Source organism: Toxotes jaculatrix, chromosome 6 (genome assembly GCF_017976425.1).
Source record: "Toxotes jaculatrix isolate fToxJac2 chromosome 6, fToxJac2.pri, whole genome shotgun sequence".
Taxonomy (NCBI): Eukaryota; Metazoa; Chordata; class Actinopteri; family Toxotidae; genus Toxotes; species Toxotes jaculatrix.
This window is the reverse complement of record NC_054399.1, coordinates 20,029,521-20,173,699: the sequence shown is the minus strand read 5'-3', so window position 1 is coordinate 20,173,699 and position 144,179 is coordinate 20,029,521. Positions and strand designations below refer to the sequence as shown.

General features: G+C 39.3%; 1 protein-coding gene across 1 annotated transcript; it reads right to left on the bottom strand.

The window, feature by feature from the left end:
* Nucleotides 1-55,434: 55,434 nt before the first annotated feature.
* On the bottom strand, nt 55,435-143,970 carry LOC121183380 (contactin-associated protein-like 4). Its single transcript, XM_041040427.1, has 24 exons — nt 143,886-143,970; nt 128,517-128,627; nt 112,913-113,106; nt 108,542-108,689; nt 106,842-107,045; nt 97,629-97,804; nt 97,214-97,360; nt 95,847-96,114; nt 95,583-95,732; nt 93,344-93,515; nt 86,541-86,647; nt 82,790-82,909; nt 82,425-82,622; nt 80,438-80,600; nt 78,765-78,892; nt 77,683-77,853; nt 74,917-75,135; nt 70,836-71,075; nt 67,326-67,550; nt 65,358-65,491; nt 64,026-64,113; nt 58,789-59,016; nt 56,951-57,022; nt 55,435-55,631 (listed from the first exon to the last, which is right to left on the bottom strand). Exons 1-24 carry the CDS (start codon nt 143,968-143,970, stop codon nt 55,435-55,437), a joined length of 3,945 nt encoding a protein of 1,314 aa, XP_040896361.1.
* Between the last annotated feature and the right edge of the window lie 209 nt (nt 143,971-144,179).

Below are 144,179 nucleotides of genomic sequence, written 5' to 3'. Positions count from 1 at the left end.
ACTGTAGCCTTGGTGACTTCAGCTTTTGTTCAGGCTGAATTGGTACAAATAGCACTCGGAAACTAGTTTGTGCCATTGTGGTGCATTTAAATGTTTGTGATTTGCTCTCACGAGGGATAATTTTGTACATGTAATGGTAAATCTGTACAAGTTCATGTCCTCTGTACATCTATTTTTCCGTACATAATTACATTTCATGGTGGCGTCTCAATGGTCTTTTGTATCAGGATGTTTTCTGATGTTGACTGCCCAGTATCCAAGTCTTGAAACAGCCCTGTCAGTGTGCCTCTGAAATGCTTGTTCTGGCTCTGCCTGGACAGACGTCCTATTAGGACTGATCGGCTGCAACATCAGCATGTTGGAAGCAGATGGCTGGTGGTGCTTGCAGTCGTATCTCTCTCCCACACCAGGCTCTCTGGGTAGATTCGACATAAGCTTAATTAATGATTTGATAACTGCGGAGGCGTTAAAAGGAGCATGGAGACAGGCGTGAATTCCAAATGTAAGAGCTAAACTAGCTAGTAATATGATGTGAAGGGATTTCTTACCACATGCCTTCCCACATGTTCTTGCTTTCTCTCTGTCTCTCCCACTTTCTTAGATCAGCCCAGTGTGAGATCCATCACACGCTGCGAGTAAGAAATAAGTTGCAGGTTTAAGGACTAAACAAAGCAGATGTTTGTTGAAGGCTGTGCTGCCTGTGAACCTTCACACTTCAGGGAGCAGCAGAGGTTGTTCTTAACTTTAGATGTAGCCAACCATCTGTAAGATATGCAAGTCATTTTGGATGAATAAACCCAGGCTGATAGATCTCAGTAGTGTTGAGTTTGTTAGTTCCAAACACAATGGATCGATTACTGAACCTGCCTACTGGGCACATGCCCATGAGGCTAAGTGGCCCAGTCTCGGGGTAAACTCGCAAAATGCTGCTGAAGGAGACACAAAAATGTCCACTAGAAGATGCAAAATGGTCTCAAAGAGATGCAAAATGACCACAGAGATGCAAAACAAGACGAAGGGTAAACAACTGTAACAATGTTTGCCTTTTTATTAATTGTAAGTCTAACCAGGATTACGCTCATGTGTGAATCATGTCTAAGCATGTGTGTATGTGGCTGTGACTACAACCCGAAGCATATTTTGTCCATACTTCGCACCTATTTTCCTGTATTTGATGCTCATAACTACAGTGATTGTGTACAGGGACCATAATGCTTCTGAAACAGGGGTGACAACATGCAACACTGGAGCTGCTCATGCTTCACTTTCTGTGTAGACACAGTGCAACCATACCTTAACTGTCATGTCAATACTGTAATTGCCGTAGAAATGTTTTCATGTTGTCACTGAACATCATCTGGGAATCATTTTGTGGACTCGCCCAATACAGACATTGTCCTACATGGATTGTAGGTGGACCATGATAAGTTCATTAACTCAAAAACAACTCTTAACAGCATGTTGACTTACCACAATTTATTTTTGAGTTTAGTCAGGAGTTTCATAAAACCACTGGTGGAAAATCATTATATAATATTTCAACAGAAGGCCCTGAAAGCCTATTTTCTCAAGCAGCTTCTGACTATGAGGAAGGGGTTCTTAAATTGTCTGTCAAAATTTTTGGTTATTTAACAATAGATTTTTGTATTTTTGTCTTCTCATCTGGAAACCATGGTGTCTTAGGTTTCTGCACATCAGTCAGAGTGCAGATGAGCTGTAGGGTTGTTTGTTTATGATGACTGACAGCACTGATAATCACCCCATACACACACATACACGAAGTAGATTAACTGGGTCTTTGATGATAATAACTAAGAATATATATATATATATTTTGGTCCACAAACTTTAACTTTGCTTTAGCTAATTTGGTTAGGAATATTTGATGTTATAGTTGAGGTTTAAATTCTCTTGAGTTTAAGGTGCTTTAAAGCTAAAATGCATCACCAAAAATGTCAAGATTAAAGTGAGCAGATTTACAAGTTAACAATTATGTGATACACAACAAGAAGCAGTACTACAATGCAGTGCAGCACAAATGCAGTGAGAATGTTTCAGAGACCTAGTGAGACAGCCATTATGATGATGATTAGTGTAATTTTCTTCCAAACAGCCTTCTTGCCTTTTTGCACCACAGAAAAAGAAAAGGTCCTGCTTCCTCCGGCCAGGCTGGAAGGAAACACACTTGTGCACTTGCATCGTTTCTATGGAAACAGAGCAGGTCCGGTGTCAGGGGAAAGCATGTGTGATCTCTTTGGCTCCATAGCTGAATATATAAACTCTATGAAGCACACCACATTAATTCCTTGATCTCCCATGAGAAGAAAAACACCAAACAGCCAACTGTCATCAAAAGAAGATCCCTCCAGGCCAGGTATGAGTCTGGGAGGTCCACAGCTCCAACCTCAAACCAACAGTCAATCAAAAGTATAATCACGCTAATCCCACATGTATGTCCACATGTCTGGAGGTTGGAAACTTTGGCCTGAATCTGTCCTTCCACTTGGCCCTTCCTCTGGCTCTGGGCTTCTCTGGCTGGCAGTTTGTGTGAGAGCCATCTGTTGTTGGGCATAAAATACCGTCTTCTCCCCAGTTTAAAGCTCTGCTCAAACACATCAAATACTCCTCTTCCTTTGGCAGAAGGTTTGTCATTAAAATAAGTCCAAAAAAAAAAAATTAACATATAGACTTCAGCTGTTTTGGCAAAGCATTTTTACAGTATTTGCTCATAAGCATGTGTTCACATACTTTTACATATACTCGAGAACTGTACTAAACTTTTCAGGTAATTGCACTTGAGTTTATCCATTTCATGTTTCATGTACTTTTTACATATATGTGATTTAGAGATTATTATTATTATTTTAATTTCAGAAACATATAATAAGTAAATAAAAATCAACATATTGTTAAAAATTAAATCAAGGTTTCATAATTATTTGATTTGTGACTGACTACAAAAAAAACTAAGCAACTGTCAGAAGCCCATAGAGTTAAAATGATACATAAAAAGCAAAGGATTAGAGAAAAGCCCACGTGAAAACAGATTAGTGTGGCAGAACTTTATTTCTTCTTTCCCCTCCTGTTAATCATCTCACGACCATTCAGATTTTTGTGGTAACCCTTACAAATGGCTGGAAACCAGACAAAACTACCTGACAGTACATCCAAAGTTTATAAACTAGCTCCACCTCAAGCAGCTTAAACAATAAAATGACAAATCGATGAAACAGGATTAAAAATCTAATAATGTAATTTATGTTAATATGTATGTCACTAGGATATATTACTGCAGAATGTGCTCTTTTAGTTTTGATATTTTAAGTATATTTTGCTGATAATAAGGATTTTAAATGTGGGACTTGTAATGTTAGTATTTTTACATTGTTTTATTTTTACTTTTCCTTAAGTAAAGAGTCTGAGGGACTATGTCTACCAACGTACTTTTTCTCGTTTGCATACTTTTGCATACCTTTGATCTTTCTCTCTCTTCAGGGTAGGCCTCTTAATTCCAGCAAAGAGAAATCCAAATGCTGCAGCAAACAATGATATTTTAGAAAGTTTGCTCTCAGCCTTGCAGTTCCTGTGACATCCAGTGTGCATGGGGACAGTTTGCAGCTGTGTGTGATGTGGCTGGGGTAAGAGTGAGCACCTCCACATCTGAGGCCATGGTACTCACAGTGGACTGCTCCCTCTGGATTCAAGTGAAGAACTTCAGGCATGTTACAGTCTTGTTTGCAGTTGAGGGTAAGATGGTGTGGGAGACTGAAGTGCAGATTGGTGTGGCATCAGCGTTAATTCAGGCTTGTACTAGACTTTGATGGTGGAGAAGGAGCTGAGCCTGAAGTCGAAGCTCCTGATTTATGTTCCAGTCCTCACCTATAGTCACGAGCATTTGGTACTGACTGACAGAATGATACTGTGGATAAAAGTGGCCAAAATCAGTATTTATTCACAGGGTAGCTGGGCTCATCCGAGGAGCTCAGATATCTGAGGGGAGCTTGGTTCCAGAGGGGGCAGCTGAGGTAACTCCTTTTAGAGGTTTTCTGCATACATCTCACTGGCAGGAGACCCTCGGGAGAAAGACCCAGAGCATGCTAAAGGAATTACATCTCTCATCTGGGCTGGGAATATATTAGGTTCTCCCTGGGGGAGCTGGTGGATGTAGCTATGGAGAAGAATGTCTGCACTTCCTTATTCTGCTGTGAAAAACCAACTCAGCACAACCAACCAGAAGAATCTTTATTTCACCACCATTTTTCAGTTGCAATATACTCATATTGCTACATATACTCTACAAGAAGGCCTCGGTCTACCAGTTAACTAATGGTAGCTAAACATATAGATGACAAGCCTCCAAAGGATGCTGCACTTGTAACATGAAAATAAAAGTAGGCAGCAAAATGAAATATGAAACGGCAAAAAAAGATGTCAGTCACAAATATCATCACGATAATGACAGAACCTGACCGCATGTAAGCCTTTGTTACTTGAGCAATAAGGTAGTAAAGGCACACTCCGAAAGCTATGCTAGCCTGCTGCTACCGCAACCCGTGACCGGATAAGTGGTTGAAAATGGACAGAAGGAAATTTTTGATGGGCAGTCCTCACCTTTTTACAATATGGCAATGACCCAGTGCACAGCTGTTAGTATGCTGCATTATAATAATTTTGTGTAACTTTGCTGTTTATTTTTGACCTTGAAAACAGGTGGTTTTGGTTAAATATTCAAAAAGAGAACACATCCTGACTCATGCTTCAAGTTAGTGTTGGCTTTTTAATATTCATCCAGGACTTATATCTTTCCCTAACAATAACATACCCATAAAAACATTATTTGTGATTTAGCTGCTACACTTGGAAATCACAGGGAAACAAATTAAATGCTTTGACAGTGAAAGCTATGCAGATAGAGTCAGCAGCACATTTTATAACTTTGCACATATGTTCATTAAAAATATTTCCCTATTATGCCAGTAAAAATATAAATCATATAAAAGTGTAAGACATCATGCTTTTTCCAAAGTCTGTTTTCTGGTTCAGAGTAGTAGCATAATTGTTATTTTTGCGAGGGGGCTACAAACACATATTAGTGTAATGCTCAGGTGTTCCCATACTTTTGTCCATATACTTTTGGCCACACACTGAAACAAGATATCGTCTACATACATGTAAATGTAAATGAACAATGCCTATGGTGGTTCATGGTGATTCACCTGGAGTGCTTTGATAACTGAAAGATGATTAAGGATCATATGAGAGTGGAATGTTAATTTCCTTATTTCTCCCTCCAGAAGAAATGTTATCCAGACGCTGTGGCTGTTCAGCACATTGATTCTTACATACTCAAACCAGCGTAATTAAAAGATCTAATTTTAGATAAAGACAAGCAGTACTTGTATCAACAAATATTTACACCTATAATGAGTTTTTTTTTTTTTTTTTTTTTTTTACAGTAGTTGGTACCAGATTATTACCATGAGCCTACATCATCTTAAAAGTGCACAAATATTGATTAACTCTTGTTACCCAGACTTATAGTAACACATATGATGAAAGGAAAAGTGACTGTCTGGAGACTTTAAAGGGCTGCTGGAATTTCAAAGCTTGTTTTTTTTTCTTGTTTTTTTTCTTCCTTTCTTTCTTTTTTCTTTTTTTTTTCATGGCAGCTGGTCATCCTGTCTTAAATAAGACAGTTCGAATGGAGTTTAGCCAAGGACATCTATGCGCTCTGACATTTCTATTCTCTGTAGTCAACTCTCCTGGTGACAAAAAGCTGAGAAAAACACCTCTTGTGTGTCGCTGTGATTGAATGACCTTGGGTTTGTTTGTTGCTGTCAAACTCAGAAACAATGTGCTGGTGAATCTGGAGACTTCGATTCTTAAGGCTCAAGTTTTTCAGTAACATTTAACAACAACAGATTAAGACTCACCGGGGACTTGAGCATCCGCTGCTGTCAGATGTCCTGTTTGTCTTTGGTTTTTCTCTAAAAGGCTACACATGCTTTATATTGTTCAGCCAATTTGAAACGCGCAGGCTTCATTAGCAGCTATCAATTTTCTCTAATCACATGTTTAACAGACCATTTATGTCGGCTCTACTTGGCATAAACACCACCTTATGTCCATTCAGCTCCCCATCAGCCTCAACCATTTTCTGCAGAAGTGGTCACACTGTTTTAGGTCAATGACAGCCTTTCAGCACACCTTAAAAGCAATTATGAATTCACTGTTGTGAGCAGCTTAAAGTCACAAAGTCATAAATAATTTCTGTTCACTGTTATAAGCCTGATCAAACTTAATGGAAACTATTTAGTGTAGAGGATTTCCCTCTGTAAATCCTGTGATTAGGGCATGCAGTCTTAAAAAGGATTGAATGAACAATGAGCTGAAGAAATTACTGTGCAGCTGGTTTGGTCAGACTGTGTGACCTGTTGGTTAGAGGGACTGTCTCATAACTGATTTCAGCCATAGATTACATGTCACTCAAACCTGCGAGTCTCTGAGTAAAACACTGACCCTCATCCACCTCATTTTAAGTGGCTGAACATGTAATGTCACCCTCAACCAGACAGGAAGCCCAGCCCCCGCTGCATCTGTCCTGTATCTTAAACAAACTTTGATAGACTTTCAGCACAAATTACTTTAGACATTATGGATGTCACCACATATCAAGTGAAATCGTTTGACTCCTCTCTACTGGTAAGTCAAGAATATCTTTTCAAGTGTCATTCATTTTAGAAAAATGCCAAAAGCAACATTTTGTTTTGTGTTCAATTGACAAAAGCTCTCTAGCAACAAAGTAGGAAATAGTGCTGTGTTATTAAACAGCCATGTAGTCCACAGAGGGAGGAGGTCATGGTCACTGGATGGGTCAGCAAACTGTTGGACTTTGCCTTGGAGACTTTTTTTTTCCTGTTTCCAGCTTCAGTCTTTACCTTAAGTAGAAATATTAACCCAAACCATGATCGTTCCCTAGCCAAGTAGTGTTTTGGCCTAAACTTGAACTTCAATCATTAGGGTGTAAATGGTTTTATTTTTCAGTTGTAACATATATATATATATATCTTTTAGGATAGCACAGATAAATGATACCCTTAGTGCTGGGACGTTTGAGTGGACCTCTAGACTCTACCAGCTGATATGTATTTTGTATCATCAATTTGTATAAAACTCAGAAATACCAGATTAGTTTGTGCATTCTGGGCCAGTACTAGTCATTGTGTGATAGGGGAGTTAAATGAGAAAATGCTTACATTGTCATTCTGCAGTTCAATTAAATTTTATTAGGCACACCTGTACAGTTTAATACAATGCAATACAATAAAGTAAAAACATAAAGGTACCATTAAGTCAAACTTATGATGCTTATAATCCGTTTTTGTTGACGCTGTCATAGAGGTGTTAATTAAAATGATATGTTTTGGCGCTGAGGTCATAGTGGTGGTATTGTACTCAGCTGAATTATTGAAAGGTGTTCCTAATATTTCAGCCCATTTACTGCAAAGCACATATAATTTACACTGCTGTGGATGATTTTACAAGGTGTACATTCATTTTGTGAATGTGTTTTTCTTTGTTTGGTATGAAAATCAGCTTTGGGGATTTGAAATGTACTGATGTTATCATGGCATTATAATGAAAACATCAGTGCTGATTAATTTGAAGTCTGCCCTGGATTACCATTCAATAGTGATATAACTGGACAAAAATTGCGAACAGGTAAACTTTAAAACTGTATGGGAGTGAATGTAAATCTGTTGCTTCCTGGGAAATGGGAAAATACACAGGGGATAAAAAGCATGCAAGCGAAGTGGTCAACAGCATACGTGATTTGGAGCTAAAATGAGGTGGTGGAGGGAAGTACTACGGTACTTCTGGCAAAATTCCCTGGTTGCTTCACTCAGATGAAGCATTCTGGTTGAACGCCTCCTAAAAGAACCCAGATGAGACTGGTTGTCACCCAAAGGTTTATCACAGGCAAACAGCAGCCAGATCTTCCAAGTACAAAGGAAATGAGGAAGAGGAAATTTCACACTCCTATGTTCATTCAGGTTTAAACATGCCTGATTCAACTGTAGCCTAAATGCTGTGACAAGACAAATAATTTTACTTTCTGCTGAAACCATCTCCTTCTTTTATTTGTTTCAGTTTTAAACCCTTTAAACTGTGAACATTAATTTTACAGAAGACAGTTTGTACAGTATTTACCTCAAACTACCTAAAACTTTCTTCGATTATTTTTTTTTTGTGTGAAAATGCCGTTCTGAAAAGAGAGTGTTCACTCCTGTGGACATCACAGCCTTCTCCTGTCCTCGGTTCATCCCTCAAGGCTCTTTTCCTCATAAATAAGCTCTCATCTTTTTCTTTTACTAAAGTTTTCCTTGACTCAGGAAAATCTATGCAACATGATTGTGGGGAATAACAGATAAGTTAATTTGATCTACAAATCTCTGTATTGGCTTATCTTCTATTTTTATCTGCTCAATCTTTTAATTTAGTTTTAATCTAAAACACAACACTAAGCAATGTACAAATTGCTCTGATGCAGTTGTTGACTGACATCAGAAATTACACCAATATTGGTGAGCAGTCACAGACATGAGAAACTTTGCAGTGTACACTGTTTAGACCTACTCCTGATGCAGAGTTATTGTCTGTGACTTTGTTGAATACTCAGTTCTGATTCGCAGGTGTTGGGGTTTCAACATGTCAAAGCTACATCTGGGTCTGAGGGAAAATAAATGGGGTTTTATTGCTCTCCCTGTACCACAAGTGTTGCCAAGACAGGTGACTGCAAATATTCCAGCATGTGAATTATTTCTTAGTTGATTCTTTATTGCTTAAAACTAAAAAAAAAAAAAAAAAAAAATTGTATGGGAAAGGGGTTGCTCGCAGTGATGAACCTGCAGAGAACTGTCACCCAGCTCTGCACTTCCTGGATACTGATTGTGTCTCTCGGTTTCAGTTCAGTCTCACTGCTCTTATCAGCATCATTAACAGCCACAGCAGGCAAATGTTTTCAGCCAAAAAGCTGTGATAAACTGACTGCTCAGTATCAAATATCAGGCACAGTTAGTAACTAGTTATGAGCATTTAGCAGTTAAAGAGCCAGATATTTCTGTCAGGAGTTGGTGAAGAGAGAAACAGAGAGTGAATATTGAAATTACAGTCATCAGGTGGATAAAAACATGTCTCCAGATGAATGTAATTGTGCTGTATCTGCTGAATATGTAATTTAGCAACTGTGCGCAAGATGGATGTTATGAGAACCAATATTTTGGTACCCAGTTGTTGCCAAATTTGTTTTTCTACAGCACCATAGGTACAGTAGGCACCATTGATGTCCTAGGCACTGGAGCTGTGATTGTTCTGGGACTGATGAGGACAGCAGAATAACCTTACAAGTATTCTAGTCTAACGTTAATTGCAAAGGAAAGAGGAAGAAGGAAGGAAGACGAAGTAACAATAACAACATGTGGAATGTGCTGCGGTGTCAGATTTGGTGTTGAGAGTCATGGAATTTAAGTAGTATGTGTGCCTATTACCAAATTTCTGGCATTGCAACTTATAAGGTGATGACATTGCAATGTTGTGTTCAGAACTTGTTTCTGAGGCACCCTAGTAGCCAAAAATCAGTTATTGCAGATTTACACATTGAACAAAATCAATGTCAGGCTCTTATCCTAACATTTAAAACTCAACTTTTGCTTACTAAAATTGTATGTAATGGTGTTTTTCATTGCAGAGACACTAACAACATATGTACACCCCAGAAGACACACACACACACACACACACACACACACACACACACACACACACACACACACACACACACACACACACACACACACACACATAAAGCAATCATAGCTTAGGTGAGGAAATACTGGTTACATGTTTGTCTTGTGTAGTTCTAATGTTTAGCTGGTATGTCATGCCTGCTGTTCCAGCTGTGTAAGAATCAAGGTAAATGTGGAAAAATGTCAGTGTTTTCTTTGTTGATCAGCAGGGCGGTCTTTTTGGATCTCCCTCATCACCTCAGTAACACACCCATCTGCTGTCACTCACCGAGCCAGAATATCAGAGAAAATTGGCACCTTTGCCCTCGATGCCAAGAGAATATAAATGAGGTGATCAAACATTTAGAGACCAGACACCTTTTGTACATTGTAATGTGGAGCTGGGGTTTGCTATTCACTGCATGTTTGTCTCAACCTGGCTCAGTCCCTGAGGCTGTGACTCACTTTCTCAGTTTAAAAACATACCAACACTGGAAAAGTGGCGGTTTAAAATAAATAATTAAATAAAAAAAATCAGATCACATTCTTTAATTAAAGGTATAAGGTGCAGAATTTTAAGCATCAACAGATCACTGTAAAATTAATAGTAATGTCCAGGAATAATTACCATAAATAAATTAGACCAGTGACAAGATACTAGCCTCTCTCTCACACCACTTGTAATTTCTGGTGCTTGTGTTTCTGATAAATTAAACATCTCACATAAACTATGTTGCTTGGTGTCTCAACCTTACAAATTTGTTTTCCTTGTCACTGTATTGCAGAGGAGAAAAATGTTGAAAAGGATTTTTGTTTCTTCAGTCTTCTTTTTTTTTTTTGTTACAGCCTGTACACATTCATAGTCGACCCATGTAGGTGTTTGCACTTGTGTGATTAGACTTCTTCTCAGGTCTTTGGTGTATGTACAAAGTAAAAATATGATTTATGTAGCACACTCCGTACACAAAGCAGTTTCAAAGTGCATTACAAACATTTGAACTTTAAAACAAATTGAATGTCAAAAGATTCATTATGAGGAAATATGAACAAAGCTTGATTGACATTTCTCTGACTCCTCTGCTTTCTAGTTTCATTGCACCTGTTAGGGTGTGGCAACTTACTCTGTTGTCATTTTACTGGTTTGGTTTTACTGGGGGCGTGAAGGGCTTCAAAAGTTTTTTTTTTTCTCTGAATGGAGTCATCTTTTTGTTCTTGTATTTCTTGTTTGGAACACATCACATTTCCAAACCCAAACAACAATGCTGTTTTTTAGCTGCAGCAACCCTTTGCTGGCATCTGAGTTAGAGACACAGAGCAGATTATCTGTTTGGATCAGAGGAAAGGTTTGAACGTTTAAAGTTTCTCCACTTGATCCATCTTGATTATATTCAGCAGACAGTCTACTGAAATGGTGGATAGATTCAGGCTCAGTTTTTTTAAGAACAGCAGTGCACTTTGCAGTGACGATATTACTGATCTTGCTCCATTTATCAAAGCTGAGTTTATGATTTGAAATCCAGACCTTTATAAGCACAAATGATAGGTTCTGTTAAAAAACTTACTTTTACAATGTAATCAGAAAAGATGATCACTACGTAAGAGAGATGGCAAAGCAAATAGATCCTGTTACACATGATGTGAAATGCTATTTTTACACAAGTAAAAGAAGTTTAAAGAGTTTTCAATTCATTTATGTTTCGATCTAGAGTTAAATATCCTGTACAGCGGCATATACTGTATAAGATGATGATATTTACAGTTGTGTTTTGGGTTTGACAACCAGTGCTGGAAGATGCCTAGCTGCTTGAAAAGCCATGTTACATCTTGGGTTCATTCAGATACTGAACTTGTGTCCCCATCATTACTGTTTCTGGTGGTTTTAAATCCCCTCCTATCTTCATCAGACAGAGGGAGGTAGCTCAGCACTTTGGGCTGCATTCACTCTAAACTGCAGTATCTTAATCGAGATCTCTGTTAGTGGCTGAGTAAACTGTTGAGTCTTGATTATTCACAGCGAAAACAAAAGATGACCCTGATTTAAAACAAATGTCACTGACGACAGCTTGGCTTTGTTAGCCTCATAAGCAAAAAAGTTTTAATTATAGTTAAACATGGTCTCGAGAACCCAGCACTTCTGCCAACTGGCAGAATCTGTAACCACTGCAGCCAGCTGACTGAGGGAGAAGCTCAGTGTACTGGTGCATAAATATTCCATCATTTACTGGTTCCTCTTTGTCATGTAGTGAGGACACCCCAGCTTTCCTGAATTCCACTAGGAGATAAACAGTGGGACTCCCCGGCTCTATCAAATGGCCTTCCCACCTCCCACAAAAAAAAGTTTCAGACACTCTCAACATTGGCCAACCATGAAACCACCTTTCTCCAACTGGAAAAGGCTGATGTTTTGTCATGATAATAAAATTAACAGCAGAGCTGGAAACCACATTCATGTAACCGCATTCTTGAAGTGACATATTTTCATTATTTTCTCAGCAAACGCTTTTATGAAAATCAGTTCAACTTTTTGCATTCTTAATTTTAAGTCTGCCATCCTCTGGTAAATCTGAAACAAACATTTCAGGTCACTGATGCCAGAATAAGAGATCCATTAATTCACTAATCTTATTTCTATTAGTTTTGGCTTTGGTGTGCACTTTTTAACAATGTCTTATGAAAAGGTGTAAAGGGGATAGAGTCAGATGCAAGCCAGGCCAAAAAAAGAAAAAAAAGAGAAAAGAAAAAAAATCTTGTTTATTATAACAACCAAAGTCCCAGAAAACCCAAACATCCCTATATAACATCAAAGCTGCACTGCACATCTAAAAGTAGCCCTGTCGACATTAGACAGAGGCCCTGTGATGTATAAGGGTAACCAATGGTTGACATGAACTAAAGGCCTGTCTGCTCTGTTCTTGTCTTTTCAATGTAATGAACCCTCTGGTGGAGTTAACTGCATGTCAACACATTCAGCCCATCTGGCTATTGGCATTCCCACTGGGTTAAGAGCAGCGAGGTGTGTTGGTGAAGGCCACACAAATCAGTGCAGAGGATGTAATCATCATGCAAAGCTGATCGCAAGTGTCAGAGGGGAGGCCTTGTTTGACTGTGGATACAGTATGTGAGTGTGTGTCAGGCTGTGCTAGGGAGGCTAAAGACCACACACACACACACACACACACACACACACACACACACACACACACACACACACACACACACACACACACACACACACACACATTTGTCTGACTATCAATGTCTGCTCCTTTATTATTGATGCTCTTCATATCCCTCCATCCATCACTGGCCTGGACTGTATATTATAAAGCTGTTTAATGAAACATAAATGTAAGTGGTGGAATTACAATAACATGCCTCTCTGACTTTGTCTGTGACAGTGAGTCCTCATGGTTTGAGGGCCAAGCTGCTTCAGCTGAATGGGCAGTAATAAGTTATTACTAATATAACACAATATCTGTCAGAAATCTCCAAAAGCCTCTTTAGCACGGAAGATATTAAGATGTGAATCATTCATTTTGTCCCAATACAAAAGCCTAATTGAGACTCCTTTAGGATTTCCATTATTCATGTTTCTGCAAGCTGTGGTCAGATTCCAGACAGGCTGGGAATCCAAAGATCAGTGTAATTACAGTAAGAAAAATGGTCGTCCAATGCATCAGGCAGGGGTGATTTTCTCCCAAGATCCTGTGTATTATTTTACTCATTCCTCAGCTTCTCCTCCACACCAGGTACCTCGTAGATCACACGGGTACCCTATTACTCTGCTATTACCTTACTTTCAATAGGTTTCATTTTCAGAATAACAATGGACTCGTGGCGAGGTTCCAGTTTCCAACACATGGAGCAGAGGTAAGAGTAGTGTGTATATTATCTCCCATGCAGGCAGTGGATTTAACAGATATTTCTCTACTCTTATCAATGGTGAGCATAAAGAGCTGACAGTGAACTGGTGCGCTGAGGTGAGGAAGAGAGCAGACCTTCAGGGAGCAACTTGTGATCCTCTCCACACAGGATATGTGCAAGAAAGGAGGAGGAGGAGACATGAACAAAGACAGTTTGACAGCTATGTATGTCTTAAGGACATTTCTTTGATTCCTTGTCCTCATTCTTGAATGTAAGGTCATGAAAGGTCTGTCAGTGCCTCCTGAAGTGACTCCATTACAGTTCCCAAAATAATTTAGAGATAATAAATCAACGTAGTGAAAGACTTTGTGGTTATGGTTAAGTTGGGAAAAGATAACAGTCACAACTAAAAGAAACCAGCTTTGACATTTGGTGGGAGACAAGATGCTGGCAGTGTCCCCTGTGTTGAAGTCCTGTGATTTGTGAGTCCTAACATCCAACTGTTGCTGTTGAATGGAAACATAATGCTGCAAACACTGCAGCCACATCTCTTACAAAATATGCTATGTGTTTGCAAATTAATGTGTTTGAATAATAGAATAGCCTTTTTTTTGTCATTGTACATGTAGATTGCACAACAAAATTGGTGGAGCATCTCTCCACAGAAAAAAAAGTGCTAAAATTAAAAGAAGAGTTCACACTTGTTTTGGAGGAAATTAAATTGCTGCCTGGATTACTTTAACTGGCTTTCTTCTTCCTAAGCTAAGAACTATAACCACCTCATACAGCACAGAAGCCAGCTCAGATTTTTTCTTTTTTTTTCGTTTGTGGAGACTTGAATGCTGAATGGTGATGGTTTTCTGCATCTGACAGTCACTGCTTACATCAAAAAGGTTGTTTTTTTTAGAAAAAATTAGAAAAAACATTGAAAACTAATGCTGTTGCTTGTCTGGTGAGGACAATCTTGTCATATTTTCTCTGTGGAGACCTGTTAGAAGTTTGTGCTTGTCTCATTAGACACTCCATCAAAACAATAAAACATACCTGTCTAGGTTTGTGTTTCTCAGCTCATGTGAATTTCCTGAAACTGAAGGTCCATTCATCATGATCTGTTACATCATTATTTGTGCACAAAGGCACAAATAGAAAGAAATATTGTCAGCGTCATCCAAAGAGCTGTCTCAACTTTCACTGTCTTTCTGATGAATGAGCCTGTTTGATGGTCCTGCTTATTTTTCAGTTTCTCTTTGGCTGCTGTCTGTTTGTGCTTTTATATGTATGTCTTTCTTTCTTTTTTTTTTCTTTACTGAACTGTCTGTCAGACTGCCTCACTGTCTTTCTGGTCTCTTGTCTGTCTTTTGCGCTGTTTATTGATCTGCCAGTGTGAGTGTCTGCACATCTGTCTGTCTTGGTTTCCCAAAAGAATCAGATCCAGTGTCAGAGGAAATCACTTTGACAGGCAGATGGCTCTGGAAATCCTCCTAACGACCCCCCCCCCCCCCCCCCCCCCATCTCTTCCTCCGTACTGCTGACCTTTCACATCTACAGTATCAGCACTTATTCTGTCAGAACAGCATTTTTTGTGCCCTGCATCCTGTTTGGTCTTGTGTCAGAAAGAAGAGGGAAAGAGACAAAGGAAACGCAGATGCTGGAGACTAAAGCATGTTCACTGCTACTGCCCCTGAGGAGGATTCCCAGTTTCTGTTGGTTGGTGAAAGAGAAGAAGACCTGAGAGGGACAAGCCTCAAAACTGAGGACAGGATAAATCTTTTGGGGAGGGGGGTTGTTCAGTATAAACCTGAGCTTTTACCTGTCAATCTGTGTCTGAGAATTGACAACTCTCACAGAATGTCCAACTAAACCAGCCAGGATGTCTGCAGATACTCAGCAGGATGCCACACACAGATTCCTGCTGAGTGCGCTGAGTGACTACGTTTCTGCATGGATTAATTTTGATCTGAGTATCTAATTTCATACATGTCTCGCACAGGTATTACACCTGTTCTACACCTGCATGGGTCAACTGTCGTGACTTGTGGAAGGTAACCTCCCTCAGAACTACCGTGATCTAAGAGTTTCAAACCTCAAAACTAATCTGAGTTTTCCTGTTGAAATTTTTCTAAAGATAAGCAGTGAATGGCACAGCCTCAGAAAGTGTCTGCAGGCAGAATGAGAGACATCAAACATCCAATATTTTTTGTGCCACAAATCTTTCATACAAGAGTAGTCAAATGGGCTGGCACTGAAGCTGAAAAATAGTCTAGATCAAGCAGACTATTTCTTTCTATCTAGTATAGAAAAAAAAAAATCAAAACACTGGACATGTCCAATACCTTTTCACTGGAAAATTCAGCAACCTTTCCCTGTGTCAGTAACAGTTCTCAACAGGAGAGAGCTGAGTTGAGTAACCCCGTGTCTGTGCTTATCTATAATAACTATAATGGTTCTGTATATGAGAAAGAAATGTGACAGAACTGGAATGAAATGGAGTTTACTTTCAACATCAACACCGTCTTGAAAAAATCCACATTAAATACCGTACAATACAAAAAACAACAAAAAAACAAAACTAAAATTAAATTTTACAAATACAAGAAATTAAAATAGAAAAAAAGCATAAATAAATTGGCCTTCATCCCTTCATAACAAATATACATAAAAACTTCAAATCTTATTAAAGTCAAAAATACTAACAGCTTCAAGATATAAAGAGGATGTTGGGGTGGTGGATGGAGCTGCAGCAGTAAATGGCGTCAGCATGAGTGTATCAGCAAACTCCTCGGCTCAGTCTGAACTAATTTAACACTCCATTAGTTTCATACTGACAAGTTGTTCTTGTTCTTTGCATGACAGTTAAATACAGACAACAACAAGGAGAAAACCTTGACCATTGTTATTTTATATTTATTCTAAACTTCCCCCTTGTCAAAAGCTTATTAAAGGACAGCAAAAACCACAGAAACAATCAAATCTTTTGTGGCTGCTGAGCTATTGACCTTGTAATCAGTCCTTGTACAAGCAAGTTTTGCTCTGAACAGAATGTAATAGCATGAAAAGACTGAACGTAGCACTTACACTGAAGAGTCTGAATAGTTGCTGGATGTTGTGGCAGTATGAACAGTTGCACAGAGGTGCATTTAAATAGAGCTGCAGTTGCTTAGCATTAACACACTTTGATTACAAATCTTTAAACAGGTCTGAACCATATGACTGCAATTAAAGGGATTTGTAATTTACAGCTTGCTAACACCAGTTGCATAAATGATTTATATGACCATTTTCTGATTTGTCACCTCTGTAGTTAAGGTACAATCAAGCTTTCCTAGCCTTAAGCTTTGTTAAGGCGAGGAAAGGTTTTGCTCAGGGTTAAACGAAACCAAAACTGAAAGCTGGCAAGAGAGTGTGTGAAAGATCTAGTGCCACAATGTCTCGCTGTTTACGCATTTGCTTTGGCCATTATTTGCACAGCCACAAGAAGTGCTTTATGGGGAAAATGTATTTGTTAAATGTGTTTGAACAAATGACCAGTGCTGTCATTTTTCTGTTGCGGACAGCCTTGATCGGTCGGCCAGGAGCCTTCACTTAATCTGGCTACCTCTTCTCTCCGTGTGTCTTTCTCACCATCTTTCTTCTTTTAAGAAACAGCCACATTGAAATGTGATCAACTTTTTTTGGTGAGATCTTTCGGTAACTTCCTGCCGTGCGAGCTGGAGAAACTTTGAAGCTGAAAATCCATTTTTAAAGCAGCAAATATTTCATCACTAGTACAACTCCATTCTCTGAGTATGCACACCAGCTCTCTGTAGAAGGGCACGCGCTAGAACAGCATAATTTATGTTGTATCTGCATTCAGTCCATATACTTCTTCATTTCTCCATTGGTCAAGAGGGTAGTCAGCGGTGGTCTCAGAAGGATTAATTATAAACCCCGTAACAAAACAATCTGATGAAAACCTGTCAATCTGTCTGCCGTCTCTGACTCACTGCTCATCTTTCTCTTTCTCATTTGAATGACATAAAAGTAACACAAAAGAACAGAAACAACTGTCATGCTAAATCCATATTTTAGTTATGCTCATGTTGAAAGGCATTTACAGTCAAATGTACAGATGCATAAGAATGAACACTGTGGTAAGGGCTGGAGCTCAGTGAGAGTTCACAGAAATATCGTGCTTTATTGGTCATTCTGTAGCTTTTAATGATATTTTGTACACTGGGGAAAAACACTCAGTCTGCCGTCCTGTCACTGTCCTCTGCAGCATTGAGCAGCCTCTTCATACCACTTTCTCATTGACATTCACTGGAAATATTTGAGGTGACAAACTTTTGCTCAATGGTTTCACAGCAACAAGCTTATGAATTCAACATTCAACACGACTCAACCACTGTAATTTCATCTCTGTGATATGCTGGAGAGTCTTTGGTGTGCTGTTTGGAGGAACCAAACACTGAGTTAGCTACAGGAATACTGATGTTTCAAAACAATGTCTGGTACACCTCCATTTACAACTCATCATCAACTGCAGATCTGGTTTGTCCATAGCAACTCTTCTCCTCTACACTTCTTTGGCTGAAATTAAACGTCCATGTTGTAAAGCACCCCAAGATATCCTAATTGCTCAGGGTGTCTGCATCTCTGTGCTTTTCTCTGGAGAAAATATTATAAAATACATAGTAAGTGTCCTTATGCAGCACTCGAAAGGCTGTTGCTGAAAAATGCAGTATATGAATAATGAATAACGTGGAGAAGAAGAGGTGCAGAGGATGTGAGTGGCCTTGTGTTTAACTGCCAAACAAGGCTTTGACAATTTTCCATCAGGATATATTCCCAGAAACTATTTCTGAATATTTTACTTTTCATTTTTTCGTGTACCTCGTGGTCCTGCTCCATGATGTTTCTGTGGGAAGCTGTCTATCAGTGAAGAGCAGGTCAAGCATATTGTACTGGGCCACTTAACAATCACATTCGCTGATGTTATTGAGTACTATAACCACCGTTTTACATACAGTGAGTTCCATGATTTAGGGATATACACATCAAAATACTTCCTGATGTTTTATCTGCACCCACTCTGCCATTTTGCTGCGTGAAGCCATGCATACTTTTTCTGTTGTACTTCCATTGTGCATTTGTATCACTGTGCAGGTTACAGTTTCATTATGGGGCTAAAATTACATGTAATCACATATTCTAATGTATTTTTAGTATATTCAATATACCAGTGCATAAAATAAATGTTTTTTTATTTTGATTGACCCCTGGATCAACAGGTTGTATCTGTATTTAACTTGTATTATTGTGCATATATGAATATATATTGACATTGTATTTAGAATGCACCAACATATTAACATACAGAAGTACCTCAGAATAGACAAAAAGTAAAGCTTCCGTATATTTAAGCATTTATTGGTGTGACATATTTTGGTTTGGTGTATTACATTGGTACAATTAATGCATAATCCATGAGAATTGTTTAAAGGAGATAAAAGAAATGTTGAAACACATTATTTAGTAACACGCATAAGAACTATTAAGAAGCTTGCTAAAGGAAACAACTTATTATTACTACTGAGTAAAAAATGCAAGGAAGTAACATTTCCAGCTTCAATAATATGGGAAGAGGGTTTGTTTATTCACTTTCTCTGTTAAAACTGCAGTGTGTTAGCTTGTGAGATGTTCTGTTTGAATGACATCAGGTTTCATCCTTATTTGAAACTGTCACTACATAACGTGTCAGTTTGGCTGCAACTTTAATGTACAAAGTACAACTTGATTTGTTGTTGTACTGTATTCATAAATACATCATGCTTACTAAATACTGGGTTCTATATCTCATATGCCTGAATGCGCCTGAGTATATTTTTTCAGGGTGGTAGGTTGCTGTAAATGTGCCAGATTTGGTACAAAAGCTATTTTGCAGCTGCATTTTCCCTGTATTTGTGGAAGACGGTTCCTCTGCTTGTAGCTGAGCTTACTGTCCTCATATTCTGCTAACAAACCCTATTTTTATCCTCTCAAACAGAAACCAGTTTCCTTATAACATGGTAAAGAAGGCTCCTGTCAGTAGAGAGACACTGGCATTGTGTTCAAAAGCAGCAGCTGCAGGCGAGATCTGGGAACTCTGACTGGAGCTGTGAGGAACGGCTGACAGAAAGGAACAGAAAAGCTTGAATTTCTTTTTCTCCTTAGCCCCTGCTGCTCAATGCAACATAAGGACAAAGAAAACAAACAGGAGCCTAGAGAAACAGGTCAGCGAGGAGCAGGCATTTAATTTCACTCACTTCCACATCATAAAATATGGTCAGAGAAGTTATCTGAAAGAAGTAAGGAAGTAATTATCGGGTGGCAGTGAAACTGGATCTCTCACTGTACACTGTGGAGTCTTTTTAAGGACTTTTGTAGGTCTGTTGTTTGGTCCCATTTACACCTGGATTCAATGTATGATCTCTATCTGAACATGTCATCTGGATAATGAGGTCCAATGCTACAGGTCACCATTTGAATCTGCTGCTAAAAGGTGTTTTCGTCATCTTGATTCTGCCTGCAGTGTGATCTGATCTCAATGTGCAAATTTCTTGATACAACTGTTTCTGTCACTTTTCACCTGAACAGAATTTGCACCATTTTACTCGTACTCACATGTTGAAACAATACAAATTACTTCTTCTCATGTGTAACCTAGCCCTTAGGTGTGTGTACACAACACACGTGAGAATGTGTCAGGCTACCTAAACCTCCACACACTGCTTTCTTTCTTTCTTCTGCACATGATCACAGAGTGTTTGCTGCCATTTCTGCACCGCAGATGCACTTGAATTGGGCTTGTTAGCACAGTGGAGTGATTATTACTTTGGGAACACACGTCCTTGAGAAAACTCTTGTAAAATGTAGTTGCGCCTAACAAACTAGCATCTGCGCATAAATTTACACTATGTTCTGCTAAGGGTATTGATATTTGAACTGAAAGCCGTGAGTTGTATTGACTCTCTGTAAAGACTCTTGAGTTGTTTTCCATTTTGTTTTCAACAAAATGGAACATGTGTTTACTTTATGCACTGGATATGTATTGGATAAGAGTGTGTACACAGTACAAATTGGCTGAAAACCCAAGACATGTAAATTGCAGCACATTCCTTGCCGTCATTATTTGGTAAACTGTATAAGTAAAAATATGGCTTCAGAACCTTTATCGCCTGTGAGTGTTGAACAGTGTGCTTTTGTGAAAAGCATCATCAGAGACTTGGGCCAGATACATGTGTAGTGGTAATTTGTTCAAACCTAAGCTGTCATTGACAGATAAAGTTGGGTCATGGGATTGTGATTGGTAAACAAGGTGGGGTCACATCTCCCTCCCATTTGATCATCAGGAACCAGACAGTGGACAAAGACACGTGTCCCTACCGAGAAGCGTTAATGATCTTGTAGACCATGTGTGTCATAACTGACCCTTAATCAGTCTTTTAAGAGTTTTTCCTCCCTGTCCTCAATCCCTCATTTCCCTTCCTGAACTCCGTCCTGCTGAGGAGACCAGGAGAGAGCTTGACCTTTATTTGAAGACTGGGAAAAATGTGGCTGTCTTGAAGTTTGAGGTGACCTTTTATCCCAAGCTCCCCTGTTTGGATCTTATGTCGCTGAGTTCCCTTTAAATTATTTTGGTGACTCATTCAGCAACAATCCAGTTCTGTGCTGTCTGTTGCTGCAGAGTGGGTGTGTGCAATGGGGAGTGGTGAGGGGGCTCCCAGATGGACCAGGCCAACCTCTAATTACTCCCAAGGAGGGATAAGCAAAATCCTTTGTGTGTGTCTATGTGTATGTGTGACTGCTAGATTAAATGAGAGCCTGGAGAGCAGGGAGCCAGATGTTCTCTTTCTCCCTGAACACTATACGATTTTCTCACTTGGCTCACTTTTCTCAGGCTGATATCCCACTGTAAAGACACTGTTCTTTCTTGGATAGTTGCAGTTGGGCACAAAGATGAACACGATAGCAATATACAAAGGAGCCCAGCAGGTATCACTGGTAATGTGTTGGTCATTTTGATGACTAGTGGCCACCAAAGAGTGCTAACATGATGAAAGGAGAGGGGAGAAAAGGGAGGTAGGAGGCACAGATTAACTCATCAGCTCAACTGATTGTTTAATACTGTTAATTTGGGAAAATGTAATTTGAGGGCATACAACTGAAAGCTTTACCTGACGCTAACACTCTGGATGGAGTCAGTTGTGTCATTTTTGTGCGTTCTCATTGTCTAGTTTGCTTTTACAATTGTTTACTAGTGACTCACTATCAGGCCGGGCTCGGACCGGGGACTGCAACAACTCAATGCTGGCTCAGGTGAGTAAAGGGAGGTTTATTCACAAGCAGGGGTCGGTACATGGTGGTCAGAAGAATAAGGCAAAGGTATCCAAATCGTTAGGCAAACACAAGGGGAAAAACTGGGTCGAAAAACACTAGAAAACACATGAGGAAAATACTGCTGAAACGCTTGCCACAAGGACGAAGACGAACTGGCAGAGAACAAAGGGGAAGACACGACTAAATACAAGAGGGGGTGGAGAGACAATGGGAAACAGGTGCAACACATTAGGGCGGGGCCAGGTAATCAAACAGGCGGGAAACACAAGAGGGCAGGAAGTAATTCTGAAACGAGACAGAGGTTAGAACAACAAAGTAAAATAGGGGCACACAAACTAGGATGACAAGCAGGAATGAAAGCCATAACCTGATTCAGGGGCTAGACGTGACACTCTCTGCTTTGCTCCACTGTCTGTTCAGTGAACATTAGATTTGAGATACAGTTCAAAGGAGCAAGAATCCAGAATCTTGTTGTCATTGCGTGGATGCCAGGCAACTAGGAGTGATAAACAGGTGTTTCTAAACACACACACAAATATATAAATATATATTATAATATATAATATGAAGGTGCAAAGTACTAATTTGTGCATAACTCACTCATTAGCATGCACTGAGTAGCACATATTGTACTGTGATACCTACTGGGCCCTTTAATATACTGTGTCTGCACAGCAAGATATACAGTGATTTTTCTGGACAGGAATCTGCCCTACAAAAATATTTGGGCCAAACACTGAATCTTCCTGTGGTGCTGATGTATATCTGCCCCTGAGTTGTGCTGCTTTGTGGGGGAAACTGTTGTATTATCAGTTTAAATTACAAATTTAGAGCTGTGACACAGAACATCCCTTTCCTAATAAAAAGCCAGTATTCTGTTGGCTATGGACTTAGGATATGAAGCATATTGTTTTGATGAATACATTCTAAAGGTCCAGATTATAATCAAAATTAAGCACATTTAATCTTGCTGCTGCTGCTGCAGTCTTATCCAGGTATCCCATTATTGAGCTTTTTTGAACTCAGTGGGACTCATTTAAATTAAATAAAGGCTTAATCACCTATGAAAAGCTAATAAAACAGAAAAGTAGTCAGACAAATCCATGTGGGAAGTCAAAGGTTTTGTTGACCATTTATGATAATGTGTGAGCTCTTTAATATCCACAATCCGTCTGTTCAGACAAATGTTCCTTAACTTTTCATGCTTATCAGGCCCTCCTGGAGAAAGCACTGCTTAATCTGCCTGTCGGCAGTGAGAGTTTATCTGTGTTTTCTGGGGTCATTTCTTATCTTGTATGATGGTGCTCTGAATCACAAGGGCATACTGAGGACAAGTGGACAACACAATAACTCAGTTAAAACACAGGCACCAGCTTAATAAAATCTTTTGTAGATTCTCTTTAACACTGACATCCTGGCTACATTTTTTTTTGAAGCTCTGTCTGTTTGGATGACACCAAACCGACATTTCTAATATGTATTTTTGGATCCATTTTTCCCCTTATCAGTACATTCTGTTTTTCATAAATTTGTTTATACTACTACTATCTACTTAGTTTTTAGAGATTAAAAAATGCAGTTCAATTTTAGTTGAACTCATTATTAGGTGCATATTAGAAAAAATAATTGAGCTCAATTTGAATTTAAATTCATCATGCAGCCGTCAACCAATCGTCTTTCTCCCTGAGGAGAATAAGAGAATAAATGTATGAATGTTATTGATAAAAACACGTTAGGTGGAGAATCAATTGAGAGAAGATAAAATGAGGTTTTAAACAAGTATGAATCACCAGGAAATCACAACATGAATAAAAATCATAGAGGACGAGACATAATTTTCTAAAATGTATAAATGCTTAACGACTGGAGGTCTTCTTTGACTGTGAGTAGAAAATCACAAGGGAGCTGTTAGAGGGATTAATATTTTCTTAAAAATCTATTTTAATACATATGAATATATTTATAGCTTTAGTTTCAGTAGGAAACAGATTTCATGTGCAGATTTGTGAAGCAGGCAGAGTACTGTGCTCTCACTTATAACAAATATAAAGGTCAAGAAAATGTCACTGGGTATAGTGTGACACTTTTTCACCCAGTGTTTGTCAGTCAAACTAAGTGAGTGAGAAATATTAAAACGTCATAAGTTCTGCTAATTAGCACGGTCGTGTGAGGGAATTTACCTCACTGACATTGGTGCTCTGATGCTTCTCAGCATCAAGGCTGCTGATGCTCTTTCTTTAGGAGTAACATCCATATTCAAACCTGTCTCCAAGAAAGTGGAGACAGGAGACAGGACAGGTTCTAAACAACTAAATTGCAAGTATGTTTTGTGCGACCGGGTTACGTTTTCTATTGACCTTATGAGGGTATGTTGTTAATTTATGCAAGTACATTGATAATGAATGTATCAGTAAAATGTTCCAACACAACATATTTTTTTCCACCAAAATACATGATCCAGTACAAAGTCCACTTGTAGCGATTACAGCATTATTTAACTTTTTGCGCAACAAAGTACTTAACAATTTAATCAATTTATTTTCCACCTTTTCTGGAGCTTTCAACTGTGTCTCACCAACTTCCTCAGCAAATTGAATTTGCTCAGTTGTTATAGAGTGCTAAGTTGGCTAAAACTACTGTCCATGTATCCATACTTTGTACCATGACATTTATTTTTATAGAGGAGACTGTATTTCCCATAAGGTCAGACTGTATTTTCCCATGTTCACATTCAGAACACGTTGACAAACCATGAACAAGATCAAGAAGACCTCACTGACATAGTTCACACAGTAAAATCCAAATAGACAATGAAAAGCATAGTATAGCTGCGCAGTCTCCTGAGTATAGTTCTTAGAAACACAGGAATCTGTTTGAATAAGCTCCAAGGCCCATATAGCTGACACTAACTTCACCTGAAGTAGCACAATAATAACCCTTTAAGGGAAGGCCTTCAGCTTCAGTAACTGTCCATAAATCTACAGATTAACTTCGCAAATGGTCCACACTGTTGCCTTGAAGCATTTATTCCAAAACATTAACCGAGAGAGCGTTCTTCATCACTATAAATTACTTTTGTTACTGCCGCTCTTTTTCCATGGGTCTCTGCTTCGAGCACATTGAACACTAGTAAACAGTGTTCACATCTTCCCACAATGCACCTCTCCACCTATAAACTGTGCATCATAACATCCTGAAATATGTTTATATAAACTTGAGCAGGGGGGGAGCATAAATTCTGGAGGCTGAAATGCATCATGGTTGGGAGTTGGGAGTATGCAGAGCTATGCAAAACCCTTGTGGGAAATAATAAGTAGGACGGTGATAAATGGTGACCATACTCAGCTTTATAGTCAGTTGTACTGAATGGGAAAGAAACTCCATTTTATGCGTGACACAACATGGATCTTGGACATTTGAATTGGATTTATATCTGAACTTAACCATTTTATTTAAATTAGGTGTAAATTCACAAACAGAACCATGAATGCAAGAGCAAAAATAAAAAGGCGTTTGTCTTCGACTCAGCTGCATTGCCTCATTTTTGGTTACTAGTGTCTGTCTTGTTGGATGAAAACACACTGGTGGGTTGTTGAACAGCAGTCACACAAAGACATCTCTGTTAGGCTACATGGAAACGAGAATTACCTGGGAACCTCATGTGATTTATGAATTTACCTCCAGCAGGGATTATCTGAATACAGCTGAAATGCAATGGGTTTCCATGCTGAGTGGCTACATGATCCTCATGAACTTTGTGTGTAAAATGCAAATCCAAGCTGTACTTATGAATTTACATTGCAGCCTCAAGGAAGACAACAAACCAAAAACAAAATAAAACACAAAGGATTCTTGAATGACTCTTAAATGTCTTGTTAATAGAAAAGTAGTAAGAAATTTACATAATCTTGAATATATCTTCCTGAACCTCCAATATGACTGTAGCTCGAGGACACAAGATCATTCATTATAATGGGGTCATCAGCCAATGACCTTAAACAAACACATGATAGGTCAAGTTGCTGATCACTGGCAGAGAGACAGAAAGAGAGCAGGTATTTGAAAAGTTGAAAAATTGCTCAGCTTATTTCTAACACTGCCTGAACGTGTGAAGAGCTCATGAATATTGCATGGGATCTTATGACTCCATTAAGTGTGATATATGCAACTTTAAGCCAGCCAGCATGAAATGATGCAGTTTAATGCAGCTTTAAAAGAGTATTTATCATGTTCGCATCAGGGAGGCCATCCATAAGGTAGGGCTATTTAGTAGGTAGACAACCACAGGGAGAAGCTTTTTACACAGAGGTGAGCCAGTTAAGGGCATTTCTGGCAACACAATAGGCATCTGAACCTTTTGGTAAGAAACTGTTGTAAGGCTTTGTGAGCTCACAGTAAATGTCTGTATCCAACAGAAAAATACGAACACAGTAGAAGTAGAAACAGAGAAGATCTGTATCTGTTTTTTCACCAGTTTCTGAAGAGACGATTACTCTTGCTTCCATGAAAACATTCAGGTTACATTATTTAATATTGAGGAAAAATGGAAAACATGGGTGGTTTCTGGTATTATTAATAGTAAACCAAAAAAACAAAAAACAAAAAAAAAAAACAATCCACTGACCTATATATATAATTTACATATTACATTTAAACTCATTCCCTGAGCCATTTTGCAATAGTTGATGTATTTAGCTCATCCACGCAGCAGCTCAGTCAGTGTTCTATCAGAGCAAAACAAAACAAAAACAACTGAACTGTACAAACTGAGTAATTAAAGTTAATTTCACGCATCTGCAGTTTGTGATCCAGCAGACACGGCGGCATTAATCATAATTAGCTGAGATGCTGAGATGCCCTCCAGACCTATCAATCAGCAGGCCACCTCTGGCCCCATCGCCGAGCTGCAGAGCGTGGTCTGCACTGCTGAGCAGGTCATAAGCTGTCAGCAGTTCACTGACAGGTCTAACGCCACTGGCAGGAAGAAAAGGTTAGCAAGGACTGTCACTAACCTTTTCCACACCGGCAACCCCCTGTTCGAAAAACCCTCCTCTGGGACACAGAAACCCGTCTGTAAAGACCATGACCACCTGTTGTTTCAGGAGCTTCTTGCCAAGAGCTGCCACTTAACTGACACCCAGCCCTCCCAGGATTCACCCAGTGAAAGCCCACACAGTCCTGCCAGCTAGCCTTGTTACTGCCATGGCTCGTTACATGCCATAAATGATTTCCTTCTGTCATCGAGGATTCTCCCTTGGGGAAGTGGACTTCATGTCTGGGGACCCAAGACCTGTGAATCAAAATGCAGGGTTAACATGATGTTTTTTGTCAGCCTGTTGGAGAAGCTAACAATCATGTTAGCCCTGTGACACCATGAGAAACAGATTGTGCTTCTTCGCTCAGGATAAAAATGTGACAGAGAATATAAAAACAAACATAAAAGTAACATATGCAATTACCATCATAAACTGCATATTAGCTTTCTAATGATTAATATAAGCATTAAGTTTGATGTATATATCTATATATCTTTCCACCCAATATTATATGGAAATATGTTTTTAAAGTTTTTAAAATGATAAAGTTGCAGCAAATGTTTTACACAGGGGATACTGTTTCCCTCTCATTTTGAGAAAAAGGAGTTAAATTAACTGTAAAAGAAGAAGTCTGTTTGCTTGGGAAGCTAGTGAATGATTTTCTTGGTAACAAGGATGTGCTGCTCCTCACTAACAGAGAAGACAACAACATACAAAGACACAGCTGGCTAGAACTTTCCCACTTCTTCCAGGTAAGGAGGTGAGTTGGATTGGTAGGGGAAATAGATATTATTAAATTGAAAGAAAAATATAAATAAAAGCCAGTATAATGTAGCTATGACTAGTGAGTACTCATGGGTCGGAACATCACCATGTTGACAGGTTTCGCAGCTGGTGTGATCCCATTTTTCTATTCCAGTAATGATACCAGTAAAAATTCCTGGTGTAAATCCTCTTGTCTTTTTTTACCCTCATTGCGACAGGATTTCAAAAAAAAAGCACACATAGCCTGCTTTGCTGCACACCAGGAGTCCTGTTTTGATCTTTGTTCACCTGTGGACTTAAGCACATTTCACAATTGAAGAGTTGAGTTATATCTCAACAGGGAGTGCTGCTGGTGGATTCGATTGCAGATACCTGCTGAGGCCCATCCCAGTGTTTTATTTCGGGCCACAGATTGAGTTTCCTTCTGTCATGAAAGCAGCCATTGAGGAGGAAACTGAGTGTCTGCTGTGTACCATGTGCCACATGCCCTATAGCTACAGTGCCAGGTTTAGTTTCCATAGTCCTGACCAAAGATCTCTCTAAATCTCAGCATACAGGAGCAGGAGGTGCAGAATACTTGTTGATAATCTGATCTGATGTTAATGATATTGTCTGTCATATAATTACTTTAACCTACTTTGTGCTGCTTTTAAGTATATGTCACCAATTATACTTAATGCCACCATCACAGTGTGTGGTCCTTAAAGGGCAGGAAAAAACCCCAAAGAACCTTCCTTGTGATTGTGATTAAGATTGTCATGATATGTTTTTATTCAGCAATTGCTCTGACAGGTTTCTGTTTTAAATACAGTCAGTTGTTGCTTGTTTGACTCTGTTGAAACACGTGTGTGATTGGCTGCCTGCAGGATCACTCTAGGCTGTGATTGGCTGCTGAGTTTCACAGTCCAAGGAACATCAAACTGGCAAGTTTCCTCAGGATAAACTTTCTGACCTGATGGCTTTTTCGTAACCGTCACTATTAATCATTTGTCAGACCATCTTCTGGACCTCTGACTCTGTGGGGTTATAATCACTTTGCAGCACCAGTAATTGTCTTTTTATAGGTCCAAATGACGAATGGCATTTTTAATTACAACAATCAATGCCGTTAATGTTCACTTGATGGAACATTTTGCTGCTCAGCACCTGTGCAGGAAATTTACTACATTACTGGATACAAGAACAATACTCAGCGCTCAATCCACAGTGACTAATAGAACAATCAGTACTGTTTGTGACCACTGTAACTAATATTATACATCAGTTTATATTCAAGAGAAGGTAATGATATCCTGTTTCCAGACACCCAAATTGCCCACATATGAGCCCAAATATTGCTCAGCAATTCAAAGGTCTGGTGCCTGGCTTTTTGGCTTGTTGAGGAAACAAATGAACCAATCAGAGCCTTTATAGATCACTGCCAGAGACAGAATCCAAACAATATGAGGGCGAAAGCGATGGAGCTATCAAGGATGTTGCAACGGACCAAATAACAGCTCTAAAACCCAGTACATTAAAGGTATTTCATCAAAATAAGTATGGCTTTTTATTTCTGATCTTCACGTGTGTTTTGGAAAATGTTTGAAATGCTTTTGTACTTGAGAGAAATGAGTTTGGAGAGTTCAGGCTTATGGTGAATACATGTGTATGCAATTGCATTATTTTCAGGCCTGTTTTGGATTAGGTCTCCTGTTAACTGATGCATACAGTGATACAGTTTTCAGTCTGTGAAGGTATCTTGATGGAAGATGAATAAAAGAAGTTAAGAGGTTTGATGGCCACACAGTTTGGAGAGCACCCTGACAGTGAAATAATCAAACTTACTGTATTGCTAATGACATGTTACTTTGATCGGTGTGATTAACGCAGAGCTAAATGTTCCACACATTCAGTTTCTGTGTCTATCCGGTGGAAAAGATGCTGCAAGGACAGATAAATAAGTCATGATGATTTAGGGCAAAATAACCATCCTTTACCAAAATTTGTGATTCAGTCTGGTGATGCAGTCTCAATACCACAGGCACAGGAAGCCCATTTCACAGATTTCTAAATGTAGTGTCATGTCAGGTCCACAATGGTTCATCAGCTGTACTTTGCTGTTAATTATTTGTTTTCTCACTCACCTACAGCTGCAAAAAAAAAAAAAAAAAAAGAACAAAATTACACTCAAACAGAAGAGCCACCTCATCTCTCTCCTCCAGGCAGACATTATTACACTCTGTGGAGGAAATCATCCTGAAATCTTCAGCAGAGAAGAGGAATGAACAGTGTATGAAGAGAAGGAGATGAGCAGGGTGTATAGGTATTTACGGATCCCAGATAAACTGTCTCAGCCCAGTCATTATTCCTATAGGCAGTGGGCAGAAAGGCCATATCAACAGCAGTGACAGGAGTGTATGTCTTTTGAGAATGCATATGTATGGTGTTATACACACACTTGTGTATAACACCATACATACTAAGTTTGTGTGTGCATTCTTTACCTGTCAACGTGCCTGCTTTTGCGTTTGTGTGTTTGCTATCAGTCATCCCAGTCTGCCACATCTCCAGGTATTTCATTTATATACAGTATTTGTCTTGACAGCACAATCTATAATAAAGCTGTTCCAGCTGGCTTTTGTGTTTTCATCTGTCTCTTGGAGTAATTCACAGGATGCAGCCATATTCTCCAGTTTGCTGACAGGTGTCTCGGAGGCCTGCTGTGTCATGTGCTCTGCTCCATGGATTACAAATGTAAGATTTAATTATTCCAATGCAGAAGATGAACACCTGGAACATGTCTGGTGTTCCACACAGTGGCTTTAAACTTATTATTAAAGGCTTTGGTGAACTGTTTGTTGATGTATTTTTTGAATTGTTTATTTGAACTCCATTATTTCACTTCAGGAGCAGGTGCTACCTGTTTGTAGAAACTGAGCAGTCCAAACTAGTTTTGTGTAACTGTACAAAATACTAAACAACACCTAAATTGTCATGATTGGTTAGAGTTTGACTTATTGTAGGTATCAAAAGCTGCATGTAACTTCATCCATCACTGATTTAATGCACAGCCTGGCAAGGACAAGTCCTGGGCTGAACTCTTCAACTGGAGCTTGTGGGTAAATCTGTCAGTACAGTGGGTATCTGTCAAAAACTTCTGCAGCCTTATAAGCAAAAAAAAGGAACTCAAAAAGTAAAAAAAAATGTGCAATACAGCTAAATAATCGTATTCTTGTGTCGCAGCATTAACATCAACAAGAGAGGAGGAAGATGAGGTGAGCCTGTTGGGCTTGTAGCTCTTCTGATTGAAGAGTGATTCCAAGAAAATTCTTACCAAGATACTTGTTCAGAAAACACTAAATTCTAAATGGCAAGAACAATAGGATCTAATTTAATGTACTGAGCACAAAAAATGAAATACAGGGCCGGATGAGCTGTGTTTTTATGGACAAATGCTGTGTAATTAGTGGTGCATTGCACACTATTATTATTCTCGTCTTGAAAGTGTTCTTTGTTTGAAATTCACAGCAACACAGAGAATCAAACAAAAGATACAACACCTGTTGTGAGAGTCCTGACAGCTCATTTCAACTCCTGCACGCAATCCAGCTTCAGCTCTTTCTCCCAGCCTGAACTCTCACATTGAGCTCTCTTACACCTCCACTTCTCAGCCTGAGGCTTCCGATCAGCATTTTCGTTACTCACAAAACCTGTTCACTCACAGGTTTCTCCCCAAGTCCCAGTTTCATCTGGAGCACCCAGCCCTCACCTCTGGTCCTACACCACTCTGCAGGGACTCATCCCAACAGTTCTCATGACTAACCCTCTGTTTTAATATCCCTCTCTCTGTACCCACAAAACAGTCTTTTTCATTGACCCTTGTCATCAAGGGTCAATGGAGAGGAAATAGAAGAAGTGTTTTTTTTATCTGTCCCTGGACTGTGGAAACAAGTTTTATTTTGTTCTTTATTGAGAACAAAGAGCAGTATTTATTCCCCCATTTTTTTTTTTTGGTCTGTACCGATTTACTCCTTTTCTTCAGAAATTGAAGACGTCACAGATGATATAACATTCAGAAAGAAATTTTAAAAGGTTTTTGAATCTTTCAAAACATGACCTGACGAAACAGGACCTTGAGAATTATTTTGCTGTTTTAGTGATTGTTTGCAATTTCCTGTGATGAGTCTTTGGATTTATAGCATCATCATTACAATCCGCTGCCATAATGTTTTGGAAAAGATGCTGTGACTAGTAAACTGTGAATTATGACAAACTACTGTCATCACTTTAATGAACCCCGACACATTTCGTTGTTGGAAGAGCCAGTAAGTTTTCTGCATATGTTTGTGCTTTTTTATTAATGACAAAAATGGTGATGGAAGATGATTTAGCAATTTTTTAAATTTATTTATACCAAAATCTCTCTTTGTGACATAAAAATGAGCCATTTGAGAAAGAGATGACACATGGTTTCCTGAGTAGAAGAGATCAGGACACTTAAAGATGATTCAGACTTCCCTGGACATAAGAAATGATACCAGATGGGCTCTGTGGTTTGATAACCAGCTCATGGTAAGGGCACACAAAAGCTCTTGGTTTTCTGTGATAGACGAGTAGCAAGCCTGAGAGAGGATTGTTTCTGTGTTTTCACTCCCAGAGAACACAGCACCATGCTGGGCAGGGAAAGAGCTTTTAGCTCATTCAAGATCATACAATTAGCTAACATGGAGGTTGTATTAGACATCAGTGAGGAAAATGACTTGATAAAAAGCATAATTCCTCTGTTCTCCTCTTCACCTTCTCTCATATAAATCCACCATGAGTTAATTTGTCAAACAAGGAATGAATTACATGTATCACAGGATATAACAGTTGTGTGCTAGTTTGCAACTAAGCCACGTTTGGTGTACATGTGTATGAAAGTTGTTCTTATTTTGTGCTTACAGTATGTAAGTGGACCTATGTGTCACAAATGCATTAACTCCACAGCAAGTCTTGCCACTGTTTGTTATCTTATCATGTGGTGCAGCTTTTTTTTTTTTGCTGCAGCCTTGGTTCATTGCACTGAATTTTTAAGCGTGATCATGTCATGATCCACTGCAGAAAACCTGAATAAATGAGTGGAGTAGAAGGCAGAAGCTTCCACACAGTTCATCTGTGACATGTGTAAAAATATTTAAATCTAAATTTTAGATTGACATATTTACATACGTATAAAGTGTCTTGTATCCTGTTAAATCCAGATGCGATTTAACACTTTCTTCTTACCTAGTCACAAACATGTGTCTCTGTATGCCACATCATAAATCTGATTACAGATCGTCTTGGTTTTCTTGGCTTACATGCAAAAATCAGGGTAAACTCTTCTCCAGTCCAGAGGGAGTGATCAGACCGCCAGCAAAAACAGTCTAACGACAGCTTAGAGTAAATCCAAAAGCAGAGTCACAACAAGGAAAAGGAAGGTTTAATAGTTTGTGAGTCAACAGGCAAATTTGCAGATGGTGACTGGGCATCTGTCCAAAACAACCCTCACCAGAGGTCTAAGAACAAACTAAGGTATAATATATGTACACTGTGGAGCAAATAGGGTAATGATTGACAGGTGTGCTAACAGGCATGAGGGGCAGGTACACAGGAAAAAGCATGGTCTGTAAAGGTCCAAGAAAATACAATACATGGGCAGGAGGGTTAGGGAAGTTAGGGAAGAAAGGTGGTAAAGGTGGCAAATGCAACTGTGACAGAGATAAAGACAGTATTGTAGGTTTCTGGTTCATTAACAAGACCATAACACAAACAGAGGTGTGAAAGAAATCTGTAGTTCCATTCCAATGAAGGCCTTTTATAGGGAAAGTTTTAGGGCAAGAGGTTCATAGAAACACCTGGACAATCTGTGGTTGGCTCACCTTTTTGGAGTGGTATCACACTTTCTCGCTTACTTAAATAAAATCTGTTGGCCTGATGCCCAGGTGATTAAAATGAGACCAAACATCACATGCTTATCTCTAGTTGTTATAGAAACAAGTTAAACACACACATCTGTAAGCCTCTAATATAAATAAAAGACAAAAGGACGATGAGAAGGAGGGAGCCAAAACTTTTTTTTTTTTTTTTTACTATGTGCTCTGTAATAACTGTGTGAGCTGAGCTGTTTGTGCAGTGAAGACCTCAAGCTCTGCAAACTCACTTCCAAAGGAGCTCTTGCTGAGTTGTTTGTCAGAAGTATGATACATTGCCAACAGTAACTACTACTCCAAACTAATGACTCATGCAAATACCAATATCTGATCAATGCAGTTTCTCCTTACCAATGCAAAGAAGGAGGGTCAGGGAAACCTTCAAAGAGCCTATAGAAAGAAAGAAGGAGGAAATGTCTTTCCTTCACCTTGACTGCTGCCCTGGTCCTTTTCCTCTTGCAACCCAAGAGGGAGGAAGGGGTCATAGGTGTCTCAAAGCGCTCACTTAAATTTCATTATGCAGATTTCCTCCATTTTGTGATTTGAATTCCTCATCCTTCATCTCCCCGCTGAGTCTGGAGACAAATCATTAACGGCTGGCAAAAAGCAGTGATGTCGGAGCCATTAGTATATAAATCATATTTCTGGGGACACCGTTTATCACTCACATCCATATACAATCTATTCACTGAAGGCTAAAAACTTAAATCAACTTTTATTGCCATCAAGAAATCAGTTCATAAATCCTTGGTGTTTGCTGTGACTAATATATTTATCTGGTGAAAATTGTAATTAGACCTACCAAAAAGATGAATGTAAGATTTATTTACTTTTCCTACATTAGTGTACTCGGATGGTGTGAATTTGATGGGTTATATTTGTGTGTTTGTAAGATGACCTTACAAAGCGCACATGCCTAAAAATTGCCTAAAAAAGTTTAACTTTGTCTATTTAACTTGTGAAGAATGCATCAGAAACATCTTTTCATATTACAGCCCACAATTACAACAACAAAGACTCAAAAATTACCATATACTGTAGCTGTGTTGGCACACTACCAAGTATCAAGAAAAGCTGAACTAATAAGTAGTATCTACAGTTCAATTTGCCTTGTATTAAACTGTATTTCTGTCTTTCAACTTCCTCTCTTTACAATGACAAGTTAGTAGGCTCCAGAGAGTTTGAGATTAGAATCATTAATTTCATTAATTTTTCTGTCATAAGATTGTGTGGGTCTGATATGGAGGTTTCAGGACGACCCTGAACCCTGCTGTCTTTTCTGGACCCATGAAGGAGATAAAGCTAGCCAGACCAATAACTGTGTATAAAGTTGGGTGACAAGCTTCCACCTGCTCCCACTGTACAAATGAAGCCAAAAATATTCCATACACCGCCCAACTCAATCGCAAGTCAAACAGCTGTCAGTCATGATGTCACACCCCCTTATTATAGCATTTAACTAAAACCAAACCAATCAGAAGAATGGAATGAGCACTTGAACATATATATCAGTGTGATAAGAATTACCTAAAATGAAAGAAACTGTCTTTGGGAAAAAATTATTTATTTATTTAGTTTAAGTTTGGCTCATGTCCCATCTGCTAATATGGAGGGGGCGGGTTAATGACCTATACCTATAACGCAGCTGTCATGTTGTCCATCTTTACATACACCAGACCAACCAAATTTGAATTATGCAGGACAAATGCGACTCTTTGTGCAGGAGCTGCCAATGACTCAGCAAGCATTTTTGTTGGAATGTTATCAAGCTAGGATAACTACGTACAACTTAATGTGTTAGTGGAAGCTATCTTGCAGGCTTCAACTTTCCGCATGAAGTAAAAACTGCTCTGGTCCTAAATGTTTATTACTGTAAAGGCACAGATGTCTCAAATCACTACATAATAATAGTTCATAGTAGCATCCCTATTTGTCCTTTAAGTAGCTTACAAAACAGAACAGCAGATTGTTCTTGGCTGTTTAGCTGAGAAGCATTTGCTAGAATGGAGCTCTGTCAGTTCCAGTTGATATTTCCTTCAGGGACATGTCAGCCTGAGGTGAATTCTGAAGGCTTTTCATGTTTGATCGTTTGACAGCTCTGCAAATAATTTAACCAATGACCAATAATGTACAATTCACATTAAGAATCTTATTTGGTTCATTGCACAATGAATAAATGAATATGTAACCATTAGAGCAGTAGAATCATTTACACGCTTTTACATAATTGGGACAGAGTATAATTGTACTATATTGTAATTACATCGGTTTTCTTATTCTCAGTGGGCTGGTAGGAAGGAGTGGGAGGGATCTGTAAACAGCACAGGCCTCTGTTCTCTATTGCTTTACAACTGGTAATATTACATTCATGCCAGTTAGGGGCTTTCAGATTAAGCCAATTCAAAGGGTATTGAAAAAAACATTAGTAACGCCTACACCGCTAACAGCATGAATTGTGTTAATTCGTATGCAAAATCAAATATCTGCACATATCTCTGCTTTTTGTGGAAGAGGAGTAGGTGGTAGAGAAGAGAATGTAGACGAGGGAAGAATAAAAATGGGGAGAGGAGAATTAAAGAGGTCTGAGGGTGAGAGATGGGATGAGATTATCATCATCAGTGGGCTTCACGTATGAACAGATTTGAGTTACTTACTCTTTCTCAAAGTACAAGTGCTTTAAGAAAACTTGCATTCACCAATTTTCTCATACCAACAAATTTCGAGAGTGGCCCACACCTGCCATGAGAGTCACAGTGGAAAACACGCACAGGTTTTATCAGCATATTTTGACACATTAAATTATACAGTGCAGCAGTGACTAGGAAAATTCTCTCACTCTCACAGCTTTTAGCTTCCTCATGCAGATCACTGCCTAGGATCCTCTAGTGCACCCAACAGTGCAACATCACCTACTGTATCTGACTTTACACTTTTTTTTTTAAACTTTATCTCTGTCACAACACAGTGCTGTGATGACAAGTCGTTGCCAACTGTATATTCATATTTCTTTTATTAGTGATTGGCCAGGTGTGTGTTGTAAGAAAGGTTTAGGATAAGAACATGAAATTTCCCTTTTTTCCCCCCTTGCCTCTAAGCCTGCGTGTGTTTGAATTTAATGTTTGTGCAGAAACTCTGCCATCCTGCCTTTGCACAGAGCCATCAGTCGCACTTTGCTGAATGTCCTTCAGGGTCAACTGAAATCTCAAATGTTTAACCACGAAAGACAAAACTTCCCCAACTTCTAAAATTCCTGTTTAGTATGTGCAAATAACCAGACTTGTTACATGAGTAGAGGTTGCTCAGATCAGTTTTAGTTTCATCCTCACTTCAAGACTCTAGGTGCACCATAATCTCCTTGTAGGAGGTGCTTGGTTAAATTAGGTAAGATCACCTGATGTGCTTACTTGCATTTGTAGCAAAAACACAATTTCCCATTTTCTCCACTGGCGCAGACAAGCTTGGGAGAATGCAGAGTGTTGATTTGAATTCTCTGTAATCACAAATGTGGATGTCAATATGCAGAAACCATTTAACAGATGGTGTAACATCATCCACAGTTTGCTTCAAAAACAAGAATCTGGTGTTTTCAAACCTGTGATCTCAGCTTCAGAGATCTTTTGGGTATGAAATGTCTGTGCAGTTGGCATGATGAGATGTGGAATATTGTGTAGCTGTGTCACTGTTCTGTCTTTTACTTTATATACCTGCGTTCTTCATATTTAATGGTGTAGAATGTGGTTGTGTAATGGCTTTTCACCCATTGCTGTTAATTCAAATCACATTTTCTGTCCACAGCTCTCCTTCCTCCATTTACTGTTGTCTGATGCAAGGATCACACCACACCACACTGCTTCTTTCATTTGAGGAACATCGCGAAACTCAAAAACATTGTATCAAGCCCTGATCTGGAGTTGATTATTCATGCTTTTGTTTCATCTCGTTTAGTTTACTGTAATTCTCTTTTTATGTGTTTTAACAAGGGCTCTTTAAACTGTCTCCAGATTGTTCAAAATGCTGCGGCCAGGTTTTTAATGGGAGTTCGCAAGCGGGATCACATTACCCCAATTTTAATTGCTTTACACTGGCTACCAATTAAATTTCGTATTGATTTTAAGATTTTAGTTCTGACTTTTAGAGCAATACATGGACAAGCCCCTAAATATATCTGCGATCTTTTGACCCCATACTCTGTGGGTCAATCACTCAGGTCTTCTAATCAAAATCTTCTGTCGCTGCCTAAGACACATTACAAAACCAGAGGTGACCTAGCGTTCCAGTCTGTCACTCCCCGTCTATGGAACTCTTTACCCTGCGTCTGACCAAATCTGTTGAATCTGGTTTGGTTTTTACATTATTTTATTAAGTTGTATTTATGAAGTGTTATTTTAATTGTCTTATTTTTATCTCATGGCACTCTGCGCTTTTGTTGTAAAGCAGTTTGGGATCTTTATCTGTGAAAAGTGCTATATAAATAAAGTTTACTTACTTACACAGCATTTTTGTCTGTTAAGGTGGTCACTTTGTCACATTAGATAATGACGTCATAAATTCTTGCCATGGCTTTGCTGAGAAACAGTCGAGAGTGTGTTGAACCCCAACCGATTGTGTCTTTCAGGACTTGCGTGATGTACATAGACGATTGGTAAAGTGCCAGACTTCAGCGTTCCACCTGACAGCCTTGATGAACGTCTGCGTATAAAATGTTACAAATCACAGTTTTATGAATGAAAATAAACCTGGAACCATTCATTGTCCCTTGGTGAAGGTGGGTTCTGTATTTTTTCTTTCCAGTCGACAGAAAGAGGGTGAGTAATGTGTTATAGTGCTCCCGGTGTGAGAGTGACAGACAAATGGTTTCAAGTTCTTGGAAATGAAATAAAACATCATTCCTCTTTTGCTTCTGCATGTTTACACCTGTGCATGGAAGAGCACTCTGTGCTTTCTACGCTGGGCAATTGTTTTTTTCTCCCCCCATCAGGACACAAGACTGGAATAACATGGATAGAGGGCCCAAGCATTTTTATATAACATGCTTCTATGGCTCCTGCATGGCTACACTTTTGAGGTCATTATTAGTGTCATCATTGATAATTTTGAATTTTGAAAGCTGAATTTGTTTATTTGACTTTTACATGTCTAACTTTTAGCTTCAACACTGGGCAATTATCTTCTGGCCAACTATAACCTTCTGGGAATCTTCAGGCTTGCTTTGGGCCCAGCAGTCTGGCAGTTGGCCTTTGATAAGTGTGTGGGTTGAATAGAGAAATAATTATCACATTAGCTTCCACTGTACACTCTGACTGGGGACACTAAAGCAACACTCAGTGGGAGTGAAGTTTGTGTCTGAGCCAAGAGAGAGAGAGAGAGAGAGAGAGAGAGAGAGAGAGAGAGAGAGAGAGAGAGAGAGAGAGAGAGGGTATTTTGAGTCAGGGTTTATAAATGTAGTCTGATCATGACAAGATACCTACTTGCCTTTGGGACCAGGTGGTGGGATGCAGGCAGGGAATGGAGCGTTGGCTCTTATCCAGGGCTAGGTCGGGTAAAGATTTCACGCTGTACACAATATTTAGCAACAAACAAAGATTGTGGAAGACAAATTTTACACCTCTGCCTGTAGTGTCTCACACCCTACACCCATCCCCCACATGAACAAGAACAGAAGCCTTTTACACAATGACTGTAAGATATTCTTTCATCATCAACATCATCGTCAAAATATACAGTCTGCATAATCCTGTCTTGAAATCTTTTCGTAAATAAATTTTACGTTTATGATCCCAAATGTTTTTGAAATCTTCAAGAATGTTTTTTAAAGATCCAAATTCTCAACAATATTCTCAGGTAATCCTTCCCATGAAAGAAGAGGTCTAACTCAGGTTCTTCAATCTTTCTGACTGACACACAAAACAGTTTTTTTGATTTGTTTTTTTTACTCGGACATCCATTGTCCTTCTGTTCCATTATTGTCTGTGAAATTATAGCAAGTACTTAACTAAAAGTGGTTTTACCTCAGTGGTTATTATATTTGTTGTTGTATACTTTTTGTTTTACTTTTGAGGGAATGTGTTACAGAAACTATGTCAGTCTCTTCTCTGCCCATGCTACGTAGCTAGTAAATTGGGCCCATGTGAGAAATTGGTGCACTAATGCAGTTTATTGTAATGGACATGCAAAACCTTTATGAAGTTTATCATGTGTGAAAATGTGTCAAGACAGGGGCTGAATAGCTATGTGGTCTTCCCACCCCCTGTAAGCAAGCAAGCAAAACTATAATCATAGATCACATTTCATTTCCAGGAAAATACACTTCACACCTTATACCATACTACTGACATTATAAGCTTCAGAGAGATACGCTGAGGTGTTTTTATTGTTGGCTTAAGTGTGTCATGGAGGCTCATGTCCACGGGTCTCTACAACAGGTTGATGAACCAAATTTTTTAACCTACAGAAATGAAAAATAAAAACAAAACAACACTAAAATCCAGTTGAGAAAACACTTTTTGTTTGTTTGTTTTGTAGTTTAGTGGCCAGGAAAAACAAACAATCTGGCCCTGATTTAATACCAATAGAATGAAATGACCTCTCAGACAAGTCAAACTGAAATGGTAGTAAATGGTGACTGGAGTTAATGATAAAATTATGTTTACATGAATGTGGATCAGATGTGGCAGCAGGCCGGATCTTTGCACCATGTATTTATTTATACCTCATAATCAGCTTGCTGTTTGGCGTTCAGCCTTATTTAGCCAAAGTAATTGACTGTTCACTAAACTCTTCCCCCAAACAGCAATTTTCCTTCAGCAATAGCTTAGTGACTGTAAGTAGGCACAGGAGGCCTGTCAAGAATTTCTCCACACTGAAGCAGTGTGCATGGGGCTCTATACTTGACATTTAAAGAGATTGGAGAGTGATCTCTCTCTCTCTTTTTTTTTTTTAAATTTTAATCAGCTTTTCCTAAACCGAAAGCACAAGTGGGAAAATATGTAAGAAACTGATTAACCCTTAAATGCATGAGTGCTTTTTCAAACAGTCATTTCATACAGCACCTCGGGTCTTTAGTGACTCGCCACTTATTTAATGAAGATCGATTCATGTATTCGAATCATATTGCTTAAAAAAACAAATGTGATGGATGACACATTTATGAGAGAAATATACTTAATTCAGATATGTTTGTCCCCCACACAGTCTGCTAAACCACTTTTAATACTAAAAGTCATGGCCACAGAACTTTCTAGAAACTCCACAGTGTCATTCCTCTGTTCCTATCAAGTAGTCCATAGAGCTATCAAAGCCCTGAAGACCACTGAACTGTGCCAACTCAGGTTAAAACCCTGGAGACTGCAGCTGCAAACAACAAATCTAAACTGCAGAAAGGCCACGAACCACAGAGGGAGGTGTAGGAGGCGGAGGTAACAAGCTCCTTTATTTTGTATGTGCATTCAACTGAACCGTGGCAGAACAAGTTGCCCAGAGCACGAGCAACTTTCCTTTCAAGTTCAAGGTGGATGCCAAGAGATCTCCCATAGCATTCTGAACATCTTTTCAGGCAAAATGAGGCTCAGAGGAAGATTAGTTAGTTGTGAGTAGAGAGCAACACAAACAAGAATTAATCTGGATTTTGAGATGGAACAAGCCTGAATGATTTGGTATTTAGTTGTAAATGAAAGGAACAGCAAAGCCCAATAACTCATCTGTGAATTGCACCAACACTCTAAGCCCTCAATAAGCGAGACAATAAAATGTCAATAAAAAGGGATTACTAGTCTTCCAAATTCTCTTATCAGTAGGTAACACTTGTTAAAGCACTCATTTCAATTAATGTTTAAAGGGCGTCAATGTGTAGGAATTGGCTAACTGCCGAATTCATACTGCAAAGAAAGGGGGAGCAGCAAGAGAATTATAGTTGGGGCGTCCACTCTTGCATGCTTGTATTGACGACAATGATTTCACACCCAATCTGCCCAGTCTGAGAGGATGGCTGCAGCACAGGTTTTTATAGCCTTCTCACGTATTTCTTCATCCTCACATGTTGGACTGAGGGCAGAGCAGGTGCTACAGTGACTCACTATCACTTCTTGAGGTACAGTCTGGTATTAGGAAATGAGATAGACAGGTCTAGCTGGTTAGCATGCTAACTTCAGAAGATATCTCTGCAACACAATACACTGACATCTTTAACATAATGTCAAGATACTTACACAATGCACCTTTAAGGAAACTGAGATGAAAAGGTAATCCTGTTTGTACATTAGGGATATATGTGATTAAACCTTTTGTTTAGTGGCTGACAAGTGTTCAGATCACAGTGTAACACCCAGGGAAACACTGAAGCCATATTTTCACCTCGCTCTTCTGAAATGTCAGAGAAAAGGAGTCTAAAAAAAAAAGGGGGGGGGGGCCTTTTTTGATTTGCTGAAATGTGTCACTGTCTCAGAGAGTTCAAAGCCTTGGAAACTATTAATCCATCACAGGCTTGGCTCCCTGGCCTCTCTGCTCTGACCTTGGGCCATAAACAGCAATACTGATGTATTACAGGAGCAGAGTCTGAATAATTACACGGAAGGGCTGAGGGAATTTGACACAGAGCACGACAGGCTGGATGTTGCCAGCACGGATGGGTATAAACATTGTATGTCATTTGAATCCAGATACGGCAACAAATCTGATTCTGTGTGGGGTAAAATTACAGTGTGGGTGGAGGCTATGAAAAGTCTTGTGCAAAAGCGGAAATGGATGACCATAGATCTTACAATACAACACTCCATGAATATGCTGTATACATAAATGCTTTGTCGAAAGATTATCATTGCAACTGACCAGCAAGACGTTCAAATACGTGTGCCTGTAAAATTCTCTTCTTAAAGTTGAACTGAAATTTTAATTCTCTTCTCTTTTCCTAAACCGAAAGCACAAGTGGGAAAATATGTAAGGAACTGATTAACCCTTAAATGCATGAGTGCTTTTTCAAACAGTCGTTTCATACAGCACCTCGGGTCTTTAGTGACTCGCCACTTATTTAATGAAGATTGATTCATGTATTAGAATCATATTGCTTCAGGGTCTATTATTACAATACCAAACACACTTGGCATTTATTAAATCTTACAAACAGTTATATGTCACAAAAAGTCTTTTTCAAAATTCATATATATATATATTTCAGTCTAGTGTGTGTATTTCATGTTTACATGGCACTATCTTGCACACAGCCTACTGTTACATCTTATAGGCTAGGCTAGCACCCACCAAACCCAAAATACTCAGCACAGGAGTCACAAACCATGGCTCTGCTGTTAGGCAGTCAAACACTGATGGACAGATAAGTTTTAGAGTATCCATCAGCCTTGGGAAGTTCTGGCACCTCTCTCCTTTTCTCCAGCCATGGCCACAACAGCTGAAGGCCACGTTTTCCAAACGCAACGCTTGCGAGATCTTCTGGCTATAGGAAAACTAAATGACCACTGAGGTAACAATATGAGGTTCCCTCGTCAGTCCTAAAGTCTCTTGGGACCAATGCTTGGATGGTATCTTGACCATTTTCTGCGTTCAGAGCTTGTATCATCTGAGTTACTGTCATCATTATATCAGTCTACTGCTCTCTCTAACCCAGGTGCTGTACCATCATCTTAATCTGGCAGTGCTACAAACTATTTTTCCACCTACTATTTTCTTACCATTGTGTCTGTATTTATTCACAGTAACAGTGAGACAATAGTGCCATAATGAAGCCACAGAGGAAAATTCTGTGAAAAAAAAAAACCCCAAAATGGTCTGTTCATTATTTCTCCACTGGATTTACATTCCTGCACTCACTGCCAAATTTGCCTGAGATAGGTCATTTTTCATTCCTTTGCTTTTACCATCTCAATCAGCACATACTGTAACCTGTGTGTGCTGGTGAGCAAGGAAATATTCAATTGGAACATTTCTGCACACATACTGATGTGACCTTCTTGTCCACATACAGAGGGAAGGAGCAGGAGCAGCATCTATTGTGGCTAAAGTTCAATCTGCCTGATGGTGAAATTAAACTGCATTCTTGAGCCCCACCTGGGCCAGGTGGCCTCTACAGCTGTGTCTCCATGTCTGAACAAATGAACCAAACAAACTCATCTTGACTTATATATTTATTTATGGTTTAGCCTTCTTCTGTGACATCTGCTCTGCTGTGTTTCAACAACTTTAGATAGATCAGAAAAGGCAGCAGTGAACAAAAACAAATTTATGAAAATAAAATTTATTGTAATAAAAAAATATAGCTAGACATTTAGAGGCAGAATTCTGCCTCTAAATGAAAATTTTTTTTTGTTTTTGTTCAGTTTTTTTGAACCTCATAACACCTTTCCCAACACAGGTATAACTCATTAAATGGGCTGATGTGACTGGTAATGATCAAACTCATCCATTCCTCATCATGTTAAACATGTACAGTACTGTGCCACCAAGACACATACAGTAAACCACATAAACTTCAAGATTTAAATTTAATCTCATCTTGCCAAAAGTTAAACAAATAAAAATGAAGAACCATCACCAATCAGCTTCAAATTCTTGGACTTTAAACTTTATAGAAACCCTCCAGCCTTTCTTCTGAAGCTCAGTGATTGTTCACATTAAACTGTCCTTGGACTTATTGAAGCCTTGAGAACTGAACTGTACCAGCTCAGGTTAAAACCCTCGAGACTGGAGCTGAAAACAACAAATCACAACACAGCAAGGCCATGATCCACAGAGGGAGAAAAGGTGCAGGCAGATGTAAAAAGCTCTTTTCTCTTGGACACAGAGTCAACTGACAGTGTTTCATGAATTACTTAGACATACTGTATGTGCACTGTCAGCAGGAGTTCAGGGTAGAGTTTAAGTAGCTCAGACTCCTTTTAAAGTTATCTTTAAAGTTAAGTGTCACATTTTTTTAATTTGATTATAGCATTTTCCACATTATCCTGAGGACTTTTATTTAATGAAAAAAAAAAGCTGAAACAGTGTAGTTTATGTGTTGCTTGCTGTCTGCAGACAGAAAATTGTAAAGACCTGTTGCTCTGATAATAAATAATAAAGTACCACACATTTCAAATTAAAGTGCAGTGGGGCATTTATGAAAAAAGTGACAGGACTATTTTCTGTAGTCTCTAGACATGCCCTCTGGTGCCATACCCAGCAGAAGACTCTGCCAAACTCTTAGACCTCAGAATGAAGCAATAACTCAGTCACAACAGAGGAACGTCTATAGAAAGAGAGCCATGTTCACAGATGTGTTTGTATAATGTATGTTGTTTTCAAGCTGCAAGACAGGTGACAGGACAGATGTTCAATGTTACACCAGTTGGAGTATGCCACCCACACAGTTGTAGTATCTTGTGGTTTGTTAAGTAACCCTTTAGCTAGATCAGCTACCACAAACACATCACCTGTCAGCTGAAACAGATGAGGAACAGTCTATGACCAATTAAAAGCTGGCAGACCATAAGGTCAAGTAGTGTGTTGCACTGCCAGCCCAAATAACATCATTGACAAATGCAGCCTCAAGAAACCTTACCCAGTAAATGCCATTTTATTTAACTGGGACCTACCACCTGATCAGGTGGTAGGGGGATCGAAACAAGAATCAAACATTAAAATCATAGAAAAGCATTAATAAAATGTTGATGTAAGATTTCTCTGTCACTGCTGACATCACTATTTAGCTGTGGGCGCACACACACACACCAGTAAGTGCCACAAATTGAATGTAATATTATTTACTGCAGAACTATTTTACCTGTCCTCAAACATCCTTGCAGTGCAGAGCCCTTTAGTGCTGAGAAGACATAATGACGCAAACCTGTTTCCACTATCTCTGATTGAGAAGCGAGTCACACACAACAGGGCGGAGCCTTTTCCACAGATCACAACCCTGTTAAACAACAAAACAAACCAACTAACCAACCTTGTGTTATTTATATAACCTAACTAATGAAAAGGGAGAAGAGCGATTAAAAAATTGCAAAGAAGAGCCACTAACCGTAGTCATCCAGCTTTGGCTGTTTTTATGGAAACATTGGGTAGAGATGCAAATTATGCACCGTAACATCCCTCACACACAGTGTCAGGATATGGACAGTGGGACATGATTGAGCTTGTCGTTTTATTTTCTGGAAGAACAGTCAGTTTGCATGAACTGTTAAAGAAGCCATTCTCACTATTGGCTTGTTTGTTTCCTGAGAGTTGAGAGTTCCTTCAGGGTTACAAGGTTGTTGTTCACTCCTTGACAACTAAACGTGTCCTTGTTTGCTAAAGTGTTGTGATGAGCAGCTGTTAACATCCTTCAGACTTTGTAACAGTTTTGAAACACATGCCAAGGTGAGCCTTTTTGACCTCTCTGGATGGATTAAAAGCTTAAAAACAACCAAGCAGCTTTGATTCAGAATGTTGTTACAAATTCTCTAGTCTTTAGTTTCCATCATCTGTCAAGACACTCGGAGGTTGGAGAGCAGAGGCTGAGGTCCTGCTGACATCCTGAGAGATGAACTGAGGCAGCGAGTGGTCTGAGGGATGAACTCTGTTTTCATGTAGAATATCAATAAAACATGAGGTGGTTAGAGACTTTGTGTCCGCCATATCGCTTTTATTTATGGTGCTTCTTCTGCATAATTCCGCTGAAGATGTAATCAGCAGAGCAGCAAAGCCCAGTGATCTATGCCTGTACTCTTATCGGATCACTGAGGGGTTGAATGCTGGCTGGGCAGGGACGAGGTGTAGCAATGTTCCTAATTAATAGTCTACGTTGTTTAGATGTTGCAGTGTCAAAAACCAACCACTGTTTCTAACCTCAGCCCTTCACCTTCTTCCACACACACACACATCTGCCATGGCGATAAGAGACAAAGGTGATGCTGAAAAATGTTTAAGAGAAATTAATGTATCATCTAAAGCTGAGGCCTCAAGGTGGCCCGGTGGTGATAACTGATGTGTATCAGGAGGAAGATTAAACCTTCTTCTGGAGGCAGGCAGAGAAGATGGGTAATCTTCAAACTGCACACCACAGTCCCCTCCTGATGTTGTGTGGTTCCTTCTTCATCGCAAATTATAAAGGTATCAGCAAGTAACAAGGCAAAATTAAACTCCTGCGTTGTTCTGATGCTGACTGATGCCATGTTGGTCACTCTCAGTGGCCCTTTGGAAACAGCTGATATGCCTTAGGAACTGGACTTCAACATAATGTTCACAACACAGTGGCATGGCTACAGAGCAACCTGGGTCAGAGACAGAAAAGAAAATGGAAAGTCATACATGCTGTGTAATCCCATGTCATTCAACAATGTGCTATTTATTGGCTTTTCACATGGTGCTACACGGCTTCACAACTATAAGGGTCAAAACAAACCTGCTACAGCTGCAATGAAGGGTGAGAGCTGAAACAGAAAGTAGGATTTGATGATGATTTAGAGGACACTCATGGCCCAGTTACTTAAACATGAACAAATAGAGCACTGACTAGGGACTATTCTCAGCTGTGGAAGAATACACATTGGTGCTTAAGTGAGTATTGAGCAGCAAGATGGTGTATGTGGAACTGACTCATAATAAACTACAGTGTGTGGGTTCATAGTGAATGAGGGGATGTTACCCAGTGCAACAGTGTGGCTCAGTGAAAACAATGGTGGGCCACAGAGAAATAAGTGACAGTATAGCGGATCTTGGACACACAGATGATACTAGTAAGTAGTCATTGTTGGTTTTGTTCTTTTCATTGGATTTGTCCACAAATCCCATGAAATCCTCCTTCAAGCTGCCTATGTCCACACATCTACAAATGGCTGAAACACCCCAACATGTCAAAAAGAAAAACACTAAGCTCAGTATGCCACCATGAATTATATTTACCCGAGCATCAGCAGCAGCACCTCATTTTATTTTGTACTCATGTTAGACTCGCTTGCTTGATCGTGTTTTTGAACTTGACACAGTGTTTTGCCACCTTTAAAGCCACATTGCTATTCCAGATCCATTTTCCACAACGATTATGATGGATATAAACTGACAACAGAGGTCTGCGATGTCGTTTATAATCAGGTGGGTGGTGATGCTGTTTCTGCTCGTAGCGCGGCAGTCTCATCAGATCACTAATCAGGCAGCAGGCCGCTGGTAATTATCCAGCCCACCTCCCGAATGCAGCAGGAAACAGCAGCAGAAAATCGCTGCTCTCTCCACCTGACTGTTCTCGCACTACTGATTGCTGCTGTTTCATCTGTGCACAGACACATTAATCAACTCTCTTCATTCAGGTGAGTGCCCGTTTATTCGTAACACTTGACACCAACCTTGAGTGAGCAGCGTGTTAAATTCAATTATCATTCCAGTGAGCCATGGAATGCTTAGGCTCACATGTTACATTAGAGATGAGCAGAAATCTTAATGGTATTTAGGCAATTTTGAATCGCAGAAGCATGTAGTGATACTGATACAAAATGATTATTCAAAAAGGACAGCAGTTGTGAGGGAAGCTCTGAGGGATTATAAAATGATGTGCGACAGGCACGTAGATTGGAAAGCCAAACCCTCAGGAATGTCCTGTTAAGAGTGATCAAATGGAAAAGAACTTTGAACATTAAAATGACGGCATCTGAGGAACAAATGTGAGCAAGGACATGCATCGAATACACAGAGGTCCACTTTTCACCCTTCAAAAAAACTAATCCAAAGCCTCTCTCCATGTCAAGAAGACAGGGTTGAATTTGTAGATGGATAATCAGATGAACGGCCCCAGAGAACAGAGAAGCAGTGGTGGGCTCAAATTCCCCCCCATTATTAACATTCACCCCACTACTTTTTTCAGTGCAACTCAAATAGCATCTTCATTGTACAAGACAATGAAAACAAGTAATAAATTATTAAAGAGGTGTCATCAGTGGACACTCCATTTAAACTGTTCACTGTCCACGTTCCTTTGTCCTCACTCACAATAAAATGAAAATGTCTAAAAATTAAAAAAGAATCCTCCTCTGCATTTTTGCTTTTTTTTTCTGTTCACTGCCAAGGAAGCTGCCGATGAAAGGCTTAAATTAATCACACTGGGTAAATAAAATCCTTGGAGATCGTCCGATCACAGCAGTCTACATCATCTGATGAAGTCCAGAGGGAGAGCAGCTCCTGTGCATACCAATCACACGAGAGCTGAGGGAATGAACAAACAGATGAAGAGTGACAGTCCTGGAGACAGCAGTATAAGCCTGAGCTTCATTTCAACAGGTTGCTTGAGTTTCCGAGACGTCACAGTGTCTGTCTCTTTGTATTTATTGCTACACAGCAGCACATCAGGCTGCAAATAATCTGCTATCAACCTCACATGCCCTACACCTAACACCGGTGTCCACTGGAAAAGGATGTGTTCGACTGCTGGAGACAATCCACTGTTCTAGAAGGTGTGCTAGTGTGCACTAGAGCAGTGTGCATCTGACTTATGACTTGCTTCTATTTCTGTCAGAGCAGTTTACATTTGTGACAAGTGACACTCACTGAATGTAGGTAAATGCCAGTGTTTCAAGTCTAACTTCTCAGCAGGCAGAAAGCAGTGAATTTCTACCATCTCTGGTTGAAAGTTTCAAGTCTGCTGCACTTCTGACCGTACATAGCGTCACACATGGGCGTGGAGACGGCATGTTGCGTGACAAGTACAAGAACAAAATATCTGTTAACATATTAATCAAAATGAGCTGCAACATGCACGTAAAACAATGCCAAACAATTTTGGTAATGCATCTGCTTAAGATCACACGGCTTGATGATGTTCCACGTTTGAATTGGAGACAACAGTGGACATTTGAACCATGATGGAGATATGCAGCCGCAGAATTGATTTTAGTAATTTGGATTTTCATTTTATAGGGGCAAATATGGATCAAACAATTCCACCTTTTCATCTCAGCGAGGTAAGAACGCAGCCCTGCTGCTATCTCTCCCCCAGGTGTGCTGCATCAGTCATAACGAGTCAGGATGATTCCCCCTTTGTCAGTCTTGAACCTCCAATATCTTTCTAATCTACCAAACTACAAGACTAAAATCAGCTAAAATCATTTAATGCGCCACCATAAATTATAAGACCAACAATTATGGGCAAGTTCTCAATTTTTATGAAAATCATATCAATCAAATCAAAATCAGTCATCTCATTCAGTGTTTCTCCTAATGTCATGATGAGACATTAACCCAGCTCAGAATTTAGTTTTGCTGTGTTCAAAAACTTAAGAGAGAGTGGGCAAGAAAAGCTGAGGTTAGAAAAGTAAAAAGTTGGAGATCAAAGATCTAGAAACACACAACATGCCCATTTCATTTAGTTTGATAATATTAAATGACCCACCGGACAGGCTTTTAAAAACCTGTGGGATGTATGAAGAATATTGCATCACATGAGTTAATGATTTATTTCCTTATTTCTGCCACACCAGACCTACAGTCCCCATGGTTCCCTTACTGGATAATTAGATGTCATCTCACTCTGTATATCTCCACTTTCAGTCTGTCTTCTTCAAAGTTTGAGGCTTTACTAACCTGATTCATATAATAAGCAAAGATGGTAAAATACTAAACCTAACTTTTTGCAGGCATTTTTGCTTCATTAAAATCAAATACATGAACGATTCTCTGGAGATTTTGCAGATTTGCTTATTTATTTATTACCCAAAATAAAGATGTAGTTTTGAGTCTTGCCTGATAAACTGAAACTAAAAAGTGAAATGCATATTAGAATTATCTAGGCAGAGAAGGTGAGATGTTTTTACAGAATGCAACTAAAAGCCACCATTTAAATGGCATAGGAAAAAGAGTGAAGATTTAGAAGAAACAAAGATGGTAAAACAGGATATTCAATTTGTCTGTTTTTTGCTTAAACAAAACCAGTGAATTAAAAAACCCTGTAATTCCATATTTGCTGGTTCTGATGTACAGATTTTAAACAGGGTGTCTGCAAAAGCATAATATTAAATTAGATTACAGTTAAATCTATTTTAGTCCACATGACTAAAAGTAGAACTAGTAAAAATCATAACATCAACAGATTAGAAATGTAACAGCTATTTATGATGTTACATTAGAAACAGAGCAGCCTCAGAATGTTAGCATGTGGCTGGCAGTAAACTGATTAGAGAAAAAATTAAGCAAATTACAAATCAACAATCACAAATCATTTATAGTAAATAGAGTAACAACAGACGAAGATTCAGCAAAGACATGTGAGGTGTAATTTAATATTAGTTTGTTTACAGAGCTGACAAAAGCCTGGATGTAACGGTCGCTAGATTTCCATCCAAACATAGTCGTAACTGAAAGACCGCAGTTAAATGAGCACCAGACAAATCTCAAACTTTAAAAACATGTCGATTTCATATAGAAAACATAATGGAAATCTTTTTTTGTTTGTTTTGTTTTTTTTTCCATGCAGATTATTTATTTGTTTATTTATCTATTTATTTTATGTGTATATTGAAAATGCATATGAAACAGTTGGATGGAAACACACCAGTCAAACCCAGGCCTCCTGCTCTGGAACTGTGTCAGTAGTGCTTTGCTTCTCACAACAGAATGCTCAAAAAAGAAGAATTTGGAAGGATAGTAGTTTTGGGAAAGTTTTACACACTTTTCTGACAATTCATCCACACAGGTGTTTGCACTTTGTCTGATTACACCTCTTGTCAGGACTCCCAGCAGAGCGCCAGCCAGTGTCAGGCGTCCAGGCCTAATCAGAATAGTTGAAAACAGCTTTGTAAGTTTGCAGTGTGGCACCTTTAATTGCCTTTCAATTTTGACTCAAGCCAGAGCTCCTCTCCCAACACAGGTGTGCAAATTCTTGCTTCTTGATGTGTGTAAAACTGTGATGTTGTTGACCAACAGCACATGAAACCAGTGGTAGAAAGTAACTAAGAACATTTACTCATTACTCACTACATTACCTGTAATGGACTTTTCACAGTGTAGTATCAGCTGCTTTAACTTAAGTGAAGGATCTGAGTACTTCTTCCACCTCCACACAGAACGTATTGAAATCAACTGATGTGGAGTCTGGATTAAAAATACAAAAATCTAAAAAAATCATGTCTCATATCTGCTTGATGAAAGTGTGATATTTGACTCATTCTGATACATTTTACTCCACAACCACTTGAAAATAACTACACACAGATGATTATTGTCTGACATCATCTGAAAGACACACAGGAAGATGTTTGGTCATTCGGGTATACAGTTAAACATACCGGTTCCCAGTGATTGAGGAACATTGTTGTTTCTGACAGTGTGGATTGAAGGGGATTTCATAGCTCATTGCTGTGAACTGCACACAAGTCAATCCTCCTCCTGTCTCTGAAGTCAAGGCAGTGTGACAAAGTATTGCAACTTGTGCAGTTAATGGTTTGATTATGTCTCCTTCATTAAAAGTGGGTTTAGTTCTGTGTTGAAGATTTATCATTACTGCAGTAGGTTTGTTTCTGCTTATAAGTTACTGTAGTTAAAAAGTTCTAGTACTAAAGTTTTATTAGAGATTGGATTTATTTTTTCATTATTTGCAGAGGTTTAGATGAGATACTTGTTTCTGTCTCGGGGAAGGCTTGTAGCAAGAAAAGCTTTAGCACAGTTTAACTTGTTTTAATTTAGATTTGAATGAACTCTGAAAAAAGCTCCTGGAAAATGTTGTTGAACTCTGCTGTGTGTTGTACAGTGTCATTGACTACAACATGAAATCTGCATTTATTTCCAGTATCTGGGCATGTTCCTGGATCGGTTTTAATTTCCAACTCTTGAAATTGAGAAGAAATTTTGTCACCATAAAAAATTACTTTGACATTTCCATCTTCTGGATGTTTCAGCTTTAGTCATTTAGTCAGCCTTCTTTATCTACATTCTGCAGACAGAAGCATATTAATACCCATCAATAATGTCATGTAGTGCATAAAGAGAACCCTCCCCTGAAAAGTTTAGGAGGAACAAAAATCTGTGATGTAAATTTATGTTAATTTAATTTGCTCTAGAGAGGGAAAGTGTTGCTGTGTTTCAGCTTCATTTAACAGGGAAACAAAAGACCTCAGCTGCCTCTAAACACTGTTTTTCCATCGCATTTTCTGCTACAGTAATGATCCATTTATTTTTCTCTAGAACAGGATTAAATTTTCACACAGTCCATGAAAGCTTACTTTAAGGCCATCATTGACGATTATGGGTGACTCCACCAAAAAAAAAGCAGGTTAAAATGTAAAGCAACATAAATACCGGCAACATCGAGAAACAGAGACTCCACAAGGAAACTAAAAAGAAGTAGAGAGGGACAAGTTGAATGGCTGTTATGCCAGTTAAAAGATGAGTCTGCGCTGTAATACATAGTTTCAAGAATATTTTAGAGAAAGTGTCATTATCCGTAACAAACTACACTATCGTCATGTCTCCAGATACAGAACATTTCAGGTAAAATTAAACACATCTCAGTATTTGAAAACCTTTTTTTTATTATTATGGAGAAGGGATTTGTAAGTAATCAAACCATCTTAATAGAGAAAACCTTAGATGGATTTACAGAAAATCACTCAATGTCACTAACAGCTATGACAATTGTTCACAAATACAGCTTTGTTACATTATTGTAGTTGCATTTTTTCATTTCTATTCTAACCAGGAGCTTGTCAGCACAAGAAAGTAACTCACTGTTGGCCAAGAAAGAAATGTGACTCCTTAAATGTCCAGAAAGCAGCAGCTCAAAAGCCAGTTCAAGCTGCTCCCTTCTCCTCCCTGGCTGTTGACAAGAGTTTGACAGTGAGGTTGCAATAACATTGGTACTGGCATTCTGTGATTGAGAAAAGATTTACGTGAACAACTTGATCTCATTCACAGTCTTAGTGCAGTCAATAAGACATTAAGAGTGAAATAATAATCACATTGTAGGATAGTCTGTCAGCACCATACTCCTTATTTCTCATACTAAAGCCAGCATGTCTGCGATGATAGCTCTGAATAAATTGTGTTGTGCTGCACTGATGTTTAAACAAGAATCTTGTACTCAAGACAAGACAATATCCAACACCACCCAATCAGTGCTGCAGCTGACATAATTGCGACTGGGGTAAATTCATTAACATATGTACATAAACACTGTTGCCATAATAGAGGTGTTCAGGTGGAGGGCTATGATGGAGTCATTTATTGACGTACCACTGCCTACAAGCAGCAGTGAAATCCACATGGGGAATTCTCTCAAAATAAAACTGATATTGTTTGAAATTTATGTTGGGGAAAATGTTGACTGAGAAACATGTATGTCACTGTTAATATGTAACAGCATTTCCATGTTAACAGTGGCCAAAAGAGCAGTTTGGCAGGAGAAAATATCGCCTGTGTTCTGTTTGATTATGATCAGGACCCTGCAGATGAAATCGATTTGGATTCTGAAAATTTGGCCAAATTGTCCATTGCGCTTCTAAAGGGTGACGGACCTTAATCAAAGGAAACCGCTTCGTCTTAAACAAGAGAGTCATAGAGCAAAAATTAAACTAATCAGATGAGCATGATATTGCTGTGTCTTTCCTGTCAGTCAAACATTGCCTAGAAAAAAGAAAAAAGACATTTGTTTATGAGAATCACAGAGTGTGAGAGTCACAAAGAACAAATACTTCAAAGCACCTGTAATGAGTTAAAATCATAGCGACTGGAACCATACTGAGATGGAAAACAAAAAGAAATTTTTCTGTTTTTGCTGCCTTTAAGTCCCACCCACAACCCAAAGCACTGCAGAGACAGTGGAGTATATACCGATCAGCCACAACATTATAACCACGGGTTTTAATGTTGTCGCTGATCAGTGTAAATATCCAACATTAATATTTGGATGGTTTTCACTGTATCCTTTATATCTCACTGTCAGCTTCTTCTCTCTATTTCCTGTTCTGATCATCTCTTAGTCTACCTGTCAGGCAAACACAGATCAGTGCTTCAGCAAAAAACACATTAAATGTCTGCAGAGCGAAAAAGGTGACAGGCAGTGTTTTATAGCCCGTGCTCCTTAAAACTTCAATTCTGAAAGCTAGTTTCAGAGCTCTGGTGTTGGCTGCTCACGACAGGTGGCACAGGCGGGAGCGAAAAATAAATAAATAAATCTTGGTGACACTGTAAAGCTTTAGCTCATGTTCATGATGTGAAGTAAAGATTAAATAAAAGCTTTCAGACTAACTCAAAGTATGGAAGGAAAGTTTTAAGAGTGCCTTTTTGCATTCATACATGCTGTACAGCATGTTCACAGAAGGTTCCATCATCCTTGTAGAAAAAGTGCTGCTAATAAATCAAGTCCAGACGTCTAGTTTACCTGGAACAAAGTTGTGTTTCAATCATCACATCTATTCTGCATTTTTCCTTTTAATAAATTATTTGTAACATTTCTGTATGGCAGAGAAATACAGTGTTGTACGCAGAGAAATCAACATTTACATTTTTCAAATATTTACATCCTCAAAATAACAGCATCAAAGACTCTAAGTCCACTTTTTACACTTTTGCCAGTTAGTGCAAAGTGTACAAACAGAAGGGAATAAATAAAATCATGAATTGTTCTATTTTTGACTTCACATCTTGATGCACTGGTACCAGTGGCTGAAGGGTTCTGTGGTGTAAAGCACTGAGCGCTCTGTAAGTCATCCAGCTCTGTCCTGTCAGCTCAGTGGGAGGTCAGGGCTCCTGCTAAATGAAATACTCCTTTTGGTTTTCACTGGGAGCGCACTGAGAGTCCGCCTGGCTGCTGAAGGGGAACTCATGGCCGTCTTCAGGCTGAGCTGCTTTGACTTCTTGGTTTCGATATGTCTCTTTTCGACTGCAGATGAATCTGGCCATGATGGCCAACGCAGACACAGTGACAAAGATCACCACAGCGATCACTCCTAAATAAAAAAAACAAAGTAACATAACATTTGTCTGTTTACAAAAAAACACTGACAAGAAAACTTTAGAGGGAACATAAATATGGAGCTTTAGGCAGGAGGGAATTATCTTTGCTTAACATTAAGGCTAGATGCATGGTAAAAGAGTCTGGCTCTTTACGAAGTTAAAAAATAACCAACACCTCTAAATCTCACAAATGTACCTGTTGTATCACGCTTCTTTAATCCGTGCACAAACACAAATGTAAATTTGTGCTTTTAGATTAGAAGAGAATTGTTTCTTAAGCAGCCAACAGCAGGTCCTAAATGTCAAAGTATGCCTTTTAACCTTATGTTAACAAGACAATGCATTAACAAGAAACTTGTTTAGGTAGATTTCTGCAGGAGATGACTGCTCAGCTGTGTGTGTGTGTGACTGGCCAAGCAATGTTCAAACATGCTCACATTTGCATGAAAGAGACTTCAAACAGGGACAGCATCGCTGTGGCAGCAGTGGGATGAAGAAAAGATCATTACTTTTAACTGTGCCTCCTTGGCAAAATATTTAAATCCAAACTCAACAGCAGTTTAACAGAGAAGACCCTGTGCAATTTAGTTTTCTGTGACTTGTAGGATTTTCTATTTATTTTTTTTAAAAATGTATATGCATTTATTTAAAAAAAAATTAATTTACACATATACAAAGTCTGAAGTTTAAATCAAATGTCTTTGATTTTGTGTTAATTAATGCATCCAGGAGCACAGTCCTCGCAGTGCAGCTTAGCACTGATATCTGCATGTGTATTGTTCTGGGACAATGTGGGTTTTGTCGTTCTCCACTCTCCTGACATTTACATCTAAATCTAAAATAGCACACTTCAAACCGTCGAAAGTACTGCAATAACTGATCCACTTCTTCTTTGTCTGGCATTTTGTTCCAGCAATAAACAAACTCAAGCACTTTGACCCCAGCTTCTGGTTTTATTTTGAAGAGATCACTAAATTTGAACAACAAAATACTGCTGGTTTGAGTTAAATGATTATGTTAGTGGCAAGTCTAAAAAGTGTTCACGTGTTGTGTGAATTCAGACCCAAAGTCTTATCTTTAAACAGTCAAGCCACTACTTCTCACTATTCTTCCTTAGGCTCAAAGATCAAAGCTATACTTCCCTCACTATTCAAAATCTGTGAATTTTATCCTTCCAATTCAACATCTCTCTTTTGCTTAGACTATTTTTATACATGATATTCAACTATATTTCCCCAAGCATAAAGTTTTGAGTCAACTGTTATGATATTTAATTAATTGCTCTTCTTCCTGCTGAGAAGGGTTGCATTACCTCCAATTAGAGCTGAGTCACTCCTCATTGCATTGACTAAAGGTTGACCTGGATCCACTGAACCAGATTGGTCTGTGGAGAAAAAGAGAGGTGGAGAAAAAAAAAAAAGAAAAAAGCAAGAAACAAATCAAATAAAGACAGAGACACAGAGCAGAAGGAAAGTAGTGCAAAATGAGGCGGAAAGAACAAACAAGAAGAGAAGTTAGAAAGATCAAGAATAAGAAAAAGAAGAAAGATGAGGTAAAGGGGTGTAAGGACAGATGAGGAGAAAGGTAAGAACCATCAGTCAGTGCAGACAGGGCTTGTTGGAAATCTCAGCACAGCCTGAAAGGACTTCTCTAGAGTTGTCTGACTAATCTCATCTTTCGTTGTGCCATTACTCTTTCTGCTTACCGAGGAAGATGGTTAATGAGCCCATAAAAAGTCTAATGAACAGCCCTAAGAATAATATTAAAGGCATAACAGATAGGTTCCCACACTGGGAGAAGAGTGGGGTGGTTACCTAATGACACACAGTGCATTCAGAAAGTATTCAGACTCGTCACTTATTTCATATTTTTTTTTAATTTAAATTCATTTCTCCCCTCATTAATCTACACCCAATACCCTATAATGACAAAGCAAAAATGACAAAGCAAAAATATCACATTGACATAAGTATTCAGACCCCTTGCTATGACTCCTTAAATTTAGCTCAGGAAAGGTGGAAAGGTAAACACCTGACTACATAATGTCTCACAGCTGACAATGCATACCAGAGCAAAACCCAAGTCATGAGGTCGAAGCAACTGCCTGCAGAGCTCAGAGACAGGACAGTGTCGAGGCATAGATCTGGGGAAGGTTACAAAAAATGTTTGCTGCACTGTACGGTGGCAGGAGCGCAGTGGCCTCCATAATTCTTAAATCAGAGAAGTTTGGAACAACCAGAACTCTTCATAGAGCTGGCTGCCTGCCAGTCATCACAGCAGCCAATCTGGGATTTATGGCCAGATAGAAGCCTCTTCTCAGTGAAAGACACATGAAAACCTAGTTGGAGTTCCTAAAGGACTCTCACACTGTGAGAAACAAGATTCTCTGCTCTGATGAAACCAAGTTTGAAATTGTTTGGCCTCGATTCTAAGCATCATGTCTGGAGAAAACCAGATACTGCTCATCACCTGCACAGTACCATCAGAACGGTGAAGCACGGTGGTGGCAGCGTCGTGCTGTGGGGGTGTTTTTCAGTGGCAGGGACAGGGAGACTGGGGAGGCTTGAGGGAAAGCTGCACAGAGCAAAGTGCAGAGATATCCTTAATGAAAAACTGGTCCGAAGGTTCACTTTCTAACAGGACAATGACCCTCAGCCCATGACCAAGACAACACAGGAGTGGTTTGGGAGAAACTCTGTGAATCTTTTTGAGTGGCCCAGCCAGAGCCCTGACTTGGACCCAATCGAACATCTGTGAAGAGACCCTGAAAACAGCTGTCAGCCGATGGGCCCCATCCAACCTGACAGAGCTTGATAGGACCTTCAGAGAAGACTGGCAGAAAATCCCGAAATCCAGGTGTGCAGCACTTGTCACGTCACACCCAAGAAGACTCGTGGCTGTAATCACTGTCAAAGGTGCTTCAACTAAGTAATGAGTAAAGGGTTGTTTTTCCTTTGTTATTATACTCTCTCTCTCTCTCTCTCTCTCTCTCTCTCTTACACTGAGTGTATGTGATGAGGGAAAAAAATAATTTAAGCAATTTTAGCAGCTGACTGCAACATAACAAATCATAAAACACAGTAAAGGATCGGAATATTTTCTCAATGTACTGTATATAGTGCTGTATAGGATAAAATGGGTTCTTTGTACCTGATAAGGAGTGTGTGGTTTCTGCTGTGTAGGGCTTGACTGGAGTGGAGGAACCACAGCTCGACTGGACCAATGGGCCGGTGACAATAACAGGGCCGTCGGAGTGGAGCAGAGCAGCTTTCAGAGGACTGATGGAGTTAAAGCGAACAGCTGACAGACAGCCAGTGAACCCGAGAGAGGCCAGCCCTGCCAGCTCTGCATCCAGCCCAGCATCCAGCCCATCAGCCTCTAAACACAGAGAGACACAGAGGGAGAAGACAGATTTGTTATCAGTGAGATGCAGCTACACATGTGATCATTCACCTGTAATGAATATTATATTTATCTTGATGAGACCATGATTGTGATGATAAGAAGAATCTATCTGTGCTGTACTTCTCTATGAAGTAGTTTCCAGTGTTAGCAGTGGAGAGTGCCATTCCTGTGAGGGAGTCAAATAATCTGAAATTAGTGAGTTGTACATCTACAAAGCCTCAGTGGTATAAGAACTGGATATATTAAAAAAAAAAAAAAAAAAGCACCCTCATGAAGGAGTCATAGCTCCCATGACTTTTTTTCGATAGAAAAATACACATTGGACTTTCATACACCCAATGGGTTCACAGCAAACAATGCACAATGCATGTATGTAAAGTTAAGGTACATTTTATTGATAAAACGGTATTATTTTGAATGCAGGCCTTTTACTTGTACAGAGGGTACTGGGGCTTGGAGTACTTCTTCCACCACTGGATTATACTGGATAGTAGTCATTGAGTATTTTTAATGAGCCAAAAACAATTGTTGTTTTGATTATGAAAGTAAATCCTGGTGTCAGATAAAATAACTTCTATAAGTTTTGCCAGCTACACAAAGGGTGATCTACTTCCTGTGCCTGTACTAAATTGCTGACACATACTATAGAGTACACTAATGTGAATGTAATTTCTGGTGGGACTGTCTGATGTTTCCGTAGATGCTTGACTTCTATTACGCAATATAAAAAGGGCTTCATAGAGAAAACTGCTTTGTAGTGGAATGCTATGTGGGTCATTAAAATCAAAAGGATTTGCTCCCTTTGGAGCCTTAATAAAAACTAATTTTATGCTGTTTCTGCCTTTTATACACTTGTGTACAAGAGCTTAGTCCAATAGCGGTGCAGAAGGAAAAGATCTAAATATATAAACATATGGATTCATCCTCATTAATTATCCACCGCAAAGTTAAAGACGTTTGGTTGTTTTCAAGGACGGTGTTCACAATGTTGATCTATAATAATCATTTTTGAACCTATAAAGAAACAGAAGGTTAAATGCTTGTAGTATCTCGGATGACAGAATGTCACTGGCAATGTATGTGCAGTGACTGTTTCTGATGAAAGCAATTTTTTTGTAATTTTTTCTGTATAAAAACATGAACGTATGTATCCCCTTAAGAAAACTTCCCGTGAGTCTCTTTTGTGGCTAACGTACTCACAATATCCCAACTTGTAACAGCAGGTACTAAATAAAATCCTCAGTAGCTATAAATGTCAGTGTGAAGTATAATTATTCCTGCAGAACAACTTGATTGCATAGCGCATCATTGCAAGTCATCTAAGTTATAACCAGAGAGAAACAACTTTTCAGCACACAAATAGGACACTGCAGAGTGGCCTGGTGGTAGAGGGCTGTTCATCAGCTGTATATTTGATCAGGCTTTGATTGAGTCTTAAATTGAATGTGATCCTCTAGGCAGCAGGAAATAAGTGAGTTTGAATTATATATATCATGACATGTGTGTGCCTATAGATTAGCAAACAAGATGGGGGCAGATGAGAGAGTTATAGCATTAGATTGTTTGGTGGTGCATTAGAGCACCATATTATTTCTCCATTCTTTAAGTACACACACTTTTTCTCTATCTCTTTCACTTTCATAAAAAAAAAAAAAAAAGCTCAAGTAGGCACGGGAGCTTGTTCCACCATGTGTGTGCACATGTTTTACTAGATAAATTAAGTCAGCAGTGGTTAGGATAAGATGTTTTACTTAATTAAAAAGTAGCAACACCACAGTGTAAAACCATCTACATTAAACTACATGAGATTAGCATCAAAATACATTTAAATTACTGGAAGTAGAAGTACTCATTATGCAGAATGGTCCATTTCAGAATAATGCGTATTATAGTACTTGATTATAATTATTGATGCTCTAATGTGTGCATCACTTTGATGTTGCGGCTGGTAAAGGTGAGACTAATTTTAATTTCTTTATGTACTGCTGAGTAACTTTGTGAATTTCCGACCAAGATCATTTAAGTTGTCCAATAATACAGACAAAATAAAAGCCAAACATCTGGAACTAACCATCTGAAATTAGGGATATAAGATATAAGCATGTAGAGTGCCTCTTCTGGAATCTGGATGTTTGTGTGAGCAGCCAGACCTCACTGACGGCCCTGGCCTTGTATCCACTGAACTGGAGTTTACTATCCACCTCCTCCCAGCTGTTGCCCTTTATCTCCACCTTTCTGTGGATCACTATCTCCTCCCTCTTTCCGCTCTCTCTCTCTCTCTGAGCAGCTCAGTCTATCCTTTCTTTCCTGGTCCATTAGTTAGGCTGATGGATGGCAGGGCTGGCAGGCAGTGACAGTTTATCAACTATCTTGCTGCCTCTCTGATACTGATATGACTGTCTGAGTCCTCTGGCTCAGCAGAGGGAAGGCTAGGTCACATCCTAACATGGTCTGGGTCATCAACAAAAAAACTGCAAGGAGCTAAACAGACCAAGCATCAATTTATATCTGTTTTTTACCTTTTTACCTTTATTTAACCAGGAAGTCTCATTGAAATCAGAAATCTCTTTTGCAAGGGAGACCTTACATGAACCGAATACTCCAGCAAATACAAGCCGATTACAATATATTTGTGAGCACTCCAAACCACTCATCCTCTCAGCCTAGGGTTTGGATATTCAATAGCTTCAACAGATTCTAATTTCCCAAGTAAAATTTAGTTTTTCAAATTTGCTTCTTATTGATGCTATTTTCCAACACGTTGCATGGTATTTAATCTAAAAATAAACCAAAACACTATCTGTTGAACACAGAAAACATCTTTCTTTCAGGAGGACTCAGGTTGCCATAAACAGCTAGTTGGCTCGTCTTAACCAGTGTATGCCAAGATTGGCCTCAGCAACTGGATAAAGGGTTAGAAAACAAATGGATGGATGGAAAAACAAGCAGCTGTGCTAAATGATAGATATTTTGTTCTCCTTCAGTGTTGCTGGCACCACATCTCAACCCACTAATCTCCATCAACAATCAGGCAGCAATTCTGCAACGAGAACCCTCGCTGTTTTTTCTTTTTCTCCAGTCTACTCTGCTCTACGTCTCAGTGAAGTCTGTTTCAGTTAAACCTGTGTTAAAACAAACTGCCTGTTCACCCTCCATTGTCTAACTACTGTCCAGCTTTTACTGTGAAACAGCCACAACTTCCTGTGTCTTTAGTGACCAATATTAGTGAAAGCTGAATGCTATGTGGCTTTTTTTTTCATCAGATACACTACAACGGGAGGCTGAGAAGGGCTCAACTTTACGCAAATATCCGTTAACACAGTGACGGTGACAGCTGGGGACAGCCGGGCTTCTTATTGATGCAAGAGTCAAATGTGATCATGTTGATTCCAGCAGAAATGGAAGCACAGAGGTGTTCGCTGTTCAACTCCACAATGAACGGGAAAACTTTTTTTTAACTTTAAAGAAAATGGTGGAAAAGATTGTGTATATCACCTGCTCAACACAACAAACCTCCAGAACTACATATTCATGAGAGGCCAGATGCTGCCAATTATTTTGTATCTGCAGATATAAACTCACTGTTATTGTGCCATTGCTTGATATTTGGGTACTTTCTCTATTGTAGCAGCCCATTTTATGAGAGTGGAGCTGGATTTATAGTATTGTGTTAAAGGGTAACAGTGTAGCTTTGGAGCCCATGCACATAGCTGCCATAGCTACAGCATAGCTGACATGCACCTCCTCAGAAATGTAATTACATGTCAGGGCTGCTGTAAGACCATGTAAAGACTGTGATTAGTCAGTTAGTCATTAGCAGCTTGTGTTTTCTCCTACGAGTTTCCAGTGCTAAAGGAGAGTGCTGATAGTAATGACCACATCAAGCTTGCAGCAAAATAGAAGTTACCTGAATGTAACTCCAGTTCTATATGTATATCTGTCGCCCACTGTCACTCTATATCCCAAGAATATAAAAACAGCACTGCACAGTCTAGCACTGCAGAGGTGTTATCATCGGGTGAAGTCTGGACTATAAATCAAAGCCTGCACACTAGTTATCTACAGTGAGATTGCTGTTACCCTTTGCATTAAATATAAATGAAAGTATTATACAGTAAACATAACTCACGTTTTCAGAAAGAAGTGTTTTTATTATTAACAAATCCCTGATTCTTATCAATTTCATCGCAGCCCAACATGCTTGTAACAGCTGTTTGTCTCAGAGGGTGCTCTCCATGCGTGGCAGAGGAAAACACTAAGTCACCACAACTTTGTCATAAAGTCCTGAGTTCTTTGAAGTACAATGTCCTGTCACGCAGATAAAGGTTGAAGCGTAGCGTCTGACTTCCTGGTTTAGTTCGACCCCACCCTCAGCAGCTCAGAGTTATTGGTTGTTATGCTGAATCGCAGGGTGCTGACTTCAATCTTCTAAGTAATTTGTTCTTTTCAATCTCTCCTCATTACCATACAAAGTGAGGAACCTTTTCTAAGGTTATTACCATTACAACTGTCTGAAGCCCCCCTCATCTAGACAGGCATAAAGACTGTATTACTCACCGCTTCGATAACACGGATAAAAGTTCACCAACATTTGCTGCATTTTCTGAACTTCTGCATTAGTGAAAAAACAATGCCATTTACACAGATACTTTACCCACCCATATGGCTCTAAAATGCATCTAATACCACTGCGACTTAAGTGGGTGACTCCACCTTTAGTCATTTCTAAGGTTTAAGGCTTATTTTGTATCTCCACACTAAAGTGCTCTCTCTGTGACAATTTGAATATGGATATCAACTTGTTTTAAAAAGCACCACAGCTGTTGGACTGACTGCAGCTCTCCCTCCGGTCCACCCAACACGATGAACAAAAAACAGCAGAAAGATATAGAACAGCATTTTGTCGCATGAGGCCAAACATCTCAGTTATTCAAATGAGTCTGTCTAAGTGGTGGAGTCTGCTCTAAGAGAGCCTCACTTACCCTGCACTCTGCCCAGAGTGAGTGACTTGATGTTGTTGAATTCCACATCAGATGTCAAGTTGAAGTCCTCTCTGGCATTCTGGTCAATCTGAAAGATAATTTATGTTACATCTGTGAAGGTAAAGGCTTAGAAAGTAGAAAGCAAAGACTGATAACAGTGACAAGTTCTTTATTGTTCATTGTTCAAACAGAATTTCAACACATGGCAGTGGAGAAATGAGCAATTAAACATGAAAAGTCAGCCCGAGGCTCAATCTCTAGTCTGCAATGCATATTTAAATGGGATTCAGCCCCAAAGCTGGAAACCAATAGACCTGTGAGATGCTGTGGCTCACAGTAGCTGAGCAGAGGAGTCTAAGTAGAGCAGGTCCGAGGTGGGAGATGCCTCAGAGAGAGACACTGTTTGGAGTAAAACATAGGGTGCAGTGTATTGCTTGCAAACACAAAGATTTGAGTTTCAGTGAATCATTTACTGGTATCAGTAGGAGAGCTACTAATGTTGATTGACCTGAGACTAAAACGGAGCCACAGAAAACAGAGTAGCTTGTACATGATTTTTTTTTTCAAAAGCATTCTTGTGTGCAGAACCATTTCTGGACATTTTCATGCCCTGGGTCAGAGATCCAGCAGCACCCAGAGGCGATTACATTTTTTTTCAATACTATAATTATTTGATGATTATTGTTCTCTGATGCTTGCTGTCATACCATTAACTGAATCTGCTGGCTGCTGTGTCTGTATTTTATGGCTCTGTGGCTTGCTCGCTCACACACTGTGGTCAGTGTTTTAATAGAGCACAGTGGAGAGTTCTTGACAGCTGTACAAACATCTGGATTTATAGCTGATACCTATATGTTTTGTTGGCTTAGGAAATCCTTACTTTTTATTTTCACTTCAGGGTGTAGATCATAGTTTATCATCGAGTCGACTTGAAATCTTTACATAGTATTCTGTTTTATCCCAGTTTGGATCATGTTACGATAAGACTGAACAGAACATAAATGAGTTGAGCATTCTTATCCCTGTATATGTGATCTGTTTGCAGCGGGACAATGAACTGTGGTGTCACAAAATATTAGGTAGCTTGCAGTTTGGAGTACTACAATGACAATGAGAATCAGCTACTCCTCTCTCATTATCAGGTATTTAGTGTAGTGTGAGCAGTGGCAATGTAATGTGCACCTTTGAGATCATTGTGACAGACTTTTAAAGCTGTAAGTTGACAAAAAAATTTCTTTCCAACTCTTCGGTTCACAGTGTCTGTGTCTAAAAACAGCTCTGGTCATGGTGGTGTGTATGGCACAGTGTGAATTATTTGTTGCATGTGTTTACCTGCACGGAGACACTGTCTGCCAGTCTCCTGATGGTCACTGTGTGCAGACGTCCATCGGCCAAGTTCATAACTCTGCTGCCCAACACTTCCACATCTCTGCCGCTGTGCAGCTTGTACCTCAGTTCCAGCTCATCTTTGCAAACACAAAACAACAAAACAGTCTTACTCTGCAATACAAGCACAAATTCAAGAGTTCATTCAAAAATGTCCAGTCTTGCCAGAATCAATGCAATGCTTGCAATACTTGAAGTGCTGTTGTCATTACTGATGGAGCCTTGTCTTCAGCATATAATTGAAAAGCCATTTTCTATTACTTTACAGCTATTACTCTCTATAACTCTAATATTATACTTATTACACTAAAGTAGAGCGGAGTAGAGCTTTTATTTGTCCCTGAGGACCAATTTGTCTTACAGACAGAGGCCACTGAATGATGAATACTATTATTATGTGAGATATAAAACAAATCTGTTGGTAAAAAGTGAAGTAAAGCACCACTGTAATCATGAACAAGCAATATTTCCAGTTATATATTTAAATGACATTTTAGAGACTGCTTCATAGGTTTAGATTACATGAAGTACTGTTATTGTTCACTACCAAAAATAAACGTGCTGTGGACAGCAAAAATGCAAAATATCAATCTGATGTCATTTTGCAAAGATTCGACTTGGTATGAAGCTGTCTGCAGTTAGACACCCAAGAAAAAAGGAAATTAGTCTTTTAGTCATAGATTTCCACATTCTTGGCTCACATTTAAGGACATCTGTGAAGACATTTATTCATTCCTTCAAAGAAAGAACATTTCATCCTGATATCTGAATGTTCCAAGATACCATCTGCGGAATTACGTAGCTACAAACCATTTAATATTGCAGGGATTAATACTTTATCTCTATGAATAACACTCCATGATAAAAAATTAATTTCCCAATCTTTTACAGTGTCAAACTTAATAAATGCCACAGCTGAGATAATCTGAATGCTCTAAGATATCAGCCGATTTTACAGATGAGCAGAAATGATAAGAAATAATCTTTCTTTAAAAAAAAAAAAACCCAAATACATAATACTTAATTCCCTATCCATTTTTTTCTAAACATGACTCACTTTTTTTTTCAAATACATGCTAATGGGGAGCAATTCCCCTATCAATAGAGCACATCTTGATAATAAAAGCAGTCTTGGAGAGGGTACAGGGTGTTTCAGGCACAGAGTCAGATACTGAGATACACGTTTCTCTCTGTGCAGCAGCTTAGGCTTCTGTTACTGCAGCAGCAAAAAAAGAGAGAAACATGAGAAAAGCCTTTTTGGAGCCTCTGAGTGAAACCTCTCTCTGGGATTTAATTAGATACTTCAGCAAGAGTGCAGATACCTGACGATGACTTGATCAGCTATCCAAAACCTGCTAACTCTGAGCTTTCTCTTAGTCAAGCTTAAAAAAGTTACTTCTAACAGCAGAATGTGGAGGATATTATCCACAACAGTGACTTAAAAACTACATTTCTCGTAATAGCTTATAGGATGCGTCTAAATAAGTTTTTGCCATCATGACAACAGATTTTGTTCAGAATTACAAAAGAAATCTTCCACACCTAAACCCTATTTCACACTCATTAAAAACAACATATAATTCAGCTGTATTTACACATGCTGGATAACAGCAAATCCTATTATGAAATTCAGGAGTGCTAAAATTGCTCCCTGCTTACTGGAGCTATGTAAAGCTCTACAGTGAAGAGAGTGATGCAAATTTGAGAACAATAAATAATCACAACGGCAAGAACACTGCTGAAAATGTTGAAAAGAAGAAAGAATTACCATTTAATAGTATCTGGATGTTTTCTTTGAACCAGACACTGTGCATCACAATTGGAGAAGGAGTTGGCGGAGGATGACTGATTCCAGAGTGTCATCCCAAAAAAAAAAAAAAAAAAAAAAAAAAAAAGGTGTTTTTGTGTTCTCACCATGTTTGTTGATGAGCAGGGCCAGGTATTCCCTGTAGAAAGAGCTGACATAGAGCAGCAGAGCAGGACTCTGGAGGGTCCTGAAGCTCAGCGAGATGTTTTCTCCTCTCAGCGTCATGTCAGAGTAGATGGACGAAGGCCAGGCACTGCTGTTCCTGCTCAGTTCATAAGGCTCCTTGAGGGAGTAGGTGATGGACATTGTGGACTTAAAGCTGGCTGATACCTCTGAAAGTTAAAAGGTTAGAGGGAGGTGTCAGTGGTGGACGTCCCAATTATGTTTTGACGGCAAATGTAATCACTGCATGAATTTTATTCACTGCCAATGTATTTTCTGGTAAAGAAGGTGTATGCAAGTCATAATGCAGTGGATAGTGGGAGTACAAAGTGCAAGTCTGTGATGTCGGAGGCTGGGGTTTGCATCTTTAGTCCTGTGTGGTTAGGTTTAGGTACACTGGCGCTGCCCTAACACACACACACACACAACCATAAAAATGTTTTCAAAACTAACCAAATATCCAACGATTGGATATACAAATTAACAAATTAAAATGTTGTCACTGATCCTTTTTCAATCAGTATGACTACTTTGTGAAAACTGGGTGATGTCATATTTCTCTCACTTACAATTTGTTGTACATACAGTTTTTGTTTAATATTTAATTCAGGCTTGTCTGCTGTCTCATGTCCTTTTCCATTGAGTCCTCAGCAGAGATAATTCCCTTATCTGTCTGGTATGTTAAATGTCCTGGAAATATGATTGAGAATGTATTTCCAACTCAAGTAATCATCAGCAAAAACCAAAGGCTAGGAAATTACACTATATTAGTAACACCTCTACATCTGCCTACTCACGCAATTACCCAGTCAGCCAGTCGTGTGGCATCATGCAGATATAGGTCAGGAGCTTCAGTTAATGTTTAAATCAAACATCAGCATGGGGAAAAAAAAGTGATCTCAGTGACTCTGACTGTTGCTTGATTGTTGGTTCCAAACCAGCAACTTTTTACATTTCAGAAACTGCTGATCTCCTGGGATTGTCATGCAGTCGTTAAAGTTTACTCAGAATAGTACAAAAAACATCCAGTGGTCAGCTCTGCAGACGGAAACGCCTTGTTGATGTGAGAGGTCGGAGGAGAATGGCCAGAACTGGACTGGACAGAAATACACTCTTTACAGCTGTGATCAGAATTTGGTATCAACAGCATGAATCCATGGACCCAACCTGCCTTGTGTCAACAGTCAGTCATGGTTTGAATGCCACAGCCTTTCTGGGTATTGTTGTTGATCATGTGCATCACTTTATGGCCACAGTTTACTTTAATGGCTACTTCTAGCAATGATAACGCACCATGTCACAAACTAAATGTTGTCTCAAACCAGTTTAGAGAACTTCACTATGAACTATGAGTTCAGTGAACTTCAGTGGCCTGCCCAGTCACCAGATCTGAATCCATAAGAACACCTTTGGGACGTGATAGAACAGGATATTGGCAGCATCTCAGCAGCAGCAGTTGGCAAATCTACAGAAATGCTGTGATCATATCAACATGGACCAGAATCTCAAAGTAAAATTTCCAACATCCTGTGGAATCCATGCCATGAAGAAAAGAGACTGTTTTGAGAGTAAAAGGAGGAACTAACCCAGTACTGGAGTCCTTCATAGTTCTCAGTGAGTGTACATTCAACAAACTACCATGATGCTTTCACTTTCCTTCTTTACCATGTCAAAAATATGTTTTTGTTGAATAATTTCTTATGTTACTTTGTGGGTTATTTGGCAATTTATTCGTCTTATAATTTAAATTTTGGGAGTTTAATCACATAGCATAACCTACCGTCTTTGACAGTATGTTGACTTTTAACACTGCCAAACATGAATTACATGGTGGACACAATGGCATGGTGATCTAGAAGAGTCCTTTAAGATAATCTTGATGCTTGACCTTCAGGACAGACTGAGCTCATTGCTACCCACTCAATGAGTGTCGAGAGGCAGAGCTGTGCAGACAGCGAATGAGACAGACAGTCAGCATCAGTCTAATGTCTGCTGACTGAAGGGTCCTCTTCAGACAGCTGTCTGATCTGTGCTCTTTCCTCCCCATTATGGCACCATGGCATGATAGGTCACGATAATTTTGTTTTGTAAAGCTTTAACAAAATGTTCTGTCAGTTTACATATGAATACAAACGTCTTGTTGTAGTTTTTTTTTTTCCAACTGTTTGTCTTAAAGATTTGGGATAAACCTAAAACCATTTTATAATAGAAGTAGCTCTGTCCTGCAGCTAAAGATGCTAATTTTACAACAAAATAAATATATCCCACATTTTTTCTTATCATACTTAAAACAGTAGAACTAACTAGCTATACGCTGCAGCACAAGAGTACGTTCATTCTTTATTTCCATCTTGTACATGGATCACCAACATGTTGGCTTTTCACCTTGTTTCAGCACAGTTTAAGTGCGTATTTAAGACCCTTTCACAGGATTATTGTTTCAAAAGTAATCTGAAAACCTTAAAAAGTCAACTGGAGGCAGCACTTTCAGCTTAATAAGCAAGCTACAGGAGCTAAACAGGATACAGTCCGGTAGTGACAGCTGTCAAGGAACAGTAACCAAGGCGAGACAGGGCTCAGTGAACGGTTACTTACTTACTTCTCATTGATAACATAAGCAAGGTGGGATGGTTTAACCAGATAAAATCTTATTATATTTCAAAACATTAAAGAAATGACTAAATGTCTGTAACAAAGGCATGTTTCAGTGCCAGGACCTTCACATACAGTACCATTACAGTGGGTGTGATGTAGGTATGTTATTCCTCTGTGAGTCTGACTAAAGCGTCACTGCCTGTGCCGGCCATATCAAGCTGGCAAACAAATCTCCTCTTCTTTATTTGGAGAGCCTGTGGACAGGATGCACAGACTGGGCTGGCATATATAATATTACTTCAATATTACACAGAGCTTAAAATGATCAAATTTAAAACAGTGTTATAGACTAAATAAGGTTTAAAAACCTCCACTACTTGTCAGTACTCCTCTGTTTCATACTTCACTCCGTGAATGATATTTTTATAGCGTGTGTCTCACTCTGCCTTCTTCAGACAGAAACCTGTAATGAACTTCATGCTGAATTGGCCTATCATCTCTTATGCACAATAAAATTAAATTGTCAAGGCAATTGTCAGGATGAAAAATGAAATCAGCCTATTTGAAGTCGGAGGGGAGATGTCTCATTATTTTTAGGATGGTATCAGACCATGTGTCCCTCAGGCTTTTTTTTTCTTTGTCAGATCTGAAATACTGTTATCTTTAGCTATGATTAAAGTTCATGTTAACTAGGTTTTCATGAATAGCATATTGATTTAATTACATTTGTTCTATCTTTTAAACATGCAGTGTAGTAAAACTGCTCTTCACTGGCATTAAAATATCATTGATTGCTATCTAAGACTCAGAACATCAATGAATTTACTGACATGAAGTCCTCAGTGTGTCAGTGTCTGTACCTTTATGACAGAAGGCTCCAGTGTAGGCTGACTGACCACAGTCACAAGAGAAACCGTTGGCTTTCTCCACACAGCGACCCTGGTTCTGGCAGAGGGAGCCGTAGCTACTGCAGTGGCCCGGGCAGCCGGGCCGGACCCCGGGGGTGATCTTTGCCCTCTCCTCCAGGTCCAGAGTGATGCCGTTAAGCTGCAGAGAGCGGATACAGCCCAGAAAGCCTTTCTGTCTGGATGCAGTACCTCCTGTCAACAATAAAACAAATACCACACACAATGAAACTGATCCTTTTTTTTTCTTTATGTCACATTTAGTGTTGCCAGGTTTGACTGACACCAAGCTGAAACAATTTTCTCATTAGCCTCTAATATGTACATTGGTCCATTTCCACTCTACCAGATTTTGTCTTTGAGCTGTGCCTTACCTTTCCAGCGCTCTGTTCTTTACCTGCCTGTTTTGATCCTGATTGTGCTTTTGACCTTACCTGTTTTGGGGATTTTACCTCAGCATGGTCATTTGTGCTTTGTTTGCCTGCTTGGATTTTTGTATCCTTGAGTAAAGACTCTTTACTTTTACATCTTCCTCCTGAGTCCTGCTCTTGGGTCCCTTTTCTGCGGCCTGTGACAGATGTAACCTTTTACAAGGCTTTTCTCAGAGAGCTGACTGAATATCAATTTGAAAAGGAAAAAAGAAGTTTCAGTTAAATTGCAATAAGCTTAAATGTTTAATGAAAAGAAATCAAAATAGGTTGTGTCAAGCCTCTTATTTCAATCTAAATGATAAATCTATTTATACTAACGGGTGAAGAGAAAGAGTCAAGGCACTTTGCTTTGTTGGGGGGAGTGTATTGCCCAAATACCACAAAAAGTTGCCCGCATCAAATGGGGCCACTACTGTAGCCAAACTACTTATAAATGTGAGTGGAGAGATGTGTAACTGTATCTCAATCTGACTCTGCAGTAAATTATGATTGACAGTCACATGTTGCCAGTGCAGCACAACACAGCCATGTCAGCTCTGCAGGGAACTGAGACCATCACGCTGCCTATATCACTGTGCTGGCTCTTGAGTGGCTAACTGCGAGGCTGATTAACCACCTGGTGTCTGATATTCATCCAGGCAAGAGGGAGCACCTCTTCCTCCTTTCACCTGACATTTAACTATCTAATACAGCAACCTCACACTGCTCACAGAGTTTAGACTTGGCTAAATTGCATTTCTCCTGGAGTTCCAAGCTGGCAACATCTTATTTTATATCCACACATGACAGTTGTTATTGTTCCCACAGATTGGAATTGGCAGGGTATTACTCTTGGAGTTTGAGTCTGGAAAAGCTTCAATTGTTCAGCTGTAGCAGCTTTTCATTACTTTTCATTTCATTTCACTAAATCACTGAACTCTATGAGACACTAGTCTCCTTTGGCATCAAGAGTTATAAAAGAAAGAACAACATACTGGGGGCACACAGAGTGGAAAATTTAATTAAACATTCTTTAAATGATCGAAAGATTGACGCCACTGAGTAAAACACAGGCACAGAAACATCTATTTGATGCTGATCTAACCAGAAAAATCCTTGAGACAGAGCTCCTGACCCAGATAGAAAAATAAAGGACAGGAACTGCAAAAGTAAACCCTTCATGACAGTGAGAATTTCAGCCACTTAAACAGCTTTAGATTCTGATTTCATGGTGCTAGAACAAAAAAGGTCTGTCATTACATCTGAAGCAAGGCTAAATACTTGTGTTTTACTAACATGCAGTATCTGACGAGCTATTTTCTAATGTGACACTACTAAATACAAACAAAACAAAATCACACGTATCTGTTTACATTAGGCAACACAGAAACTATAACAACACTATGACTCTTTAATGAATATTATTTTAAGCGCAGCTCGTACAAAGATGTGTGTCACAGTGTGTATGCAAAATTAATTCCTTCCCACGGCAATAAATGAAGTTGAACCAGAATAACTATGTGTCATCTAAATTCACCCAAGGCAATATTACGGTTTATTAACAATTTTCTGGAGCACATGGCTCCTCATTCTCTGAAACAAGAGTGTAGAGACATCCAAATGCATATTGCTTTACTTTAAATCAAGACTTTGTCAAACACAAACAGCCTCTCCCGCAGCAGTCTACTTCAAAATCCCATCACATTTCCATCCAAACATATAAATCCTCCCCCATCGCTGGTAAACACCATCCAGGACAGCCCTGCCTAAACAGTACAAGGAGAACGACTCATGGTCAGTTCTTTCTAGCTGTTCAGGGAGGATTATTGGCTTAACACAGGCAGCCAATCAATGCCCAACTCCATCTCTCTCTGCATCTCTCCAATCTCATCTTTATTTGTTGGCCGATTTTTTTCCTTCAAAAATGTGTGTTTACAAATGAGCGGATGTCCATAATATTTGCCGAAAGATAAAGCCTCATAATACAAGATGGATTTTCATCCCCCTCAAACACAGTTTGACAGATAAGAGCGAGCGGTTAAACAGAATTATTAAAGTCTGTGAAAGAGATGAAGTGAAGATAAGAGTCTGAACTGATGAAGTTCAGAGGAATAAAGAACAGTGTGACTGCTGAAAAGGGTATAAAAGGCCTTAGTTCCTTAAAATCAGCAAAGTCTGTCCTTTTTAGTGTCAAATAGTCAAACAGCTCGAGTGTGACATTTACAGTGTATTTCAAAAGGTTAAACTTGTCACAGTTCAAGTTCAAAATGTGCATATTAACCAGGAAAAACGTTGCTTCTTTCCATTTAGTCAAGTAAATCTTTTTTTGTTCAAATGATAAGGCTGGGGATATTCAGTATCATTTCTTATTGTCAACCTTGGTTCCTTGGGAAAAAAACAGAACAAAACAAAACCAACCAATTATCCTTTTCCTCTTTGTCATAGAGCTCCGTTGTTATCCTAAAAGTTTTCAGCGAGCCACACTGCTGCACTGGGTGACATGTTCTTCCACTGCAAAGCCACTGTACTTTTTTTTTTTGAGTGAATTCCATACAGACCACCCCTTTCTCATTAATACTCACTAAAGCATCAAATGTTTATTGGGTGGCATGTGAAAATAGTCCCCAACAAAGGCACTATTTACTCCACTATAAGTAACTGCTAAATACCACGCTGGCCGGCTGTTCTAGGAAATTATTTAGATTTTTTTAAATAAAACTTTAGATTTGATTTTAACAATTCACATTTTCAGTAGCAAAAAGTACAGAGAGATGGACAAACACATTGGTGTTTTGCATCTATTCATGGTCTTTGTTGACAATAAGAGGATAATAAAAGCAGCCGTTTTATCCTTTAACTTTGAAGGTGCCAAAGTTGATATGTGAGGGTAAAATGCTTGCATGGCCTTAACTGCTTGCCAGAGTTACAGCTAAACATTGTCAGATTTGGTCCAAATAGTCAGCCCAGCCAATACCAGCAGCACTTGTTAACACTATTCACTACTTTCTAAGCACCTCAGGCCATTGGGTTATAAAGGACCCAAAAGATGAGGTGTACTGTCATGAGACATATGCTACCCACACATGGTGGTGGAACTCCAGCAGTTGCCCATTTGAGATTCGCGTGGTGCAGTAGCAAAACTTTCATCTAATAAGAACTGCATGGCAAAGTAGCAGCACTTACTGTGTCCAAGGAAAAAGTCTGCTGAGGTTTAATTTCTGTGAGCGGCTGCCTACTTCAGGATGAGTTGGTGAGACAATGAGACTGTAATCTCCTGGCTCCCTCCACTTGTAAAATATCTTTTTCTCAGCAGGTCTTTGTGTGTGTGCCTGTGGACACATTTACATGCTTGTTTGTAAGTGTGTGCCTAGAATCTGAGATAAGGGCAGATAAGACATGGCAGCAATTATTAGTGGTAGTCAGTTGGTAATGAGGTTAATGTTCAAACAACCTAATACTCTAAACAGCATGCCCAATCTTAATACTTACTATAACCTTAAACTTACCCTGACTTCTTTCCTTAACACTACTAAGCCAATAAATGGCTCTTACGTTTGAATTTTCCTCAACTGTCTAACATTTTGAAGGCACATACATACACACAAAGTCACACCCTTGTTCCCCACCTATGAATAACTGGCTGTTGAGCTGCAGATGAATGTGTCCGTCTGCAGGAGCCTCCTGCGTGGCAGCAGGGAACTCGTCGACACGAAGCGACGCCTCCTTCACATTCCGCTCGGCTCGCACGCTGTGCCACCGGTTGTCGTTCAGCGGGATGTTCGTCTCCACCCGCACCTGCAGCGGCCCGTTTCCCACGTCGAAGGAGAAGATGACCTCGGAGGAGGCTAGAAAGGAGGGTAAGAGGCAGAGGATTAGAATTAGATAGTGAGGAAACACAAACAAGGTGGTTGAGCACAGGTTGTGTGTTTGGGAGACTGGGTGACTGTCACACCAGCAGAGTGAGTTTGGCTTGTCCTTGTTGAGTTCTAACAGGCTGATTAGCAAACCTTCCCTGACACTTTGAGATAATTATGTCCTCTGAGTGAGACACTGTAAATCCCTTATGTCACTTCCAAAGGCACTAAACAGCCTCATCTTTACACTGAGACAAACTGACTTTAACGAATGTTCCTGCAGAAACATGAAGAACATTTTTTTAATGTTCCACGTGAAATGTGTGAAATCCATCCAGCCAGTGAAGAACAGTCTCAGTCAGCAGAAGTATGAAGACTTGGCCCTATCAGTTATTTCTGCACAGATATCTGCGTGGGTAGTATGCAAAATTTTGTTTTCTAATGATGAATATATGGTTCTTTTTTTTCCAGTCTCATCATTCATAGGAAAAGCATTTTTCCTCAGTTTGGCATCAGACTGTGCCACATTTTAGTAAACCCATCAGTCAGCCGTGTTCCTCCATCATCATATGTTGGCAGAAGACTGAGGGGACTCTCTCCCACCCATCCATCTGTTGGCAGGATGGACAGACAGCTGGACACAAATCTGAGATGATTCAGAGGCCAGCCCAGGGCAGGAAAGAAAGACTGCAGCTTTCTGTTTGATTGTGTGTGTGTGTGTGTGTGTGTGTGTGTGTGTATACTACGCACACATACACAGCACACTTTGGTGATGCCCTGACTTTTCCTCTAGCCCCACCAGCAGGTTGACATTTGTGGCTGTGCTATGGGTTAAGTCTCATGTCTCAAAAACTATTGGATGGATTGCCATTAAATTTGATACAGACATCTACATAATGTCCCCTTCTGGGTGAACTGCACCATGATCCCTTAACTTTTTCTCTAGCACCATCTTTAGGTAAAAATTTTATTTTGTTTGTGACCAAATTGCTGCAAAACTAGTCAGCCTCAGCTGCACTGAGTTTTGCAGCTGTGTTTTGTGCTAAATAGCAAACATTAGCATGCCATCATGTTAAACTGATGAACATCATAAACATTTTGAGCTTGTTAGCATGCTGACGCTATCATTTAGCTCAAAGCCCTACCATGCCGAGGTACAGCCTCAGAGAGCTAATAATGCAGCTGCAGACTCTTACCTGTAGTTTTACCTCTGTTTTTGTAAAACTACAGTGAATTTGAATGTTTTGGTACTTTCTCCACAACATTCAGCTCTTTCAGCAGCAAGCAGTTTAAAGACATGAGAATGTACTGTATGTCACAAATGCAATTCAAAGCCTGTTCTTGTTAAGATGTGTGCTGTAAGTATGTGCTGCCCCAGTGGGACTGAAACTCCAAACCCAATGTAGGCTAGCATGTTGTAGTCATTAATCTTCACAGCATTTATACAGCTGTTAGGTTAAAAACTTAACCTGTAATAAAGAGAGGTGAGCTGAAGGCCACATAAAGTCCGTTCATCCATCACAACACTGCGAGCATGGCTACGCTTCACAATGGACAAAGTTAGCAGAGTGGCGACATCTGTGCGTGAACAAAACATCATCCCTCACAGCTGATGCTGACAGTGGAGGGAAAAGCTGCACCGCTGTGGGACTGTGGAGCCCTTTGATAGAAAAACCCAGAGGCATAACTTCATTTAGAAGCTGCTCTCTGGCCTGGCTCCATTCATGTTAACAGCAGTAATAATGACAGAGTCACCTCAACACCAGCTGTCATAATAACAGCAGTAATAGTGCTGCAGCGTGATAAGAGACAGGCGCCGCCATAACTGGGGTTTCCCCAAGGAGGTGGGGTGCCATTTGTTGTTCTGTCTGCGTGTGTGTGTCTGTGTATGTGTGAGAGAGACAGAAACAAAGAGAAAGAGAGATATTAGAAAGAGATTACGCCTCAGTTCCCACAGATCACCTGTCGAAGACTGTGGCCAGTAACATCTTTTCTTTGGTCTTCATGCTGCAGACTTCTTCTTCTACTTGCACCAAACAAACTATAAAAGTATCACTTTCTGTGCAGCACAGATTAAAGCACTCCCCACTACCAAAGAAGTCCTCCACATAGATCAACAAAGCACATTGTTTTTAACTGCCTTAAAAAGTGACACAAGAATTTTCTGATCTAAGAGCAACATTGCTTAATAATGTCTTCCAAAAACATTCCTGATGTGATATGGCTATAGTTAAGGGCTGGTTAGTTTTAGGCACAGAAACAGTTTGGTTATTGTTAGAGAAAGATCATGGTTTTGGTTAAAATTTAAACATGGTTATGGTTAAAGAGTGAGCATGGTTGTGGTGAAAAGAAACCAGCGTTGACTGTTGTTAGTAAATGGGAAGCAAACAGCAATCTGTGATAGTCCAGTGTTTGTGTGACCCTACATGTACTTAAACTCATACTTAAACATTCCCCCTTCATCAGATGAATGTGACAACAAACGTCTAGATTCTCTCACTAACAGGTATTTGAAAGTATTACTACATTCTCACTTACAGCTGAGCTCGATGCGGATGAAGTCCTTGATACCCAGATTTTCCAGGAAGACCCCAGAGGAAGATGTGGTTTTAAACAGAAAAGAGATGTCTGCATTCAGCTCCCCGTGGAAGGTGGGGAAGTGAAGGTAAGACGTCTCCTTGTCAAAAAATGCGGCGTTCCAGAAGTTCTCTGCAAGACAAAAAAAAAAAAGGTCCTTATTTTTTTGTTTTCTAATTTAAAGGAATGGAATTTTTTTTCTTTCAAAAGAGGGGCTATCACTTTGGAACAAAGCTTATTAAAATAAAGCTCATTATGATGACTGTATAATGAAAACTGTGTAGTAAACAAATGAACCAATTGTTCAGCTAATTAGCTAAGAACAAAGGCATAACTCCAGCTACGCTATCTCATTTATGCTGATTTATCTTGCAAGGCATTTATTTATATATTTATTTCTACATGTTAAGCTGAAGACTGCAATTAGAGGCAGTTAAAAGAAGGTTAAATATATCAATTAGATTAGTTTATTGTGTCTTTTCATCAGAAATTGCATAATGGCAATCATATTTTAGATATTAGTTTGCTAATTAGCAAGTATGTTTGGCTACAGCCCATTTTTCCTTTTCTTTGTTTTGGGCCTATTTCTGCCTACTTTTTCAAAACTCTATTAACCTCTCATGTAATGGTTAATGTCTTACATTTAGGACTTGTACCATTAAGTATATAAGGATAAATTACTTGAATTATTTATCTACATTAAAATATTGGATTTTTTTTCACACTTTTTTTTAAAAATAAAATTGCACTTAAATTTTAACTCTTTAATTTTTCCATTTCCTGGTTTCTACAATTCTTGGGTGTATGTGAGAGTACTAGTTTCACATATTAGTTTGTAAGCTTTGTCAGTCCAAAACCTCTCCAAAACGGCTAAAATTTGCTTTCAAATATTTCAAGAAACACTTTTTTAGTTGCAGAGGACAGATTGTATACATGTATTAAAAAATAATTCCCTATGTATAATCAACACATCTAAAGAGAAGGTAATATAAGTGGAGTGTGTCAACACTGATGCCAGCTTTGTGTGACTGAAAAGGACTTACTGTCTCCATGACAACGGAGCGGTCCCACCCTGTAGGCAGCCTCCGACCCGGGTCGCTGGATGTCACCCAGCACCAGAGACCTGACCGGAAGAGACTCCTTGTGGGTGAGCAGGCCTGAATCATTAGCCCTGTAAGTTGAGGAGGAGAGGGAGAAAAAGTAGGAGGAAGACGGAGGTCAAGGAGACGAGAAAAACAAGAGGAAGAAGCAAGGAGAAGGAAGAGGAGAAGGAAAAAGACAAGAAGTAGTGGGAGTTGAAGGAACAGGAGAAAGACGAGGGAAAGAGGGAGGAGGAGGAGAAAAACAAGAACCACAAGGAGGTGTAGAAGATGAAGAAGAAACACAGGCTAAGTGATTCATCTACACGTACACCATGCACACACTCTGTGGTGTTTCACGTTCCAACAGTCTGCTTTGTTGCTGCAAATTTCTGTCAAAAAATAAATCCAGGACTGTAGGCGCATACAGCGCCCATGAATCTGATGTGTTATTAACAGCAGGAGAAAGTCTATAAAAATAGAGTCGGAGTCGCACAGATTTAGGAAGGGAGATAATGGAAAGAAAGACCTTTGGCTATGCAGACAGTAGCAAGATTGGTTACAATATGGGAAAATGGATCTAGTTGCAGAATTGGTCACAGGATTGGGGAAGGAGGCCTAAATACAGAATTTCTTCCAGCATGGATAAAAGGATTTAAATACAGGAGAGGATAATACATGAAGAGGAATGTACAAATATTGGGATTTGTCCTGGTTGTCTCGTGGCTCCTTTCAGTCCAGTAAGGCTGGATGTGATAGTAAATACCGAGTTGTATTTAATGACTAATTAGAGCAGTAACAGATTTCATTAAACCGTTTCATTGAGGGGTCTCAGAAGCAACAGCTGTAGATTTTTGGAGTATTTTTACATCTGTCCTTATAAGAAACATTAAAATATTTAATTTTTAAAGCTGGTCCAACCAAATAATTGCTTTTATCGACATTAAATTTGAGTTATGGTGACATTTTTACAGCTGACTGAGACTGATGAGAATGTCATTATTCATCGTGGCATTAATTTTGCAGGTACTTGGTCATAAACCAAAGTACTGGATAGAATGAAATTTTGACCTGATAGTAGTGCTAGATAAAAAGATTACAACTGATGCTGAGGGAGACAAACAAAGTCTGTACCAAATTTTGTGGCACCTCATCCAACAGTTGTTTGTGATATTTCTATCAAAATATGAAAACTTCACAGTAGCACTACAGGAAAAGTCAAGGGATCACCAAAGTCAGTAGGGTTCAGCCTCTGAAAACTATGAATGTCTGCACCAAATTTCATGGCAATCCATCAAATAGTTTCAGTCTGTACCAAAGAGGTGAACCAACTGACATTACCATCCCTAGAGTCGCGCAGCTAGAATGAAAAAAGAAATGAAAAATGTATTCTATCTGTATTTCCTCCTATAACACACCACTGTAAATCAGTTATTTTCCTCCTTTGGTGCAAAGGTGCACTCCAAGCTGGATAGAGTGGATAGAGGAAAGAACTCGTGGCTCATGTCATGGTGTTCTTTGACTCCATCCTAACCTTCATTTTTTATATAGGGACACCTAATGCTTCCAAAAGATTTCATAACTCCTCCTTAAAAACAGTGTTTATTAAGGATATAAAGTAAAGTACAGCACTGTACCACTGGTCGTAGTCAGCATCACAGTTGCAGTAGTGATTTGAATCCAGACAGCTGTCCTGCAAACCGCAGGCACACTGACGGCTGCCCGGCTGAGCTCCGCCCCAGTATGTCTGGACCTCACCTGGATCTGGACCTCCCACCCACCAGCTGAATGGAGCACCCTCTGAAACACAAACACACACACACACACACGCAAATACACACATCAATCTGTTTCTACTCCAGAGACCAGTTATACTGCAAAACAAAGATGGATTTCATATGAAGTTTTCAACAGAGGTGGTAAACTACAGCCTGACAGGATAATTGACAGCTGAATGGGAAATGTCTCTAACCGAGAATTGTCACTCATCTGTGTTTTCACTTAGAGAATGTTTTACAGTCTTGTGCACAGCACAGATGCAGGCAGAAAATCTGCATGAAGGCAACACAAACAAGAACTGAGGAAGCCTTTCAAAGGAGAGAGACCAGTTGTCTTTCTAGCTTTTGGAAAAAAAAAAAAAAAAAAAACACAAACAAACATGGAGGAGAATGACCATGACACAGAACACGGTAGTTCCAAACAGGAGAAGGCCTCCAACCAGCCAAGACCAAACCAGGTGCTCATAACAAAAAGAAGGGCTACTTCTGTCACATGGACATGGTTTGAGTATGAAAAGTCTGACACAGACCACGAAACCGTACTTTGCAAATTATGCTGCAGCCCGGTCACGACTAACTTCTTTTACCATCTATGCAAGTCAAACAGCACAAAGAGAACCTACGGGTGAGAGCCACAAAAGCTGTCGAATGCTCAAAACAAACCTGAGACTCAGGCGTTGCAAGAGGCTTTTGCCTGCGGCACACCATATGGCAAATATGGATGGAGATAACGGCTGCTGTTGCAAATTATATCTGCAGACACAGCCCCAATCTACACGGGTGGGAAACGAGGGTTTCATGAGTTGGTGCTGACACTTGACCTGAGGTGCACAATGCCAAGCTGAAATGTGATGTAAGAAGAAGTAGGTTTTTCCCTGTGGTCATTTTATATAAAGCATTTATTCATTGAATTTATGGAAAATGTGCTGTATTGTGATACGTATCATTATCTGGATATGAAATGACCTATACTGAGAAATTAGATTTTGGTCATATTGCACAGCCCACCCACTTTTCCTTATCCCTGCTATCTGTCCATAACAGCCACCTCTGTAGGATTACAACAGAAACCAACACAGCTCTGTCACTGCCCTTCTGTAAATTTTTCCAGCCTAGTCGCCCAGCCTTGACCATGTATCACTGCTGTTTCCCTGATAAAATTGAACAGATAATGAGCAACTACTCTCTCAAGGCTCCTCTCCCTCACAAGCATGCTAATGAGTAGGCTTTGTTAATGTATACAGTGGTGGTTCATGGGTCAAAACAAGATACGTGACTTTCTTCAGTGCGCTTTGAAACTCAAGTATCCTTTTTTTTCCGTTAAGGAGAAGGACAGGTTAACAGATGTTTAAGTTTAGATTCTTCTTACAAGAAAAGGAGCATCACTTAAAAGTGTTGTTTGTAAGTGTCTACTTTGAACCTCGTCCATTGTAAACACACTTTGCTGTGCATTTAAGTCACTTTTTTTAAAGAAGCAATCACAAAAACAACCTAGAAGCAAAAGCAGCAGATGATTTACTTGAGAAATCAAGTGCAGATAAAGCTTTAACTGCTGCAGGGGAATGAGAAGGAGGAAATGCACAACTGAAAATTGATGTTTTAGTTAGTTACTAAATTAACTAAATTATCAGTTCACACCAGTCCTCTCTGGTGCCAGATATAGATCTCTCAGACACAGAAGAACCTTCTGTCCGATGTCCTTTTATTTTTAACTTCACTCTCTCCTCCACCTTCAACACACACACACACTCAAGTGTGCTTAACAACAAGAATAAAACCTGAATATCTCACTTTCCTCCAAAATCATCTCTGTAACTCAGATCAAAGCTTTTTCTCCAGGCCTTACCTGGTGTGTTGAGGAGGCGGGACTTCTTGCAGTGGTAGGACAGCTCCTGCTCGCAGTGCTCTGACTGGCTGATGATGGCTGCTAATTGCTCCTCCTCCGAAGAGTAGTCAAAGTGGGCTGAATGTCGGTTTCTTTCAGGAGACGAATGAACTCTGGTCAGCTCTGTGTTGTTGTGCTGGATCACCATCCATGTCCTGTCTTCTGGTGGAAAGATGAAGAAAATCGAGAGACGGGAAATAAATTAAATGAATTCTAAGTATGCAAATCTGGAGCTGAGTGAAAATAGGAAGTTGGGAGAAGGGACTCGAAGGGGATATACTGGGTTGAACTGTGATATGTATTGGTGCTGTATGTTTGTGTGTTACCTGTCATGTTACAGTAGATGAGCTGGGGTTTGATTGGTCCACTGCCGTCAACATCTATGTAATAATGTCCTGATGTGTTGCCTTTGTGTTTGTACGCCTCGCATGACTGCTCGTATGTTGCTGGGGACGAAAACACAATGAAACACTATCAACAATAATAAAATCTAACTATCATACAGTGTAAAGAATCAACAGCGAGGCAGTAGGCAGCTGTGGCTCACTGCATGGAAGGCAGGTTATCAAACTGTTTTTGTGTACCACTTCAATATCAAAACAAATGCTTTATTCGAAGTGTAGGAAAATGTCACATAAACAACAAAAAAGGCTGTGAACCAAACAATAAAACACAAATGACATCAATCAATTAAAACAGTTACATAACAATGAAACTGACAACTATGGAACTAAAATAGTTGAAAATTATGTAAAACCCTTTGATTATATAATATTTGCTCACACAGATTCACACACACTTCCCACAATCAAATGTGCTCCTCTTCTCATGTCTTGTCTGGAGAAAGTCCTCCCAAGACATTACCTTGATACAGCTCACAAAAGGTTTTGACCCAGATATAACAATGAAACACAGAGGTGAGCACTCTGTGTGTGTGTTTGTGTGTGTGTGTGTGTGTGTGGGAACCTGAGTTGGCCCTGATCCAGCCCGGAGCTGATCACTCCACCACTGTGTAGAAAGATTCAATCAATGCTTGGCAGTGTAATCAAAGCCACAATCTCTTTAATTTCTAATCTCACTCACCTAAAATACTGTAGGCAGTCTCTAACTTGAAATCCATTTATGTGGAAAGAACAGTCTGCCTCAGGACTCGCTCTCCTTTTCTGACATGCTTTCTGCCTCCATCTCCTCTCCTGTTTACCTCCCTCTTTCTCCTATCCTCGCTCTCCTGGGCTTTTCCTCTGTATGACTTCTTCCAGTCCTCATTTCTGTTTTTGTTTCATCTCTCTGCCTCTTTACCTTTCTCAACTGTTCATGTCTGTCAGGGAGGGAAGGGAGGCAGGTGAATGATTTTACGGTTTGTTCTAAGCCTGATAAGAAGTCTTTCATTCCAGTTCAAATGTTCTGACCTATATAACAAAATTTTGAACCGATTAGAACAAAAGCCATTTCATACATTACTGTGTAGTTGCTTTCAACTCTAAATAAAGTTCTGAGAGAGAACCGTTTGAGCCCACAGTCTATCATAAAAACAGCTCTCTCGTAAAAACATTCAATAAGGAACCCCAGGGGTCTTTCCCCCAAATTTAAGAACCCCCCTTCAAAATTAAATTAAAAAATACATAACAAGTTCCTAGCAACTGGAGGGGAAGGTTACGAGTTGTACCTTGGTAGTCTGTGTTTGTCATCCCAGGGTGGAAGCTGTTTTAGCTCAAGTTGGCATTTAGGCTGCCTAAAATACAGCAGAGCTGTTAGCATGGACAGACACTTCAGCTGGAATTATTAATAAAGGTGGCTCAGTTTTAGCCTATCTTAGATGCCTTTTTGTTGTACAGTTTCAGTGTGTCTGCACGTTCCACTACTACCACACCTGTAGCAAGAGATTGAAGTTGCAGTGAAGTTGAAGCTGGAACCAGAGAATGTTTTGCATCTTTGAAAATTTTAACTTCAACAATAAATCAGTTCTGAAAAATGTTGCACATGTTTTTTTATCTATTTGCATTTAAATAATTACTAAATTAACAAATTAATTTGCCTGTAATGCGCATGTGTGTCATTAGTGTTATTTACTCTGCTGATCTTTAAGTGTTTGAAGTATAAAGAACCATTAAAAATGTCTGAAGAGTTCCGAAAACTTCAGGGGCACTTTATAAGGAAATGGTTCTGTACGGCACCCATGTTTTTCTTTTTCTGTGAATTGCTTCTTTTTACCATTCTACTAATGGACTACCTGGAAACCCTAGACTTCTAAACTCAAAATGCCAAGCAAGTAGAGGGAGGTTCACTCCAGTTTCTCTGACGCTGTGGCTGATGGGGGCTGTTTGAAGTGAGAAGTGGGAGAAAATTGTAGCTTTCATCTGCAGCCGGATGGCATCTCTTTGTTCTTTACTCAGCTTTCTCTCAGTGGAGAGGGTGACACTTCATTTCTGCATTATGTTTTGCCAAACAGGCTATTTCTGTTGAAAGGCGACATATCAAATTTGGTGTAAACTTACCCACAAGTGTCCACGGGCCAGCAGGTAATGTATAACTTTGAGTAAATGGCCATCATGTTTTTTTAAGCTCAGTTTGTACTAAAGCATCTTTAACTTAATTTACACTTGAAGTACCTGATGGTGCTATGACGAGAATGTGTAACTTAAGTATTAAGTTGCTTTTATCATAGTTTTGTGTGTCTTGTGTGCTAGTTAAAGCTTAAGAGAAAAATAGTATCATATAAAACAGAGCGTTAGAAGCACAATAGTCATTTTCTCATAAAATCAGACAGTGGTTCTGAAAAACAAATTATTTTCCTTTGAGTTTTTTTGAGAAGTGCAAGAGCTCATTTCCATGTTTTTGTTTTGCATTGTTTATGCTTCCAAAATATCAGAAATCACTTATCCTAGTTACATTTGCTTCACAGATATTGCTCCATTTTTTAGAAGTGGTTCTTTCATCTGTGGCACAGTTTGAGTGGCGGGTGTTTGATTTCAGCATTAACCTCACATTGCACACACATATAAACTCACAAATGAACCAATGAGAACAGAGATAAGGGCCATCTGCAGGTGTCAACCAAAAATAATACCTTTTTAACACTTTCAAATTAAATGGAAATCTAATTTTCTCAGCATAATAAAGTACCGGCAATCTGTTTAGTCTATTCCTGGTTGAACATGGCAAATTAAAAGTTCTGAAACAATGGAACAGGGGAAAAAAAGGACACAAGGAAATTAACCGTTAGGCGACATGGGGTCTCGCTGTTATTAAAGCAGATGAAATGAAAACATGTCTGGAATATTAACCACATTCTCTTTTCACTGAAGGCTTCAGTAACAGGTTGTAACGTGTTTGTTTCTCCAACATTTCCTTTTCTCCTGAAAACAGAGCATTGAACACAGAAACAATATGGAGAAAGGTGATGACTCCCCTTGTGTTTACACTATTGAATTTTCAATTAACACTTACAAAAACACCTCCCGCTAAAATGTGTTTTAGATGTTATTTGTTAAAATAGGAGTGAGACATGAAATAACACAAGCTGGATTTTTACTCTGCTCTGTGAACACAAACTCTATTATATTATTATATTATTATACCCACTATTACTATTAATTTAAATAATAATTCAAAGTACCAGTAAAGAAGAGTGTAGTGGGTTTAAAGCCACTCCATGTAGAATTTAGTGCAATGCAACTCAAACTTTAAACTACACTTAGGAAGAATATTAGAAAATCTATTCACAGTAAACTGTAAAGAAAAAAATGTTACACAAAAATCAGACAGTAAAACAGAAATAGTCTCTCTCTCTCTCTCTCTCTCTCTCTCTCTCTAAAGTTGGAGGAGATCAAAAACAGAGCTATAGAAGACAAAGTCAATTAATGCAGCTTTAAGAAAATCATCAAATGTGAAGTAACTTTCAATGGTCTATATTCACACATAACACTTTAATTTGACTGAAACCTGTCTTTAAGTGCAATAATGACAGAAAATAAGATAACTTAAAGTACAGATCACTTCAAAACATTGGCAGCTTCTATATTTGCCAGTGTATTTAAGGCTTTTTTTTTTTTAAATGCTCTGTGGTTATTTACTTACAGCTGTGGCAGGTGGCTCCTCTGTAGCCGCTGTTGGAGCAGTTACAGTGGAAGGTGCTCCATGACTGAGTGCATCTCCCTCCATGTTCACAGTGACTTGGGGAACACCTGGGAGACAGACAAGACAGAGGCAGCTTGTTGTCTCAAAAGTTTCTCAAGGATGTCGGTATGAAAAGGAAAAGGAACGGGCCTTCAGCACACCTGACTGTTCTGATGAGCAGGTGTGTGGGAGGGACCTGAATAAAAGCAGTCTTGAAGCAACAAAAGAAAAGTTTCAGTCCCTAAAGAAAATTTCAAAAGTATTTATTTTCGTATCAAGTGAAACAAAGGGACATGTTCTGAAAAGTAGCTGGTTTGAGAAATCCCTTTGTTTGTATTCTTAACTAACATTGCATCATTCAGGGACAAAACTAAAAGAAGTCTCATTTTATTATTTATTATTTTCATGTTTTTGGGTCATAGAAGAAACACCTTATCAAGACATAGAACCATATTTCTTTTCTTCTGTTTTATATTTTCCTTTCTTTTCTTTAACATGCACCGACAACAGCACCGCCATCCATCCAGCTAGTGCCGTGGATGATGTTTCCCACAGTATGAGGCTTTATTTGTGGTGCTATTAGAGGTGAGGGGAGGTTACTTGCCGCTGGGAACCAATAACATTTAAGAGTCAGCTGCAAAACAATTTAATTTATTGTATATTTGGCTGGGACCAAGTGCAATCAAATCAACTGTAGCTGGGTACTAATAAGCTAATTTGTATTTGCAGTAGTTTGGGAAGGATGTACAACACACCAACATCTAACATCCAAATAAGGGGATTTTTTTTTCCTGTATCCATAACGCTGCACATAAATGCACATTTCCATCCATTTTTCAATCAGTCATTTTAGGTTGTATTTATAAAAGTATAACAAATGTGTTTGGGTGAGCCACCGAATAAATTCACCGTACTACAGGGACACAGTCCACACACTAATACTGTACATCTGTCCATCTAATTACTATAGGCCAATTTGTAATCTTCTAGATCAGCAAACACTAGTATTGGCTGTAAACAGGAAATAAACTTGGAGCCATTTAGAATATTAATGTGTAAAAGAGTGAATGTTGCATAGATACTGCATTATGCATTGGTTGACTATCAGATGTGAAAATTATTATTTAATATTTTTCCAAAACAATTTCAGATAGGTGCTGTCAACACACACACACACACACACAGTACATGCTTGTGATGTAATAAATAAATACAATATAATACATAATTATGATTACAATATAATAAATAATACTGAAACTCACAATGGTCCGCAGAAAGGTAGGCACACAAAATAATAATCAAGCAATGCTAGGCAGCCAAAAAGATGAAAGAAAAGGGGGAGTTCTGGAGGACTGAGGAATTAGGAAGCATCGATGGTGCATATGGCGATATGTGTGAAAACCCTGTCTTTTTATTTCTTCTGGTGTATCTTTCCAAATGTAGATCTAAATACAACATTCATTCATTCATCTTCTATACTGCTTGATCCGTCAGGGTCGCGGGGGAGCTGGAGCTTATCCCAGCTGACTATGGGCGAGAGGCGGGGTACACCCTGGAGTCAGTCGGTTGCCAGTCAATAGCAGGGCTGACACACAAAGACAGACAGCCACTCACGCACACACTCACATTGCCCTAGGGGCAATGTAGAGTAGCCAATTAACCTAATGTACATGTCTTTGGGATTGTGGGAAGAAACCAGAGTACCTGGAGAAAACCCACACAGGCACAGGGAGAACATGCAAACTCAGACTGGGGTTTGAACCTGAAAACCTCTTGCTGTGAGGCGACAGTGCTAACCACTGCATCACCGTGCCACCCTTAAATACAACATTAGCTGCTTTATAATTTTAATGTGATCATGTTGAGACTTGTCCTGCACTGGGACCTTCTTCACCTGTATCCCCTCAGATCTATCCTGAAGATAGGAAAGAGCTAGTAAAAATGATTTACCCCCAACATTCACTTTTATTTGAAGTTGATTAATTGTTTATATTACAAAACTAAACTAAACCTGGTTGCCCCTGTATATTAGTAGCAGGCCAAGCACATGACCAAGCCACAATTTACCATCAGACTATTTCTTCCACTAGGCTCTAGAATGAATGGCCAGAGAACATTTCTTGCTTATTCACTACTTTATCTTCATTGTAAGAGCAGACAAGAAGAGCAAGTAGACAAATGTCTGTGCATGAACCCATTTTGCTGGGTTTTTCAAAATCCACTTTGTCCGTACTCCCACTGTAGTGTGCAAAAGTTGGGAAAGCTCAACTTTTCTTGGCAAGAACCATCTGCAGCCACAGTAGGCAACTCTTTCCAGCAGTGTTGGAGGAGTTTCCTGTCATTGTCTCAACATCCAGTTTGCTGCCGGCAGCCTGCTGCCACATGCAGCCTCAACTAGGAACACAGAGAACGAAAATTAAAAAAAGACTCAGAAACACAAGACTCGGTCAAACATTGAACGACGGAACTGTAGCCTGTATCACTAAATCAACTTTAAATCTTTCCAGGGCTAAAAGTTTCCAGTTTTCAAAACACTTTGTCCTCTATAAATCTCCGGAGGGCTCCTAGCTTGACTAACAATTTGCAATGCAACATGACAGTGTACTGCACCGCAGCTCAGATCACAGGACTCCAGGATTAACTGAGAAAAGAGACTTTGTAGCTTATCTAAAACTTTCTAGTGCTGTATGACAGTGTCCTGTAACGTGGCTTAGATCAGAGGGCTCGCATCCAATCTCCCCAGTTTCTATTACTGCCTCTGGCTGAACCAACACAGCACAGCACCTCCCACGATCTGCACACTATTACTGGACAGGTAGACCAGGATGTCCTACAAAGACTTCAAATAACTGCAGTGTGCTGAACAGCATGAGAGGGAGGGAGGGAGAGAGAGAGAGAGAGAGAGAGAGAGAGAAAGAGAGAGGGGGGAAAGGTAGGTATTTTTGTCCTTTCAGTCTGCTCTTCTGCTCCTGCTCCTAGATAAGCTGCCACATCTCTCTCTCTCTCTCTCTCTCTCTCTCTCTCTCTCTCTCTCACACACACACACACACACACACACACACACACACACACACACACACACGCACACACACACAGGGAAGAGTTCAGGAATTACACAGGTATGTGAACGGTAAGCGGTAAGGTGTGTGTGTGTGTGTGTGCGTGTGTGTGTGCATGTGCATGTGTGAGCAGCAGACATGTTGTGAAGTCAGTGGCTGACAGACAGATACTCAGACACTGAGGAGTGTCAGAGACAACAAGAGGAGTGGACCTCTTGGTGACCCGTGGGCTTGCTTGTGTGTGCGTATGTGTGTGTGCATGTGTGTGTGTATGTGTGTGTGTATGTGTGTGTGTGCTTTGACAAGGTGTATTATTAAGTTGTCAGGAACCTGACAGAAGCAAAGAGGTCAGAATTACTGCCTTCTGACAGTTTCATCTATCTCACTTCCAAACATACACTCACACACTGTGGAGAGAGGTCTGTGGGGGGGTATAGTAAGTTCAGAGACTTCATAGACTTGGAAAGCAAGTGTGTCCTGAAGGTGTCAGCATGCTTCGTAGAACAGCGATTTAGCGTCTTTTTGTGTCCTCTGTGATGTGTTTTACATGATATTATGAATCCAAAACAAAAAATACGGATTAAGTGTTTGGAAATTTCTGGAATTTGGAACTGAGAAGGCGTTGAATAGCTCGTCTTGGGAACAGTGGGAATCCCCAGCACTCATTACAGGAACAGTGGATCACTTCCATATGCATTTATTAAGCAGTGGCAGCACTTGGGACCCACCATCTGTGATGCTCTGTGATGGTCCTTTTTAAGTCTTCTCAGGAAAACTAGGTAAGAACCTACTTCTTGTTTTTGACAATCATCTGAAATGAACAAGGAGATAAAATACATTTCCCTCCCACTGCTAATTAATCCACGTAGCTGCACACACAGCAGGTCTTTCAGCCTCTCTTCAGGAATGTAGTTAGATGTAGCTGGTGCGTTAAGTGGGCAAGAAGGGGAGTTTTAGGTTAATAAATGGCTACTGTTGCTCTATTTTCAGTCCTTGATTTGAAAGGCTGACTCTTGTGCCTCAGGGAGGGATTTTCCAACTTGATCTTTTCATTCCGTGTTATAAACAAGCGATTTAGCCACCCCTGAGAGATGGTTCAGATTTGGAAACTTATATAACTGTGCGTGGAAGGAAGAGTGGGGATTATAATAAATTTAAGCTATCCTCCTCCAGCATTTGTCCTTAAGTAAAAGACCTCAGTCAGCAGGTTGTCAGATGGTATAGTCTGATGTTGCAATTTTTCTTTGCATCCCTTTCATCTTAATGTAAAGTGACAAGTTGATGAATGCAATATTTTGTATTCACCTTTTATTCACCTCATCACTTAAATTACTTTGGTTGTGAATGTGTATCTATCTACCAGAGTGCACTTAAGCATTGTTAAGAATGCATTTGTGGTACAAAAAGAATGACACAATACAGCCATTACAAAGCAAATGTGGTTCAACCTATATGTTGTTTCAGGGCCAATACTGATAGTCATTCCTAAAAATCAAGGAGGCCTGTAACTGATATTTGAAGCTTACATACAGATGATTTGCAGTCAAAATGTCAAAATTTACAGTAACACAAAACTTCCTTTAAATTCCTTTAAAATTAAATTCTGAAAACAGAGCATTTCAACATTAAATTCTGAAAAATAAAGTACAGGGAGCTTTTTAAACTGAAATTGTAAACAGATAAAAACAATTAACTAAATAGCTCCTCAAAGGGGCTTTCCTGCACAATAAATACATAAAATAAAAATAAGTAAAACCAGCCAAACTTAAATTAGAATTTGAATCCTTCTCTCAAAGTCCCTGTCCCCAATAACTTCAGTATTCCCAATTCAACAGCACCAGATTGTGGTGCAGAAAGCACAGTTGTTCAGCATGTTCTCCTGCGAGAGGGCTCCTGTTTCTCTCATAGATGCCGTGACTTTAAAAACACGCTCACTTGGTACTTGGGAGCAGGGTGGTGAGTAGAGGAGAGAGATTTTCTGGCTTGTGAAGCAAGTAACTTGAAGCACACTTCATTCCATCTCCAGCCTCCACTGAATTAAATCCCTTTAGACTTTTGACCTTTATTAAAATAATCACCAATATCTCTGCTGGTATGCTATGCCCAAGCAAAACAAGTTCAGGCATTTTAAGTGGAGTTAATGTAAGGCCACAAAAAAACAAACAAAAAAAAAACAACAACAAAGAAACTGGGTATTATCGATTGATGATTGTGATGTTTATTGCCACATTTGCATTTTTTCTTTTCTCTCTCCCTCCCGATATATCCAATCTGATAATGCTGCAGGCTGGACACTGAGCCAGACTACAAGCAGTAACCTTTCAGGGAGCTGCAATTGCATCAGACAAAACGACCACTCCGGTGATTGGAAAAATTATGAATATCGACCCTTACCTATAAACACATCCATATTACATGAATGAGTTTACAGAGACATAACTAGTCTGCAGTAGCCTCTGAAATGAGAAACAAGACTACGGATCCTGTAGTAAGTCAGCAACAAGGCACCCATCCATGTTACTAGCTTCTGTCTACTTTGACAGCCACTGGGAAGGCCCAGTCTAATCAGTAATCCCTAACACAGTCTAATTGTTAATGTAACCTGTTTGGTAGGTTATACATGCCATGCATATACCAAGGTTTTGTCCTGGTTGTCTTGTGTATGCCTCTCTGTCAGCTCTGATAAAGGAAGGGGATATTCTATGTTTTTGTTACTGCCAACAATCTGTTACTCCATTTGACCACATTCTCTCACTTACCCAGTCTCTCTATGGTTCTGAGCCCCAAGCCCATTTTTTGAAGATGTAAACCTTTCAGAACACAGCATAAATATATACTTTAATTTTTAACAATAACTGGGCACTGTAGCACATGTTTCTCAGACAGGAGTAAATTGCCAGTCCAGAGGAGTTTGGTTTATATGGGGAACATATCACCCAGTACAACAATGTGGCTCACTGATGTGTTTGTGGACAACACAGGATCTCTGTGGCACAAAGGAATAAGTTATATCATGCTTTGGATACACAGACAATACTTGCAAGTAGAATCAATTCACTGTTTGTTTTGCTGTTATTGTTGTTTTCTTTTCTAATGGACTTTGCTGACATTACTACCAGACTTATCCCTTAAATCATGACTCTCCTGTCTACAGGAGTCACAAGCAACAAATGCCAAGTCTAATTAATTAGCCTTGTTAATTGTGGTGTTTTGTGTTGACAAATGAACAGAAGTCACTTCAATGCATCAACAGTCTCCAGTCTCTATCTGCAGTTGGGTTCTCATCCAACTTTTAAGAGGAGAGCAGCTAATGAAATTAAATTTTCCATCTGTGTATTTTGTTGTGCATAGAAAAGGAAGACTCTCTGGGTAATACATGTAGAATATGAACATTTGCTCCAAAACCAAGAGCTAAATGCAAATAAATCACAAACTGAGTTCTTATTCCTATCACTGTTTTCCCAAATCCCAAAATGACTGTGAAAACCACTTTGAACCCAAAACACACACAAAGCAGAGAAACTTAATAAGAAAAGTTAACGAGTTCAGTCACGGCCAAAGAGAAAAAATAAAATGAAGGTGGACTGGTGTCATAACAAGTGTGTCTGGGTGGCATCACATTCATACACCTGTGGGATGTTTGGGTTTCACGGTAACACAAGAAAAGAAAAAAAAATTCTGATGATATGTTTGGAAACTGACCTGTCGATGATGCCACACATATCAATCTGCAAGTGGCTGTAGTTTCCCAGCAGCCTTTGCTGCACTTTAATCAGGTCCACAGACTGGCCATCCAGAGTCAAGAGACGCATGCAGCCCTGAAACATCTCGAAGGGATTCCTACACTCCTGACTGCTCTGCTGAGCAGGACAACCTGAGGAGGGAAACAAATGACTCTCAATCAGTGACTGGACTAATATGGACTGATGGAAGCATAGAAATATGCATTGAGGTTAGAATCAGTGTTAATAGAAAGTGCAAAACAAATCTGACCTGATCTGCTGTAGACTATAAAGCTAAAGTTAAAATCAGGAATGTGTTTTAATTAATATATGCAGGACACTGTTGTTGTGATCAGTATGGTGATTGGAGGTCCTCTTTATAATAACAGATTTGTCAGGTGGTGATGATGGCAGTATATGTCTAACAGCTTCACGGTGATCAACTTCAGGGGGTTAAAACTCACATTAATGGGTGTTAAAAGTGAGTGATATGTATCGTTGAATGCCAGCGTGACATCCTTCCTGACAGCCAGGCTGTGAACAACACTGAATATTTCTCATCTCAGACACAACTTGAAAATTAATGCCAACAATGTCACAAGATGACATACTGCAGGCCAAGAGACACTGTAACTGCCTCTGCCATCCAGGAAACAGCTTCTCCAGCAGCCAGCAACCAAATCATAAGCATAGTGGATAATAGATAGTGGCCTGATTGAGGATAGCGGCCAATTCCTCAGTTAATATAAACTCAAAACCTGATAAATTTAGTGTAATGTCCATTTCCACAGCACTAATTCCATGAGTACAAACAGTCACGTCACGTGCACGTTAGGTCCACCCCTTTGTCTTTTCTCCTGAACAAAGTTAAGCAAGGTACCGTAACTCAGCACTTTCTCCAGAAATTTTAAATTAAAAATCTTGCAGCCTTCCTATTGTAGGTGAAAAACATCAGGTAGTTTCGTTTTGTTGATACAGCAGAACAGAAATTATTTGTTTTAAAAACTTTGATGAGCAAAGTGTTGGGTACAACATGACTCTGTTGTTGTACTGACGGACCTATTCTTTTTTTCTTTTTTTTTTTTTTAACCTGGCCTTTATTTGTTTTTGTTCTTTGCTCTTTTTGTGTCTGGTTATTATCTGAATTTCTGCTTTAATGGGTGATTTTACAGTATTTAGAGCTATGGATAAATTCTCTCTCTGAAGACTGCAACTAGCTGCTGTGTAGTTCCTCTCCAAAGAAAAAAAAAGTTCTTTCCTTACTCCTGTTTCCTTCAACAGAGCTGAATGTTTAGTTTCAGTGTTCAAAGTTTGATCCTGGATGGTGGCATTCTGTGGCCAAACAGCACTCCTGCTCCGGGCTCTGCGTTGCTCTAATTACAGTCAGCCCATCAGGCGCACAGTTCGACACCTCCCAGCAGAGGAGGGGGGATATGATGACTCATTGTTTATTGTCACTTTGAATTTTAAGAGCTCAAAAGCAGATTTTGTAGGAGTTGTTTTGCTTGTGGCAGTGAAAATGATGCAGGGAGGACGTTTTAAAAATTTGGCATTAATACCCTTCGTCGTAAGTTTCATCTGTAACTATCATTTTACTCTAGGGGTTAAAAATTCATTAATGGATGATTTATTATAGTAGTCAAAGTCACTGTAATTCTCTGGTATCATTTGAAAACTGTTTTCTGTGTTTGTTGAACTAGTAACACTTTAAGTCTCCCTGTTTAGCATTCATAAGCAGTACATGAACATTTGTTAAATGGTTCATAACACGCTATAATGTAGCTGAAAACAGATGTAAGTGTTTATTAATGTAGTTGCCAAATACTTTTATATTTATATGGATGCTACTCTATAAACACACAATGAATGAAAATACACTGATGAGCCAGAACATTCTGACCACCCGTGCCTAATATGCTGTTGGTCCTTCAAAACAGCTGTGACCTGCTGAGTAATGGACTCTACAAGACCTCTGAGGGCCCCCTATGGCATCTGGTACCAAGACATCGGTAGCAGATCATTTTAAATACTGTAAGTTGTGAGGTGAATCAGTCTTGTTCCAGTACATCCTCCAACACTGGGAGAACCCCACCAGTTGTTTCCATTTCATTGTAAAAATATAAATTAAGCCTGCAAAATAGAAGTGATAATTGTTGCAAATATTACACACTGATAAACACTTAAAATGTCCTTATATAGCCATATAATGTTCGTCTTACCACCGAAGAAGAGCTGACTATCTGTGGTTAGAGGAAGTGGAATGCTGGTGTGAGCAGTGGCTCCTTCATCTTTGTCCACTGTGATGCTCAGACGATCTTGTCTCGAGTTCATCTCCACTGAATGCCACTGACCGTCATTCAGACCTGAACCTAACAACACATGCCACAGAACATGTTATGACATGTTATTGATCTGAACAACACGCAGATTCACAGATTCTGTCCAAAATGACAGAGGCTAGGCATGATCATGGTGGGACCTACCTGCACTGAGCTCCAGCGTGGTCCTGCCTGCTTTATTAATCTTTAGGCGGAGTCTGGCCTCACTCAGGTACAACCAGACTGTGCTCTCCAGCTGAGGGAGGTCAAAGGTCAAGAGCAGCCCCGCCTTGTTCCATGTCCTGAATTGCAGGGCTACAGCAACAACCGCTGATGGCCACGATGTCAGTCCGGGCAACTGTAGGAAGCTTTGGGAGTCACCGAACGTTACGGCGACTGAAACTGGCTCAGCACAAGAAAAGGTCACATTACCCTGAGAAAGAGAGGGAGGAAGAGAGAGAGAGGAGTGATTATAAAAGAGATAATAAAACATGAATATTCATCAGTTGCAGAGGCTGACTTGGTTTAACTTGGTGTCACAGAGGTCTCATCAGCAGCTCTCTGAGAAAGGACACCTATATTACCATATTGATATTAGCTGAGCAGCTAAAGTAAGCTGGAAAACCTGAGGCATCAGGGTCATGAAGCATGTGCACCCACTTTCACTATGTCTCTATCTGTGCCTCTGTAGGAAAATAAAGATACCCGTATCATTTAGGGAGGTCTCTGACAAAACACAATGCAAAGATAAAACTCAGAAAACCAGAAGTGCTGTTTTCTGCATCTCCCTCGTCCTTGTGTCCTTCTTTCCTTACTTCTCATTTTCATTCTCTACCTCCTTTCCTCACTGACTCATTTTTCTTCTGCTCTAGTTTAGTTTTTTTTTTTGCTTTGGGCTTTGTAACTCTGAAATGTGGATGTGATGACATTGGCAATGATAATGAAGAAGGAGATTATGATGATGCTAATGACAATATATATGACAAATAAAGGGGATGATGATACAGATGATGAAAATAATGATGGTGATAATAATAATCATAACAGTGACCACTGGCATACTAATGACACTAATACAGAGGAAGGGAAAAGGAGGATAGAGTAGGAGGAAAAGCACAAAAAGTCTGAAGTGAACAGAAGTGATCCGCTCGTTCTAAAGTTTGTCATTGCATAAAGCTGTTGAATGCTGTCCATGACTATAATCTCCAGCCTGGTTTCTGAACCTGTGGTCCCAACAATCTAAGAAGAGGACATTAGTAGGTGAACTTAAAAGACAATTGTGACCTATAATAAAGCATCATGAAAAGGCACAAGTCAAAATCACTCATCTATGGCAAAACACATAAGACACACCTTCTCCAGACTCCTGGAATCTATGGCCACCTGATCTAATCCCTTCTACATTTCAGCTCTGTACCCCCCCCCCCCCCCCCCCAACATTTCTCAACATTCACCCCTTTGTCCTTCTGATGAATTCAGAATGGCAGATTACCATAATGATGTTCCAAAGATGCTGACACACAATAACTTACCACTACAGTGACCTGGTGTTTGTTCTGTTTAGCCAGGGTTATCAGGTTGAGGTTGTTGTATAGCAGGTTTTCCAGGCACCCATGAAAATTCCTATTGGATAAGATGGGTTTCTGCAGTCCATGGCTCTGGACAGCTCCCACACTCAGCTGTGCACATAAGAAAACAACATGCGATTTATCTAAAAACAAAAGCGTGACCGTCACCTGTTTTGAAACATTTTTAATCCAGGAAAACTGGTCACTTTTGGATTGCAATTCATTTGCAACCAACATGAACTCAGGCTGGCCACAGCTGCCGTATTCCTTACAAAAACTACAACCTTTTTGTGGCCACCTTTCCAGTGTACAGGGGGTGAATGTTACATCTTAAACACAGTATTGCTTTTTAAAAAATGTGTTTTTGTGTGATAGTCACCTGGTGAATATCCCAGTGGCTGAGCTCAGCTGGTATGTGAACCTGCTGTGTGTTTTTATCCACACTGAGGTTGAGGTGACCGCTGAGCCGCTCCAGCTTGACGTGGTGCCAGTGCTGGTCGTCCAGCAGACTGCCCAGAGAAACAAGAAGCTGACCACCAGAGGATGAACTCACACCTGCAAGAGAGGTGAGGATAAGAAAAACATTATTTGTGTCATCGTGATGGTGCATTTCACAGCCGAGCAATGGCTCCAGCTAATATAGATATCCTCCTACGTGCACTTACCGCTGAAAATCTTTAGAATTATTTTTCTTTATCTTTTTTTTTTCTGAGTTGTACTACCTTCAAGGTCAGCATATGGTGTGCCCTCCTCCATAATGCATTTTTAACAAGGGCAAACATGCTTGAGGAAATCAGTTTAAAATAATATAGGAAGGGTCATGTATGATTTATCAAAACAAAAAAAGAAGTCACAGAAATGTTGCGGCTTCAGTGGAATATTTTCATCTTTGTTTCAAACGAGGAGCAGGTCGCTGAGGTCACCCACTCTCATTAGAGAGCACATATCTATATGCTGAAGGAGGAGGAGGAGTACAGGGCATGATAAATGATGATGTTGCAAAATGACATAATTAATGACAGAACCAGCACCAGCGGGTCCAAACTGGTGGGTCCGTCTCTGCTTCCTCCAACGTGTTGGGAAAGAAAAGAGTTTCTGCTGACAGAAGTAGCTACAACAGAAGGAGAAAGGTATGCTTACTTATTAATTATGAAGGACATTTTTTCTCCCAGAAAGGTAGACAGACAGACAGACAGACAGAGAACTAGACAGAATACCAACCTCATGTCCAAGGTTTCATAGAAAGGAATAGCTTGACATTTTGGAAACTACACTTATTCCACTCAAATGTCTGTGCATTAAACTACTGAACAATAGTTTTGGAAATTTCACATTTTAAAAAATCTGTACTTTGTGTTTTGTAAGTGCTTTTCTTACTGGCTTTATGTGTTGGAAAGTTGGAAAAAAGTAATGGTGCATAGCTCTGTCCACCAACAGCTTTGCATCACTTGTTTCTGTTGTTTCATGAGTTTGAGTACAGCAGCTGACTCAGACTGAACTGTCAGCGGACAAGCTGCACCGTGGGTAATGTAGGCGCCAGGTTTTGACAAGGAAGAAAACTATGTGAGTAAAAAGAGACAGTATCTCTGGTTCTGCTGAAAGGATTTAACTTTTTTCAACCTGTCCATCAAGAGTATGAGAAGGAGTACAATGCTAAACTAGCAGAGTTCTCTTTAAACAGATATACAACTTGTAATTTTCGAGGGAGTCGCTGCACCTAGCTTACCTGATGTGCCAGATGGTTTATTCTAACTTGCGATAAATCCCGCTGCCTCACATGTTCAGCACCTAGCTGCTGCCTGCCAAAAAATAATTAGAACACACAACTCCCTGTAGAACCACACATAATTGTTTCAAGACATGAGAGTGGTGTTGATAACAGGTTTTCCAAAAAAGTCAAACTATTCCTCTGATGACTAGACCATTTAATGAGGTGACATGTTACGGTTTGAACACGTGGAAGCAGAGAAGGTGAGATCAATACAAGAAGTCTGAGTGCAAACAGTTATAGAAACACTTAACTTTCATTCATTAAACACCCTCTCTCTTTCTTACTTTGTCACTCTTAATATTCCCCATCCCGCCTCAGCTCCAAGTTTGTGAGAAATCTGCAAGGCGCGAGCTTCACTTTGTGAGCAACCAAACTTGGTGTCGTCTTCGTTGTCCGCCTGGAAGGAACGCAGCTGTGTTACATTGCAATAACTGCTTGATTTATCCATAGTGAATCGACTAATATTGAATGTTCTTGTCTTTAAGCTGAGGAGACTGCGCTGTACACTAGTTTCCACTTTCCAGGTGTCTACCGTTCCAGACAGCTCCCCTGAGGCAATATCACCTAATCATATTCTGTCTGCTATTCCATTATGGCTCTTTGCTCTAGCTCTAAATCTGTTTATGAAGGACGACAATGACAGGTCTTATCAGGAGACAGACTGTTATAATTGTTTCAGGATTTCAGCATCACATGGTGCCAATATTTGGAATACAGCTTGACTGTAAAAATAATGTATTTCCTCTAAACCAATTCCCAGCTTTCGTCACAGTAGGGAATTGAGTTTATTACCATAAAACAAACTGGAAAAAAGGAAACAGCACAGAGATTTTCATGAAGCAAGAAAATAAGTGCTGTCTTGGGCCTCTCTCCAAGTCCCCCTTCTATTTAAAACGATGAAGTTTGATCAAAAAATCATGTTGGCAAATCCTATAAATAAATACAGTGAAGTAAATAAGACATGAAATGAATACATAAAAAGTAGTGACATACAGTACGGAATGAAGCTTGATAACAAGATGAAGCCAACCAGACTATCAGCCCTGTGAGGATTTGAATTTCAGCATGCTGACACACCCAGAGTGACAATGTTAATATCCTGATGTTTAGCAGGTAAAATGTTCACCACTGACGCCATCGTTGTTGTTCAGCATATTATTATAATAATATTTAACATCATTTTTGCAAGTGAATATTACTTGTTATACAAGGTTGTAGTTACAGGTAAAAAAAAGAGGTCTGGGGGCTGTCAGTCAGTCCAATACCACAGTTCACACAGTGCACATTGAGCATTTTCACTTTCAAAAGAGATGGAGTTAGCTCTTTTTTTGAAGGGGAAGGTTAGAATTTTTGGATAAATTTAGGGTATTTTCAGTTTTCATTTCTGATTGTTTCTGGTTATGTGGAGGTTTCTGTAAAAAAAAAAAAAAAAAAGAACTTCTGCCTTAGGGTCAGATTAATTTTTTCTGCCTCATGACCATTTAATGTGGCAAACTGTTTCCATAAGCCATATAAGCCAACTGGTAATCACAGGGTCTAGGTAAAACTTGTCAGTGGGCGTCCTGGTGACCTGAAGTACTGTGACCACATTATCTCAATGGCCCTGATTTGAAAAATAAAGGCATAAATACCTCAAAACATACACTTAAAATTTTTTTTCTCTCTCTCCCTCTGTCTTCAGAGGATGAGAGAGTCAAATCATTTACATTTGCCGTTCGACTCTGTGAAACTGTGTGAAACCTATCATTTTATTTTGAGATACAAACAGTATTGCTGCACAGAAGGACCCAGCGGTAAATAACCTTTTATACAGCACGGGGGTGCTGTACAGTAAGGGTCCCTTTGCCATCATTGCCCTTTCAGGCCCCTCTGAAAATAGCGAGGCTACTTTCTGAAACTCTTATGAGGCTGTTCACAACAGAAACTCCTGGAGGCTCATTGTAATCCACTGTAGACTAAGTGGAATGGAGTAAGCAAATGCAACAGTAATCACCACAATTCATAGTCTTTTAATTTCTCTGCCAACTGGCAGACTTTGTCCAGAGATTCATCTCTTTTCAAGAGCACTGTGCAGATGCCTGGGGGAGGATCTGGTTGTAGCTTTTGTTGCTCTGTGCGATTAGTGAAAACCTTTGTGATCATGCTGATGTTTTGTTACTGTAAAATCTGAAATATTTTTTATTTATTTACTCTTTTTATAGTGCAAAAACACAACCAGGAACCGAACACATCATGTCCTTATTATAGAGAATACAGAGAAAAGATAGGCTTTCACTTAACATGCAGCTCGCCCTGCATGCTTCTTTGATGCCATCCTAATTTAGTCAGCAACACTTAACACCATTCGTCCAGAACACACTGGAGCAGGACACAGTAGCCCTCAGTGTGTGTATTGCTGTGTATTACAGCTTCCTGGTGACAGGTCAGAATTGAACTGAATTATGAAGCAGTGGGATACATTATAGCAAACTGACATTTTGATAAATGTAAAGCAGAAAGGAAATGAGATGGTTTTGGATGGCGGACATAAATCTTAATGAGCCAGCCAATTTATTTCAACTGCTTGGACAGCCACAGGCAGATAGACAAAGAGTCTAACTGTCTCACTGTTGTTGTATTCATTTGTTTGTTTGCCTGTCTGTCTGCTTGCTCACTGAGCACTGGTCAGTCTGTCTTTCTGTTTTCAATCAGACATTAATTTATGCTACTGCCCGTTACTAACTAACAAATACACATCTGTTCTATCTGAGATCTTTATGTTCGTGTGTTTGTGAGCTATACATATCCCTGATGCTCAGGGATTCTAGCCATCATTAGCCATCTTTAGGTCCTCTGTGTCTCAGCCAGCTTGTTTTCCTCATGATGCAACGCGCATCACTGTTAAAGAGAGGCTTGGGACAGGATCGGGATCAGGTTGCCAAATGGGAGAGATAAGTACGAAGAGTCCCACAGAATCTCTCACACTCTCGAGATAATACATCTAAATCGTCAGGTTTTATCTTTACTCCACTATTTTGAGCTTCTCTTCCCTTTTCTTTTCTTTGTTTCTCTTCTTTTCTCATTCTCAAGCCCACAGCTGACTGTGGAGGAGCATGCTGTGGCTCAGGGTGGATGCTCCAAGCTATTGATCTAAATTACACTGTCTGCAGACTGCAAACTCCTGGGAGAGTAAGGGGGGGCTGTGTGAAAAAGGAGTGAGAGAAGAGAGAAAGACAAAGAGCATGCAATTGAAAAAGGCAAATAATCGCCTCTAAAAAAAAAAAAAAAATCTAGCAGGGCCAGAATTGGGGCGGCATATGAGAAAGTCTGTGATAAATAACAATGGAAAGAGAGGAAAACAGAAAAGGCAGAAAAAGATAGGGTATGGGGCAGCCAGGCAGAGAGAGCCGGAGAGAGAAGCATGCGGTGACAGCACTGTGATTGAGGCAGAACATGTTTTTGGTTTTTTTTTGCTGTTTTTTTTTTTCCAGTGTTGACTCTTTCGCTGGATTATCATAGCTCAATCTAATCTCTGCTCTGTTACAACAGCTAGGGGTGTTTATTTTCGTTCCTGGCTACCCAGAGTTCTTTGAGCACTTTGTTGACTATCAGCTCGGGTCTAGCAGGGAAATGTGACGGGTGTCACTCAGGGAGTTGAGTTCTCTGAGGCTGACAGACACGAGACCATACCACCGGGGAATTAATACTCTTCTACCTTCTCCTACTTAAGGGAATTGGACAATATTCTGTTATTTCTATAGGACTAGAGATGTAATGACCAGGGGCGTTGGCTGGACTGCAATCAGGGACCGAGCCCAGATTCTTCTTGATCAAAAACCTTTAAAAACATACTTCTAAACTGTTTCTGCATTTTTTTGTGCACATGAGGGCTACACATTGGTTAAAAGATATATAAATGGAGAAGGAAGGGTTTGGATTTGATTTAGCAGCTTGGACAGTAGCCTGAAGTTTTGCTTTATGGAAGCTGTGGCAGCTTAGATGTCATGTAAGACATGATCAGAAAAAAGGCTGAATTGGTCATAAAACTTGCCTCGGGTGTATGTAGGACTGTAGACTGATAAAATATAAAATTTTCTTGCCTAACACAAGACTAGTTAGTTTGATGCCACTAGACAAAGAACAGCTAAGCTACCACTGCCGACAGATTAGCTGGCTACAGTACAAAGAGTTCATACAGAACTCTTACAGAAGGAAACCTGCGAATATGCAGTTTTTCCAGGGTCTGGCAGAGTAACCCCATCAACTGATTGACAAGGACCTGTTAGCCAATAAGACACATGTATTTCCGTGAATTTTCCTGTAAACCCTTTCTGATTGGTTATGCTTTCATTCACTGAAGATACAAAAGTACATTGCCTTTTTGTATGTACTTTGTATGAACTTTTGTTGAACCGTATAATGCAACTCTGAAAACATGTTAAAGTGAACAATGCAGACTGTTCAACTAGTGGCTTAATCAGACATACAAGACTCCATTTCCAAATAAGAGAGTGGCATTCAACAGGTGGAATGGATATACAGCCACAACGTTACAGCTAAATGTGCTTGTTCCACAAACCACCATAACAAAATGCCACAGTATCTGCATATGGCAGATTTTCTGCACAGAATTATTAACCAGGTCAGCCCTGTAATGATGGTCATACACTCTCACCTTTCCACATTTTCACACAGTGAAATTGCCAAAAAAAAAACTGGGACAGATGTGGAAGTCCAGCACTAATGTGTGTGTCTGTGAGCACCTGTGTGGTCACAAACTCAATACTATACTGAGTACTGAAAGACAGATGCCTTCACTCGCCATCATTAAAATGCTACAGTGGCAATGTTGCAAGACCTTGAAATGCTGTTATTACAGCTGAGTCAACTTTTCCCCTGCAGTGGTTTCCTATTTTCATTGCTAAAACTGCAACTGACATTTGAATCTCTGTAGCACAATGTTTTTTTTTTTGTTTTGTTTTTTTTTTTAGAATGAGCATGAGTGTATTAATACAAACATAAACTATGCAATTTGTGTGGCATGTAGAACACAGTGGCATTCAACAGGTGGAGCATTAAATGCATATATTTAACCTTAAAGTAAAAAATCCAAATGCAATGCTCCTTTGCCTCAAATCATACAAACAGAATGTCTACATGTGATGGATTTTCCTTCTTTGCCACTGCACACAATTATAAACTTAGGTCAGCACTGTAATGATGGTTGTACATTCCCACATTTCCACATTTTTCACAAGATGAAAAGTGCCAAGCTGGGGGAACATTCCTGTGGATATATTTTGACCTATAAACTGCCTGTCAATCCTACTCTTACCTAAGCAAAAAGCAGATGCTCAGCTGCTTAACCAGGACTTAAAGTGACATTGTATCTGCCTAAAGTGACTTGATAGACAGTTTCAGCTCAATGTCCAGCCACCATCAATGTTTATCTGCAGTGTTACACTGCTTTACAAAAGAACATTATGAGAAAAGGGCATCAAAGGTAGTATAATTTTAGGAAGAACTGCTGTTGTACCATAAATAGTAGCACATACTCTATAATACTCTGTACTTTAACAAATGCAGAGTGAAAGAATAAGAAAAGTAGGATAAACTCCATTTTTGATTAATTATTCACACTTCCATATTTGAAATATAACTTAAATTAGGACAAGAAAACCTGTTTTCCCTGGAAAAATAGAGTGATATTCCAAGGATGTAATCATTTTAAAATTACAGAAAAATCTTCAACCCGAAACGAAGGAAGGAACGGAAGGGTTATTGAGCAGAATGGTCAAATACTCCAGCAGCCAGATGGCACGGTCGATGAGAGGTTTGCCATATGGCAATAATACGATGGCCTGGCAGTCCGACAACACCTCAGGTTTAAACTCGTTTACACCAACACACACACATTTCCTCCCATAGCCTCCACAGTGCTCCACTCTGTGCAGGCAGAGACCATGAATCATGTTATTCTGTGGTAACCCACTGTGCTCCACATACTACATCCTTAACACGTTGCTAGCATCCATCATAGATTAAAAGAGAGAGAATATGAGAGGGGAAGGAAGGGGAGAGACAGAGCAAGAAAGTCAGAGACCCAGTTGACTGACAGAAAGTGAGGGAAAAAGTCAGTACATAGAGTAAATACAGTAAACATGTTTCCCGCAACAAATGATGCTGTTCTCCTTCACAGCCAATCAGCAACATATATGTTTCCGTGTAGTAACTTGTAACTACAAGCCTGCAGTGGTGAAATGCACCAATTCCCCAAGTTTCTTCAAAGTCTGAATAGTTTTATCTGAAATATTGTTTGAGACATATGGATAAACAAACAAACAGTGCAGTGAGCTCATCAGGATAAGCAGAAAGAGGCATGATTCTCCCGAGTTTCTCAAAATTGGATCAGTGGCATCTTAGAAATCACTTCTGACAAACACATAAGCAAACCAGCAGATGGACAGAGACCGACTCGAAGCTCCCCCTGTTTCATAGTGGGGACAAAAATGAGCTGGATATTAAATTCCTTATATAGAGACGGGATGGTGGAGGCTCTGGAGCCTGAATGAGTGCATAATTACACTGCACGGTTTAGGCGTTTAGCTGACATTTACTCAGAGCAATGAACAATGACTACACAGACAGATAGCGCTGCAGAGTTTGCCAGTAAAGTCATCAGAAAGAACTTCTAAAATACTTTGAATGATTAAATGCAGATATCCAAACTTCCTGCCTCCCTACAGTGGCTTTCAGTCCTGGTCCTCAAGAAGCTCACAATTGCTGTGTCTTTGTCCTTCCAAAGACTTATATGTAATCAAGTGTAAGATGTATGTAGTCCCTGATTATAAGGTTTGTCCAAATAGATCAGTAAATCTTCAGATATCATGCTGAAAGAAAGATCCATCCAGATACCTTCTTGTCCTCCATATTTATATACATGAAGAGGCTAATGCTGAAAACACCTCTCAATATGATGCAGTCCAGTACAACACCAGCACGCTCTGTGCCTCAGTGCTAAAACACGACTGAATTAACAGCTCTATGACAGTGTCAACAAAATCCTGAACATTATAGGCAGCATAAAAGGCGCCTCTACAGCAGAACAGCTGTCTTGGATTGCATTAGACTTTACAGGTATGCCTAACAAAACATTCATAACATAACATATAGTGCAATCTACAAATTACTAAGAAATTCACCAGTTGTGGACTTATTAGGTTCAGTAATGTCTAAGTGGAAGATAGAACCACACAATTACTGTCATACTACTGTGGCTCTACATTGTTATAATTGTGTTTTTATATTACATTATTTGCTAAATCGTGGTAGTCTACAATATACAATAAGTATATTATTATGTATACAGTATTTATTATTCACACTTATTTATACTTATATTATGGATAGTACACATATCATGCCTGAAGCTATGTTACTAGTTTTCCTTATTTTGTTTTTATTTATTTCCTTCAATTCCATTCAATTTTTTTTTTATCTTTATTTATTCAAGGACGTTTCACTGAGAGCTGAACTTTCTTTTTTGAGACATACAGTTACACACATTCACACCTGGAAGCTTCCCAGTAAAACCACAACCTGACCTGCTGGCCACAGAGCAGCCATTGGGGCTCAGGGCTTTGCTCAAGGACACCTCAGTGTTGGAAATGAGAAAGGAGCAATTGCTGTTTCTTTCACTTTCCCTGCCCAGAAACAGTGGACTTACCTTTAGGCCACTGTTTATTTTATGTTTTAGATCTTAGCCGGTCTCTGTGCTGCTGTAACATGGGTTTTCAGCAGGTTTTATTTTAGCTGCATATTGGAATAATAATGTTGTTGTACCTTGTTGATGATAGAGCAGCAGTCGTCCTTTCTCCAGCACCAGAGTGAGGCTGTGATCTCTCTGTCCCTCTGCGTGGAGTAGCGTCCCAGAATTCTTCATGGTTTTGAACTTCAGCAAGATCATCTCCATCGCCGTCCGGCTCGGCCTAACACTCAGCCTGTAGACCAGACTGCTGCTGCCGTCAAAGTTTGCCACGTCAGAAGCTACAGAGCAGATGAAAGAGCTTTGTTATACAAGCAGAGACAAACATAACGCTTCAATAACAATAATGACTGAGATTTCACCACATTTATCAGTTTAAATCATACACTATGCAACAGGTAAAGGTGAAATTATACCTATATCAGCTTAATTTCTTAATGTGTAGCTGGTAGAATAGCTACTGGACATGTAGCTTTTTTTCTTTTTTTCACATAAGGTAGCTTGAAGATCTGACTGTTCATATATATAAAATAATAAAGGTCTGTGAGTTTGAGTGACGTTTGGTTGGAAAGTATGGAGTTGTACTGACAAGCATGCAGGGTTTAAGAGGTTAAAGTGAAAAAATGTATTATAATTACATATAATTACAGTAAAATATAGAACAACAGGTCTTTAGTTCAGAAAGTCCATAGTGCAGTAAAATTTAGAGTTACATTTATTTCTCTTTCCTAAAATGCTTGATGTGTTTGCATTCCATTGGTAAAGCATGTCATGTAAGTTTTTATTGTTTCCACTCTTATGTCCCTGTACACCTCAAATCAACAGCCCATATTTTCCAGTGAATGACCTTATTTTCATTACTTGAACAGTATTGATTCTCTTCTTTCATTTTTCTCCAAGCAAATAGTTTCCAATGAGCCTGGAAACATTTGGCCCCTGAATGTACAAACACTCAAAACATCATAACAAAATCACATGGTCGAATTTCTGCTAATGACTGCAGAGGAACAACCACAGACTTTAAAAAGACCAGAGTGAGTAATTAAATTTTATTGTCATGAGAGCAGAATTCATGTGATGATTAAAAAAGAAATGTTTTAACAGTATCAGCGGTTTTTCCTTCACAGCTCAAAGCTGAAATTAAAAAGTGTTTACAGTACAAAAAGTCACCCAGGTAGTACTGTGTGTTCACCAAATGTGGCTAAAAAAAATCTCCCACACTGTCGACCACTTGTACTCACTTTATTATCTTCCTGTACTCAGACTTTCTTCAAGTAAAAGTTTTGCTTGATAAAGGTTTGAGGACCAAAACAGCTGTATTTATTATATCAAATTCCAAATCACATTTCCTAAAATCTTTTGCATATTATAGTTTGCAGTTTTATTTCACACAAACTGTTCCCCTCAGGAGCTGAAATCAGCTGCTGATAATATCAGCCAATACACATTATTACAAGATGTGACAAATCAAAACTGTGAAGGATGAAAAGAAGAGCTCGAGTCTGTCTATGCCATAGAGTGATCTCCCTTTGAATCATAAAACAAACAACTACATTTCTTGTCAAAATCAAACCAGTATTAAATGTGGTATAGAGGAGTCTTCCAGTCTAGTATGATTGTTTATGGTAAAGAGAAATTACACCATTACGTCTTTAATCTGTTATAAATATTTTAATGTTCTAAAATAATGTCTATTTGTAGCGTTTGAACACTCATAATGTAAACAAGAAAATCCAGATGCATACTAGACATGTCTGAGCCTTAGAGCGGGACTTACTATATCGACATCCATATATTTCCAGTCTGAGTCCGATCCGCCCAGTGGGGTTCCAGTCGAGAGGGATGAAGCGGAGGTAACGAGCTATGACAGGCTGCTCCAGTTTGTACTGGACCACAGTGTCTGCATTGCTGTTACCTGGAAAAGCCTGGAACAAAAGAAGTGCATGTCAGATTTCTGAATTTTTACATCCAAACATCCATGTTTCACTGGTCGTTGCAGCAGTGTCTGACTCTGAGGGCAAAGCATTTGTAGTAATTAGTTCCTCAAGTACCTTAAAGAGGGGACACAGGATCTAGCTTTTTGTTTTGTGATGCTCATAATGAAGCTGGGATCTGTGGGGATGTGTTTCATGACCATCTTATTGGCTAAAAGCTACAATTTTCTAACATTCCCACAACAAAAAGTATGATATGTAAACAAAGCCACTGAGCCAAATAAAGGATTCACTAAGTTTTGTTGAAACTTACTGTCCGAGTGTGGAGAGAGACTCTGACCTAAACTCTGTAATCTTTCTGCATTTTAAAACTTTGAGCTCACAGAAGCAATTGATCCTAACTGCTGATAATGTCTCTCCCTCTGTCTCCTCCTCTCTCTGTACAGTGATCAATAACTGTGAGACCTATACTGTCTCCATACCAAGCCTCTCTTAAAAGACTAATGGCTTCTATTTTCCCCAATCAGCTGCCTGTGGGAATCCAAAGGGGTTTTCTGGTTGACAGGCAAGTAGCACACACAGGCTAACACTTGCATTAACATCTGTAAGTACAGGAAAAAAAAGAGCTGCATTTGTGGTTATGTGTGTATGTGCTTTGCTTTTGTCTGACCTCCCTCTTTAAGAGTGTGTGACACTGCCAATGCAATGTGTGTCCGCTGAGTGTGTACTGCTGTGGCTGCGTGAGTGAAATTGGCTTTCCTGGTGCTGCATAATTGTGATCTCAGTGCCGTCTTCAGTGCTTTGAGGGGCTGAGCTGGCTGGGCAGTGGAGCGTTAAGCTCAACAAATGGCTCAGTTTCCTGCTGAGGAGAGCAGCATCTCATTAGCTTGTCTGAGCATCTTTTGAAATATGAGTAGCCTCTGACAAGCCCTTTTTTTTGTCCCTCATCTCATTATTGAATTGTATTATCCTTGACGCTTTGGCAATATTGTTCACCTGACATTCATGCCAATAAAGCATACTGAATTGAATTGACTTGAGAAGGCTTGAGAAGAGCAGGAGGGCATGAGAAAGAATAAGAGAGAGAGCAACCTTCAGCTTTTTTCAGAGGTGAAAGTATGTGGACCTTGAGTTAAGAATTGTCTTTACAAACTACAATTTCAAAGGTCAGCAGTCAAGACTTCCAAGACTTTGTTCAGGGGTATAATCTTGTATCATTACACATTATTAAAGCTATGTTATACTGTGCTATCAATAATTAATTAGAAGTTATAATTGTTGAGAAATACAATAGTAAACACTTAAAATGTCCATATATCTGCTTACATTGTGTTTATATGCTGATTTTATTTGACTTAATTTTACTTAATAAGCTACCTATTTTTGTTTATACTGATGCACATGAAATTATTAATGATAACATACATTTACATAAATATTATTGGACAAAGTTTTAATGTCTAAATAAAACTTTGTTGTTGCTGGTTGAGATGGAGATAAGTAAATTATTGAGCAGTTTAATCTATAAAAGTACCACATATTTTATGAGCTTATCAGCTCTTAATTTATAAAGTACTAACTAAAGCTACCAAATAAATGCAGTAAAGTAAAATATACAATGTTTCCCTCTGAAATGTGTTAGAGTAGAAGTCTGCAGTAGTATGAAATGGAAATACCCAAGTAAAGTACAAGTGCCTCAAAAGTTGTACTTAAGTACAATATTTGGGTAAATATTGTACTTAAGTACAATATTTACCCAAATATTGTACTTAAGTACAATATTTGGGTAAATGCACTTAGATGTATTCCACCACTAGACAAATAAGACAGGTGACCCAGCAAGCCAAGAAGGATATTTTAACAATGCATTGCATTTCATAAGCTAATCCAATGTTTTATATGTAAAGTCTCTAAAGTAACTAGCAACTAAGATGATCAAATAAATAAAATAAAATGTGTAATATTTACCTTTGAAATGTAGTGTAAAAATGCAGCAAATGGAATTACTCAGGTGAGTCACTTACTGTATGTGCAGCACTTAAGTAAAGTACTTAAGTAAATGTACTCAGTTTACTTTCCACCACTGGAGAGCAAAGGAAGACAGAGCATGTAAGCTAAGAAGTCAGAGAGGTTGTGCCTGATGCAGCTGTTTTTGCAGTCAAATCTCCTCCTTAACAGATACACAAAGCTGCCCTGACTAATATATGGAGCTTTAAAAACACTCTGAAAGCTCATCTGGGTTTATCACCTTTCATGCTGAGTGCAAAACCAACACGTTTTTAAGCTGCAACCCTGTTCTCTCTTTTCAGTGACAACTCCCAGGCTTCAGAGGGTTCGTACCCTTCACTGAGAGAAAATCGTATCCTGTCAAATCTGAATCTGAAAGCTGCTCCCCACTTTGCTACTGTAACAAGAAATGTGCACTGACTTCCATGAAGGAGGAAGGAGATGCTTGACTGCCTCAGAATCATGTCTAATGTTCTTCAATCAACTTGAGGCCTGCGTGGCTTCCTGTCATTCTGACATGCAGCAGTTTGCTCGCTGGTGATCAGTCATTCTGCAGACTGGTATTCTCTCACTACTTAAAAATGAGATGTGCAACAGTTTAAATAAATGATCAAAATGCTGGAAAATTATCTTTTGAGAGTGAAGAAGAAAAACTGGGGAACATATGCAGTCATGAAGCAGCCACAGTCCTCAAGCCCTGATTTCTTTACACTAGCTTCACATCAATTTCAGAATCCAGTTCAAGGGTCTTGTAATCATATTCTGCACGGGCAGGCACAGGCTTAACAGCTTCTGTAGTCGTACAAAACCAGTAGAAATCTGACTTCCTCAGATCAGGGGTTATTGCTTGTTCCTTGCTCCAGGCTCGAGACAAAGGGTTGCAGTTCTCTCTCCCATTGGACTTACGATCTGTGGACACTGTTGACACCTTTAAAAAGCAGCTCAAGACCCCTTTTTTTTTGGTGCTCTTTGTGTTTTTATTGTGAAGCACTTTTGGACGTCTGCTCTTGAAAGGTGACAAATGTACTTACTGAAGGAAGTTAAAGGAAAGAGCCTCAGCTGTGAGTTTCAGTCCATTTGGAGGACTCCATACATCAGCTGCACGACAGAATATTTAAAATCACCACATGCATGTCTCAGCCAGCTTTCTCACAGATTTTTCCTTCACATTTACATTTCAGGCACTGAGCTGACACTCTTATCAAGACTGGCTCACAATGACTGAGCTGGCAAGTGTTCATTCAGCGACTTGCTTGGAGAATGTTGATGGACACCTTCGCCGCAGCAGGAGTCAAAGCTGTGACTTCTTGTACGTCAGGCAGTCTTTCTAACAACAAGCACCAGCTTCCTGTCAGCAGAGGTTAAACTGTTCGACAGCAGCTCCATGCAGTCGCCCTGGTTCCTTTCATTGTCCCATCCATTATTAATAAAGCGTGAAAGGCTCCTGGTGAGCAGTATTGCTGCTGCAGGCCGTACCAATCGCCACAGATAATGTAAATGATGTGTATGACAGGTGAGCCAAATTTATTTTAACCTCAATGAACATGAGTTTTGAACTGCACTCCACCCCAAACTGTATTCATAGCTTCTAACATATTCAGTATTGCAACAATAATTTAACCAACATTAAAAAGAATGATAATAATAATACAAAAGATTTGTTTCCGCAAGTTGATCTTCATACTATGGTATAATTGATTATTTCATGTCAGCATAACACACTTATCACAGTGACTTGAACTACTTGACGATGTGTTCAGCACTAATGACCTATCAGCTTTTATTAACCAGCTCACCAACGTGTCTTTATCCTCCTGTTTCATGCTGATAGGTTATCGCTATAGTTGTCTTCTGCCTCAAAATGCCTGAAGTCACATTTAAAACCACTGATTTAATTAAAAAGACATTTCTGTCCCACTGTATTTTCATTGGGTTAAAACGAAATCAGACCCAAGTGAAAAGTTGCCCTCTTGAAGAAACTTGTGGTTTGTAGTCAGTATTCAGTCATTACTTTTTCACTGATGCTGTGCCATGTTAAACTAAATCTGCAATATAAAGGCTGCATTTTGCAACTCAAGATATGCAAACCATGCATGAACATGAAAGCCCTGTAGGATTTGTAAATTTATCTGCAATTTGGAAACAACAATCAACACAACACTCCTTCATGTAGCTGTTTTGGTTTGTGGCTGTTGCAGGAGAGTTACCCCTAAGCTGTCTTCCTGTCGGTGCTGTCTCCAGTTGTGTCCTGTGTCGCTGAACATCAGCAGGTATGCTGTCAGCCAGTCAGAGCTGCCATATCGTCCCTGTGTGGCAACAGCTCTGATTTGGGTCCGCCTTCCCAAGTCCACCTGCAACCACTGGTATCTGTCTGAAACAAGAGGAGACCAACCTCCAGCTCCTGGAGAGAGAACAGAGACAAAAAGTGTGTTTTAATAATGAGAATCACCTTTCACTTCATGCAATAATGAGAGTATGTCTGAGTGTGTGTGTGTGTTTATGATGGAGAAGAGGGGCGATACAGACGCTGGCAGAGAAGGTGACAGAAGAGCGAGCAAGGATCGAGAGACAAATTGTAGGAGTGAAATGTGATTCATTACATTTTAATCTACCTGAAATTAAACTTTAAAACTGAATTTATGGTCTGGAGTAGTTGCTCCGTGCTAAGATTTTAAAGCTGGCCAATAATAAGTGCCACAGTTTGGACATGAATGCAAACTTCTTGTTTATATGTTTGAGCAATGTCCACAGATTAGTGGTGAGGAGTTTGCGGATGACAGGAATACAAACAATGAGGTATATTAGCTGAGGCCCTGAGTCTGCAGTTATTAGCAATCAGCACTTTCAGAGGAAATCCTGCTCCAAGTTGAAATGACACAAAATACAGTGTAAATATAGTTTATCCCCATTCTGGCTTTGATTTAAGTCCAGTTCTATGCTCCAGATTTAAAACTCTGCAATATGTCAAACACTTCCCCGGATTTCACGATGATAAATCCTCATTATCAAAGGCATTAAGTGGGAAATATTTGAGTCATAAACACTTGCAGGAAATGGATTAAACTGTGGAGCACCAGGATGGTACTTAAAGCTATTTTATGACTCCACGACTAAGTTTCGGGATGTGTCCAGCCAGTTTTGTTTAATGGGACCAACAGGGTGACAACGATATGAGGGTGATTGGAGCAAAATCATTTAACAGGACTGCCACACTGATATGTGGTATATATGACCTAAATCACTGAGCATTTGACTTTTTCAGGATCAGAATCAGAAAAACTTTACTGATCTCCAAAGGGAAACTACTTTGTTACAGCTGCAGTGTTTTCAACAGTGATTTGCAGAACTGACGTGCTCCCTTCCTGTCTTGGCGGCAGCTGTTTTAGCAGCTGGAGGGGACATCCAGGGGTGTGTGGGATTAACTGACACTGTGTTCATGTGTGTGTTCATCAGCACTGTGGGATGTCTGTCACTGCAACTGCAAAAAAAAAAGCATGGCAATACATGGCAAGGTGAAAATTATTTGATTTTGACACATGCATGCATTACAGTAATCTTTTGCTCATTTTTAACATTTAATTTCAAAATGTATGAATGACACCAATTTGCAGGCATTATGCGATATGATTTGCAGTATAAGTTACTAGGAGGCCAAGCAGTAAACTGGCCTAATTCAACAACGCAAAAGGACGAAAAGCTATTGCTTCGCTATCTTCTGAATCCTAGCTGTAATGCAGGACAATGCAGTGTGGTATTTAATCATTCTTTTTCATGCTCCATCACCAGAAACCATACACATGATCAAGGAAAAAAAATCATATCAAATTTACAGCTAATTTGTCACTGGTGGCATCATATAAAAACGTCAGAATGTACATACAAAAGTACGTTATATTTTTGATCTGGGGACACTTGACTGACAGCAAAACTGTGAAGTAGTACTTTTCTGATTTTGTTATTAGTAATGAGGCTGACTGATTAGTTTTTTTTTAACAGTTTCCATTTTCAGCATCCCCCCTGGATCAAAAAGCTGTGTTTTCTGCTCCGGGAAGGAAATGTTCACGTAGGTTTATGGTAAACACAGGCCTCTTGCTGTGAGCATGGCTGAGAATATGCTTATGTTAACAGAAAGTGAAGAGATGAATTGGACAAAGGCGCAGATGACCTACTGATAATGCTCCAGAGTCCATTAAAGGTGCAGAGGGGAAGAGGGTAGTGATTTGTGTCATGAAAGAGGGAGGGAGAAAGGGTAAATTGGTGTTTATGCTGCAAAAACTATTTTAAAAATTTTCACCCCCTTCTCTCATACACCTTTCAACAAAATAAACACTAATGAATTCCTGGATATTTTTTTTTCCACACTGAAAAAATAGAATATGCACCAGTTACTTATCTTGCTTATGTCCAGCTAATGTCCTAAGTTCAAGTTTCGAATTTAATCTGTTCGCACAGTCATCTTTTTAAAAACTGGACTAAATATCTATGGTATTTAAAACTGACTGCTCAGCAAAAAGCCATGCAAGCAACAGAATGGCTCGATTTGAATCAACCTCATTGAAAAGTTCTGTTCTAAATAGGAAACAAGCTGAGAAGACCAATACCCCGTCCTTCACCCTCTTCTGAACTCTGTCCTGTGACTTATCAGACACTGCATTTATAGGATGGATTTTAATTTTGGAAATACCTGAACCTGGTGCACAGGGTTTGGGCCTGGAGAAGACGAGAGGAGGAGCGAGTGGGGCCACAACGTAAACATGAAGAAAAGACAACCACTGTGTGGTTTATGTCATGCAACAGAAAGACAGACAACAGAGGGAAGCAGGGACTGAGAGACAGACAGACAGTTGTGCCTTAATGTAATAACCTTTGCAAAGATACTGCCAAAACTCATCCAGCTGCAATTTCATTTCTGCTTTGGATGCTACTGGCATCCCCTACACAAAGGAATGCGTGTTTGTTTGTGTGTGTGTGTGTGTGTGTGTGTGAGAGAGAGAGAGAGAGAGAGAGAGAGAGAGAGAGAGAGAGAGAGAGAGAGAGAGAGAGAGAGAGAGAGAGAGAGAGAGAGAGAGAGAGAGAGAGAAAAAAGAGAGAGAGAGCAGGCAGAGATATGGCAGAACCTGATTATGAAGAAACAATGGGGGTGATGGAAAAGGCTGCGACAAGATAACGACACTTTGAATACTGAGAAGGTGTGCATGTGCATGTGTGCGGGTGCATGTGTGTGTGTGTTCATGTTTAAGAAAAACTGCTGAGTCAGGCCAAAGCAAATCCTTGGTGCCTGAACAGCAGATGGAGGGATTTCTCCCCTACAGAGCGCACATGCACACAAGCACACACACACACACACACATACACAGACACACACACACACGCACGCACACACATGTATGCATGGATGATAAAACAGCCAGGCTAAAGAACACTTGAGATTGTGTTGCCAAGGTGATGTCATGCTGACACAAGGCCAAGACGAATCGATACCACAACGCCTCAGACACACAGCCAAAGTGGACACACTCCCTCATCTCATCACGTCTATTATAAAACCACTTTCAACTGAAATAGCGCGATTGCTGTTGTAACACAACCCACAGTGATCCCCATCTGCACTGTTTCACATGATGCACTGTTGCAGCGGTGCAGGACCACAGCTGGCAACATGAGTCACTTTGTTCCTGAGTGAGATATCTCAACCACCACAGAGCTTTTTTTTCAGACATTTTCAGTTGTTGCAGCATTAAAGGCTGGTGTAAAATAACTTTAATAGGGGCCCAGTCCTATTGTGTGTAGTATAAGAAACTTTTCAGTCAAAAATGTCAACTATTCTCTTTTCCGCTTCTCAAATATGAGGATTTGCTGTTTGTTTGTTGCATATGACAATAATTTTTTTGTTTTAGTATGTTTTTCAGAGCCTAACACATAATTATCAGCCTGTGCAGATAACTGTATTGATTAAAAGAAGAAGCATATCTTCTCCATCAGAAGTGTTTGAGATGAACAACTGAAAAATGTAGCTGAAACACCTCCTGTGCAATCACACCTCAGCATTACAGCCCTGAGTCTGACAGGCTGACTCTGAGATGTCCTGAAACACCCACTGTATGGAAGATGTAACATTTTTGATTGAAGTTAAAACTGATTTCACCTGGATTTTATGTTCCAAGGTATCACAAAGATATGTTTCCTGCTTCAAAAAGCCAGCGCTCACAGGGGATTTTAGTAAACGCCAACCAGAATATACAACCATCAAAACAAAGTGAAGAGAAAAACTCAGACAAAGTGCAAATGAAAGCCGCCTTGTCACAGCATCAGATATTTCTTAACTATGGCACCTTTAATTTCCCTGTGTATTTGTCTGGCAACATATCTGTCATCACATCCTATTCATCCCCACACCTACCTTCACCTGAATCTCATTCACTGATTAGTCTCCCAGTATGTACCGGCCCATTTGACCCTACTCTTTTCTCAATAACTATCTTAGCCATAGTGAGTTTGTTTTCCAGTTTCTTGCCTGCTCCGTTTTTTCACCCTCGCCCACATTTTTGGGGTTTTTGCTGCTAGCTTTTGCTTATTTTAAATCACTTGCACATTTTGATTGTCTTTGCCAGCCTACGTGTGCCTTTTTGACGGAGTACACTGCCTCCTCTGTGAGTCGAACTTTGTGAGTCGAAACCCTGGTATAATAAGCAGTTACATGACTACTGGTACTGATCAAAGAACAGCAAAGTCTGTCCATTTTCCATCCATGCAGAATTTTTTTCTGGTGTGTAATGAGCATTATATTCACAGGGGGTTAAAGTTTTAGTCTTATTATTTCTGTAACCCATTAGACCACAACATTTGTGCACTTTGTGCATTAATAAAAGGGCATTAAGTTCTGCCCAAATCCCTAGGAAATTTTATTTTGGTCATTTCACAATCTCCAAGTGAAACAAGATGTTTAGGCAGAATAAAATTTGAGGAATACGTCTTAAATTTAATTAATTCTTAGATTATAATATTATCCTCATGAAGATAGAACCTCTAGAACTTAACTCAGGTGCCTTTGGAAATGGACATAGTTTTTACTGTATAGAATCATGCTGTTTTTCATGTCACTGTGACGTTTACACAAATGTGATTTTGTTCTGTGTATTAAAGTACTATTATCTACCTAAAAACTTACAATATCTTGTCAACAACACAAATGTAAAAAAAAATGATATTTTAATATTTTGTGTCTTTGCCTATTTAAATCAGATTGATTTAAAAGTGTCTCAGCTCATCTTTTCTTTTGTTCCGGTGCTTTTCCTCCACCAGCTGTTGCAGTGCTGTGCTTCCTGCTCGTTAGTGCAGCAGCTAAAGGCCAGCAGCTTGTAAGTACCTCAGTAACAGACATCAACACGGACAGCACAACAGGAGAGAGCAGACACACTGACCTTTACTCATTACGGCTTGACTGGAGACGAAAGAAGTGAAGAACACAGACAAAGGAAAGAGGGAGAGTGTAAGAGTGACTGAGAGAGGCAGATAAACTGACATCTCCTGGACTGGAGAGGAGGAATTAGAAAGAGAGAGAGGGAAGGAGAGAAACGAAAGCAGAGAGGCAGATACCTTTGCTCATCACGAATCAGAGCAGAAAGCAGAAAGAGCCCAAATATAGGAGATGAGAGGAGAGTGTAAACATGGAAATCTGTTCGGAAAAAATTATACCCTAAATCCACCATGTTAGTCACGCATTACTTGTTTGATCACCAAAACAATCGCCTCCATCATTCATGACTGTCAGTTCTGATCCAGTAAATCTGCTTGTTTTTTTCTCCCTAACTGTCTGTAATCACACAAAAGCTTTTCTTCCCCACTAAGGAGGGTAATTGAGGTTAAAGACAGGTCAGGACTACTGCAACACCACTCTGCTGAATGTTCAAATTCATGTTACCACAATGAATTAACTAATCAGGAGATCATGACTTTTGAGGTAAACCACATCAAAAGTCAACTCGGCCAAACGCCTTGAGAAACAGCAGTGGTCCGAGGTTGCAGAAGTGGGCTGGAAGGTCATCAGTCCAGAGGAAGGGTGTGTGTGAATAATGATTCCTCACACATTTAGAAAAAAGATGTGTCCTTGAACAAGACACTTAAGCCATAACACTGAACAGCTGTTCAGTGACAAAGTACACGTCAGTTGTACCACAGGGCAGTAGATAGCTTTAGGTCAGTGCAAACATTTAAGTAAGATTATAGCATCGATATACCTACTAATTTGTTTTGCCGAATACATTTAGCAAGAAACGCAGTTCCTTCCTGTGTAACTGATGCCGTGACACCAGGTTCTCTTTGGAGTTTATCTCTGTTTACTTTGACAATGACGAATAATAAAGCAGAGCCTCTGTGTAAATGATACTGGCCTCTGCAGCTCCTCTCCTACAGAAGAACTGTCCAAAATGCAGCTTGTAGTCAAACATTCAACATGGAATCTAAAAGCACATATACAGCAAAACATGCTTAAGTGTCAAATAATAAAGCAAAATCTCCATGTAAATAAAACTGCTCCAGCTTTTTTTTTTTTTTTTTTGCAATTTAGCTGATATGGTTATTAAAAACATTTCATAATTACATTGATTAAAAAGTGCAATTCAGCTAGTATTATGGTTCGCCAAAAACTTATTTGCTGTTGTAAACTAGCAACATATAATTGTAATTTTTTGGACACAGGGACAATACTACTGTGATACAATATTTGAGATTTGGTAACAATACCAAAACAACTTTTTTTTTTTTTTTTTTTTTTTTTTTTTGGACAGTCTAAGATTTAGAGGCATGTTTTCCTACAAATCCTTTTTTTAATGAAACTAGAAACTTATCTTAATAAGTAAACAACTATGAATCTGACCATTCCAGGTTTCAGTACTTGACTATTTTTGATGCACAGTGCAACAGACACTTTTCAAGCTGTATGAAAAAATGTATTGTGGTTTGACATTAGGCCCTAAATATAAAGAATAAAGTAAACAAAACATTTCCCATTTTGAATTGAGGCCCTAATTTTAAAAGGTCTCACCAAATACAAGTTTGATGGAGACTGTGCAGCTAAAATCAATTCAAGTCTGATTAGTACATGGTTGCTCAACAGAAACTGATTTTAAAATAAACCTGGCTGAATTGCAGTATTGAGTGCTGAATATTTTATTATTGAAATGTATTCATCCAGACGCTTTTAATAAGCAAACAGTTTTTCTACTGAAAGGTCAATCTTGTGCTAATCTACAGAGGATACACACAGTGTGTGTCCATGTTCTCATTTACTCCAGTTTTCCAACATGTCTCCCAAAAAATGAGTGCATTCCTCCAAGTAAGTAAATATGTGTCACTGCTGCTAATCACGCATGGATTTATTTGGGCTCCATGAAAGCATCAAAGGGAATGTTATTTTAGATGCTTCCTCCTGGCTCACTGCTAGGATACACGCCAAGGATGTGTGGTGTCAGGGCTGGATTATGACTTTTTTATGGCGGCAGGGGTGGGAGATGGAACAGAAACTCAGATCAGTTCCCACAGCAGCCACTTCGTGCCCAATGGAAACCACAAGTGTTTTACAAGTGTCCTTGATTTATTCTGTACAAAAACAGCATCTCAGTGCCTAACAGCATTTTAAATCAAAATGAGAACCCACACTGGTGGAACCAACTGGGGGGGACCTCCATATGTCAGAGATTAGTTTAAATGTGAAGCAGATTTTGTTGAGAACCTTGTATGGATGAACATATCATTAAACCAGATATTATATCATTCACTCAAGTTTAATAAAAGAACAAAATATGATACAAGCATCAAGCTTGTAAAACTTGAAATATTCTATCTTGGGCTCTTCAACCCTTAAAGCCATGTATGTGTTAGTACATGTGCATGTGTGATACCACTCAACTGTGAAATGACAGCATTTCTGAGTGGTCTACCCTGTCCTGAACGGTTGACTGAAACATGAAGTGACTATGTAAAAATAAAATGGGTAGTAGAGGATGAGCAAAAACAACCTCAGGTTTCAGAGATTAACTCATCTACAGAGTTTTGTAAGCTATAAACCAAAGAAGTACCTGATATATTCTGCATTAGTTTTCATGGTCTGTTCTCCAGTGGGGGTTAAATATTTTCGATTTTTCACAGGGATGCTGGCAGTAGGGGTGCTGAGGGGGCTGCAGCTGTAACTGCAAGGCAAAAAAGTTTACTAAACAAATCAATATGAAACTTTTATTTTTGGAGTGTAAGTAGTCTATAAAACATGGTTGTTCCTTAAATGGTTGAAATCCAACCTCTTTATGATATGCAATTTCATTCTAGATCATTCAATGTGTTTTTTTGTGCATCTGATGCACAAACACAGAGCAGCACATAGCTAGGCGCAAAGGATCACAGATGTTAGTGACTGGTAATGGCGGGGTTAGGTATCACTACCATGCCATCACACACAAAAAAAAGTGTTTCTGATGTCTTTAATAATGATGCCAAAGCCAAACAACAACTAGAACTATCGCATGGTGGTTGTATGCCTCTGTGTGGTTGGGCCTGTTTGTAGCAGATGTAGAGGTAGAGGTTATGGGTGTTTTGTAGTGATAATGGATATGTTTGGGAAGGTTAGTGTTGGGTGTTCACAAGCAAAACTTCACAGATCACAGTGGCCTTGACCTTTGACCTCTGACCTCCAATACATATTGACTCTATCTTTGACAAGCAATGATAATATGTGCAAAGTTTGAAGAACGTCACTGTAGAGATAACACATTCTGAAGCACATTTGCATTAAGGTCACAGCGACCTTGACCTTCAACCTCCAAAGTCTACTCCGTGCATCCTTGAGTCACAGTCAACATTTGTGCAAAGTTTGAAGAAAATCCCTCAAAGGGTTCCTAAGATATCGCATTGCCAAGCAAAACGTAAACACAGCCATAGTGACTAAGACCTCAAAGCGCTCTTGAGATATCGTGCATAGAGGAATCCAGGACAGATGGACGGACGGACAACCCGAAAACATAATAAAAATCCTTACAGAGCACAGTCCACTTGGCATTGTCAGACCCCTGTCACTCCAGCAGCAGTGCTAATGTCAATGCTACCCCTCACTAAATTAAAGTGGGTTGCACCACACAAAATGAGCTCAGAGATTTGTTACTAAACATTTACACCAACTGGCCTAATTAGCCTAATATACAGTATGACCTCCTTTAGCCCTAGAGTAAAGGAGGTAATCTGAAATCTTGTCGACTCCGACACTTCATCAAATTGTTATGCTAATAACACTAGAATATAATGACCAAATGAAGTGAGTTAGGCTAGTTTAATTAGACAAACTCTTAAACAGATTTACCTATGTCTTTATATATGAATAAAGCAGTCATACTTGTTTTTACTAAGGATTGGGAGTTCAGTTTAATATTTGGTTCAGGTGTCTCTAACTTTTATTTTCGGAAGTTCAATTACAATTTGTGATACTACAGTGACTTCCTGTTACACAGCTGATCGCTTTTGATTGTAGAACAATACATTTTCCAGCAACATTACTATAAAATCTTTACTTGCTAAGAAATTTCTTACTAATTTTTACTATACAACCATATTTTAATAAATCACTAGTTTGAAACTGTAGTAAGAACTTAGGCAGGACTTCACACACAAATAGCTTGTGCAATCCAATCCTAATAACCAAAGCCAATGTTCTGTAAATACTGGCGGCTGGACAGTAGAGAGACACTTCAAGCCATCATTAAGCTTCTGTAACATCATACCAACAACTAGACCAGTCACTGGTGTTAGAATTTATATCAGTCTTTGTTTTTCTTAGAAAGACAGTAAAAGAACCAAAGAAACAAAACCTTCACCATATTAGTATCGACTGGCAAACTGAAGCTGACACAACTCTTGTCAGGGCAATGGCTTTACCGAAGGGAGCAGATGTGTGCATGAAATAAATGCAAAATTTGGTTAGCAGTGAAGCACTGCTGTTCCACCCAGTAACTTGGTGAGGGAAAGGTGAAGGTACAAAGGGAACAGGAAGACAAAAACAGGACAGATGGGGAAAAAGGACATAACAGGAGGAAAAAAAATCATCAAACTCGGCAAGTCTCAAAGAGAGGCAGTAAGACACCGACTGCCAGGCAGAGAGACAGACAGTATCACCAGGTCAAGATTTGAAAAAATGCATCTGTGTGGGCTTGAGGGAATATGAAAGCGTTCTAAGAAGATTTGAGTTGGAGAGTCATAGAGTTACAGTTTATTTTAGGTGGAGCTTAAGGTGTTTTTTAAATGACAACCTGTGAGATAATGTGCAGCTATAAAAAAAATGACTCAACAACTCAAGCCAAAAGTCATATTAACATTCTCAAAGATGGGTAGTAATAAATCAAAACAGGAAATACTGAAAGGAGCAGTTTTTACCAAGGTCATCCAGATTACTGAAGAATGTATGTGTGTGTATGTGTGTGTTAAGTAATGTCCATTACAAAGACCAACAGTTACATAGGGCAGTGAAACCAGTTTTAGGCGTCTTAGCCAACTGTATCAGAGTAAAATTAGGACTGGACTCTGGAGATCGCGAATTCAAACCTTTTGGAAAAGACTAGGAAAGGATCATGGTCATGGTCAAAAGACACCAAGGAAATCAGGTTTACTATTAGTACAATACGAGATATAAACTGAAGTCTCCTGTTTCAAAGTTTAGCCAACCTAAATGTTTTGAAATAATTTAACTTTTTAATTATTTTCCTTTGCCTTCCCTTATTCTCTTGTTCGATGTTTTCAGTTTTTTTTGTCTTACTGTAAAGCACTGTAAGCTGCCTTTTTATATTTGTAAAGTACCATATAAATAAAGTTGATTATCATGTATTTTATAAATGTGACTGAACATAGGTAAAGCAGATATCCAGTCCACAGATAAATAACACTAGTAAATAGGCTGGGTAGCCACACCATAAAGATCTGTGCTTTGTCGGGAGCTGTCATGGATTAACGACTTGGGCTATTTTCAGTAAACCGAGAGAGGGATGTAGAAGCAATATGAAAAGAAAGCAAAGGTGAGAAGCTTTCAGCTGCATTTTGTCAAGGAATCAAGACAATATTTACCCAGATAATTAGATTTATGGAGAGAGTGACTACCTCAGATTAAGAGGATTTAAGTGCAGGATATGTGGAATTTAACCAGATGAGGTGCATTATATGGCATTAAATGGGCGCCTAAAGAGGCAGAGTTGGTACATAAACATCACACATTGATCAGTACCTGATTCTATGGTTCCCTTGACGTAGGTAATGCTAATGTTTAATCCCCTTTTCAAGTCTAAATCACCACTTTCAGAAAATGATTGCAAGGGACTGATGGAGTGTTCCAAGCCTATTTCAGAATAATTACAGTGCTTCTAATGGGCAATTATCAGTATGGCCCACTGAAAAACAGAGACCGTTTAGATGTTAAATACTGCCATTAACATTTGCCTATAAATGTTAAATGCTCTCATTAACATTTGGCTATAAGATAGAATTAAGTTATCTCAATGTTTTCCTAGCAGCCCAAAAGGGACTAAGTTAAAATTATTATTACAACAGACCACAGTCTACAAGAAACACAACAAGACAGTGCCAGGGAATAGTATAAAAAGGAAGTAATAAATGATGAAAAGAAAGAGGAAAGGTCATACTCAAGATAGAAGGGAGAAATTTTTAAGACAAAAAAAAAAAAGTCAAAAGTTTTGGGGATATGAGAATGTGCAAGGGGCAGGATTAGGGACAGAAGTAGGGACAGTTAACCACCTAACAACTTCTGCTTTGTCATATCCAGTCACCAGACTACTAGGGCTTTTCATCCTCGCTTGATGTCAGACTGTGCGCTATCAAGCTTCTATTGAGATCTGTGTGCGAGCTGTAACAAACACAGCACACCGTGTCACACAGGCCACTACAGAATTCAACCACTCTTTTCTATATTTCTGCATGGGTAAATTTACACATAAATATGCAGACAGTAGTGGGTCTAATCAACCCTGTGGGGAATAACCACTACTTTTATTTTGCTGCATATCAGTGACAACACAATCAGGGATTATGTTGAGTGACTTAGTTGGATAATGGCTCACCAAATGTAGATTCTGACCCCCAACTTTTCGAGTGTCTTGGAACACACACAGCAAATCACAAGATAGATTGTGAGGACTGGTAGATTTTGCCCATAACAATGGCAGAACTATGACTATTTCCAGTGCTGCAGTCCTGTTTTGGGTGTCATCTTGCTTATTCCCACACGAGTGCTCATATTGATCAAACTCCTTAAAGTATAATTTTCAACTTAAGTGCAAGATGAAAGTCCTTCATTTTTACTCCTACTCACAAATAATAAAAACTATTTATCAAACGTTTCTGCCTTAAAACTGCTCTTAAATTTAAGAGACCTCCAGAGGTCTCTTAAGTTGGAGTAGATCAGTAGAGTGGATAAAAATACGTTGCCTAGTTGGAGAAAAAAAAAAGATGCTACTGAAGACCTTATACTGAAGGTTTGCAGAGGCACTGTTCAGCTTCTGTAAAGAGCGCCTGCTGCTAATCTATTATGCTGTGTTCATAGCCTGTGCCTTTTGTGCTTGAAAACCAGGTTGCCATTTTACAGGAGATTTTTAGCATGGCTAGCCTCATTATTTTGTATTTTAAGGATTGACATAGTTAAGACAATGAGGATGTGACTGCTGTGCTGAGGACAGGACAGAGGCCATCAAACCGATCCTACTTGATGTTATGAATTCACTTTTTTAAAATTCCTGTCCTCAACACCATACTCCATCAATTCTGATGAAATTTTGGGTGTGATAAGTTTAATCTTCTCTTATTGACTTGGTGGCTCAGAATGCCGATTAAACTCATGTGGGGCAACAATGGAAGCTTTTTTTTATTCTTCTTACAAGCTGCTTTTAATAGGATGCAATTACTGTAGTATACAGTTGCTCAGCTTGGACTGGTCTTACTTCTCTCCAGCAGGGTAGTTTACATCAGCAAGCTCTTATTTCCTGTGCTGATGACGACTGTTGCCATCAGCTTTGAGCTTATGTCTCGTTGGCCTCTGGACCACAGTCGTCTGCTTGAGGGCCCTTGCTGAATTCTGTGTCAAGGCCCCTGTCTCTGGCCTCTCCCTGATCTTTTTTGGACTTCAACAGGATATAGGGAGGACTGACTGTCAGTGCCAAGGCATTTCCCAATTTAATTAATTGTCCACTTTGCACCAGTGCAGGGCCACTGCTTCCTCCCATTGCTGTTGGCCCCATTCATGATGCAGTCATGCAGCAGTATGTATACAGAACACTTTAAGTGGAGGCAGCACCCTGATGCCTAAATGGGATTAACTGGCCACCATGTGTGAACAGTCTTCCAGTGCCAGCCCCCATATGGGCTGGCCAGTCAAGATGGGACTAACTGGCAGCAGCAAGGGCCAAGGAGGCATGTGGGAGTTTTGTAACCTCGACATCCCAGCTGGCAACTTGGCCTCTGATAAAGATTTTTTTTGAGTTTGTTGTAATTACTTTGTGATGGACAGGACATTTTGACTAGCACTGTTCTTTAGTTTTACTTTTCCCAGTCAGTGATGCCTTCTCCTGGTAAATACTAGGTGGACAAGAGTCACTGATGCAGAATTCTGAGAAAATCAGATGCAAAACAAAAGGATGCTTTTTCTGTAGTTTCTCTATACATCATACATATTTGACACATAATGCAGATCCTTTCTGGTTTCTAAGAAAATCCTTTCTGGCCTTTCCTGACTGAATTAATACACTGCACAAAGACACACTATATGCTCATAATACTGCATATGCTAAAGCCTGCAGGAAATGGCCCAGCTCTGTGACTGGCTTTGTGTTTTAGCAGTGCTTACAAAGCCAAGAAATGAGGACAACAATTTCTATCTCATATTAATTTCCCACAATGTGATGGAATGTGTTTACAGGAAAAAAAAACTGCACAGCCTTCACAATCAAACTCACCCAGAAAACAGCATTCAGCCGGCTTATCTTCAATTTGTCTCAGAGTTGGTCAAATTATTCTTACAGTAGGAGCAAAAGAGAAAGAAATCCCAGACTCCCTGATGATTCTCTGCTCTGGCACCACAGTCAGCAACTGAGCTCTGTAAAATGGAGAAATCTGCAAACCTCCAAAACAACCCATGATAGCCCTTCATAAAGCCCTGCATCAGCATCCAGTAGAGAGCTCCCTCTTGAATTTTTATTGTGGTTAGTGAATCACAACTCAGATTTATGCCCCAACTGAGGGCAGATGGCCCTGTGGAGAGTTTTTGATGTATAGTCTAATATAATTCCAATGCATTTCTGTACATAGTAACCGCTGTCCTATCTGTCTACCTACCAACATACTTATCTTTTCTGTCTCTGTCTCCCTCTTCCTATCCCCAGCAACCAAATAGGTATATCTCAGACTATGTGAACCCAGCCGAGGTTTCCCTTTGATGTTTTGTGCTCAGCCTCCTGTAGAGAGGCAAAGACTCTTTCCTTCACTAAGAAGAAAATGCACCACTGCTGCCCACAGAACAGGAGACTCAGTAAAAAGTGGGAGATACTCTACAGTCAAGGGACATCAGTTGTTCTATGGTTCAATTCTTGGTCTGTTCCCAACATTTCACTGGCCTGAAGCTGCTTCTTGACAGCTCATGCCAACAACTGACCAAGTGCCTAAAATTTAAAGCTGCACAAGAAAAAAACTTTTTATGGATAGTCTGCTTTCAAACACAACTATGGAAAATGGAAAAGGTCACTGCTGTAAGGGAAAAGGGTAGAGGAGGGAGTTAACCAGAGAGCTTGACCTAAAAGAAATCTCTTCTATTTTGCCCTTTTGCACAAATAGTTCCAGGAAATATGACACCATCCATGTTTGTGTTTCCACCACTTCTTAAGAACTATGTAGATTAAAGAAACACAATTTTCAGCTGTTCATAAGTTTAACGCTATCTTAGTAATAATGCAAGTGTTACTAAGCACTAAGTTTTACACATCACTACATTGAAACGAGAGGCACCACACAAACTGGCTACTACTCAGAGATGAGGTGTTACCAAATATTTACACCTACTAATTGCCATGTGCAACTTAAAGTAATGTTCTGTCGGTTAGCATGCTACTAATGTTAGGATGCTATTGGATTTTCGGCACAACAGTTTTTAAATTTGCATGATTGAAGTCACCAGCGATGATGAAAAATTTGACAGGATGTGGTGTTTGTTGATCTCTGATGCTGCTTGTACTGATGCTGCTGTACTGTTCTTGCACTAGACTGCTACAGTAACGGTGAACTCCCTCGAAATACACTATGGTCACTTCATTACTATAAACTCCACCAGCGGAGAACAGTCTTTGGACACAACCACAGCATTTATGCACCTTTCCTACTCAAGTTTACACATTACTTGAGTCTTTAATATAGGGGACATCCATTTTTGACATTACTAAAAAGTCTCTAACCTTTAATTAATAATTATATATATATATATATATATATATATATATATATATATATATATATATATATATATATGATGGGAGCAGTCTAGGCAATGGATTCTAGGTAATAAAGTCACTAAAAATCAGAAAGTTAAAACATTTGGGTGTCCCTGTGTGAAAAGTTCAGAATAAATGAAGCCTAGTCATGCACCACAGTCAATACATGGACCAGAACGCCAATCAGCTATTACCTATGACAATGTTCTAGGTATAAATCTGTCTTGAAATGTGCTGTCATTGCAAGTTGTGAAACATTTAAGGTGATAATGGTACAAAAAAAGTGATGATTCCTCACCTTCTCTCCTGTTGACCTTAGCAAAGACTGGTCCGTGGCTGCTTGACAGCTGGGAGGAGCTTCTAAAGGATGATGATGGCAAACTGGACACCAGTGGGCTGTCACATGCCTCTGTTCACAAAGCAAAGAAGACAAGGATAAGGATAAGTTTCAGAATCTTGTGCATTTTATGGAACCTAAACACAAGTATGTGATAGTGTGATGTCTTGCTGCAATGTTGGTGAAAAGCAGACTGAAGAAAATATGGATATTTTCTTCTAATTAAAAGGTTAAACTTGAAGTTTTCTTGAATTGACTGTAGTTTGGGATGGGTAACAGGAGCAGTTGAAGGAAAAAGTGAGCTTAGCTCCAGAGGAAAAGGAAACAGACATGTCAGTGGAGACCCTTTCATACCTCAAACACCTTAATGTTTATGAACGTCTAGGACAAGAAATGAAATTCTAAGTTGAGGAGTTGAGGAGTTCTGAATCAGTGACTCCTGAACAGCAAATATCTTTAAAAGGATATCACTGTTGCACTGTATTAAAGGATTTTAGTACATATCTTGAGCTTATAGCAGACTTTGATATATGTACACCCATTACTGTGATGCATCAATACCATGACAACGGTCCTTATGCTGGGGACCTGTAGAAACAGAGCATTATGGTCACAGTGTTCAGTATTTTCCTGTTTTATACTTATTACAGGGATGTACTAGAATCAGAGTTAAATATATAAACAAATTACTTAATGAGGTTTTAAAGGAAAACACTCTGCCAACAAGTATTTTTCTGTTTAGCCACATTCTTATAGTATACTATAGCTGATGTATCCGCAAAACAATACTGCATTTTCATCCAAAAAACTATTACAAACAAGAACAAGTGCCGTACAGTTGCATTAGGTGACACGCATAACCCTTCAAGATCATGGCTTGGCTTTTAAAAAAAGGAACATAAAGTTATTATGTACACTTGTTGGTTGTATACATTTGTAGTTACTGGCTCACTGTTTCCTAAATGCAACATCATCAGATGATAAATGTTTCATAAGATGATTTGTCCAAGACCTGAATCTAACTTTAGATTTGAGACTTCACTCTTAATATGTCCACATTGCTATGTCCAGACTAAATCTGAGTTTTTCCACAGAGCTTTTCCAAAACAGCCAGTATGCACATCTTAAAAACACCTTTTCTGTCATCACTCTGTTTAAATGCTGATACAGCCAGTGATATAGCACTTATTACGCTTATATGGTTATGTTTAGGCAGTCACAGCAGTTAAGGTTTGGGAGGCTGCAAGCCAGAGACTGTACAAACACAAAAGCATTAAGTGTCCTTCGCAATTGTGTTTTTTTCACTCTAACTTTCAAATACATTTTTCTTTCAATGACACACAGACCACACAGAGAATCACACAAAGACATTTGATAATTGAAAAACTACAAAAATACAGAATGGGATATTGAACATGATTACTGGGTTTCCACCTGTCCAGCAGAAGACCCCAACTGAAGATCTGTGTCAGCCAGCAACTGTGTTACTGAAAGCAAGAAATTGAATTGAGAGCTGCTGTTCTCCCTGTGACAAAAGCAGTTCACAAACAGAAGCTGTGACCAAATCAGAGGGAAGCACTAACCAAATTACCTGATTAACTAATTACAAAATGTCTGGCGGTTTATAAATCTGTAAGTGTAGTTTAAAACCTACTTTTTCAATTTATGTTTTCCACCACTGAGAAGTCAACAAGTTCAGATTATTCACAATCACAAAGCTTCAGCTGAGATTACTTTGTCAACACTACTGTACTTCATTTCAAGCACAGAGGGATTTTCATTACCTGAGACAATAAACCACAGACTGTTGACAGTTTTGGATAGCCTGTCATATTCACCTAGGTCTAACTCTGTCTAACTCCTCTCCTCTCTGCTGTAGGCAATTCAGGTCATTTACAGCAACTTCAAATGAGAATCTGAAGGAAACTCTTGGTTTGAAACTGTGGTACTGCACAATAATATTTTTGTTATCATCTCTCACTAAATACTCTTCTGTTCACCCCTGATGTGTCTTTTAATGACATTCATATGTAGGTGCTAAAATGGGGCTACTGATGATGAAAGATCACACATGATATTCCCATATCTAAAAAGGCAAAGTGCATTTCCTATTTCTGTAAAATGCAGTGTGTGCAGTGAGTCCTACCCTGCTTACTTACCATTGCTACAAGCCTGTAAAGATTTCCATTTTTGCATTTCTCCTAGTTAACAGTGATAATGAATAAAGATTTACCACAGCAAGCAGATTCTATTGCTATTGCTAGGTAGCTAATTGCTAGGTAGCTATTGCTAGGTAGCTAATTAAGCTAACATTAGCGCCATGAGACGGTTAAAAACAGCCTCCTGCTCAACTTTTAAATCTTTCCATCTGTTTTAAAACAACAGCCACCTAAAAAGGTATAAAATACATTATGCACAGATGCATATTGTGCTAAGAGAATGAGCGTAAATGAAACGAAAATAAAAAGCACTGTTCATGTTGGCAGAGCAGAACAGAGCCAGTTAGCCTTAGTATTATAAGAATGATAAGGAAAAATATAAGATTAGACTTGTTATTTCAGTCTAACATAATGTTTGGATGCTGAATGTACTTGCAAAACTAGTACAGATGTTTTATGGTATGTATTTTTAAATAAAATGCTTTTAATTTTACAAGAAAAAGGAAAGCAACAAATGCTAAACTAATGCTAAAAAAACAGCACTCTTCAAAGTCTTCAAATGCATGACATCCCTGTACAATTCACCTCAACATGTGGAGAAGTCCAAAGCTTGACAGGTCTGCTGTGTCCAGATATGGCTGCTCAAACAACTTCTATCTTTAGAGATGATAAGCTCACAAAATTTTATCCAACAAGACGCTTCTGAGTCGGTGTGACTTCTTTTAATGGACTATATGCATCTCAGAGCACTAAATACAAAAATGCATCAAACCTAAATTTTTCCACCCCAGTTCTGTCTAAAGAAAGAAACCTGTGAAGATACTGGTGAATTCCAATGCCATCCTAATGCTATAGAGTTGAATTTGTTTACAGAGGTGAAATGAGCTCTGCAAAACCTCAGAGAATAATGTGTTGTGAGAGCATGGCCTTGGTCAAAACTGCAGAGGTGTTTGAACAGGTGAGGCTGATTTTCCTCTGACGAGCTGTGACATGTGACTGTGTTGGGGGGGAGGGGTGGTGCACAAATACAGAAAGCTCAGGCTTGTATTGCCAGCCACTGACCAGGACACACATGGCTACACGTAATAACCTAAACTAACTCAACCTTTTTTAAACCTAACACTTCTAAGTGAGTGTACTGTAGATAGGTGTGTTGTTGTTTTGTTTTTGTTTTTTTTGGGATATACAGTAATACAAGCACATATGCTCTCAACACAGAACCAAGAGCTACATGTACAAGACTGTATTATAATTAATGCTGTGCTATAATTCAGTATTATCACAAACCATTTAACACCTAAAGATCTCAACTTCACACCCTAAAGACACTAATGTCCCTAAAGAGTAAGAGCACCAACTGAGCAGGGGGTCAAAGATCCACTTGCTGTTGAATGCTTACTTGGGCCTCATCCCAAAAGCCTTGTGAATAGCCAAGTAAGTGAACCCTCAGTTAAGCATTTTTCTCACAATTCATTATTATCAGATACCAAGAGCAGATTTTAGTTAGAAATGCCTCTCCTCTCTATTTCCTTGCCTCAGTGACAACAATGTGGTTGGTTTGTTTTGGGCATGAGGCACATGCCTATAACACACCAGAGAGAGTGAGAGACAAAAACAGAGACAAAAAGGCCATCCACCTGCAGAATATCATCCGGTTTATTATTTCACTGAAATAACTTTGTGCCCAGAGAGACAATAACAGATCCAGAGTCGCTGAATACTGATGAGTACCATCCGGCACTTCAAAATCTGAAGGTAAAAGAGTTCAGCAGAGTATAAATGTCCCAGACAGTCAGAGTCAACTTGTTGATCAGTCTCCCTCCCTCACAGTAAGCAGGGTAATGAAGCACTGCAATACTTGTTTGTGCTCCAGCACTAACAGCCATTGCAGAGTGGAAAACATCTGTGCTTGTTTTCTGTGTGTCTTTACAAACTTCTCACCCTGTACCAAAGAGGTGCCTGTAGACGAAGGTTTATCTGCTTTATACACTGTAGAAAGTGTGCTGGAAACTAAAAGGTGCACAAGAGCACAAATCTCCATCAACACTAAACAATTTTTCTAACTTTGAGGAGAAATTAACTTTTTCCTTTTAAACAACATAAATAATTTCTAAAAACAAAATTCAAACTCAGATTTTTCACTTGCACCTGGAAATCTATCCCTAAAGATTTGGAATCAGATTTATGTTTCATTATAATGGATAGAAACAATAAGACATTTTTTAGACAGTCACCGCTCTTTTTTATTAGAAATCTCAAATCTGGATTAGCATCATCAAAGCTGTAATCTCTAGGTTTTTGAGATGCTGAAAGGCCACCTACAACCAAATCCAAATCAATTCTGTCTGCTCTCATGTGTCTTAACAAACAAGAGTGAAGGATGTGACCACAGAGAAGTGGAGAGCAGACATTTAAAATGTCAAAAGTCACCCTTTCTATGCCCTTCTACTCAAGATGATATCCTATAGCCTATTCTGATTTGAGTAAAAAAAATCGCTTTGTCATCTGTAAAACTGTATATTAGGTAGTTTTAAGGAGAAATAAATCATCCAGGAAATGTGTCTCTTGCATACCACTATGTTGGGACAGATGAGGATGAGATATCTGTGTGACATGTCACACGTGAAGTGTAACCTCACACTGTCATTTTGTTTTGTACGCAAAGTCTTGTCATCTCTGTGTGTCAGTGTGTCTCGCTAAGCAAGTCACTGCATTCAAATTGTCAGTTGTTAATGTTTTTATCACAATTGACAAAACATTAATATATTGAACTGTCTGCTCATACCATTCACACACACAAACAAAACTAATGAATACTGCCATGCACATCTCATAGCACTGTTAAGGTTTTGACATTTCAGAACCACAAAAGTCAGCCTCATGGTGCTACAAGAGAAAATGTCAGGCAATCATCAAAGTCATTAGGATTCATCCTCTGGGTACCATGAATGTCTCCACAAAATTTCACGGCAGTCCATCCAAAATTAGTTTAGATAGTTTGGACAAAACTGGTGGACTGACGAACATTGCCAAAAATTCAGTTTCTTTATAATACGCAATACAGCTTCACAGAGGCTCTAGCATGGCTGTAGACGTAGTCTTGTTTCTAAACAAATGCTTCTCAAAGTTATAGCTTTCTCCGTTAAAAACAGACCAAATTATGTTCACATTAAACTACAGGAGAGCTGTGATTGATGGCTAGTTTCCCAAAGTCTTAATAAGTAACTTCACTTCTCTGTTTGCAACTTTGCACTTTTCTTCTCAACTCTGAAAGTTGTCAACTATAAGTATTTTGTGGAGTCATCCATAATCATCACTATTTTCGTGGTTGTGTATGTCAAACTAATAGTTTGCCAGTTAAAGCCGTTTGGCTGGGACTGCTGTGAATCCTGTGCCTGCTTTGGCTGCAGACTGGAACCTGACAGTCTGAACACTTAACTAAGACGCTCTGCTGCTGGGCTGACTGCTAACAGCAAGAGAAATGTTTGTTCCTCATTTCCAGCCCTTCATCAGTCTGTGTGTTGGTGACACCCCAGGCAGGCCGGTAATTCTGCTGACTCTCACCATCTCAGACGTCCCTCATCAGAAAATTACATTAGAGTACAGTCGTACATAAAGCGTTCTCTGCAACATAATTAACTGCGTTTTCCTCTGTGAAACGGTATGAAAACAATGCTGTAATTTTCTTTCTTGCTAACTGCATTAATATGTGGCTCCACGGGAGGCAGACCTAATCAGCAAAATTAAATGATCAAAAGAAAATTGCACTGCAACAAAGCAGCAATTAAAAACATTTATCTGAAGTCTGTGAGGTTTCACCCTCATCACAGCAGCACACACGCTGAGTGCTGAAACAAGCAGTAAAAAAATGAATGCACATTAGAAATCACAAAAAAAAAAAAAAAAAAAGGTAAATAAATAAATAAAAAATTCAAAATCACTCACAATGAAATATTTCAGTCTTATGCAGATGTGGGACAATTGCTGCAGGTTACATCACTTCTACTAATGGACCCAAGAGGAGACATGTGGCGTGTGTGATGAGCATATCATTAATGGATCATATCTGCATTTCAAAATAGGAACAAGAAATTGAATGGCATCCTCTTCTTTGCAGACATTCTCACTGAGAGCATGTTAAGTCACTTTGTTAAAAAAAAAAAAAAAGGAAATTAATCTTTTTTTGCCTCTACAACTTTTAGGGTTGATTTTCCCTTTGGTTGGAGGAGGCCTGAGGTTTCTAGAACGACTGCACTGCTTTACTTTTTTTTTTAAATAATCAAGCAAAGCAGTGCCTTATTTTCAGAAAGACAACAAACAAAAGGTTTGTGCAGGACTGTGAAGTCCTTCAACTTAAATGACAAAATAACATTTAGTAGAGGAAGGATGCAAGAATGATTGTGGTCCTAATTAAGAGAAACCACTGTTTGCTGTCAGTCCCATGTCAAGGTTTGACATTTTGTCGACCTTGACCTCCTTCCTCTGCTGACTTTATGGCTCGATAACATCACACCACTTCCCCCTTTGCTATCAGTGATCTTGTTATATACTGTAATTAGGCTGCAGCTTCATTCCCTGAACTTGTCAAAATCATTGTGCTCACAACAGAGGTATGTATTTCAGCAGCTGAACGCAAACATACAGCAAGAAACTAAGAACAATAAACTTTGACCTGATTATATTCTACACACACACAAACACATGAATCCCTTCAATACCCCTGGTGTATGGAGAGAACTTTATCTCAATAATGGCAACAAGTGCTTGTAAAAACTAGATTTACAAACGTGTCTGACAATTTGTGGTTAATTTTATGGTGTCCACAAATACACTGTCCAGTCCACAAATACCTGACAATTTGAACAAATGTAAAATAATTTTACAAATAAATACATTTCAACTTGAATATATTTAACTTCAAGTTCAAATATCTGACCAAATTCACATTTGTTTAAGCTTCAGTTAAACAACTAAACTCCAAGAGACGTTGAGTGACATGGAAATTTTCTTGCAACCGTCACCTGACTTGTGCTTTTCAATTACCTTTTCACAGAGTTGTTCAGAGTATTCCTTTGACTTCATGGTGGATGTGGAGGCCACAACACAGACTCACCAAAAGATGGACCTTCCAGATTCAGGTGCTGCTACAATCATCTTACACCCCATGACTACAAACAGGTGATCTCCATTTTACTAATTATATGACTTCTAAAACCAGCTGGCTACACCAGTGCTGGGGGTTAATACTAATGCAAACTAATGCAAATTTTGTTGGTTTGGTATTTGTTTAATTGGTAATTCATGTTTTTGACATTAAAGGGTCTTTTTTGTTGATCTGTGTCAAAACACCCACATTGAATACTTTGATTAAATGCTGTAAAACAATAAAACATGAACACATCTGAGCGATGAATAGTTGTTATAGGCAATGTTTCCTGTTCCTCTGTATTTGAAGTTTCACACTGAAATTCTATGTCTACATGCTCCTGTTTTATAGTTTGTCATATTTCTGGATTTGTGTGAAGGACAGAGTCTCCCAGGGTGACATCCTGCAGCTGAAAAACAACTCAGTTCCCAAAGGCCTCTTCACCAGCTCTCAAATCCTAAATAACAGCCCACATTGATAGATGCTTCTTGTAAAAGGAAAATACAGGATTTCTTTTACAACCAGGGTCTTCTTTTTTGTGGTTTGGACCATCCTTCTGATTTGTTATAATTATAAAACTGGACTTGTTTAAAACCTGCCTGAATGCTTGCATAGTACCACAAGTAAAATGTTATTCAAAGAAAATGGGGTGATGGGCAAAACAACAGAAACAAGATCCAAGAGTATTAAGTGGATGAGGTCTGGTGTGGGATGAGCAGAAGTCCAGTGTCAGTACATAGGCTATTTTTTATAAAGAGGAGGTGGTCAGATTGGAATTAGTAGATAAATAAGAATCCCAATGATTATAATTATCATTTATTTCAAGAGGCACTTACTTACCTGTTCCCACTGTGTAGCACTCCCCTCCTCAAGCTAACAAACAAACTTCCCTGTTTACAGGGAAGGTCAAAGCAGCAGGTTAAGTAATTATATGTATTATAATTATTTGCAATAACTATTCTGCTGTTAATTTTCAGTTTAATTGATTGGGACGGGAGTAGCAATGAACGAGGAAGCTGTGACATGTAATAATGTCTATAGGAAAGACTGATCCCTTCAAGTAGCACAAGCCCTGCAGCAATACATTACTATACATACATACATGCATTAATTCTGACAGAAAATTCTAGTTTGTTACATTATGGGCCTTATTTTGGCAATTTTGCCTGAAATTTCTATCAGTTTTAAGTCTTTTGTTCCTCATGTTTAGCAGTTTGCTTCTCCACTGCCTTTGCTGGAACATTGCTACTCTACAATTAACAGAAATGGGTCTTGCATTGTGTGGCGTGCACCCTCCTGTGCGTGCATGAGACTAACAAAACAGGGCTACATTTTGCTCCACAGCACAACTAGTCTCTCTACCATCTCTACAAGGTACCTTTAACATGGTGAGTACAATGTTATTATATCTGATAGGAAGTATGGCCAAAACTATGAAATAAAACTGATGTTATAATAAACCGAGCTGCAAAGGAGTTACAAAGGCTATTTTGCTTCCTGAAGTTAAAGTCCCATTACTTTTCCCATAAAAAATGTTTAGTGACTCATAGTTAGAGCTTTTCTATGGCATAACATTCACCTATATCATTGTTTCATTACCCAGGAGATTCCTGTTTCTGTGTTAAGCAGCATTGTGGGTATCATTCATTCTGAAATGGGAATACATAACAGAGAAAGAACAACAACAACAACAACAACAAAAAAACTGTAGTTCTTTGTCTATGTAGAGGCAGAACTTGTTTCCTTATGGCTAATTTCAGTTCTGCAGTTTCTATCACAGGCAGAGTGGATGGTCATGCTGAGCCAGAAAGAAACATGCTACACAGCACAAGAGCTACAGACTGAACAACGCTTAAGTCTCCTTCTTATCTAATCTACAAACATGAACACATTTTGCCTTGCAATCGTGATTTCAGTTTTCAGGACTTTAAGGTCATTTTCAGAGAAGCAGAATGACAGAACAACATTTATTTTCATTTATTTGATATAACATTTGAGGGACTGATCCTGTGGTTAGGAGACATTATGACCCAGGTACGCCCTAACAACTTAAGCTGATTAAAAAATATTTATCAATAAAATAAACTGCCATTGTACTGACACATTTCTTATGAATGTAGTTCTGCCCGCAGACTGTTTTAACTGTCATGGAGAAAGAAACAATATCTCCAGTATCTCCTTATACGAAAACAGCAGAATTGTCTTATAAGAAAACATAAATGCATTGAAAAACCATGTTATAATAATGTCAGCCCACTGGAAGGAAAGTATGATTACGATGCAGAGGAACAGGACTTTACTGAAACTTACTGTGCACCACAGAGCTGGAGCTGTGTGAAGGTGAGGTGAGGAAGTCAGGCGAGCAAATCTGACATCTCACACACACACTCACACGCACACGCACACACACACACACACACACACAAACACACACACACACACACACAAAAGGAAAATGCAGTGATGGGTGAAATGAGAGAAGGAGTTGGGAGTGTCAATGCATGGCTTAAAGACGGTGGGTAACTACAATGAATGTCCACACAGGGCAGAGACCCAAACTCCTCTATTTGTCTTTTTTTTTGTACACTCCTCATTCCCTCTTCTACCAAGTCCTCGACTATATCCTCATCTTTTTCTTTCTCTTCTGCCATCATACTCATAGAAACCCAGTGTTCTTTAAATTCTCTGTCGCTGTTTCATTTTTAAAGTTTCTCTTTCTCTCTTTCTCTTCTGTCTCAAACCAGCTGGATAACCTCAACGATGAACAATCAAAAGTGGTTTTTCTTTGTTCTTGGAAAAGGGAATATGGAGAAATACACTGGCCTAAGCACTTTGGGTGAAGTAATTCATTTCATTGGTGATGATATTTAATAAAACAAAGTGGTTTCTCGGGTCAAAGGGCTGTCGGATTTGTCGCTGTTTATACTAAGTCACCTGACTTCCTCCTTTGCTCTCATCATAATTACTCTGCCACTGGAGGTCACCTAACAATAAAACATAACTATGGGTGGTAATAAGCTGCTTGAACAGTCAAGCGTCTGTTTTTAGGGGAGGACAGTCTCCATTTCACAGCTGGAGAGACCGATATTTCCCTTGGGAGTTGGTTCTGACTAAAACAGAGCTAAAAGTGAGTGAATATTGGACTTACATTCACCATGTGCCCAGAAACATGACGATAAATGAATGCTAATGTTACACCATATCTGTTAGAGGCGGAAATTGGCAACTGCTTGTTAACATGTTGCCCCTTTTATGAGGTGATCAATCAATACTGTGTTTCCAGCTTGTTGGCCAAAAAAAACAATGAATGCGAGTTTGAGAGAATACTCCACAGAACAAAGCAAAAAACATAACAGCTTTGCTGCCAAGCACTTATTACTCTGCTAGTCATCTTTCAGTTGATGAGAAAAACATTTGTTTTCGTAGGTTTTAAACGTTGTTTTTTGTCCTTCATAGTAACCATAAGAATCACAGCAATTTTTTCATCATCTTTTACAATAGTTTTGAAGTTATGGAATGTACAGTATATACAGTTTAAAAACAAACTCTAAATTACTCTAAATGTACCAGAAAAATAAAACTTAGCATTCCCTGAGATTTTTTTTTCCCGCCACAGACATTCCTCGCTGTGTGTGGGTTTTTTTAATAGTTTTAGAATTTTGCTATAGATTGAAATATTGAAGCACTAGTAGCCACAGGCAAATAACTTACAATACATAAACACATCACTCCACATTACATGGGTACACAGTGTGTTCGGGCTAGTAGCTGATGCTCACAGTTTCTACCTTCCTGTTGCTTCAGAGCGTGACAGTGAATAGTGACCTCAGCAGAATGTGGCCAATTCTTGGACCGATAACAAGTCATCTGATATAATGACAGGGCCATTTGATGAATGGGTCTGTTTTTAGGGAGGCAGACATCCACTGGGGAGTCAGCCTTGGGCAAACACAAAATCCCACAGGTCACAAAGGCAGATGGATGGACTGCAGTTCTCTGTCACTTTTATCGCTTAACTACTTGTCCCTGGATTAATAAATCTAGATTCAAGACTGGCAGCTCCAGGCACACACCACCAGCGGCTGCCATCTTTATGTAACCTTGACTTAATCAGAACCTTTTCATGACTCCACTTTTACTCAGCACACTTTCTTAAATGATACTAAAGAAGAGAAGTAAGGCCAGTTTATCCTCCGCTACTTTGCTCTTTCCTCATGCTGGTTCTCTAAGACTCCATCGTCTCATGAAGCATAAAGGACAACAGGGTTTTGCGGCGAAAAAAAAAATGTCTCACACATTCATACCAAATTGATTTTATTCAGAGGTTTATGTACTCTCAGTGCAAACCACCAGCTCACTGAAAAGTAATAAATTCTGATGAGACAAGGCTGCTCGCATATGAAGCAGGGAGCTAGGCCTAAATTTAAATCAACTCCTCTCGCAGTATTTTTTCTTTTTTTTTTTTTGTTAACCAACTTATTCTCTGTCTGGCTGTGGACTTGAGGAGATGAATTTCCAGCACTCTGAGAAAATAACAGCACCGTAAAGATCTCCCCTCTCAACCTTAGCTAGTTAAATAATCAAACACATCTATCCAGCCCAGTCTCAACCATCTGAGGGATGAAACGCTCCTGAATCAACCCTGCTGCTTCCGCTGCTGCAATAATCAAAATGAAGACAGAATTGTGTTTTCTGTAATGTTTCAGAAAAATGCCAAAAAAAAGTGTCTACCTGTACACTGCTCAAGGTAGGAAAAAAGAGGAAGAAGGTACTCATTGTTTGCCAGAGGCATTTTTAGTAAAGGTAATAATGGTTATGATGATGATGATGATGCTTAAAAAGACTTATGTTTTGTTGATAAGTGACTTCTTACAGTCATGCAAATAATTACTTATTTCTAGCTCACAAAGGCAGCAGTACTGTGACTCTGTTATACTGCCACAAAACCACTTAGAGAGGTTGGAGGGAATGACAATGCATGTTACCTCAACACTGGATGCTGTGCCATCTCCAACCAACTCACTACTGCTTTCTTTTAAGCTTGAAGGGAATTAATTCCTCCTAGTTACCTAAACGTAAACCTAAATCTTAGGAATGCTCACAAGTTCTTTTTGGAGGCGCTGACAACTTATTTAGTCATTTCCAGATAAAGCTTTACTGGATTTGTCCTACATTTTGTCCCCTTATACTCTCTCCTAGTCTTCATTTTTAACACTGTAAAATACATTGTGCGCTGAGATAAATGAAGCTGAAACTGGAAACTAGAACAACTGTGTATGGTCTAGACTTGGCTTTAGGATTAGCTTTAGAATTAGGTTTTGGTACAGTTTGAGTAAGGGTTAGGGTGCTTGTTGGACGGTTAACAGAATTTAAAACTTTCTCCCTGCATATCCTTCAAGCTCTCTTTTCATTATTCTCACAAATGTGTCTTCTCATGTGTACATTGTCTGAAAGTGTGCGCTTCTCACACCTCTGTACGGCAGGAAGAGATGTCAGTGTCTGTCTGCGCATAAGTTTAAAGTTGCTTTCAGACAGCGAGTGGTTGCAGCCGCCTCCATTGCTTCAATACAAACATGGTAGCAACAGCAAGTAGAGGGAGAACAGCTGCTATGCTTGACGTGCACAGTTTTTACTGTTACTTTCAAAGTTCCTGATGGTTCAACTTTTGGAATTACATCAGTGATGATCTTAAAAGCCAGGTTATGTTGGAAGAACTAGTTCATAGGACACATTTTCTAAATTCAAAAGTTTTTTTATAATTGGCATAAATGGCCACGCTCGCCTCAGCATGCTTGGACAGCTGCTGCATGAAGTGGTTATGGATGTCGGATTGTCAGTTTCACTTCATTTTGGAAAGAAACCCGTGAGACACCACCAAGTTTTCAAAGATGTTCAACTGCCTGCTTGTGATGAACCGTACTGGCAGCTTAAACGTGTGAGTGTGAGTGTAGGAGAGAGAGAGAGAGAGAGAAAGAGAGAGAGACATACAGAGAAAGCGAGAGGACTGCTGAAGATGACGAATGTGACAATGACAGAAACCTCCTGCCCTCCATGTACAAAACATGATGAATGATGTGACAGTTCTTTACTGAGCTGAAGCCTTTTCATTGCTTAGGAAGCATAATCTAGACACAAGACAGGTCATTATGTGGACGATAAAGGCTCTGACTGATATACAGTACGCTGCAGCACAAAAGATATGAAGCACAGTGAGGTGATACAGTAAAACTGCAGGTTTTGCCTTTGGCTCCATGGAAATTGGTGTTTCTGAGCCAACACAGACAAATGTACCTATTTTATCTGGATTTGGATCAGTTTTAGTCCATGGTATCGATGCATCCCTTTTCTGTTTAAAACAACAGTCTTTCCAAACAATCAATAAAGCTGAGAAACCACGACTATCAATGCACCCATCCTTCTTCTCTATCCTCCACACAAAGCAGCATCATCAACCTATTCTTCCATTTAGCCGTTTATTTAACAACTTGAATCTCTTTCTGCCAATTAACAATGTGTCAGGCTTATTACTGATGTTTTTTTTTTTTTTTTTTTTTTGTCAATCTCCCTACAGGGATGTCAGGAAAATGGTTGCTCTTATTTACATCATCAGTCCAAGGGAGTGCAGTAATTACAGTGGGGAGGAAGGGTCATCAGATTTTACTGAGCCACTACTTCAGCTGAGCAGCTGCTGGAACTATTCATTAAAACTGCCCAAGAGGAAAATAAGTCCCACACAGGGACTCAACAACATATATATGTTTCTATCTAACTTGTTGCAGGGTAAATTCCCTCTTTCCTTAAAATCATCCCTCTCATGAGGCTCATCAGATAAGCAACTTTTTTTGTGGTCTCTCTCTAAGTCACCCCCTTATCCAAGAACCCACTTTTTAGGATTTTCTCCAAAACCTTTTCCAAATTTAAAAACTGGAGCTGAAGAGGGAGCAGTAGTAGGCTATCCTCTCATGCAGCTTTCCCCACATCTCCACAGATAGACCACAGTCTCTCTCGCTCTCTCTATCTCTCATGAGAAAACATCAGATGCTGGAAAAGCTAAAATAAGAACGCAACTTGTGGGATTCACTATCTCTTAAAACTTGACAGCCGTAAATCCCCGGAGGACGTGTTCTCCCTTTCAACAACAAGCCCCCACACTGGTCGGATCAGAGCCAGCCAACTGTTTAATTCACTAAATTCACAGAATAAACTGCATGAGCTGTAGAACTGCTTCCCAAAACTGGAGAAACAGGTTGCTGATCAAATCAACTTGCAGCTGCAGCGGTAAATTCTCTCTTTTGTGTCCTCTTACACATTTTTACTGAGGAAAAAAAAAAAAGTTAGAGCTCTTACGAAATAAATTTACATCAAACTTTAGTTGATCATTAATTAAACTGTTTGCAAAGCAAGTTAAGTAATTTGTCAAGCACAATTAACAAAGTTGCAGTTTTTTGAATGTGAAGATTTACTGCTTTTCTCTGTTTTATATCAGTGTTAACTGAATTTCTCTGGTTTTTGGATTGCTGGTCTGACAAGACAGTACATTTTAAGGTATCATCTTGGACTTTGTTCCCCCACAGATTTCTGATAGTTAGAGATCACATGATTAATAAATTAATGGGAAAATAATCTGCAAATTATTCAACAATTAAAATAATCTCTATAATCTAATTATCCTCAGTATAGAGTTATTTTGTATTTTATTATATATCTATTTCATTATGGAAATTAATTACACATCATTAATTATGTGTTTTGCGTCTTTCATTGATTAATTGGTAGATAAAGAATAATTATTTTCAATTTGACTTCTTTTGTCTTTCTTAGTAATCTGATTTTTCATTATCTGGACAGTTAAACTTCTCAGTTACAGCTCTATGTGACATTAACAAACCCCTACCTCCCATTGTAAGTCCATTCCCTGATATCTGAGTGATGTCTTAGTGCAATAATAAACTCTGGGGTCCCTTCCCATACAACACACTCATCAGCCCTCTCCCCTTCCCAGGAAGCGCACGCGGAGCCGCTCACCTTCCACACCTGTCCCACCGGAGCCGAGCAGCAGCGAGCCGATCAGCGCAATAATCCCAGCGAGTCTTTTACTCCCCAGAGGCATGTTGAAGCGACGGGATACTGCAGAATATAATCCTGCCTGTCTGAGGGGAGACAGTCCGTCCTCCTCCTCTTCTCCTCTCCTCTGCTCTCCTCCAGCTCCGCTCTGGTGCGCTGCGCTGCAGTAGCCCTGCTGCCACAATGTGGAGGTGCCGGCCGGTACCCAACGGGGAGGAGGAGGATGCTGTCACGCCGCCTGCCCTCTGTAAAGTG

What these genes read in the sequence shown, in the direction of transcription:
- LOC121183380 (XM_041040427.1), bottom strand. Translation starts at nt 143,970, where the DNA reads ATGCCTCTGGGGAGTAAAAGACTCGCTGGGATTATTGCGCTGATCGGC. An exon ending in AGGAGCCACCTGCCACAGCT is followed by an intron (nt 82,910 to 86,540) that starts GTAAGTAAATAA and finishes TTTCGTCCCCAG; the next exon opens with CAACATACGAGCAGTCATGC. An exon ending in TGGAGCCTTCTGTCATAAAG is followed by an intron (nt 67,551 to 70,835) that starts GTACAGACACTG and finishes TTTAACTTTCAG; the next exon opens with AGGTATCAGCCAGCTTTAAG.